The 143,148-nt window shown below is 48.3% G+C and overlaps 3 protein-coding genes across 3 annotated transcripts in view; 1 reads left to right on the top strand and 2 right to left on the bottom strand.

Annotated features, from left to right (window-relative positions):
- Nucleotides 1–6,977: 6,977 nt before the first annotated feature.
- On the bottom strand, nt 6,978–91,869 carry CCDC180 (coiled-coil domain containing 180). Its single transcript, XM_032306486.1, is given in 49 exon segments — nt 6,978–7,432; nt 7,837–7,972; nt 8,749–8,854; nt 11,675–11,786; nt 12,296–12,433; nt 12,981–13,141; nt 16,852–16,993; nt 17,790–17,856; nt 22,678–22,755; nt 24,546–24,624; nt 24,743–24,798; nt 25,068–25,240; nt 26,885–27,004; nt 28,996–29,094; nt 34,132–34,248; nt 34,421–34,565; nt 35,225–35,371; nt 36,300–36,480; nt 37,885–38,060; nt 41,112–41,344; nt 42,561–43,072; nt 43,202–43,241; nt 44,800–44,926; nt 46,045–46,160; nt 47,020–47,193; nt 48,353–48,475; nt 49,878–49,966; nt 52,474–52,553; nt 55,809–55,928; nt 57,310–57,473; nt 59,708–59,803; nt 59,927–60,037; nt 60,139–60,267; nt 61,064–61,176; nt 62,194–62,282; nt 65,150–65,340; nt 66,808–66,882; nt 66,885–66,903; nt 67,449–67,500; nt 76,539–76,682; nt 77,367–77,513; nt 78,237–78,400; nt 80,824–80,864; nt 80,866–80,941; nt 81,170–81,218; nt 84,154–84,164; nt 85,145–85,220; nt 91,265–91,418; nt 91,753–91,869. Coding segments are annotated over 49 exon segments (5,997 nt in total). The 3' UTR covers nt 6,978–7,300.
- A 10,288-nt stretch (nt 91,870–102,157) lies between these two features.
- LOC116570663 (stimulated by retinoic acid gene 6 protein-like) lies at nt 102,158–125,256 on the bottom strand. The gene is made up of 6 exons (XM_032308063.1): nt 124,938–125,256; nt 113,354–113,429; nt 111,404–111,504; nt 108,641–108,771; nt 103,113–103,233; nt 102,158–102,242 (listed from the first exon to the last, which is right to left on the bottom strand). The coding sequence occupies exons 1-6, from the start codon at nt 124,955–124,957 to the stop codon at nt 102,194–102,196; spliced, it is 498 nt and encodes a 165-aa protein (XP_032163954.1). The 5' UTR covers nt 124,958–125,256; the 3' UTR covers nt 102,158–102,193.
- Nucleotides 125,257–134,957: 9,701 nt separating this feature from the next.
- Nucleotides 134,958–143,148, top strand: part of IGFBPL1 (insulin like growth factor binding protein like 1) — a 14,665-nt gene continuing 6,474 nt past the window's right edge. Inside the window, exon 1 of the mRNA XM_032308563.1 lies at nt 134,958–135,479. Coding sequence (XP_032164454.1) covers nt 135,029–135,479 — 451 coding nt within the window. The 5' untranslated portion in view covers nt 134,958–135,028. The remainder of the gene's footprint in view (nt 135,480–143,148) is intronic.

A 143,148-nucleotide genomic window follows, 5' to 3' on the forward strand; every position in this document is an offset into this window, starting at 1 on the left:
GAAGGCACTGTGTTCACCTCCAATCCTAGTAGATCATGGGTGGTAAAGTAGAGAAGAGGCTGGAGGAGTGTGACCTGATACTTCTCCAGATGCTTGTTGACATCAACAGGCCTGTCAACTAGACAGACATCCTTTATGAACTATTTCAAAACATTGTTCCTCTGCATGGACCATTTCTGTATCAGTAAGGGACTTCCCCTTGTGTATGAGCCCTGTCTTTATTGGGCAGGTAGCTCTGAATATCTATCAAAATGCCATTTGGATCTAAAAACTCTCTCCCTAGTGTGTCCACTCATAAGCTTTAGCTTTACCTGTTGGCTAAAGAGAAAGAATGGAATCTTCCCTATAGAAGAGAGCTTGTTTGATATTTGGAGGCTGCTGTCACAACCTTCCTAATGTCTTCTCTTAATTGTCACACTTACCTCCTCTAAGCAAGCTTTACTTAATCAAATTTCTTGAAAGTGGTACCCAGAACAAAGTCTTAAATTCCAGTTGGTCATTTCCTTGCAAATAAACAAGACCCATTTATAACTCAGATAATGGCCAGATGTTTTCAATAACATAATTTGCAACTATTTTGTCAGAATCTTTCCTTGGGGGTATTTGGAGCCTATACTGCTAAAGTTAAGAAAAGCATTTCTCTGGGTGATTCCAAGTCTCAATCCTGATCTTGTAATGTGTCTGGGAAGGTAAAAAGGTCTTTATTTGAAATTCCAGGATTTGTGGCTAGGGATTATGACATGTTGCATAAACCCTATTGCTGGAAAGCTGATTTTATAACTTGGGGGCAATGTTTACAACATCATCAGCAACCTACTTAGGACTGTGGTGCTGACAAGATAGGAGTGGAGCCTAGGCCAATGTTGTATAAACTGGTGTCCTTGGCTTATTCTTGGGGATCTGAGAGTTCTCAATAAGAGTGTAAAATATTTTCATTTTCATTTGGATGATTATCTAAATAAATACAACCACATTTTGCATCTTCTTGAGGACTACAACAAAGCATTGTCGTGCTAACAGATACTTATAAGATCTTTATAAGGAAACTATAACTCTGATGAAAGGGACCAAAGAATTGTTAAGTGTAGAGATATCCCATGTTCATGGATAGGAATACCCAATATTATCAAGATGTCAGTTTTCCCCAACTTGATCTATATAGACAATGTACTCCTAATCAAAATCCCAGCAAGTAATTTTATGGACATTGACAAATTGATTTTATAGTTTACAAGGAAAGGTTAAAAAAAAAAAAAGATGACAAGACAGCTAGCACAGTATTGAAAGAGAACAAAATTGGAGGACTGCATTACCAGACTTCAAGACTTATTATAAAGTAAAGCTACAATAATCAAGATAGTGTGGTATAAGGGTGCCTGGGTGGTTCAGTTGGTTAAGTGTCCAACTTGGTTTCAGCTCAGGTCAAGATCTCAGGGTCTTGAGATCAAGCCCCAGCATCTGAGTCCCTTCTCAGTGGGTAATCTGCTTCCCCTCTCCCTCTTACCCTCCCCTTGCTTGCACACACACATTATCTCTAAATTAAATAAATCTTTAGAAAGAATAGTGTGATTTTAGATGAAAGAATAGACAAATAGATCAGTGGAACAGAATAAAGAACCCAGAAATAGACCCTCACAAATATAGTCAATTGGTCTTTAACAAAGGATGAAAGGCAATTCAATGGAGAAATGATAGATTTTACAACAAATGGTTTTAGAACAACTGGACATCCACTTGCAAAAAAAAAAAAAATGAACCTTGATAAAGAACTTTCACAAAAATTAACTCAGAATGTTCTGATGTAGAATGTAAAACTATAAAACTCCTAAAAGATAACATAGAAGAAAATCTAGGTGACCTTAGATTTGTCAACAACTTTTTAGATAAAATATCAAAAGTTTGATCCATGAAAGAAAATGCTGATAAACTGAACTTCACTGAAATTAACACTACTCCTCTGCAAAAGACTGCTAAGAGAATGAAAAGACCAGCCACAGACCAGGAGAAAATATTTACAAAACACATTATCTGATAAAGGACTGATATCCAAAATACACAAGGAACTTTTCAGACTCAACAGGAAGAAAACAAAGAATTATTAAATTTAAAAATGAGCAAAAGATCTGAACAGACACCTCAGCAAAGAAGACATAAAGATGGCAAATAAGGATGTCCAAAACATACAAGGGATGCCTAAAATGCAACAATATCTCAATTTGTAAACAAAATCTCAGAAGCAAAATAAACTCCTTAATTCAAGAAAAGATACCTCCAGCAAATCACTAAAAAAATGGGCAATAAAAAAAGTATGGCTAATAGATCTGAACAGATACCTCATCAAAGAAGACAAGCAGGGGTGCCTGGGTGGCTCAGTGGGTTAAGCCTCTGCTTTTGGCTCAGGTAATGATCTCAGGGTCCTGGGATCGAGCCCCGCATCGGGCTCTCTGCTCAGCAGGGAGCCTGCTTCCCCCTCTCTCTCTGCTTGCCTCTCTGCCTACCTGTGATCTTTCTCTCTGTCAAATAAATAAATAAAATCTTAAAAAAAAAAAAAGAAGAAGACAAGCAGATGGCAATAGGCATATGGAAAGACGTTCAACATCATATATCATTAGGGAACTGCAAATTAAAGCTACAATGAGATACCACCAAACATCCATTAGAAGGGCTAAATGAAAAATAAAAAGAAACAAACCAACAAAACCCTGATCAGACCAAATGCTGACAATGGTATGGCACAACATTCCTGCTGGGAATGCAAAATAGTACAACCACTTGGCAAGACAATTTGGCAGTTTCTTAAAAAGCAAAACATAGTCCTACCTTATGATCCAGCAATCATGCTCCTAGGTATTTACCAAACAAGAGCTGAAAACACGTCTACACAGGGGTGCCTGGGTGGCTCAGTGGGTTAAGGCCTCTGCCTTCGACCTAGGTCATGATCCCAGGGTCCTGGGATCGAGCCCCGCATTGGGCTCTCTGCTTGGCAGGGGAGCCTGCTTCACTTCCTCTCTCTCTCTGCCTGCTCTCTGCCTGCTTGTGATCTCTGTCAAATAGATAAAATCTTAAAAAAAAAAAAAAACACGTCTACACAAAAGCCTGCACACAAATATTCAACAATTATGAATAACTGCCCCAAATTAGAAGCCACTGAGAGGTCCTTTAGTAAGTACGTGGATAAACAAACTGTAGTACATCCAGATGATGGGTATTACTCAGCAATATAAAGAAATGAGCTACCCATCCACAAAAAGACATAGAGGAACTTTAAATACATATTGCTAAATGAAAAAAGTCAGTCTGAAAAGGCTATGTACTATATGGTTCCAACTCTTTGACATTCTGGAAAGGGCAAAACTCTAGCAAGGACAAAAAGTGTTTGGGGGAGAAAGAGAGGAAAGAAGAGGTTGAACATGGGATGTGAGCTTTGTACAACTCTTCTGCCTGATGCTCTAATGGTGGAGACATGCCACTCCACATTTGTCAACACTCATCAATTGTGTAGCAGGAAGAATGAGACCTACCATAAACTATGGACTTTAGTTGTAATAATGTACCAGTATTGGTCTGTAAGCTTTAACAAATGACCTACTCTATTACAAGATGTTAAAAATAGAGTAAACTGTGGGGGAAGGGAGTGAGATAAACAGAATTTGGTGCTACTTGCTCAATTTTTCTATAAACCTAAAACTGCTCTAAAATATGTGGTCTGTTAAGTGCTAAAAAGTGAGACAACATTCGAGAAACAAACATATAGTACAGAAACTCAATTGTAGCTTATCTACTTTTATTATTAAGTCACTGCAACTATTTATATTAGGATCCTTTTTTTACATAAATTGATTTTTGCCCCAGATCATAATTTGCTGACTACAGAGTCTGCTATTATAAATTTTAGGGGATTATTATTTTTATCAAGTCATTTTTCTGGGGTCAAGTTATGCCTATCAAAATGTTTTTCAAATATATTTTTCCTCTATTAATTTTTAGTCAATGAGTTTCACCATGAGCGATGTTAACCACTGTTGTTTTATTTTGTGTGTATTATTTTTACTAGTATATTCACTGTGATGTTCAACATGGTGGGGTCAACAGATTCTGTTCTTTGATTTACAGAGATATAATTTTGACTCAGCATTTCAGGAACATGTTGCTTGCTTAAAAGACTTCACAGCCTGACCTCTACCCACCCCATTTATGAAATAGAGAAGGGTTTGCTCAGATCTTCTTGTAAGGGACAAGCAGATGAAAGCCGACACAGTAGTTCCCATCATTCTGTTGGAAGCCCAAAGCAGAGGTCCTGCTCATATGCTGTGGTTTAGAGCAGAGACACTGTTCTCTCTGTGAACCAGTGAACATGAAGGAAAGAGAGGCTGCAGACGCCCTACCCACCTGAAAAGAACCCCCTCTCCTGTTCTTCATCTTGGAGTTCTGGGTAGCAAAGAATGCTGGTAGTTTCCACAGTTTTCGCTCCCCCTTTGCTTAAAGACAGTTTTAATTTGGGCAGCAATTCGACAAATGAAAAAATTAAAGTGCCTAACCTCTGTCGCAGCTGAGTCAAGTGACCAAAGTTCAGGCCAATGACATGTGATCAGAGTGTGGTGTGGGACTTCGGGGAGTCTGGCCAGATGGCCCAGACACAGCTGGCAGGGCCTCTTTTGCCCTCCTCCTTTCCTCCTGCTGCCGTCTCAAGTGTAGGCCTGGTGGCTGGTCTAGGCTGGAGCTCCAGCAGCCAGCCACCCTGGGCCAGGGACAGACTGGATGATGGAAGCCACAAGCTAAGATGCTGGAGGACAGATGACATGGGGTCTTCCCTGACAAGCAGTCCAGGATCAGTAAGGACTGCCCGCCTCTAGAGTTTTTTTTTGGGGGGGTGGGGGGATTTGTTTTGGTTTTTGTTTCCTTTTATTAGCAAATGTCCTCCACTGCAGGGGATGTAGGAAAGTTTTATGAATACAGAGAAGGGGTGGGGGTTACTGAGGACAGCCCGTCTCCCTGAACATAAGTAATTTTCTCTGGTTATTTTGAGTAAGTCACAAATAAGTCAGTGTCATTGTCCAGCTGCCAGGGGTGGGGGTCACTGGAGTTGTCACATGACAGAAAAAGAGTTCTTTTATATGAGAAAGATATAAATTTCTCGTTTATGCCACATTACTTTGGGTTTTCTGCTATATATAGGCAAATCCAAGCCTAACCAAAATATGAGCTTGGCTATTGAATCACTGTGTGATTTTGGACAAGACAGGTCCCTTCTCTGGGGACAGCCCCCTGAGCATAGTGGCAGAGACAGGTTTGGAGGCAGCTCACATGAGTCTGAGACTTGGGGTGCTTTTTTCTGCCCGACATCTACATCCTCATCTGTTGGGAACAGTAGTACATCAGCATTTCTTTGGGGAACTGCCCCTTCCCCACCCTCCGTCCTAGTTAAAGTGATACCCCTGCATGGGTCCAGGGGAGAACTTGTGACCCAGGCTTCAGCAGCTGTGGGGTGCACAGAAATGGCTGCAGAAGAACAACCTCACGTGTACAGCACATGCGTACACATCAGTTTGAGGGCTCACGTGTATGCACTCTTCTTGGGTCTTCCCCAGGGCCCCTTGTGTGTGCCTGGCTATGGGCACACAGACTGGCTGCCATGCCCTGGTTTCTTTTCTGTACCCATGCTACTCTACCCTGACACCCTCAACCTGTTTTGGTGGAGCCTGACCTCACCTGACCACTTATGTGGTTCTGTATCTGGTCTCTCATTACACAATTAGGAAACTGAGGCCAGGAGTGTGTCAGGGACTGGTCTGGGGCTTAAGAGGTAGGCAGAGTCTAAAGGAAAAGGAAGAGATTTAGGCCAGGGCTCAAACCTCCCTTAGGGGTTTACTTGATGCTGAGAGCCTCTAAGATCCTAGGGAGACCCCTGTCTACCCCCTTCTCCATATAAGGTCATTTTCCTCTCCACATCCTCACTTGGACACAGGCACTCTCACTCACACTGACTTCTCAGGTGGGGATCATGGACGTGTGGCTAAGGAAGAGTAGACACAGGGGAACTTACAAGAGGGAGAGTTAGAAAGAGACTGAGGCAGCTCTGTCCTGGGGCAGTGGCATGCATTTTCCTAACTACCTGCTCTATGGGGAATCCCTAAGGTCCCAAGGGTAGACTTGAGGGGAGAGGACTGGAGCCTTGCAGTCCACCTCTGCAGGCACCTGGAGCTACAGTGAGCCCATAGCCCCTAGTGCGGACCGTGGTTATAGAACAGGTCAAGGAGACAGGTCAGCAGCAGGCCAGAGGACAGGTGATGCAGGGTGGGGGACAGGTGAGGAGGGACAGAATGTGCCTGCTGTGGGAGGTGGAAAGGGCTGGGAGTGAGGCTAAGTCTCCTTCCAGGCTCCCCTTCCCCATGCTTCTTGGGATCATCTCCAAAACAAACGACTTGTCCCCAAGTCCTCGTCCACGTTTGGGGAACCAAAAATCATGCTGAAGTTCTATGCTGTTGTGTGCCTTTAGTTGGTTGTCTCCGCCTTCTGGATTTGCATTTCCACACCTGTAAAGCAGGGGCAAAAGCCCCCCTCATCAAGTCATTAAAAGAGGTTAAACATGGGAAAATCCAAACTGATGCCAAGTCGAAACACAAACCAGGTAAAAGAAACAGGAGTTGACAAAGTCAAAGAAGGAATGTAGGCAGCCTGTCCATCTGCCACAGAGAGCTACTGACCAATGAGACTTGGCATGATTAGGCCACCTAATCCAGGAAGATAAAATCAGCAAGGAAGATGGCACCATGTAGGCTTCTAGAGAGAAGGATCTGAGCCTCACAAGATTAAAGAGGCCCCAGGAAAATTAAGAAGGCCTGGGAGGTTTTCCTCAAAATGCTCTAATTTGGTCAGGCAAATTGCCAGACAGATAGATACCCAATCAAGACTGGATCACTTCTTTGTTGGATGCACGGTTGCAATTATTTTACACTGTGAAATGTAAAATGTATTCATGCTCATACATTTTAATTATTGCGTTTTCCAAGCTGAAGTGCCCAGCATGCCTATTGGAATTACGTCCTCTGACGTGCTGGTCTTTCTTTTAAATGGCCCACGCCTGTGACCCGCCATCCCTGCTAACCACGTGGAACTCCCCTTTTCCCTCCGTCCTCCTCCTTGGAAGTGACCTCCACAAGGACAGAGACCACACCATGTCCTGGTCACTGATGGAGCTACATTGGGTATAGAGCAGGGATCGATGGATGGATGGATGGATGGACAGACAGAGAGAGAAGTCCAGTAAAAATGAGCCTTTACGTGGGGTAGGTTGAGGGTATCACAAGTACAGGCCCTGGATGGTAAGCACGGAGCGCTTCCAGCAGTCCTTCCAGCTCTGAGCCTCCTTCACCTGCAACATGCTGTCCTCCTGGATCTTCTTCAACTCCTTTTCAAATAGTGTTAGATATTTCTAGGAGCAAAGCATCAGGAAGAGGCCAGATGAGGAGGGTCTTCTGGACAGCTGCCCACTGCTCCTGTGGCCTCTGTCCCCTCGCTCACTCAACCGTTCCTCTGGAAGGTCCTCCTTCACCCCCCAGTCTGGGTGGGATGTCCCTCTGTACTGGGGCTCAAGCCATCAAACCCACGCTGTCACTGGGACTGGACACAACCTGCAGATCTCAGCCTCGGGCTTGAGAACATTAACCATCTGGAGTGTTGACACCATGCTCTGGGGCACCCTGACATGGGTCATCTGTTCCATGGGCCAAAGCTCCGGGAACCCTGTGACAGGAAGCTCCCTTCTTCCCAAGGCAGCCAAAGAGCTGCCCTGCGCTCCCTGGGTCCCGCCTGGCCCCACGTGGTCTCTCCACTCACCAGGTAGACGGCATCTCGGGCTTCCACGGCTGCCAGGTGACCCAGGGTCGTTTTGGTGGTGGTGATGCATGATGTTTTCCGGAGGAGAATATTATTTTGGATGGTGACTTCAGTGGGTTTGATTCCTGGCCACTTCCTGCAAATAAACACGCATGGTGAAGTCGGACAGGCTTGTCCTCACCATCGTTCACAGCGCACCCTCCAATCCTGGTGGAAGAGCCTAGCAGATCTTTTTTTTTTTTAAACATCATGTCTGAAATATTTTCATTAAAAGGAAAACCTTACTGAGCATTTAACATTATGCTTCTTCAAATTCTTTCTCGTACTTTCACACTGTTTAAATCCGTCTGCATGGACGGTCTTGGGTTCTGTGCAGGGCAGGAGCAACGCCATACCAGTGGTTGGCTCCCTTTACCAGGCCTGTTTCCTCAGCAGGGGACTGGCCAGGTGGCAGGCACCCATTCCTGGCCCATTTTTCCTACTGGGCTGAGCACTGGGTCAATGCCTGACTGCCTGACTTCTTCCAGAGCCACATTCTTGGGGTCCAGGGAATAAGTACTTTGACAACTCCCATGCAGGGGTTCATGGGGCCACCTAGCACCTCAAGAATGTGCCTCATACTGGGATGGGCCTCCCTTTCTTTGCAGGCCCCCCCTTTGTGTGTCATTAGCAGGAAAACTAATAGCTGCTGAGCTTTTGCTATGTGCCAGAGGCATTCTAAGAAAGATCTCATCGAACTTTCTCTTTGAAATACCATGGAAGGTGGGCTGCCATGCCCATTTCTCAGGAGAGGAAACTGAGGCTTAGAACATAATGCTTTTCCAAAGCTTGCAGGCTCCTAACCATCCCACTGCCCCGTGCTCCAGCAAACACCGCCCTGGGTGAGTATTCCTCAATGCTCTCGGCTCTTACCTGCTCCCCCGTTCAATCAGGGGCTTCTCACTTTCTTCCTTCAGGGAAAGCCTAGCAAGTTTCCTCCGTATGAGGATTGATGTTTTCTGTCTGGGGGACTCCATCCCTGGCAGGCAAAAGACAGGTTATGACCATGGCCTCACGTGTAGGCTGAGATCAAGAGGATTTCCTCCTGACCTTACGTTTGGAGGGATGAGGGCTTCCTCCCCTCCTTCCCACTTGGAGTCTCCAGTGGGTCACAGAGCCTGGTCCCACAGAGAAGCTGAGGGCACCAGATCTGTAGGCCTGGGGTGGAGGGGGGCAGCCAGCAGCGGCGGGCAGGGGTCCTGGCTGAGTGACAGGAAGTATAGTTTAGGTGCCCTTCCCAGCTCCAAAGCCCAGGACACCATGCTCTGACCTTCACACAGCTCCCATGAGCCTCCAGATAAGTTTTAGTTCTTACTAGAGCAAATGGGTTCTGATGGAAGAACTACCCCTGGGGCAAAAATATTCAAATCGTCTCTCTGATATCTGGCTCGCTGACCTGTCCTTTGATATGCTTTCCTGAGAGGGCCGCACCAGTGGTATGAAAGCCAGCAGGCAGGGGCAGCCCCAATCTCCCAGGGAAGGAGCCTGACTTATAGCAGGAAAGGCCTCCCTGAGGCAGATACAGGGCATCTCCCCAGCACCCCGGTTCCTTCCAAGGTACCGAGAGTGTCTTCGCTGCTGGCTGGTCTGCCCGTTCTCCCTCATCTCTAGTGCCTCTGCAGGCCCCACTTCCCACACAGGGCTCACCCTGGACGGAGAGACTGCCAGTATGGGAACATGCCCAGTGCCTCAACATGCATATATATGTTGATCCCAAAAGTCTACTTCTAGGAACCTAGAGCCCCAGAATAGAGATATAAGGATGCAGATGCTCCCTTCAGCACAAGCACAGGAGTGAAAAACTGGAAATGGCCCCATGTTTAACAGCAAGGGACTAAGTAATAAAGTAGAATGCACAGTAAGAGAAAATGCTCAAGAAGATGACCTACTGGCTTGGCCAATGACCACTTGAGGGTGAATTAAGTTATAAAAGAGCACATACCCTGTAATCTGCCCCACACAGACACACACGCTCAGGCCTGTGCCCCAAAGGAAAGGCCTGGAGGATGGACAGCCGACAGAAATGGCACTTCGTTCTGGGTGGAAAGACTGTGTTCTTTCCTTTACTTCCTTTGTAACTGATATTGAGTTCTTAATTTTACTATAAAAATGTATTGTCCTTGGAAAACAAGCTTTTTAAAATAAAAATATTTTAATTACTTGCTAAGTTAGTGATAGATGGATAACATTTAATACATGATTCACAACTTTATATATAGTAGCTTGCTAAAATATCTGTCCAGTTTGTGGTTTGTCTTTCAATTTCTTGACATTTTTCTTTGGTTTTTTTTTGGCCACAGAAGAGTGCCGGCCGTTTCCTTAATGGCTTCTGGCTCTCCTCCCAAACTTAGGAAAGCTGCCCCTACCCCAAGATTATGAAAATATTTACTATTAGGGTTTTTTTTTTTAATATTTAATTTATTTTTTATTTTTTTTTAATTTCCAGCATAACAGTATTCATTATTTTTGCACCACACCCCGTGCTCCATGCAATCCGTGCCCTCTATAATACCCACCACCTGGTACCCCAACCTCCCACCCCCCGTCCCTTCAAAACCCTCAGATTGTTTTTCAGAGTCCATAGTCTCTCATGGTTCACCTCCCCTTCCAATTTCCCCCAACTCCCTTCTCCACTCTAAGTCCCCATGTCCTCCATGCTATTTGTTATGCTCCACAAATAAGTGAAACCATATGATAATTGACTCTCTCTGCTTGACTTATTTCACTCAGCATAATCTCTTCCAGTCTCGTCCATATCACTCGGCATCAGGGAAATACAAATCAAAACCACAATGAGATATCACCTCACACCAGTCAGAATGGCTAAAATAAACAAGTCAGGAAATGACAGATGCTGGCGAGGATGCGGAGAAAGGGGAACCCTCCTACACTGTTGGTGGGAATGCAAGCTGGTGCAGCCACTCTGGAAAACAGCATGGAGGTTCCTCAAAATGTTGAAAATAGAACTGCCCTATGACCCAGCAATTGCACTATTGGGTATTTACCCTAAGGATACAAACGTAGTGATCCAAAGGGGCACGTGCACCCGAATGTTTATAGCAGCAATGTCCACAATAGCCAAACTATGGAAAGAACCTAGATGTCCATCAACAGATGAATGGATCAAGAAGATGTGGTATATATACACAATGGAATACTATGCAGCCATCAAAAGAAATGAAATCTTGCCATTTGCGACAACATGGATGGAACTAGAGCGTATCATGCTTAGCGAAATAAGTCAAGCAGAGAAAGACAACTATCATATGATCTCCTTGATATGAGGAAGTGGTGATGCAACATGGGGGCTTAAGTGGGTAGGAGAAGAATAAAGGAAACAAGATGGGATTGGGAGGGAGACAAACCATAAGTGACTTTTAATCTCACAAAACAAACTGAGGGTTGCTGGGGGGAGGGGGTTTGGGAGAAGGGGGTGGGATTATGGACATTGGGGAGGGTATGTGCTTTGGTGAGTGCTATGAAGTGTGTAAACCTGGTGATTCACAGACCTGTACCCCTGGGGATAGAGTATTATGCCTCCATCAGAAAGGTTTTTTTTTTTTACATATAATTTTTGAGCCATTTGGGGATTTGCTTTTTTAATTTAAACAACAACAACACTTTACTTTTTTTTTTTTTAACACTTCACTTTTAATGAAAACAAAAATCCATCAATCCTCTCAGTGGAAAGTCTCTTTTCATTCTGGTGGAATGGGGGAAAAGCAGATGGCTCTGGCCCATCACCCTCCACCTCACCAACCCCCTGGGGCCCAGGCATAAGGCCAGTGGCATGACTTACTTGCAACCCGGACATCATCGATGGTGACCACTTCATCCAACTGCAGCAGGAACTTCTCGGTGAAGGAGGCCAAATTGGCTATGAAATGCCGGCCGTACCTCCTGGTGAATTCCTGGGGAAAACATGGGCATCCTGGTGTTGCAGGGAGAGGAGCCTGCCTCCAAAGGCAGGCCAAGGGAGGACTTGGGGAGACGGCAGGTGAGACAAGACCAAAGCCATGTGTCGGCTATGTCCAAGGTAAGTGGCATCTGGTCCTCAGCCAAGAGGCCTCTCCCAAGAGCTGACTGGGCTTGAAGATAGGAAGTGATTCATTAGTGGCCAAGGGATGACCACAAGCAATTCACTAAAGAGATATAAATAGACATGGATCTCGAAAAAAGAAGTTCTCATTAGTAATTTTATAGTTAACGAACTGAGAAATCAAAAGACACACGTGAGACCAGCCAATAATGATGAGCTAGTCCATAACACATGCTGACTTTCATGCCCGTCTTCAGCCAGGGTGCCAGCTAGGCGCCGTGCTCAGTGCTGTCGCTGGACTGTCATTGGGGTAGGGACGGGATCTCTCTGGGGCGGTGCTGCCCTTAGCACCCCGACCTGGGGGTTCATGGCACCACTGACCTCAAGCTTTTCCCTGGTTGTCACGATCGCGGTGTCTAAATCATTCTGCCTTTTCTCTTCCACTTGACACAGAGACTCCATTTCTTGGAAATGTGCGGGATGTCCAAGATTTGGATGGAGCTTCTGGGCATTTTCATCCTTCAACCAAATAATCCAGAAATCGGTGGGGGTTTTGACCTGGTTTCTAGGTCAGGAACAAAAGGTCATTGGCCCATGTCCTCTGCTAATAAAGGCCATGGCCAGAATGATGTGTGCTCCAACTCGGGTGTGTGAAGGGCCATGGAAGGGCAGAGGAGAGGCAGAGAAGGCCAGATGGGGGCATGGTTGGAGCTGACGCTGAGAGCTAGGGAATGGGAGAGCTGAGCAGCTGCCTCAGCACAACCAGGGCCTTAGTCCAATAAAACTGATGGCATCCATGTCCCATGCCTCTAAGGACCAGGTAGCCCATCACTGTTGATGTCAATGACCACACTCCCACAGAAACAGCAAACCCACCCAGTAAATAAAAAAATAAGTTTATTGAACACCTTCTATGAAGAAGACATTTCTCCAACACCCTATGCTTCTCCCCTCAGAGCCAATCCGTCAACCCCAGCCTGGCCAGTTCTGCCTATGCCCTGCCTCCATTTCTGAGCTCTCAGGGCCCTTGGTCCTAGAGAGGAAGGGCTGGGCTGGGGAACCCCACCTTCCCTTTCTCCAGCTTCTCCTGGTAATTCCGGAACTGTCCCCGGATCTCTTCAGCAGAGACACAGAATCTTTTCCAGTGGTTTTCCTTGAAGTTCTCCATCACCAGCCAGCACACCTGGGGCAGCAGCTCCTCAAATCTCCTCATCTGGGCCCGTAATTCTATAAGAATTGGAGGTGGGGGGGATCAAGGGAGGGTACAGAAAAAGGCAGGTGCTGAAGTGGTCACTCTCACAAAATCCCAAAGCAATGTCCCAAAGAGAAAGACGGGGTCTACCACCTGGCAACAGCTACCTCATCAGGAAGGGTGGGGGCGAGGTCAGAGCAGTGTGGAAAACACTGGATTAAGCAAGTTCACCACTTGGCAGGACTTCCCAGCTCGTGAAAAGTGCAGCCACTCTTGAAGAGTCTTTCTCATCCCTTCAAAGACAGCCTTGACTCCAGTCCCCTTCTGTCCCTCTGGACCCCTAAGTAGCTCTATGTTAGATCTACCTTCTCATCCCATATCCCTTTGCCTGTCTCCCAGACTGTCATCTCTTTGTTTTTCTGCTTTGTATTTTGGATGTTTTCTTTGGTAGTAAAGCCATTCATAATTTTAAAACATCATCTATTTATTTCTCCAATTTAGAAGTTCTATATGGTTCTCTTTCCTATCTACTTGGTCATTTTAATAGCTTCTCACTCCTTACTCATTAATTAATTCTAATAATTAACTCTAATTAATTCTAATAAATACATGATTTTATCTTCTGGTCTGATATGTTCAATACAGATCTCATTCTGTGACTCACACTTAAGGGGCCCCTTTCTTGTGTGTGTGCATGTGTGTGTGTGTGTGTGTGTGTGTGTGCACTTGTGTGTTGTCTGTTATCTTACTGTGAGTTTTTATTCTGGACATTTGATTTGTGAGAATCCTTAGAGGTCTTAACTGAAGGTGGGTTTTTTCTAGAAAGGATGTGTAGTTGTCTCCACCAGGTAAGCATCTGGGCACCACTAACACAAGCTCATTTTGAGCTATATTATCCAATGGAAGTCTTTTGGATGATCCACAAAAATAAAGTCAAATTCAAGTACAAAAACTATTTTATAGCTATGGATTTTTTAAAAAGATTTTATTTATTTGCCAGAGAGAGAGAGCACAAGCAGGGGTGAGGGACAGGTGGAGAAGCAGACTCTCTGTTGAGCAGGAGCCCATCACAGGCTTGATCCCAGATCATGACCTGAGGCAGAGGCAGCCACTTAACCAACTGAGCAACCCAGGCATCCCAATAGCTATGGATTCACTGGAGTTTTCCTTATGCTTTACCCAGTAGCAGAGTTTCTAATAAGACTGTTTCTTTCTAGGGGTGCCTAGGTGGCTCAGTGGGTTGGGGCCTCTGCCTTAGGCTCGGTTCATGGTCTCAGGGTCCTGGGATCCAGCCCCTCATCAGGCTCTCTGCTCAGCGGGGAGCCTGCTTCCCCCTCTCTCTCTAGCTGCCTCTCTGCCTACTTGTGATCTCTGTCTGTCAAATAAATAAATCTTTAAAAAAAAAAAAAAGACTGTTTCTTTCTAGTCCCTGGTGGTGGTAGTGGTGCGGAAATGGGGAGGGGGGCTTGGTTTCTGTCTCATTTGCCCTACTCTGCAGCTGGAGCCCTTTGGGGTCCCAGTTTTCTGTGGCTTGTGTCCTTCCAGACTTTCTCCCTTGGGTGGTCTGGGGCTTTGTCTCTTCTTCCCAAGGCCCTGGAGACTCACGAAATTAAAGATGCAAGTTCACCTGGGAGTCAGCAAAGGCCTTCGGGCAATGTGTTGCTATTAAATTTCTCTCTTGGAGTTCTTATTGTCACCCAATTTAGGGGCCTTGTGAGTTTCTTACTTTATCACTAGTTCACCAAGGCATTTAAAAGACTTTATCACAGGATGTCTGGGTGGCTCAGCTGGTTAAGCGGCTGCCTTCAGCTCAGGTCATGATCCTGGAGTCCCAGGACTGAGTCCCACACCGTGCTTCCTGCTCAGCAGGGAATCTGCTTCTCGAGCTGACCTCTCTCATGTTCTCTCTGTCTCTCTCTCTCTTTCTCAAATAAATAAATAATCTTTAATAAAAAATACTTTATCACATGGGGCGCCTGGGTGGCTCAGTGGGTTAAAGCCTCTGCCTTCGGCTCAGGTCATGATCCCAACGTTCTGGGATCGAGCCCCACATCGGACTCTCTGCTTAGCGGGGAGCCTGCTTCCTCCTCTCTCTCTGCCTGCCTCTCTGCCTACTTGTGAACTCTGTCAAATAAATAAATAAAATCTTTAAAAAAAATACTTTATCACAAAAATATTATATCCAATACCTCCAAATGTTTCCAGTGGGAACGTTGGTTAGGATACTGGACTCCCATGCTTTGGGAAATGGAAGTCACCATTTAATGGGAACTGTGACTCCTGCAGAGAAGACATAATCTGCAGCATTTCCCAAACCCATTTGACCAGAACCTTTTGTTTGAGGATGGTCATAGAGGCTGGGATCCTGGAGTTCATGTGGGGAAATTCTGAGCTAGAGAAACAGTTTGAGATCCAGTCGCTGTATTGTAACAGCAGCGAGCCCCACACGGCTGATTTTCCCTAGATGTGGCGGGTCTCTGCGGCAGTGAGTGTTGTCCTAATCTCTGGTGTACAGATAAGGAAACTGAGGTTCACAGAATTGAGGGGACTTAATCAAGGTCACAAGGCAGGGAGATGACAGTGCTGGGTCTGATCCGAGGTCTGGGTGTCCCCTATCCTCTTCCTCTTCTACCAATAAGCATGCTTGTGAGGGGCCCTCAGGTTTCCTGCTTTAGAAGCAGGAATAATTAGGGCTTAAAAGAGCATACAAGAGACATGGCTATGGATAAAGCTGTGGAGGAACGTGGAGAGATGACAAAGGTAGGCACTGGGTGTGTTTTCACAGCTTCTTTCAAGTCATTACAATAAACGTGAACAGACGACGTGTTCTACCTGACTGTTTTTGTGCTCTCCAGGAGGCTGTGTCTGTTGGGGTCATCAGAGCCCAGCACAGGCCAGGCATCCAGTAGAACACTTTGAACAACCAACCATGGAAAGTTTTCTTCAAATGGTCGAATACAGAGTTGCCGCAGGGCCCAGCTGTTCCACTCTTTGTTATATACATCCAAGAGCAGTGAAAACATACGTCCACATGAAATGCATGTGCGAATGCATGTGGCAGCATTATTCACAGTGGCCAAAGGTGGAAACCACCAGATGAATGGATAAACGAACCATGGTACATGCATACAATGGAATAAGAATTGGCCATAAAGAGGAATGAAATAGTGCCACTTGCTACAGCATGAGTGAGCCTTGAAAACATTACAGAAAATGAAAGAAGCCAGCCACAAAAGACCACACGGTACATGGTTCCATTCATATGCAAGCCTGGACTAGGAAAATCTATAGAGGGAGAAAGCTACTGAGCAGTGCTGAGGGCTGCGGCAGTGATGGAGGGACAGGGGTTCTGAAACTGGCAGTGGTGATGGTTGTCTGACTCTGAGAGTCTCCTAAAATCCACTGGCTTGTACTTTACATGGGCGAACGGGATGGCATGTGAGTATCTCAGTAAAGCTCTCAAAGTCATCTGTGCAATGAACAAAGCATTCTTAGTGATGTCCATCACCAGATTTCTCAAGAAACGTGATTTTTTTTTTTCAGCATTGCTTTTCCTCCCAATTCAATCCGATCAACACTTTGACCTCACCCTAAGAGGATGGCTCTTCACAGTGAGCCTCCCATGCCTCCCCCAGTAACCTCCAGGTCAAGAAGGCCTCCTGCGGGCTCTGAGGCCCAGGCTCCCCTCAGATAGTGGCACGTGCCATGCCCCTGACCTGCCCACGTGCCTGCCACCTGCACCCACCTATGAGGCAGGAGTTATGGTACTCGTCTGTCTGCATGTGGTACTCCAGGATCTTCTTGCAGATGTTCTCGGCGCACTGGTCAAAGTTTTCATACATGCAGTCAGGCCTGGTGATGGCACGCTTCTCTCTGCGATAGAACTCCTGCAGGAGAGGCTGACCGTCACCACGGGGCTCCAGAGCATCTCCACGCCCCTATGATCTCCACCCTGTCCTCCACGCCGCCTAGCCCTTTCTCCTGATGGCACCCCTGCCAGCCACACTCCTCCTACCCAATTGCCCTTTTCACCACTGTCATTATCCCAGATGCAAGGCACACATGACCGAATGGCAAAACTCTATTTGTCCTTCAAGACCCAAATGGAATCTTATTTCAATGATCAGGTCGATAGCTTTCTATGATGCTTTCTCTGAAGTGCCAAGCTGGGTACTAGGCCGAGCACCACCAATATGGAAGACTCAGAGCCCCAGTTCTGAAGGATTTGCAGCCCAGTGGGAGGCTGACAGGAACATGCACAGACACCCGCGTGTGGGGTGTGCTGGAACTGGGCACTGGGTAGCTCCCATTGGACGTCCCCCCAGGGTGCCTGCTCCAGCACGGGTGGGGGCCATCATGCCTGTCGCCCATCTATGGGACACTGGCCTCCCAGGGACAGAGACTGGGCTTGCTGTTCTTGGCCCACTCAGTATCTGACACACAGTGTCTGGGAAAGGTCTGGTGGATCAATAAATAGATAAATTATTGAATGAGGTTTAATTCTTAGGAAAACACAGGAAGTGACATGAAGGTGGGTAGCTGTGGGTGTGGGAGCTAGAATCCCTTTCCTCAATTTCACCCACAAGGCCATTATCAGCAGAACAAAAGAGGCAGAGGCAGCTGTGATGTGTGGCCCACAGCCTGTCAAAGGATAGGCCGAGGCCTGTGGGTAGCGGCCCTCACCTCTACCACGTTCAACAGATGCTCATTGCTCTCCCAGAGAAGGGTCAGGATGATCCCTTTAAAATCCCTGCAATACACAAAAGACAGATCCCTGAGGAGCCTTATCTAATCACACCAAATGGTGTGGACAAAACCAAATGGACAAAACATTCTGAGTGCAAAGTGGCCCAGCCAGAATTAGACACTTCATGTGATGCCCAGGTGTGCTCTCACCTAATATTTCTATGTGTCTAGTTTAAATCCCTCTCCGATGTGACAAGGTGGGTTTGGGCCCTTCCAAGAGTCTATTCTCTTTTGGCTTCATTGATCCTTGTAACTACTTGCTCCTGCCCCAGGACTTTTGCACATACCGATTCCCCTCGCCACCCCAAGAACACTGCCAACTTTCCTGTTGGTCACATTTGCTACTGCTCTTCCTCAGATCCCAGCTTGGTGACAGTTCCTGACCATCCTATTCCCATATTCTCAAAGTAGTCCTCAGCCCTACAACACTACCCACAGGGGGATTTGAGACTGACTTGTGTGACTGGCTGATTAACCTCTATCTCTCCCAGAAAAACGGTAAAGTCCACCTGGACACAATTTTTCACAATTTCTATTAATGACACAGTGACGTTTGAACACACATGTTTTTGGCCAATTTCTAAAATATATGCATTATCAGTCACTTGATGTTTCATTTGGAAAATTTGCTCATCATAATTAAAGAAAATTAGAAATAGACTGAAAAGCAAAGGGAAAAATGAAGACCAACATTTTATGTTATTTCCTTCTGCTGCTTTTAAAATCAGTTTGGAATTAGGTTCATGTATATTTTACATTCTGTTCACTTGTTAAGTGTTCCCCCACATTAAGATATCTCTTTAAATGGCTGTGTAACACTACAGAGTATGGAAGCACCATGGTTTGCAATCTCCTATTTTTAGAATGTTAAGTTTTCCCATTTTTAACCAGGATAAAAAGTATTGCGTGGTGTATCTTTGTGTGAGTTCTCTCTTCTCAACGGTTTCCTTGGGAGATGGTTCCCTTGGGAGAAACACCTTTCGGTGCACAAAAGGATAATTCTATGGCCTTTACTACCTTCCCAAACTGCTTTCTAGAAAGATCTTTTGCTGGCTGTGACAAAAACTCTTTTTGGCCAAACGTTAGGATCCCTTGTATTTTTTCACCATCCCTTCCCAAACAGTCTGCTGTATGATTCATGCCACTGGCATGATTTGACTAAGGATAATGTGGAACCTCACTGGCTTCTCTGGGAAACTTCACATATCCCCAGACTGGCCCATCTAAGCCCTCTGCCTTCGCCTCACCTTTGTTCCTTGACTTCCTCCTCTCGCCACCTCCATCTCCCCTTCAGTTTCCCGGTACACTTTGACATGCCCCCCTGCAAAGCCACAGCTCTGTCCACCCTGAAGGAACTTTCCCTTCCCATCCCCACCCTCAGCTCCCACAATCCCTGGACTCTAGGTTTCCCATCCCTCTCAGGGCTCTCAGGGAACCAGAGAACACTAAAAACAAATATCTGAGATGGAAAAGGAAAAAGGGCTATTTGGAAATAGGTTGAGTGTTTTAGCCACTGACATGCATCCCAGAATTTGAGAACTCTTACTGAGTATACCTATTTTCATGGCACTACAACTATTCATGGGGGTTCAGTAAGAATCCATCCTCCTTGTAATGGGACATACTTCAAAGCACTAATACATAACCAAGGCTTTGGATAGAATATCATGTGGAGAAGGACACATAGAATCAGATATGACCAGACAATTTTAAGGAACTAGGGTCAATTTTATGGAGCCAGTGGTTTTTACAAAGCCCTCTTGGGAAAAGCAGCCTGTACCTGGCTTACAGGGTTCCCAGCTTACAGGTGAGGAAGGAGGACCCCTTCCTAGCAAGCCGAGGAACCTAGAATACTGTGGGGCCTCAAGAAGAGAGGGTTTCACTTAAATCTAGAAGGATCGCAGGTGCACTCTGGCCTGGCTTCTTAGCCCCAGGAGGCTTTTGTAAGTCTACTCTGAAACTCTTTATGAAGAGATCTATGCGGTCAGTTACCACGCTTGCTGCACCTACATGAAGAATCAGGACAAACCTAAAGAAATCAGGCATGTTTTGTAGACATGTTTTGTAGACAAGCATCAGAAAGAGGGGCGATAGAAGCTTTATGCCTCAGTGGAAAACTACAGCACACTCTTGTGGGTTAGAAGATTCTAGTCCTGTTTACTGTCTTTGAGATTGTGTTACCTATCTGTAAACAGGACTGGGATCTTGCCATCTTGCACAGTTGGTCAGTCCTTAGCAAACACTCAGTTCTGCTAGCTTCCTTCAATATCTGGCTACAACTCCCCCAGTGAATGTTTCCAAATTCTCTCCCACTTGGCTGACTTAATGCCACCGAGAACAAGGCTTGGCTGCCTGGATCCTTGTTGGGACTTCCTGTCATTTATGGCTGACTTTCCCTCCAAAATCTAATGAAGTCCAGCAAGCTGACACTGGACGAGGGACAACCATAATGCCTAGAGCTACTCCCGTGTGGGCCACTCAGGATGCTTCAGGCCCAGCATCCAGAAAGCTTGACTGGGTACCCTACCACCAAGTCTCAACAGGTGGTTCAACTGGTCTTTAAGGAACAAAAGCCGACGGAATGAGAAATGAACTGATAGTCTTTCCTTAAATAAGAGGAGGGACTAACAATGACTCTCTGCTCGACCAGACTTCAGACAGGCTCTTCTGAGCCTACTTCGTGACGAGGCCTCATCCTTGGGCACTGTCTTTGGCCTGCTGGGTCTTATGTGAGCAAGAACACTGTAAAGTCAGTTGAGACACAACCCCCCACCCTCATATTGGATGACCTTCGCTATCCGATCACCATGACCAAGAATCCTGCTAAGTAGGCTTAGCAAGAATCCCACTACCTTTCAATTTTCCACTCATTCCCCGCCCCCCCCCCCTGCTCTGCACACTGGCTACAGATCTTCTCTTGTCCTTATTGTATTCTGAGTTGAGGCCCACCTTTCCCCTGTTGGAACAGTCTTGACGCCTATTGCAATGGTCCTGCATAAAGTCTTCCCTACTGTTCAAACAAGGATCAGAATAAATTTTCCTTCAACAACTAACACTGGCAGTACCTGGGAGGGACCATCTGCACTCTCCCTTGATAAACTGGGAACTTCCTCTAAAAATCTATTTACAGATTGGTTAATCTCAGGCAAAATATGGAATGGATTTCTTCCCCTTTCGTTGGTTTGCATTCTAGTGAGAATTAGTGTTTTCTCAACATGTGTGTTCCTAATTTTATCTCCTCCTTGTGTGTGGTCTCTTCCAGTTCTCCCCCTTACCCTACTGAGTGCTGGAAATTTCCTTAGCAGTTTGCTGAGGGCAGGGGGGGCGGGAAGAGGAGCCAATTTTTGCTTTGTTGACCTTATCTACCACTGTTGTGTCTTGGCTGGTTGCTATGTAACTTTTAATTGCAATTTACCTCAGAGGAGTTAAAAAACCTATTTGCCAAAGTTTTCCATCATTTTTCCTTGTGATTTCATCTAGTGTTTCTTGGGGTGATGATCCTGTATAGTCAAGGGAGGCCTGTGGGTGACCCTCTGCTCCTCTCTACAGCCCCATGAGGAGGATAGTCTTCTACCCGCAGTGCACAGAGAAGATGAAGGCTTGGAAGATGTTGCTTAGAGTCCCAGTGTGGGGGTTAAAACATCATCTGTCTGATTCCATTTCCTGATCAATTCACCACTAAGCTAGGCCAGGAAAGTCTCTCCCCTTTCAGAGATTTCATAAATGCTGGATTTATTTACTTTTTTTCCTGTTTAGTCTGTGATTTTTTTCTTTCCACCACAAAAATACCATGGTGCCTCCATATGGTGGCTAACTATTTAACAACACAAAGGGATGGACAACTAATGCATGTGACAGCTGGGGCGGACCTCAAGGATATTATGCTGAGTGCAAAAAGCCACTCTGAAAAGGTAATACACCGTATAAGACCATTTATATGACATTGTTGAAATGACAAAATGGTAGGGCTGGAAAAGGGATTTGTGGTTGCTCAGGGTTGGAAACGGTGATGGAGAGGGGGTACGTATGGTTATGAAGGGATAGCAGAGTGACCGATCTGTTGGTGGTGATGATACAGTTCTGTTTCTTGATTTTGGTGATGGTTATATGAATATACACATGCGATAAAATGACAGAACTATACAAAATGGAAAGAGAGAGTCAAGGTTTTAATGATAAGGAATGTCTTTTTGTGGGAACAAGGGAGATTCTAGCTGCTGAGTTGGACCCAACTTCTGGGCCACCTGAAGTGAAAGCCACTTTTTTTTTTTTTTTTTTTTTTTTTGCAAAGTTCACAAAACCTCAGAGATAAGACCAGTGAGGCAAAAAGACTGATAAGTAGGGGTGCTGTGATGGTGAGATCCCTGGTTAAGGGGATATGTGTGTATTCATTGTATATCTTGACTTTCTCTGAGGGCCCCCAGTTTTCTGAAGTTGAAATCTTGCTTGTTTAAACAGCTTGAAATGTAGCCATATTAAGTGGAAAAGAGTTTGTTTTAATCAATAAAATTAAAATAAAGAAAAAGAGGAATAGGGGAGGTGAGGCATTAGAAAATTGAAAAAAACAACAACACACAAAAAACCCCCAAACCTAAAAGGGGTATGCTGCCCTGCTACCCAAAAAAACTTAGATTGGAAAATGAGAAATTTTGATGAACATGTCTCTCAAAGAATTTAGGTGAAATGGAATGAGACACATTGACCTTGACCCTTACCTCTCCCCTCACCCACCCCTCCTTCTTCTTTTCCCCCCAGTTGTGTCAGGTTTAGCCACCCCCTGACTGAGACAATGGGTTAAAGAGTTAAAGGATGAGGTTCCACTTACTCAGCTGGAGGTGGTGGCTTCTCCCCGAGCACCTGGAACTTTCTGTCCATTCGGTTGGGCTTGGAGTACCGTGTGATGCTATGAGACACAGGTGAGTCAGTGCCTGGGAGGCTGGCATGGACAGGCAGGTCTCCTGGGCCTAGAGCCTCTGGGCCTGCCTGGGGATACCATGACTCCTGTGTCTGGGGCTGAACCCTTCAAGATACTTCCCTACTCCCCATCTTCTGTGGAGACAATCTTATTGTGGGGGTGAAGTCCTTATCGTTAAAAACCACCCAAGGTCCCTGAGAGGGGGTGAAGGGCCAGAAATTATGTATCCTTGCTTCTCTGTAGTGAGGACCCAAAGAAAAACAGGTTGAGGGGCTTCTCAAATCAAAGTACATTATGCCCAATTAAACTTGAATTTCATAGAAGCAGCGAATAATGTTTAGTTTAAGTAGGTTCCATGCAACATCAGATAGCCCTAGCAACATGGACTGTATTTTGTAACCACTGAGAGACTGACTATACAAATGGATAACAGCTGGACTGTACAGAAATACAGAAAGCTCTGACCCATACCCTATAGCCACCTGCCCAGGAAAGCAACTCCTTGTCGACTGTAAAGAAAAACTTGGGAAGCCAGCCTGATGTAGGGCAGACTTGCAGGAAGCCTTACTGTTATCCCTCATGGCAATCCAAAATGCTAAACAACAACTCATGTAACTGTCAGCTCGAAAAGGTTAGGACTTGATCATTTTCCCTGTTTCCAACTTGGGACTAACCAGAGAAAGCCAAATACACAGCCCTAAGTAATCACATCGATTGGCTGCTGCTAGCTGGCCAGCCTCCAGTTTCCCCATGTCAACAGCCTCCAATAAAAGCACACAGAAAGTCTTCCATTTCTTCACCGTTGCCTCTTCACTCCCTCATCTGCCTTTGAGTCTCTGCTAAAATGTAAGTGATGCTGGCTGACCGCCTTGCTGTACCACGCTCCGAATAAATAGCCGTTGCTTTTCTCATTTGATTGGTCTTGGGTTTATTTCCACATTGCAGACGGCGTTCGTGTTCAAATGGGCCTCTTGGAGGTATGCAAAGCAGGAATTTCCTCACTACCACTTCCTCAAAACCAGGAATAAAAGCATATAAACAAGGGCTCTCAGAGAATGCAGAAGTCACTTCAGCCACTGGCTCTGTTACTCGCCTTCTATAAAATCATTATCAGGAGACAGTGAGGTCCACACCCACTGAGCCATGAGTCTAATGACCGCAATGGAGGTACAGTGGGTAGAGGGCATGGCCAGGATGCAGAAGTCTAGGATTCCTCCTGTAAGGGAAGCCATCTCCAATGTGCCCCCCACTTTTTTTAAGATTTTATTTATTTGAGAGCGAGAGAGGATGAGAGAGAGAGAGCATGAGAGGTAGAAAGGTCAAGGGAGAAGCAGATTACCTGCTGAGCACAGAGCCCAATATGGGCCTTGATCTGGGACTCCAGGATCATGACTTGAGCCTAAGGCAGATGCCTAACCTACTGAGCCACCCAGGCACCTTCCAATGTCCCTCTTTTTTTTTAACCAGGATGATGGATATGGGAAGAGGGCTGGGATCCAGCAGCTGCCACCACGGAGAGCCACAGAACATCAAGATGGGTTCTTGAGGTGGGAGGCCCATGTGAGCCACATCACTCAGCAGGAAAGTGCATAGACCTGACTAAAGCCAGCTTCAGAGCCAACCTCTCTCGGGGTCCCTTGGGGGTCTCAGAACAGTGAGCATAGGTGGTGTCTTCTGAGGACAGTCTATAGAAGCAACAGGGTGGGTTCTGGCCTATGTCTTGGGGATGAGGGAAGGCATGTGGGCAGGGGAGATCCTGGGCAGCCCAGACTCCCTACCTTCCTGTTGAAGTGGCACTGGCACTGGACTGGGCTTTCTTCACGATGTGTTCCCCCCGGTTCTGGTGTCGCTTCAAGCCTTTGGGTGATGAGTGCCAAGGGCAAGAATGGAGGACCGGAGGTGAGGATGGGCCAGGGGGCAACACCAGCTCCCCCACCACCAGTCCCCTGAGACCCACAGGCCTGTTTGCCTCTACCTGTCTGGGACCGGTCTTTGTCACATGGCTGGGTTGAGCATTTTTCATCGGGAAGTCTGAAACCAAAGGAAAGGATATGAGCTTTTTCCCAGTGAGCACGAGATCAGCTACCATCCCGGTTAGGCCACAATACTGTGTATATCAGTCCGATTATGAGCCTCATTCCAGAGGAGGAAACTGAGGTTCAAGAGGAGAAGGCCTTGTACAAAGTCACAGGCTGTCAGGGGTGGGAAACTTGTGTGCGGGACCCCAAAGATGGTGTCTGAAGTTTCAAGGCCATGAGCTAGGGTGGCGGGGCGCTCTCACAGATCTCATATCCACTCACTGCAGGATCTTCTTGACCACTTCCACAGCTGGATCTTCAATCATGGGCTTCCCCATGCGGCTTGGCTGGGCGAAGGACTCGGGGGTGACCAAGTCTACCTTGGCCTCCTCTTCAAGGGCTTCTGAAGACACCATGATGTCACTCTCTACCTCCAGGTCGGTCATGACATTGTCCTACAGGCCCAAGAGAAGGACCTGAGTTGGTGGGCCCAGCCTCAGTCCAGGGATGCAGGCAGGTTGTGTTCATGTTTTCAGGGCCTGCAGCTGGCGGCCAGCTGCCTGATTCTCTGAGCCTCGATTTTCCTTCTTAAAAATGGTAATAGTCCTATCTCCGGGGTAATGGTCCTCCTGCATGAGGGTCATTCATGCAGGTATGCACGCATGCATTTATGTGCGCGTGTTGGCTTTCAAAATGTTTCCCAAGTACTTGCCCAGGTGCTGCCTGGGGCCTGGAACACAGCATAGAGAGGTTGTATGTGACCCTCATCTTTATGGGGCTTACAGTCTAGTCTAACATGCACTTCTACAAATAAATGATTGGTCAAAACTGGGACAAGCATTGTGAAAGAGAAGTTCCTGAGGCTTCCATGAGACCAAGAATCATGGACGTATAAGGCCAGCCTGCAGATATGCCCAGGCACTGTTCTTGAAAGGAAGGAGTGAATGAAAGTGTACACAAACAAGGAGACAACACCCCCCAAAAGTTGGATTGTGGAGAAAGGGTAGGAGCGGTGGCCCACAGGGGGTGCTTAGTTAGGCTGTTTCCTATCTTACCGAGTGTCCTTCTCTCAGCGGGGGACTCTAAGAGGGAAGGACCCTGGCTGGACTCCTGAGTTTCGTCTGGAAGGCCGCAGTGCCAGTGGTGTGAGGGATGCTTAGTACTGGTGGCCTGGTGTGAAGAGCCTTCCCATAAAGGAAGCACTGGCTCAAAACGTGGCAGTGAGAAGGTGCCCGGAAAAGAACTTGCGGGGTGTCACTTTTGCCCACATTGGTTCTACGACACTTCCCCCTGGAACATGGTTGAGTGCTTCCAGCATTCAAAGCCTGGTGTGAGAGGCTGAGTATGGGGTGAAGGCAAAAAGCTCTGCCCTTTTGGAGCACACAGTCTAGAGAGACAGCCCCTAAAAATGGAGACCTCACTGTAGGGTCTGAAAGAGAAGGCCCGGGGGTAAGCCATGTCTTTGGGGTAGAAATGAGGGCGAGAAATGAAGAGGCCATGGAGGGCAGGTTGAGAAAGCCGCTGTAAAGACCCCGTCCCAGGGTCTGGATTTCACCCTGAAGGCAGAAGAGTGACAGAGTCAGACTAGTCTTCTCCAGACTGCAGCTCAGGGAGTAGATCATGAGGGGAAGTGAGAGGGCACAGGCACGGGCACCCAGGTGGGCAAGGAGAGGGGGTAGGGATGGGATGGGGAGAAGGTAGTGGTTGCTCATGGGTGTGGGCAAGAAGGAAGGGGCTGAAAGGTGAGGGTTGCCTGAGAGCTGGTGGGTGGGGTAAGCCGAAGGTCTGGTGGAGATGAGGAGGTGGTCAAGAGGTGAGGGGTCTTCTAAGCACCCAAGGCAGGGAAGTGGACTATCTGGGATTTGAGCTCAGGTCTGACTGCATAGACTATAGTCTTCCTAATATATATATATATATATATATATATATACATACATACACACACACACACACACTATATATATATAGTCTTTATAGTAAGCCTGGTGTCCAACAGGAGCTTGGGAGCCTCTTCTTCCCTTAGGCTCTACTGAGCCTAGACCTGATGACTCCCCCACACCTTCCATTGCCAATCCCTTCCTTTACTGTCCATTCCTTACAGTAAAGACCACTTGAGTCATGGACGCTGTGTCCAGCCTGCAGTTGAGGTACTGAATCCTCTGGCCCAGTTTCTCTTTCCAAGTCTGGACGAAGCCAAGGAGGTCTTCTGAGGTCACCATCTAGGAAGAAAACCATAGGAAGCAGACTGAAGGAAGGCTAGTTTCCTATATTTGAACTGCAGGCCTCTTGGTTCTCTGGAGGCCTCTCACTTGCAGGCAGAGCTCCGAGACAGTGGGGGATGCCAGCTGGCTCCCCTGGGCAGCTGCACTGGGAGCAAATCCTTCAATGATGGGGCATAGGAATTCTAGTCCTGGTTTTATGGGTTCATTCTGGACAAATCATTTAAATTTGCTCAACTCCATTTCCTTATTTGCATGGCGGTGGCCCAGAATGTTCCCTTGGATCTCTTCTAGCTCTGATACTCTTAGAAGGAAATGTTTGGACAAGATGGCCAGGCTGTGTAGGAGTGAAATGACCACAGCCTTTCTGGAAAGTGATCTAATAAGGTCAGGGGCACATGCAGCAATCCCACAGACCATGCCCCTAGGTGCACAGAGAAGCACCTGGAAGGATGTCCACGCTCACTGCACATTTCACACATCACTCAGCAGTCCTCACACTTGGTCCCCTGAATTGTCCATTGGCCTCTGTAGACAACCCAGGCCAGGAGGTGCATTGGCCTCTTCCGCTTCCTTCATCTCCACTATTCTCTGAGTCCTATCCATTCCCCTGCCACTCAATTCCAGAATCAGAGGTGTCTCTGCTGGCATAATTCTCTGCCTCAGTTGCAGCACCCTGCCTCACTTCTCACTCCCTCCCTGACTTCCTGCACACAGCAGCCAAAAGGCACTCTTTGTGCATGGCACTGAGCCCATGACCCTGGCCACATCTGCCCCCCGGTCCCCACCACCTCTGCCATGTATCCAATGCATTGTTCCCATCTCCCAATCACTGCTTTGCAGAAATAGCCAATCAGTCCCCTCCATCCAACACGGTTGCCTGCCCACCAAGTTCATGCTCCCCTGCCCTGGCCAGGAGGCTGTGCAAGCCCCAGGCCCCCTGTCCAGCACCCTGACACCACCAGGAGGGTACAGTGAGGGGGCTGGGGAGGTGAGGAAATGTGGAAGAGCAAATGTTTCTGCTCTGGAGAGAGAGCTGACTCTAGAGCGTCTGCTGAAGGGGTCACTTCAGATAAACCTGCTTTCCCTGAGTTCCTGGGTATGCGTAGAAAATTAGTGCAGGAAAATACAGAGGTCACTGGGCGCTCTGCAAAAAAAAAAAAAAAAAAAAAGTGTGAGAGAGAGACAGAATAAGATGAAGGATGTGTATTCACTCTGTGCTTTGTGGATGTTTGAATTTTCTTCAAGAAGCATGTGTTACTATGCAAGAAAAAGCAAGAAAGATAGACACTAAATGTCCTCTCAGTGTTGACAAAAATAAAACCTCAACTCAGTCACTGAAATGGAAGAGAAAAGACAAAGCTTGGTGAGGAAGGTGCATCCCGCTCAAGAAACCTCCAGCTGAGACTTCTGGTTCTCGGGTTTCCGGGGGAATCGTTGAGCAAACATTGCTCAGGGAGGCCAGGCTGAGCGTGAAACTCATGGGGGCGGAAAACAAGCAAGGAAACAACAGAAACGTGCAGAGAGACCTGCTATGCTGATCCGTATCGCTCTCGTTTGGACTCTACAGTTTATACATAGAAAACAGAAGTTACCAGTGTGTGTGCCATGATCAAAAAAACAAGCAAATGAAAAAAACAAAAAAGTGGTTGTTCAGAGGCCAGAGTCCTGCTTCTATCTTTCATTGAGGGCTGAGTTCCAGTTACAGGGAGGGATGCCTGGTGACATCGGAGGGGGAGTGAGGTCAGACCTAAGCCCCCAACTCTCTGGACTCTAGAAGCCTGCTTGGGAGGATCTGGGGGTTGAGGGAGGTAGCTGTGTTTTCTTTTCGTCCTTAATTCCATTGACTAAAGCAGGAGTTGAGTAGGAAGGCTAGGAGGCCCCTCTGGAGCCGGAGGAATTTTGATGACAGATATAAGTTTACTTCTAGTTTATAATTCTGGTGTAATGCATCTTTACTATTCATAGCTTAGCAAATACTGAATACTTACTTTTTTATCTCCCTTTGAGTTTCGACACATTTCTACTTTCCTTTGGAGCTGTTCCAGAGAAGAATTTAATCCATCTGTTTGCAAATTAGATTTTGCAACCTAGAAAAACCAGAGGTTCCATGATTTGTTTCTAGAATACTTATTTTGATCAGGAAAATATATTATCAAAGGGAGATGAATTCAATATTGGAAAAACGAAATGGGGGAGAATGCAAAATGTTATCAGAAGCTAGATCAATGCAAATGTAAAAACTTTTTTGGGGGGGCGCTGTTTTTTATTCTCAAACAAATAAGGTTTAAAAATAAAATCAACAGGGCACCTGGGTGGCTCAGTCAGTTGGGCTTCTGCCTTTGGCTCAGGTGGTGACCCCAGCGTCCTGGGATTGAGCCCCGCCTCGGGCTCCCTGCTCATCAGGGAGTTGGCTTCTCTCTCTCCCTCTGATTCTCTGCACCATTCATGCTTTCTCTCTCACAAATAAATATAAATAAATAAATACATAAATAAATAAAATCGACAACCCCCAGTAGTGGTTAAGGGCATTGTCCCACTAGGGAGGGTTGTCTGTATAAGCCACCTAGGAAACATGAGGAGACTTAAAACATTTGTGCTCTGCCCCAGTGATCTAGTTCTGCAAGATCATATGGACATAATCAGAGTTTCCTGCACAAGGGTGATTATACCACCATTGGTATAATAATAAGTGAAATCCACCAAAATGTTCCTCCAAAAAGGAATGGCTAAGTAAAAATAGCAACAAATTCAGGAGAGGGAAGCCATCACAGTAGTGTTTTTGAAAGAATCTTTAAGATGATACACCTTAAAAAATTGTATAAATAGCATGAGGCCAGTTTTGTTCTTTATGTGTGTGTATACACACACACACACACACACACATATATATATGAGAAATCTTTCCATATATAACATTTTTTTTTTTTTTGTCAGAGATTGTGAGCACAGGCAGACAGAGTGGCAGACAGAGGCAGAGGGAGAAGCAGGCTTCCTGCTGAGCAAGGAGCCCGATGTGGGACTCGATCCCAGGACGCTGGGATCATGACCTGAGCCGAAGGCAGCCGCTTACCCTACTGAGCCACTCAGGCATCCCGCTTTCCATATATAGAAAAAAGCTTAAAAATAAGTCAAAGTCACTCCTGGCTTTATTGAGATATTATTGACACATAACATTATGTAAGTTTAAGGTTTACAATGTGATGATTTGATACACTTATATATCACAAAATAATTATCACCATAACATTAACTGATACCTCCACCACATCAAATAATTACCATTTCCTTTTTGTGATGAAAACATTTAAGATCTACTCTCTTAGCTACTTTCAAGTATACAGCACAGTATTTTTAACTATAATATCATGCTTCACATTAGAGTCCCAGAACCTATTTGTCTTATAATTGAAAGTTTTTACCCACTGACCCTCATCTCTGCATTTCCCTTACCCCTCAGTCCCTGGTAACCGCCATTCTATCCTCGGTTATCTCTGAGTCTGGCTTTTGTAGATTCCACATGTAAGTGAGATCATACAGTATTCATCTCTCTCTGACTTATCTCACTATGATTAATGCCCTCATGTGTTGTCACAAATGGTAGGATTTCCTTCCTTTTCATGGTCAAATAATGTTCCACTGTACAGATACCTCTTCTTTATCCATTCATCTGTTGACAGACACTCTGCCACATTGTTCACATTCACATTGTGAAAAATGCTGCAATGAACATGGGAGTGCAGATATGGCTACAAGACCATATTTTCATTTCCTTTGGATATATAACCAAAAATGGGACTGCTGGATCATATGGTGGTTCCATACTGTTTTCCACAGTGGCTGCACCAGTTTGCATTCCCCCAAACAGTGCACAAGGATTCTTTTTTCTCCACACCCTTGCCGTCAGTTACTATCTCTTATCTTTTTGATGACAGCCATTTTAACAAGTTCAAGGTGATACCCCATTGTCATTGTGACTTGTCATTCCCTGATGATGGGTGATGTTGAGCACCTTTTCATCCACCCGTTGGCCATTTGTATGCCTTCTATTGGAAAATGTTTATTCAGTTCCTTTGGCAAAGGAAATTTAATTTATTATTTATTTTATTATATTATTATTTATTATTTATTATATTATTATTTTAATTTATTACTAAATTTATTTTTTTTAAGATTTCATTTATTTATTTGATGGAGAGAGATCACAAGTAGGCAGAGAAGCAGGCAGAGAGAGAGAGAGCAGGCTCCCTGCCGAGCAGAGAGCCCCATGTGGGACTCGATCCCAAGACCCTGAGATCATGACCCGAGCCGAAGGCAGCAGCCTAACCCACTGAGCCACCCAGGTGCCCCTTATTACTAAATTTAAATCATATTGTTTACTTCTTTTGCTATGGAGTTATAGGAGTTCTTTATATATTTTGGATATTAACCTCTTATCAGATATATTATTTGTAAATATTTTCTCCTATTCCATAAGTTATCTTTTTATTTTGTTGTCTCTTTTGCTGTCCAGAAGCTAGTCAATGTGATGCAGTCCCACTTGTTAATTTTTGCTTTTGTTGCTTGCGCTTTTGGTGTCACATCCACAAAATCATTGCCAAGACTAATGTCAAAGAGTCTTTCCCCATGTTTTCTTCCCACAGTTTTATGGTTTCGTGTCTTACATTTAGGCCTTTAATCCATGTTGGGTCAATTTTTGTGTGTGGTGTAAGATAAGATTTCAATTTCATTCTTCTGCATGTGGTTATGCAGTTTTCCCAACACCATTTATTGAAAAGACTATCCTTTCCCCATTGAGTATTCTTGACTTTCTTGTCAATACTCAATACTCCTTGACTCTATATGTGAGAGTTTATTTCTGAACTTAGATTTTGTTCCATTGGTTTATATGCCCATTTTTATGTCAGTACCATACTATTTTGGTTATTATAACTTTGTAGTATAGTTTGAAATAACGAATTTTGATGCTTTGTACTTCTTTCTCAGGATTGCTTGGCTATTTATAATCTATTGTGGTTCCACAGAATTTTTAGGATGGATTTTCCCATTCCCGTGAAAAAATTTCAGTTGGATTTTGATAGGGGTAGCACTAAATCTATAGATAAGCTTGGGGAGTATGGACATTTTAACAGTATTAATTCTTCTGATCTATGAACATGGGATATCTCTCAATTTGTATCTTCTTTGATTTCTTTCATCTAATTCTTATAGTTTTCAGTGTGTAGATCTTTCATCCTCTTTGTTAAATTTATTCCTAAGTGTTTTATTGTTTTTGATGCTAATGTGAATGAGATTGTTTTTCTTCATTTTTTTAGATGTTTTACTGTCCCTATATAAAATGCAACTGATTTATTGATAATGACTTTGTATCCTACAACTTTACTGAATTTGTTGATCAGTTCTAACAATTTTTTGATGGCTCTTCTATATATAAGATCATGTGTTCTGAAAACAGAGATGATCTTACTTCTTCTGTTTCTTTTTGGATGCCTTTTTACTTCTTCCTCTTGCCTGATCACTCCGGCTAGGACTTCTAGTACTATGTTGAATAGGTGTGGTGAGAGGGCGTGTCCTTGTCTTGTTCCTGATCTTACAGGAAACACTTCCAGCTATTCATTATTGAGTATGGTATTACCTGTGGGCTTCTCACATATGGTCTTTATTATACTTAGGTATTTTCCTCCTTTACTTCATTTGTTTAACATATTTATTAAGAAAAGATGTTGTACATTATCAAGTGCTTTTTCTGCATCCATTGTGATGATTAAATGATTTTTATCTTTTATTCTACCAATATGGTATCACACTGATTGATTTTTATATGGAACCATCCTTGCATCCCAGAGATAATGATACGTGATCATAGTGTGTGATCCTTTTTTTTTAAGATTTTAAAAATGATTTTATTTATTTATTTGACAGACAGAGATCACAAGCAGGCATAGAGGCAGGCAGAGAGGGGGAAGCAGGCTCCCCACTGAGCAGAAAGCCCAACGCAGGGCTTGATCCCACGACCCTGAGATCACCACCTGAGTCAAAGGCAGCGGCCCTACCCACTGAGCCACCCAGGTGCCCCCATAGTGTATGATCCTCTTAATGTGCTGTTGAATTTGGTGTGTCAATATTTTGTTGAGGATTTTTGCATATATATCCATCAGGGATATCGGTCTGTCATTTTCTTACCATGTTCTTATCTGTCTTTGGTATCAGGGTAATGCTGGCTTTGTAAAATTAATTTGGAAGTATTCCCTCCTATTCTATTTTTTGGAAGAGTTTGAGAAGAACTGGTGTCAAGTTATCTTTAAATGTTTGGTAGAATTCACCCATGAAACCATAAGATCCTGAGTTTTCTTTGTTGGGAGGTTCTTGATTACTGATTCAATCCCCTTACTCATTCTTGGTCTCTTCAGATTTCCCATTTGTGTATGATTCATTCTTGGTAGGTATGTTTCTAGAACTTTTTCCGTTTCTTCTAGGATACGCAATTTGTTGGCATTTAATTGGTCATAATAGTCTTAAGATTCTTGTATTTCTGCAGTATCCATTGCATTATCATCTCTTTCATTTCTGATTTTATTCTGGTCTTATCTCTTTTTAGTCTAGCTAAAGGTTATTTGATTTTGTTTACCTTTGAAAAACCATCTCTAGTTTCATTGATCCTTTCTATTGCTTTTCTGGTCTCTATTTCATTTATTTGTTACCTGATCTTTGTGATTTCCTCCATTCTGCTAACTTTGGGTTTATTTTTTTTTCCAGTTCCTTGAGGTGTACAGTTAGTTTGTTTATTTAAGATCACTGACCTCAGTTCACATTTTGATTTCACATTCAAGAGCTCTGTATTCTTGTCTAGATCACCTATTACTCTCTGTCAGTTTCTTTGTCTCTAAAATAGGGGAGGAAACAGGACTTGCTTCACACTGTTATTGGGAGGACTAATATAGCTGATCAAAATAAGTCAGTTAGCAAGATGTATGGTGCATAATAACTCAATGAATCCTAGAGGTTATTATAATTTAATATCTATCTCCCTGGGTGGAGTTCAAGTCCCATGGGGGCAGAGCTCATAGTTGTATCCCCAGCACTTGGAACAGTGTCTAGCACACAGGTGAAGAACGAATCTGTCCTACCTCACACTTGATGTTTACTTGCAGATTTGTCAGCAACCGCTGGATTTTCTCTATGAAAATAAGGTCCACAGACAGGTTATGGAATTTGCTTTCAAACTTGTTGATGACATCATTGGCCTGTAAAGATATATAAAAAGTAAAGGAGGTGAGTTTAATTTGGAACTTACAGACTTCAGAAGCAGAGTGGGACAGGCACAATTTTTTGGAAAGGGGGCTTGACGGACCCATCAGGCAATGAGCAAGGGTGCCCTGGGAGCCTGGCTGGAGGTCAGGGGCAGGGCTCCCCCACCTGGTCCAGGTATTCGCTCTCCATCTTCTCCATGTTGATCATGATTAAACTTTCAACAAACTCTATTCGAGAAGCTTCCTTCTCCAGTCGATGACACAGTGAATTGATTTCTTCAGAAGAAAAGTTGCCTCCCTCAGAAAACAATCTGAAAGTGGTTTGAGAGAAATACAAGCCACAATCAGACCTCAGACTTCCCTCCCATCCCAAAACCTGTGGTTGATGAAGCTTTAGAAAGTGTAAGCTCATGGAAAAAATGGATACAGGGGGTTCAAAGACAGAAGCAGTGAAATGACCCAAATGTCCTTCAAGGGAGGAACACAGAAACGACGTGTGGTGTATACACACAATGGAGACATATTCAGCCTTGAGGAGGAGTGACATTCTGACACATGCTACGTGATGAGTCTTGAAGACCCTATGTTCAGTGAAATAAGCCAGATACACAAAAGGACAAATATTCTATGATTTCACTTACATGAGGCACCTACAGTAGTCAAATTCACAGAGACAAAAAAAATAATTATGGCTATCAGGGGCTGAGGGAGGAAAATGAAAGTTAACGTTCAACGGATTCAGAGTTTCAGTTTATGAAGATGAAAAATTCTGGAGCTGGATGGTGGGGATGGTTGGACAACAACGTGAATGAACTTAGTGTCACAGAACTAACGGCGCACCTGAAAAATGGTTACAATGGACAGTTTGATGTGATATATTTTTGTCACAATAAAAAAGTAAGGGGAAACAAGACCACTTCTCGACAGGGGAAGCCCAGGGCCCACAGAGGCCCTGGGTGCGGGCTCCCACCTGCAGTGCTTGATGAACTCAATGTTGGTGAGGCGAAGCTTGCCCAGGCTCTCCTCCAGGTACTGGCGGAAGCTGCGCAGGGACACCTGGATGACGTCGACATAGCTGAGCAGCTCCCGGTGCAGCGTGCTGCTGAGACTAACCAGCCTGGGGGACACAGGAGGGCAGGGTGGTGACCCGGGTGTGGAAGGGCAGCCTGGGGGCTGCTTGAGTTCCACTGCTGTGCCCAGCTGTGGGGCCACCAGAAGCACGGCCATGTTCCTCTGGGTAGGAAAAGAAGCTAAAAGGAAGTTCAAAATGCCAGTGTGTATAGGACACAGCGTGGAACTCTCAGTGTGCTGTCTCAGAGGCCATCTCTTGCCTCTCTCTGGCCCTCGCCGCCATAGTACTGAAGGAATCCCCAGGTCCCATAGGATCTTCGGCCTCCCTGCAGCGCTCTCTCTCTCTCTCTCCCAACAATGTGCTTTCTGTGGCTGATGCTCTCCCGAAGGAGCACCCTGAAACTTTCCTCTTTACCTGTAAGTCCACCCTCAGCAGCCTCCTGTGTACCTGACACCGGGGAGGGCTCCTTACCTGTTACCTGATGGAGGTCTCCCTGAGCACGCAGGAGCCTCCATCTCAAAGCCCTGAATGGCCTCCTTGGAACCCCTTGCTCTGCCATGAGCACGTTCCCACCTCAAGCTGGGCCAGCGCTCCTTTCTGAGGGGGAAAATTCTGTCTCCTCTTTACCTTCCTCCATCCCAGGACAGGGGGGTCCTCCTACAGGAAGCTCCTTCTGATTCCCCTGGGTGGAAATGGCCTTTCTCCTCATGGACATTTTGGGGCAGCTTAGTAACATCCCTGCCTCCTGACCACAGGCGCCTTTTTCTCTCCCTGGCTGCTCACCCAGCACCCAGTGCCCAGCTCCCCGCCAGAGGGGTCACACAGTTAGCCCCTGACACCTGTGAAGAGGTGATCTGAAAAGGGAGGGTTGCTGTGGGGCCTGGAAAACTGACTCGTGTCCACCAGGAAGGGACCACTCCTTTGAGATCAGCCAAAGGCTGGCATCTCGTGTCTGGGATTCCATGGCCCTCACCTCTGGCTCTTCGTGGCGTTCGAGAAGATGTGTTCCATGTTGTAAATCTTGCGGCGGAAGTTTTTGCTCTTTATGTTTTGCTCTTCTTGGAACTGGCAGAACATCATCTTCTCCTTCCTTAGCGTCTCTGTCACCCCAGCACAGTGGCTGTCTAGCCGCTCTTGGTGAAGCAAGAGCTCAGCTGAAAAAGAACGAGGCGGAGGGAGGCCTTCTGGGATCTCAAGTCATCTCAGGACATTTCTTTTCTGGATAGTGACAGCTGCCCCTGCCAGGGCTTGGCTGGGGAATGGGTACCGATCTGAGGGGGCCGATCTGAGACTGCCCCAGGGTCTCTCACTGGAAAGAAGGCTGACCAGGCTGTGAACAGGGGAGTCCTTGCATGTGAAGAGACCCAGGAGCAGGGGGGTGGGGTGGAGGGTGTCAGGAAGGGTGGGAATGTGGTGAGAAGAGTGTGGAGAAAACAACCAGCACAAGGCTGGGCAGGGCAGCTGGATTTTGTTCCTTTCTATCAGTGGCTTCTCTTTCTAGGGAGCTCAAACTCCAAAGGACTTCTAGGGCAGAGTAAACGGAACTGGAACTGGAACTTCAAGTGCTAGGTCAGAGGCCTTTAGAGCTGGCAGACAGCCCTAGGCCAGCCCACCCACTCTGCCTGCTGCCTGCAGGGGAAAGTGCTGTCATCCCAGCTCTACCAAAAATGAGTGTGGGGACTCTGGGACCTTGTTTCTCTGACCTCAATCTCCCATTGTGCACTGGGGCAGGGATCCAGGTAAGACGCAGGAAATCAGCCTTCATGGAGAATCTCAATTTATACTTATATTTAATGCACACATTTTCCAGATGAACATAATGAGGTTCCAAAGCCAAGCAGGGCTCCCTGGGCCACAAGCACTGGGATTCCAAGCCAGGCTGTCTGATTCCACAATTCTGTCACTGTTCTAGGAAGGAGGAGTTTGGTTGGGACCACGTAGGGGGTCACTCTGGGAGCGCAAAGCATTTATGAAAAAGTCTGAAGTGTGACACAAGTGAAAACCCAACAGGGTCCCTGAAGATCCAACTAAAAGTATGCCACCCTCTAGGAGCCCTCTGTCTCAGAGAGAAATGGCACCTCTTCTGAAGTTATAAATTATAAGCTGAAATTAATGGGTCCCACTTGCTCACGATTCCTCACTGTACCCTTTCAGGGAGAGTTAATTACCATCAACAATATCCCCTCCTGCGAGTAAGGGAGGGATCAGAGAGGTCAGGTAACATGTCCAGAGTCACACAGCCAGAGTCTAGTAGCTATGATTCTTGAGCTACAGCTTGCCTCTAGAGCATCTGCTATGCAAGTGTGTATCAGATAGGTGTGTGAGCAGATCTGGTATTCACACAGCTAAAACAGGACAATACTCTTCATTCTAGCATTTAAAGAACTGTAAAAAAATTTTTTTTAAATTTTAATCTCAAGTGTGGGCTCTGAATACTGCCTTCTCCGCCAGCCTGGGAGGTAGAACCCTCAGACAGGGGCACCTAATGAATGCAGAACTGCCATGGCACAGACTCTGGCTGTCTGGGGTAGGGAGGCCTTCCCAAGCAGGGTCCATACCTGCCCTGACGTTATGGATGTCCCTTTCAATGCACTTGGCTCTTGGCTCATGTAGATGCTGATGCAGCTCCAATTCTGAATCCAGCTCATTGATCTTGGTGGCCACCATGACCCGAGTTTTGAGGACACACTGGTCAAACCACTTCTCTAGGTGCTCAAAAAGGCCAGCTCGAAGTCTAAGGGAGAGACCGGTGAGGGTCAGCTCTTCCAGCAGCAGTGAGCAGGGAGAGAGCTTTCCCAAGCGACCCAGAAAGTGCTTCCCCCTTTCATTTCTTCCTGATTTTATTTCCCAACTGTATTCTATTCCTTTGTCTGGATGGAGCATCCTGAATTCAGCCAGACTCCTGCTGGAGACTGGATGGTTTCCAACCATTTGTTCTTCAAAAAAAAAAAAAAAAAAAAAAAAAAGGCTGCAATGAATTACCTTGTACATAAACCAAGTGTAGAAGCATTTCTACAGAACACATTCTCTGAACTGGAATTGTTGAATCAAAGGCTAAAATACATGTGTGGTTCTTCGTGTGTGTGTAGCTATCCTATATCCAGCAATTGCACTACTGGGTATTTACCCCAAAGATACAGATGCGGTGAAAAGAAGGGGCACATGCATTCCAATGTTCATAGCAGCATTGTCCACAATAGCTAAACTGTGGAAGGAGCCAAGATGTGCTTCAATAGATGAGTGGATAAAGAAGATGTGGTTCATATATACAATGGAATATTACTCAGCCATCAGAACAGATGAATACCTACCATTCGGATCGACATGGATGAAACTGGAGGGTATTATGCTAAGTGAAATAAGTCCAGGAGAGAAAGGCAATTATCATATGGTTTCACTCATATGTAGAATATAAGGAATAGTGCAGAGGACCATAGGGGAAGGGAGGGAAAACTGAATGGGGAGAAATCAGATAGGGAGACAAACCATGAGAAACTCTCGACTCTGGGAAACAAACAGGGTTGCAGAAAAGGGTAGTGGGGGGATGGGGTAACTGGGTGATGGATATTAAGGAGGGCACATGATGTGATAAGCAACTAAGTTGTGTTATACGCAACTAATAAATCATTGAACAGGACATCACAAACTAATGATGTACTATATGTTGGCTAATTTAACTTAAAAAAAAATTCAGAGTGGCATTGTTCCATTCCCCAATGAAAAACAACCCAAACATGCACCAGTAGTAGAATGGATAAAGAAAATGAGTGATGTTGGGACGCCTGGGTGGCTCAGTTGGTTAAGCAGCTGCCTTCGGCTCAGGTCATGATCCCAGCGTCCTGGGATCAAGTCCCACGTCGGGCTCCTTGCCCTGCAGGGAGCCTGCCTCTCCCTCTGACTCTGCCTGCCACTCTGCCTGTGCTCTCTCTCTCTCTCAGACAAATAAATAAATAAAATCTTTAAAAAAAAAAAAAAGAAAAAAAAAAGAAAATGAGTGATGTATTTTTATAATGGATTACTATATAGCAGTAAAAATGAGATGACACACATTCAAAAATGTATATGAATCTCATAAATGTAATGAAAGAATTCTAACATAAAAGAGTATGTTTTCTATGATTCCATTTAAATAAAGTTCAAAAAAAGCAAAAGAAATGAAAGTATTTGCTATGCTTGAGGAAGAGAGAGCAGTGACTTGAGATGAATACATGAAGAGGCTCCTGGAGAGTTGGTCATGTTCTATTTTGGGTGTGGGGGTACTGGTGAGTAGGTGTGCTCCCTTTGGATAATTCATTGAGCTATACATTCATGATTTCCATACTTTTCAGTATTGTATCCATCAATATGTAAGTCCATTTAGTTTAACACAGAATTATTTTTCTGGTTAACCCCAAGACCTGATGACATAATGTTTGGCTTAAGACTCCGGAATCACATGGTCTAGATTCATATCCTAGATCCAACCATTCCCTATCTCCGAGATCTTATCCAAATTACTAATTCCCTGAGCTTCAGTTTCTTTGTGTGTAACAGAATCTAATTATAGTACCCCCTCATAGTTATTGAGAGTATTAAATCCTCTCAATAAATATTAGCTCTTGTGGTGGTCCTTGCTTTTCTTTTTTAAGGAGAAGACAGACAATGGCCTGTGACAGAGGAAGGAAAAAGGATGAGTTTCAAGTCAAGAGGTTATGCTGAGTGAAATAAGTCAAGCAGAGAGAGTCAATTATCATACTATTTCACTTATTTGTGGAGCATAAGAAATAACACGGAGGACATAGGGAGGTGGCGAAGAGAAGGGAATTGTGGGAAATTGGAGGCGGAGATGAACCATGAGAGACTGTGGACTCTGAAAAACAATCTGAGGATTTTGGAGGGGTGGGGGTGGGAGGTTGGGTGAGCCTGGCAGTAGGTATTATGGAGGGCACATATTGCATGGAGCACTGGGTGTGGTGCATAAACAGTGAATTCTGGAACACTGAAAAGAAATTTTAAAAGTAAATAAAAATTTTGAAAAAAGAAACATTTTCAAGATGAGATGATGCTGAGGTGAAAGAGAAGAGTCCAAAAGCCTGACTTAACTCCTTTTATCCCCTGCCCATGTCTACACATAGGAGGGAGACTAATCAGGTGATCTCTAGCTGGCCAGTCGTAGCTATGACATTTAGAGTCAGGAGGGCAATGGACATGCTATCCTAAAACCAACTGCAAATTTCCACATTGGGTCCAAGTTCAAACACAGAGGCCCAGAAACCTGGGAGTTAGGGGAGGTAAATTCTCAGTGGTAGAATTATGGGTTATTTTATAATCTTCATTGTACTTTTTTCAGTTTTCTAATTTATGCAATTAATATGTCATATGATCAGAGCCAAATACCATACAGATACATACTCATGCCTAGAATCTATGTCTACATAATCATTAAAAATAAAGGAAAAAAGGGGAGGAGAGGGGGAAGGAATGAAAGAAGGAAGGGAGACAGCAAGATTCCACATGTGCTGGGGTTCTAACATCTTGCAGGGAAAGCACTATTTCTTATGTACAAGCCGCAGGCTAGCAAGGCATCCTGGGAGAGGTGGAGGGGATCACTCTCACAGAAGATACACGTGACCACAAATAATTCTCGGAAATTGACTATTTTTTAAAATTGTTTCTCATCTCAACCCTCAGTTACCTACACATTTTCTTTTTCCAGTTGAAACTAGTCCAATCTTTTGTTATAATACCTCACTTTGTTAAGAAAACTTAGGATAGGAGAATGAGAATAAAGGGGGTTTCCACTCACTGTTTCTTAATTTGTAAAACCAGTCTGGATGGAATGATCACTTGTTCTAGGAAGCTGGCACTGGAAATGTCATTGACCAGAATGGTAGAAAGGTTGGAATAGGGTTTCTTGCAACTCTCTTCTTGTTGTTCCAGGGTTAGGAAGACAAAATAAGTGTGTCCGCTGGAGGTTGTGAAGGACTCCATGTCCTCGTCATGGGAGATTTCCTCCACACTCTCTTCCTGGGCTCCGGCCTATGCAGAAGAGAAGACTTTAAACTTGACATCACCAGACAGACCTGGGGATCCAGCCACAGGATCCCTGATATCAAGGTTATACACCTGTGGGCTAAATCTTGCCTGTAATTATTTTTTCTCCAATACAGTGCTTTCAAAAATCAGGAAATCCTACAAAGAATTTGGATTTTGGATTTCTCTTAAAAATCAGGAAAGCTGGCAATTCTGTCTCCATTCCCACATGGCATTATTGGCTGGAGCTGAATAATGACTGCACAGTTGCCTTAGACTGAATGTTGGGTGCTCTCCAAAATTCATATCCCCAGTGTGTTGGTATTTGGAGGTGGGCTTTTAGGAGGTGATAAGGTCAGGAGGGCAGAGCCCTCAGGAGTGGGATTAGTGCCCTTATAAAAGAGTTGGCTCTTTCCACCATATGAAGTCACAGTGAGAAGATGGCTGTCTACAAACCAGAAGTGGGACCTCACCACAAATCAAGTCTGCTGGCACCTTGATCTTGGGCTTTCCAGCCTTCAGAACTGTGAGAAATAAATTTCTGTTGCTTATAAGCTGCCCAGTCTATGGTACTCTGCTATAGCAGTCTCAACAGACTAAGACAATCAGCTTCACCACTTGTTACTAATTTATACTTGGTCTCTAGACCGCTTTTCTATTACATGCCTGTGGGAATTTGAATTTGGGATCTCTGCTAAAAAACGAGTCTCCTATGCCAATTCTTCTACAGCAGTACAGAAAGAGAGTCTTGCAATTTAATGGAGTTCAAGTTACTGTTCTATGGGTTGGAATGTGTTTTGAGGACAAGACTTATTAATGTGAGAGTAACTTCCCTACACTCCAAGGAGAGCTCTGTCTGCCATCTTGGATATGGATCTTTTTTCTGTTACAGAAGAGAATGGGAAGAGAGAGGGAATGGAGAGGCGAGGTTGGTCTACACAGGAAAGAATCGCTGGGAAAGAGATGATCAGGGAAAGACAAGGAAAGCCATACAGTTAAGGGTTGACTTCAGAGTAGGTTGCAGAATAAGATGTTAGGAGAAGAAAGTGAATTTTAAAAGCACTGTCGTGAGGTAAGAATTGGATTCCTTTTGACAAAATAAAAGACATGCAAACATTTGTAAATCCCAGTGGAGACTGGGACCCCAGCTTGTAATAGGGATACATAGAGCGAGCCTAGAATGCTTTCCCCATACCCAAGAATGGATCCATTGCTGGCCTACCTCTTCCATAAATAAAGTCTCGTGTTCTTCCTCCTCCTCCCCCTGCTTCTCTTCCTCTTCGCGCTCCTCTTCCTCCTGCCCCTCCTCCTCCTCCTCTTGCTTTTTCTTCTTCCTCTTCACCTTCTCCTCCCTCTCCTCCGCCTTTTCCTTGTCTTCCCCCTCCTCCTCCTTCTCCTCCTCCTCTTTTTCTTCTTCTTGAAGCATCATATCTTCCTGGTTCAGAGATGGTTTTAAGGAGTCTCGTTCAACTTGTATTTTCTCTGATTCTTTAACTGACTCCTCACTGGACTCATCCCTCTTGCCACTCTGTTTAGACGGTTCCTGCTGGCTCACTGCCGTCTCCTCGGTTAAGGAAGACTCAATTTCTTGATCATCTTCTTCCATCTCTTCTGCTGGACTGGAGGGAATTGTTCTGGTACTTTCACCTTCCTCACTTCTGCTCATTTCCACTTGAGCCCTCTGTTTGCTTCTCCAGCTTCTCGTACTCTCCTGGAAGTACTTTTCGTACACTTCTGTTGATGACCGACCCCAAAGCACAAGGAAAAACAGGTTACCAAGGTAGCCTGGATTGGGCCCACCCAGCCCACAAATGTACAAGAGTGAAGTCAGAGAGGATTAGACTTGAATTAGAATAGTGTTACCTGGTTCCCTGAATTTGAAAATGACTTCCCCATCCAAAGTCTACAAAGAAAAACCACAGGGCACTGAGTGAGCAGCATTGCCTTTCTCCAGAGTGCCACTTCTACTTAAATGAATAATCATTTTATAATCTCATTTAAGTAGAAGCACCCACCCCTTCCCTTCAACATCTGACACGGCCTTGACTACTTATTTTCCTGCAGTAATCAGAGTGTTCCCAACCTGGGGAATCAGTTTTCCTTAATCCCAAGCAGGCTTGTAAATCTTTCTATCCCACAATAGGCATTATCAGTAAACAACTCTCATTCTGACATTTTTGTGGTGATCTGGGGCAAAGAGCAAGAAAGTATAAATAGAAGGATGCAAACCAAGGGGCAGAGGTCTGCAGCTCCCAGTGCTGGATGTGAACATACAGAATGAACATGATTTACATGACCTGGGAGCCCCTTCATTAACCCTACAAATTCCCTGTTTCACAGACTCTACATGAGGTCGTGAATATACTGTGCCATGGATAACTCTGTGGACTGTAGAATTCGCAGGTCGGGATTGGAATCCCAGCTCCTTTCAAGCTGAGTGAACTTGGCCAAGCTCCTTAAGCCCGTCAGAGCTCAAGGTCTTCCCTTGTGCCATGGAGATCACAATAGATACTCAACTTGAACCAAGGCAAGCAGACCGATCTCAAAGTGCAGATGATGAGCTCCCCTTCAAGCCAGATGCCAGAGGAAGCATTTACTAATGACTGAAACAGAGATCCTTCCTCTCTGTAGGGATTCTCAGAGGAGCTGGGGACTCTGTGCACACGAGAAAGCCTCAGCCAGCTTTAGTGATAACTGCAAGTAGTGTCCGGTCTGGCCAAGCAGGACAATGGCTGGCTGGGTGGGAAGGAGACAAATTCTAAGAGGGTCAGACCAGGACGTGCCAGCTAGTCGTGCATTCACCAGGGCAGATTCACTGTGTCCAAATCATGTGCAAGACGTTGTGCGAAGGGCGAGTTGAAGCTGCATCAAAGTTAATGAGACGTAACCTGCCCTTCAGGAAATACCTACTCTGGGATGTTCTGTGCTCCTCTCTTTGCCAGCCATCAACATACGAGCATGTCCAGTGAGAGGAGCAGGGACAGGGGCCAAGGAATGTGAGTGGTTGGGACATTAATCCCTGGTAGTGGAATACTGGCTGGCTCTGGGATGTGGGGAGACAGAGGGCTGCCCACCGAGAAGGCTGAGGAAGGCTGGCGGGGTGGGGGGTGGGCAGGGGGAGGTGGGCAGGGGTGGGGGGTGGACTCCAGAGGGGAGAGAGGGCAGGTCCTAGCTGTATTATAGGACACCAGTGGTGGGGAAGATGAATGAAACTCAGAGTCCTAGAAAATCGTCTTTTCTTCATAATTCCATACAAGCCTGCCTGAACTCGGGAGCCCTTCAACCCCTTTTAATCGAAGAAAGAGGTCTCTTTTAGAAACGCCTTCGGCTTCTTGCCGCTTGCTGTCCTGACTGAGAAGGGGTTCGTGAAGGTATGGAAGGGAAGGCAGATCAGAGCTAGAAGATACCCTTTCCTCTTTGCTTCTCTGGGAGTGGCTGCGTGTTCACACTGCTCTCCATACCTGCTGAAAGATCTCCCGAATGTAGAAGTGTTGGCTGAGGGTGGAGCTGTAGGAGTTCAGTTCTTCCAGTATGATCACTGGGTACTCCGTCGCTTCCTTTGTCAGGAGCTTGTGGAAACACTCATACCTGGGAGGGGAGTGGAGGAGGGGGGCTAAAGCAGGGGGGAGCTCCACTGAGTTGGGGGGACCCCAACCCAGAGCCACACCCCAGGCCGCTGGGAAATGAGCTGGGGCCACACAGAGCCAATGCCCGAGTTTCCTTTCGCTTTGGCAATCCTTGGTTTGTTTTGCTATTTTTCTAATCCTACAAGGAATACACACTTTTTGTAGAACATCTGGAAAACACACGTGGGAGAGTTCTCTGTTGTAACATGTGTTCCCCTTTCCTGTCCACGGTCCTAACCCTGTGCTTGAACTTTACCTACATGATCCCATCAAACCTCTAATGCTCCAGGGATCAGGCTTTATCTGTCTCCCAGATAAGGAGAGGAGGCTGAATGTGGGGGTGGGGGATGGGGTGGGGGGGTGACTTACCTGCCTCAAGATACACTTCAGAAGCTAAGTACTCAAGCTAAGTACTGCAATCATTTGGCGGTGCAGTGTCATTTCTATGAATGGTCCCTATAGAATCAGTTGTATAAAGGCACAAAGATACAAGACAGTTCACAGAGTACTGTTTTTAATACTGTGAAACTGGAACCAATCTTAAAGAGCTAATCAACTGGGGGATGGTTAGACCATTATGAAGCACCCATATTGATGAATTCTGGTCATTAGAAAACGGACATCTATCTGCAGTTAGAGATCTACTTGCATTGCATGAGTCAACCTTTATTGAAAAAACACTGTATATGTGTTTATATCCACATAAATAAATGTACATGCCCATGAAAAAGACGAGGTGGGCAGGAATGAGGGGGAAATTTCTACATTTGTACTGGTTAACTTTTTTGTCTTTAAGAAAGAGCACCTATGTTTTAAAATCTGAAAAGGTAGTGGGAGGGCCCCTGCTCTTGACCTTTAAACTACATGGCCTTGAAATCTTCTTCCATAAACTTTTCAGAGGAAAGTTCTTCCTGGAAGCTTCTGTGTTAGAAGGACCACTAGGACATTCTCCAAAGCTAGAGGCAACATTTTAATCTTGAGCTCGCTGAGCATACCCTGGGGTCCTAAGCAGGCAGCCTCTGATCTTGAAGATGAATTTCAGGCCACTCCCTTCTGTCTTTTGGAATCTGGTCTGCCTACCTGGCTTTCATATTCTTCAGGAAATCTTTGGCCTTTTCCAGGTGAATCTTCAGTGTTTCCTCGTCGCTTTGCTGCCTCAGTTGGTCCAAAAGCTTATCCAGGCGGGCTTCCAGGGCCTGGCAGCCACCCCCAAAATACAAGGAAGCAGATGTGAGTTAACAAAACTCAAAACTCACCGAGTGCCTGTGAGTGACATGCGGAGACCCTACCACCAGAACCAAGGGGCAGGTGCCTCAGGGCAAACACAGGGCTTTTTCCTAGAAAAGGGGGCACCAAATGTGCTACCACACTTACCCTCAATGCTCTGGGCTCTTCTGTCGATAATGTTCTTCTCTGTCTACTTTACATCCCTGGAGACCCAGCTCAGATGGGACTCCTCGGGACACGTCCCTATACCCACACAGCCTCAGCAGGCCACCCCCCACCCCCTCCCATGGTGCCTGGCCCTTGCTCTCCTTGAACCAATTGTATTTAAAATCAGATGCTGGGTGTCTCCCTCCATTTCCTAGACTGTGTGAAGGCAAGGGGGGTGGGGGCCCAGCTCATCTCCTGTGGGCACGGGGTGACTGCCATAGGTAGAAGCTCCGCACCCCACCCCAGTCTGTCTGTCTCTCATGCACACTCTCTTACAGACACATTTGGGTCCAGGGACCCATCACTAGCCCAGACCTAACAGGTGGATTTCTCCTATTCCCATTTAGCCCATGACCAAAGGGAGCCTTGATTTCTCCATCTGTGTAAGTCTTATAGCTTGAGGTTTTACATTTGAATCTAAGATAAGTTTGTGGTTAACTTTTATTTACTCTATGATAAATATGGTGGGTTGTCTTATTTTTGTTTTTGTTTTTGTTTTTTTGTAATATGAATGCCATCTGAGGTTACAGGCCGCCCAGCAGAGCCCTCCAGCAGCTGACTGTCTGGGTGCGGCCCTCCCTTCCATCCCCGCAGGGGCTTCTGGGGGGCAAGAGACCACACCTTCTCATCCAGGCTGCGCTTCTGCCTCAGCTGCTCCATCCTCTTCTCCAGCTCTACATCCAGCACCGACAGTGCGCTCTGATGTGCCTCCCACAGCTGCACGGCCTCCTGGAAGTAGCTGAAGAGATCTGAGCTCTGCCATTCTGTCTGCTTTGCCAGGCCCTCGAAGGATATCTGTAGTGGCAGAACCCAGAGAAGGGGGCTTGAAGGCCGATGGGCCCGGGGGAGAAGAAGGCCACCCCCATCACAGGGCTCCCTCGCCAGCCAGTGGAGGCCCCACCTCTCCAACGACCGGCCCCACCTCTCCAACGACTGGCCCCGCCATCACTGCCTGGGCACCATCCCTTGGGGTCATCTTCCTGGGTCACACACTGGTTCATGGCTCTCCCTCCTCTGGAACAGCTTCTGGTCTGCCCAAAGCCATGCCCTCAGTCTGGCTGACCCCAAAGTCCCATCTCTAGATCTGTCCCATATCAACTGAAGTCACTAGTGGGAAGAAGGGGAGGTTTGGGGCCTGGAAGAAAGCAGGAGCCGCCCCAGACACCAGCCTGGGTACTCAGGTGGGCCATGCCCATCTCAGCCTGGGCAGGTTTCCTTCTTTGGAGTTCCCTGATTCTAAGCATCTGAGCCAAACACCATTCTTGGCTGTTAAATCCTCACCTCTCCCCATTTCGCGGTTGTATTTTATGCTCTCAGTGGGGTCAGGGGGCAGCAAACTTGGTCTAAGAACTAAATTTGGCCCTCAGCCTTTTATGTATGTGGCCCTGAGAGGTAAGCTAATTTTACATTTTTTAATGGCTGAACAAAAAAATCAGACAAAGCTACCGAATGATGTAGAAATTATATGAAATTCAAATTTCAGTGTTCACAAATAAAATTGTCTTTTGTGTGACAAGAACGGAGTGAGAAGTTGTTACAGAGACTTGACAGGCCTCAGGGAACTATCCTGAGTTTTTACTATCCAGCGCTTAGCAGAAAATGTTTCCCCACCCAGGTCCTGATCCTAAGCATCTTGGGGCAGGGGTTTGTTGTTCCTTGTGGCCCTTCGGCACACAGACTTGACAAGGGCTCGGAGGAGCTCTCGCTACCCCAGCCCTGGGCAGCACGGCTGTCACTGGGCAGCAGGGTGGGAGGGGTGTCACGGGGGAGCCCAGAGCACCCCGTGCAAAGAACTACCCCAGAGGGGTGGCCAGGACCGGGGAAATGGACTCACTGGTGACAAGAAAGTTTGGGGCCCCTGGACTCTGGTCTTCTCATAGCGGGGCACTCCAGGTGACCGCTCCCCCCAACCACCCACCCCGCTCTCCAGCTGTGCAGGTCCCCAGCTACGCACATCCAAGAGCTCCAGCTCCTCCTCCACCTTGCTCTGCAGCTCGCCCACCATCTGGAAGAAGTATGGGCTCACCAGGCTCTCTGCCTCCTCCTCAGTGAAGGCTTTGCAGTCCAGCAGCTGCTTCTGGAGGGGAACCAGAGCAGAGCCTGGCTTAGGATGGGGGGAGGGCTTCACCTCGGGGCCTGGCCCTGTCCCCTGAGGTCTGCCTCTCACCCAGCCTCAGGGGGAAACCCCCCCCCAGCGGTAGAGATGGTCCATCTTTACGGTCGGCCCACGGAGTCCAGGCGCTGTGCACTCTCCCTGTTCTCTCACTTAGCCCCACTTGACAGACGAGGAAACCAAGGCTCAGAGAAGCGGAGGAACTTGCTGGAGGCCACACATCTGGCAAGTGGGGGGCTGTGACCTGAACTCAGAACTGTCGTCCTGCAGACTCCAGAGACATAATCAGCCATGCTAACGGCCTCGGTGCGGCTGCAAGTCAGACGGGCTCCTACTTCCCGTAACTGAATTCCTATTATGCCAGCTGGAAAGCAGCCTTCTTCATATTAATAAAGCCTTGGTTTATGTACAAAATCTAATATAAACCAATCTCCCCGGATAAAAATTGTCTATAGTTGTATGCTTCCAATGCTGCTGAATAGGAATACCAAGGGCCCTTCCTGCCAGGCCTAAGACACTCTTGGGGTGTGTGCTGACTTCAACTTAGCCCCTGCTGTACCTGACAAAGAGAAGTAGGATGGGCACAAGGGTCAGCACTGAGGGCCCCTGAGCTCCTCGGGAGGTCCCAGGCAGCAGCATGGATGAAGGGAGGAAACTCTCAGGGTCATGGTGCTGGGAAGGCTCTCCTAGGGCCTAGGAGCAAAGGTTTCCACCCTTCTCTCCCTCCAGGCTTTACTTCTGAGGCTTGACACCCTGAAAAACCTGACTGAGAGGTACGCTGCTGGCCCTAAGGCCACAGAGCACTGGACCCTGCCTGATACCATGAAGCACTCTGCTCCCTGTGACTTCTGCTCACCCCAGAGTCTCGGGGGCAGAACAAAAGCTGTACAGACTCATGACGGGAGGAGGAGCAGGAACTTGTCGGAGCCAGGAGGCAGGAGGGGATAATCTGGGCATTCTGCTCAAATTATCTTCCTGTACCCCAAAAAAGCAGGCACTGTCATGGAAGTAGTCTGTGAGGGACCCACAATCTCACCCTCTGACAGGGGCCAGCAGGGTGGACAGAAGGGCTGGGTGTGACAGCAGTGGCTGCACTCACTTACAGAAGTGAAGCCCTGGAAATAATCCCCTGGTCCGACCTGCCCTGGATCAATGTCAAGTGCTGTAAGGGGTACAGATGGTCAAGGCTGACGTGGTCAGAGTGTATCACTGCCCCCTTGGGGTTGGGAAGTTTTCCTGGAGGAGGTCAGGCTGGGCTCCACCCTGAGTGACAGGTGGGAAAAGCTGGGGAGGAGGGGTCGGGCAGAGGGGGTGGGGGGTAATCCAGGCTGGAGGAGGGCAGGGGCGGGGCGGGAAGGGCCCCCACCTTGCACGTCTGCACCTGGGCCAGGCACTCCTGCCACGTCTTCTCGTACTGCAGGCGGATCCGCATCATGCAGTCTATGTGGAAGGTGTCTCCGTGGGCAGAAAGAAAACATGTCAGCTGCTCTTCCAGGAGGAAGAGGGGACATTAGAAAGAGTTTACCCTCTGCAAGGGAGGCAACTTCTCCCCTCAGCGAAGATAATTAAGGTGAGATCCATGGTCTCGATTCTGAGCAGGGGCTGGGATCCCCTTCCTCCAAAGTCTGCGACACCCCAAGAGAAGGGCCTGGAACGAGGAGCTGCCTTTATCTGTTCCAAATCTATTCTGACCCTGATTCTTCACTCCATGTCAAGGCTAATGAAATGCTTTTCAGAGGGTTGCACCAAATCATAAAACAATACCAAGGGTGCAAATTAATGAGAGTTTACCGATCACATCTGTAGTTAATTCCCTAAGAAGTAAAAGGTTTGGCGGAACACTCAGAAGGTGTCTGATTTTTCTCTCCTCCCCGTCTACTGTTTCCCACTTTCTAATAAACTCATTGTGCGACTCTTGGTGTCTCAGACAAGCAGTTGAGGTTTAATGTTCCTGGAAGTTCTAGAAACTGAAAGCACAAAGATTCTGCAGTGGGTTTTCTGTTTTGGTTTGGTTTGGTTTGATTTTTTGGATGAGGGCTGAGGAGGAGGACAGGGTGGATAGAAGCTGGGTAGATGGAGGACACAGGAGGGGGGGAGGACGGGTATGTAGTGGAACCGACAAGGAGAAGCTCTAAAACTGGTTTCTCCAACCTCAGGGCATCTTCCTTGGCAAGCACGTCCCCACCCATCCCCTGAAGTCACAGTGATCTGTGCTTCCACTCCTGTACCCCTCTGACCTCTTCCCACTCTGACCTCATCACTCCCAGCTCAGAACTTTGCCCTGGGTTCCTGCTCCAACCACAGAAAGCCCAGCCTCCCCCACACAGCAACGAGGCTGGCTGGTCTGGGCCCCGGGCACCTTCCAGCCTCTCCTGCGATGTTCTTCTTTCCCCAAAGGCCTCAGCTCTGTCTTGCGCCTGAGCCTTCTCGCATGCTATTCTTCCTGCTAGAAAATCTCCTCTCAGAACTGGGTTTGGCCACCTCTTGCCTTGCTCTTCTTGACTGGAAGAACACTTCCCCCGCAAGGTCTCCTTTGACCCATAACCGAGCTGCGTGCCCAGAAACATGCTGGTCACCTGTCTGCTCTCCGCTGTAACACCCTGCATGGCCTGAACCCCACCCTGGATGGGAAACACCCAAGGAGCCATCCTGCTGTGTACCAAGGCCCAGGCCCACTCCCATACCTAGCAGGTGCCTGCTAAATGGCAGTCATTGCTATTATTGAGGGTCTTGGGGCTCGTACCTTGGTATTATAATACCTTTGCAATTCTAAACCTGAGAGCCCTGGGAGCAAGGGTGGGTACTCTTAACCGAAGTATCCAGGTCAAGTTCAAGCGTGATTTCATTAGCTGTGTGACCATGGGCAGGATCCCTCATCTCTCCATGCCTCTGAGTCCTTCTCTATCACAGGGAGATAATGACACTTCTGACCTTACCAGGTTGTTGTAAGCCTCAAAGGAGATTGAAATATCCTATGTCTTCTAGAGCAAGGCTTGGCAAACATTTTCTATGAATGGCTAGATAGTAGATACTGCCAGCTTTGCCAGTCATAGAGTCTCTGTTGCAGCTACTCTTCTTTTTTTTTTTAAGAACTTACTGATTTGAAAGAGAGAACTAGAGCACAAGCAGGGAAGGGGGAAGGGGCAGATCCCAGGACTCTGGGATCACGACCTGAGCCGAAAGCAGACACTTAACCATCTGAGCCTCCCAGGTGCCCTGCAACTATTCGCTTCTGCTGCTGTAGAGCAGAGGCAGCCAGAGACAATATGGAAACAAACGGGCAGGGCTGTGTTCCAATGAAACTTACTTGCAAACAAGCAGGGGCCCATGGGTGGGAGTTTGAGGACCCTTGATATAGAGCATTTCTAAACATTACCATTTATTATTGAGCCTCTCTTGTAAGCCAGGCATTGAACTATGGACGACTGGACTGTAGGATGTAATTCCCACAACAACCCCACAAGGTAGGTACCTTTATTGCTCCTCTTGAGATCCCTATTTTACAGAGGAGCAGTTCAAGGCCAAGAGAGGCTGCACCTTCCCCAAGGTCACACAGCCGGAACAGCACAGAGCTGGGGGGGTCAAACCCAAGTCTCTCTGACTACATGACCACATGCTTGGTATCTCCTATGCCCACGGCCTGGTCCCCAAGCTGTCCTCACAGGAGGTCATCAGAGCCATCCCTCTGGCTTCCTGCTGGTTAAGGGATCAGAGTGTGTGGGTGGCATGGCTGCCAACGGGGAAGAGACCAGGAAGCTGTGGGAGGGAGGAAAGGGGCTCTACCATGCAAGGTTTGGGAGATTTTATGTGAACCCTCAGAGTTCATGCTTGCATCTGCATTCTCTCCCTCTAGGGGGATGTGCCCCACTCCTGAGTTTACGACGGGCTCTCACCTAAATGACTGGCTACTACTTGAACAGGTTCTGAAGAGACTCAGGTGGCATCCCATAGATCTCACTCACCAAGGTGCTTATTGAGGGAGTTGAGAGAAGAATGCCATTCAGTCAGCTGAGCTTTGCTGTAATTGGGGGGTAGAAGGTCACTGGGGAAGGAACATAGGACAAGTAAGCCATGCTTGTATAGAACGTTCACTTACCAGAACTGGTAGCATCTTCAGGCACGTGGCCCCAGTATTATGTGGTATCTATATAAATATCAAAGAAATAGTTGGCTTGTTGGGGACTTCCTGGTACCAAAAATATAACTCATAAGAGGTCTATTAATATTACCAAGTCTGTTACTTAGAAAATAAAACCAAGGACACCCGAGTGGCTCAGTTGGTTAAGTCCCTAACTCCTTATTTCACCTCAAGTCATGATTTCGGGGTCATGAGATGGAGCTAGTGTGGAGTCTGCTTAATATTCTCTCTCTCCCTCTCCCCACCCGCTCCCCACCCACTCCCCACCCTGTGCGCATGTGCGCTCTCGCTCTCCCTCCACCCCCTCCCCCAAAAAAAGAAAAGAAGAAGAAGCAGGAGGAGGAAGAAGAGAAACTAAATTTCCTTAATGGAAAAAAAAAAAAAAATGGCTTACATGACTGGACAAAGGAAGCCTACTTGCCTACTTCTACGAACCGAATTCAAGATAACAATATAAATGCATACAAAGTTTATGCATTAAGACATGCTTAACAGTAGTGTTTATAAGCACTCAAAAAATCATAAACAAACTTCATATCCAACAACTGGTTCTGTCTAAATAAAGCACAGTGCATTCTCTTCTGAAGTCACTGAAGATCATGTGGCAGATTGAAAAACTGGCCAATATCCTTAGCTGCTCCCCTCCGTCTATTTCTCCACCCCTGGGCTGGGCCAGACCACGTGATTTTCTTTAGCCAATGAGGCATTAGCAAATGAGATCATGAGGTGGAAAAGCTTGTGTTCTCCCCTTTCTCTCTACTGTTGCAGGTATCTCTGCCTCTGCTACCAGAGAAGCCTCAGCTTCTCCAGTCCAGGCTCCAGACATGGGAGTGAGGCCATTCTAGACCATCTAGTCTCAGCCCGGCCAGCCCAGATACCTATATACCGTATAGGACCAGGACCTATATAGGGTCCAGCCCAGGACCCTATACCGTATTGTCCAAACCAGGACGTCTTTGACAATGAAGACAGGGAGTCTATTAATAATTATACTAGGACAAGATGTGTAACCCAGGATGACCTTGGGCACCCTACTTATGGTGGGATGGTAAAGAGCAAAAGATAAGTCCGAGACTTGCACAGCATAATCTCAAGTCTAAACATTATACTAAGAGCAGTACTGTGTCCCAGATTGGATCCTGGGACAGAAAAAGGACAGTGGCAGAAAACTGGTGAAATCTGAAAACATCTGGTGTCTAGTTAATGGGAATGTGTGAGTTAATTTCTGTTTTGTATTTAAGATAATGATAGTAGGGGAAACTGGGTAAGGGGTCTACAGGAATTCTGTGCACTATCTTTTTAAGTTATCTGTAAGTCTAACATCACTCCAAAATAAAAAAGTTTTAAAATTATATGCACATATGCTTATCAGATCCAAGAAAATCCACGGAAATACTCCTAGGATTTTGGAAAACTCTCTCTTGGGAGCCCTGGGAATCTTATCAAGACCCCCCAGCCCTGCGACACCAGAGCCCACAAGCCTGCAGGGGGCCTCTGCATGAGCAGAGAAATAAGGTCCAGATCTCTGGGGTTTCAGGAGTAAGGCCTGGAGCTATGGGAGGATGGGGTATGGAATCCCATATGAGGTAGCTCCTCGAGACAGCTCCTTGGGCTTGATGAGAAGGCACCCTACCTTCCCAGCAGGGGCCAGAAGCACCAGGAAATGCATTTTCCCGCCTGTCTTTGGCCCTGTCTCTCCCTTCACCCGGGCAGGTAGCCAGCCTATGTGTTCACAGCCTATGTGCGGGATATGGCAGGGTAGAAAAGACAGCAGCCTGGAAATCTTTCTGGATCTTGTCTCAAAATCTAAGTTTTCCGGGGAGCCTAGAGCACTGGGGAGGGGAAACCTTGGTGCGAGAGGGCTGAGATCCCAGGGGAGGGGAGCTGGGCCGGCAGCTGAGACCTGAGGACCCGGGGCTCTCTTCTCACGCAGCAGAAGGGGGCTGGGGACAGGGGCGGGCAGAGAGGACGGCTGCCTGGCAGGGGCAGCCTGGGTCCTCCTTCCTGGTGGAAGGCTGGGGAACAGCTAAGACCCAGGTACTAGGAGAAAAACAGCTCCCTGGGTGTGAGGCCACAGGGGCGCAGAGTAGCCTCAAGAGTCCATAGCCAGCTGTCTAGAGGTGAGGGCAGCTGCCCCACGGCAACTGGGTGATCAAACACAGAGGAACAGACCCCTTTACATGGCTTCCCATGGGGAATCATGGCTTCACCTCAATAGCTACAACCTCAAGAAAGACCTGAGTTTGGCCTGGTTTCATAAACAGGGACTCAGTCAGAAAAAGTAGAGTTACAGAAAACAAGAAAAGTGCTTTATCTTGTGCGAAGATTTTTATCCACCTTGTTCATTTTGCACCAGCATGGAAAAGTGCCGGCCTGGGGAGACTGGGTGGGGTTCTAATTGTCACTGACACAGGAGGAGAACTTTGAGGAGAACTTTGGCTCTGTGGTGGGGAGATAAGCAGGGCTCCTGCGCAGGGGTGGGAGGGACCAAGGCACACAGGAAGAGGAGGAACATCTCCCAGCACGTGAAGTGCCTCCACTGTCAGGACCACGCAGGCTCCATCCTGCTGCTGAGACGGGATGCTACAGGATCCCCAGGCAGTGGGCTTCTAGGGTCTAGCACATTCACTGTGTGCCTCACCAAACAGCTTATTATGGGGTCAGAGCTGGGTGAGCCCAGGGCTGAGGGGTGCAGCCCTGGACTCTGACAGGTTCCCCGTCTGGTGGCAGCAGGCCTCTTCACGGACCTCAGGCTCCAGCCTCAGACGCTCCCACTCACCCTCCGAACTGCGAGGCTGATGGAGCCATCTGCTCCCCACCAGCTCTCAGAAGAAAGTCCAGCCCCTGAACCTGCCCCCTCCCCACCACACTCAGCCTGCCCACCACTACCCCCCGCCCCCGCCACTGCTTCCTTCCAAGTTTTTTGGCACAGTCACACTAAACTTGTCTCCCCAGCAAATACATCCTGTTCTTTGTTGCCTTTGGGGCTGGAATGCCCCCAGAACATGGGCCCAGGTGGCTAACACAGGACTAAGTTAGAAAGAAATGGCCTGGCTTGGGGGATGCTCCAGGAGAATGGTCAATGCAGAGGACTGTGCCTGCCTCCCCCACGGCACCCCTCACTGGAGCCCCGCCACCTCCCCACCCCCCGCAGCATACCAGATGGTGCAGAGATGCTCCAGCCGCTTTTGCTGCAGGGCTTTCTGGTCCTTCAGCATGCTCTCCATCTCCTTCTTCACACCTGGAGGAGCCTGGATCCTCTCACTGGCCATGAACTCACTGGGGATCCAGATGCATTGGTACCATGGAGAGGAGGGGCAGGGCAGAAGGAGAGAGGGAATGAGACCTGTGGTGAGAACATTCTGAATCTAAGTACCCTGACACCCTTCAGCTGCTTCTTCCCCACTGAGGGCCTCTGGGACAATGATGAAAGGAGGGAGGGTGGAAGGCGAGAGAGAAGAACTAGAGGGCCACCAGGGAGATCCCAGCACTAAGAGCATGTGACCAGCAGGCACAGATCTAGGTGTGGGTTCTGACTGCTGCCTGCCAGCTCTGTGACCTTGGGCAAGTCCCTTCCCTCCTCTGAATCTGTTTCCTTTTCTGTAATAGACCTTATAAAGAGTACCTGCTTGCCTGACACTTACAAGACCCAGTAAGATAATGCAAGCAAAGCCCCTCAGACCATGCCTGGCTCAGGGGAAATGCCCCATAAATGTTAGCTCTTGTCATCACTGTTGATGATTATTGACATCTGTAACAATCTCCAGGCCCAGGCCCAGGCCCAGACGACTCACTTTCCATATAGCATCTTGATCATTACTCAAACCCTAACACTGGCCCATCATCATGTCTGCTTTGCGTAAGGAGACAAAGGCTCTGAGACATTCAAGTGCTTGATCAAGGTCACAGGGAAAGTACAGATGGATCCAGGTCTCAGTACTCCTCCCTGGTGTCAGACTCTGGTGTTCTCCAACGGGAAATTCAGGTGTACAGATGGGCCCCCAGCTGTAGATGCACCATGCAGACGGACAGACAGACATCCTTTGGCATCCTCAGACGTCTTGGCCCAACAAGCAAAAAAAGCCTTGTTTGTTGGCCAGAAGCCTCAGGATCCTTGTGTCCGTATTAACGAAAGGGCCACCTGGCGGCAGAAGCCTGGAGATGGGCCCTCTCCCTCCCTCCCTGAGGTGAAACTTGATACCGGAGGGCAGGAAGTACCAAAGCCTGAGGGACCCTCATTCTCCCCAGCCCAGTAAAACAGGGTTATGTGTAGCAGTAGTGTGGAAATTGGGCAGATAATCAGACGGATGTTTTCAAACAATTTGTACCGGGCTCCAAAAATGCTTATGTGATCATGTTTATGGAGAAAATTAAGATACATAAGCGACATATGCAGTGTGGGTCTAAAAAAGCTTGGGAGGAAATACACCAAAATATCAGCTGTGCTTCTCCCCGTGCTAAGATTAGTGGTGATTTTTAATTTCTTCTTTCTACTTTGATCTACTGGGACTTGAAAAGAAAAGAAGCACTTATTTTCCACCCCAGAAGAACAGCAGTACTCTGGAGTCCCGACAGAAAAGGGAGGGTGAGGGCCACAGGCCTACTGTGCCGGCCTCCCAGGGGGCCTACAGAGGGGCTGCAGGCAGGGGCAGCCACGGACCTGAAACTCTGCACCAGGGCCTGCTTCTTGAGATCCTTCCAGGCGTCCAGCAGGTTCTGCCAGCGGCGGTGGCTGTGGAGCTCCTGCTGCAGCATGGCCTCCGTGAGGTTGATGAACAGCTGGGCGATGGCCCTCCGGTTGCCCAGCAGGGCTTGGTTTATAACCTGTGATATAGGCAGGCAGGCTCTGCATGAGGTGGGGGCTCTCCAGGCTCAGAACAAGGCTCAGTTGGAGAGGGATGATGGGAAGAGGAGCCAGGTGAGCGGCAGGCTGAGGGCCTGGGGCCCAGCAAGGCCAAGGAGGACAGTGACAGCATCCGAAGGGCACTGAGGGGCCACTGGGCACTCAACAAAGTTGCCTAGGGCTGAGCAGCCATGGACAGGGACAGGGGCCTTTCCCGGAAGGCTTACCTATGAACCCTGACTTAACTATGTACCCTCAACCCAACCCCAAGACCATATCAGATTGTCGAAGAAGCTGATTTTCGGTCACCGGAGATCAGCACTCTCATAGGCTCTTAGTGTTTAATTATTTTGCTTTGTTTTTAATAAATTTGTTCCAAAAGCAGAGCGCTTGTGCCAACAGGGATCAGTCACATATGGTTATGATGAGAATGAAGACCCAATTACCAGATGAGGCCAGATCTAGAACATTCATCCTCAGTCCTCCCAGTGAACCTCCCTGGACATTCTTGGTAAGGCAGCGGGGACAATTCTTCATTGTGTGGCACAGTTCTGCTACTTAGTAGCCTGCCCCGTTTATGAGAGCAGTCTCCCCCATGCCCCCGAGGGGTGCAACAGCCAAATGTCTCCACAGCTGCCCAAAGCCCTCACGGGAGGCGCCTCCCTGGGGAAAGGGTGGAAATCTGCCGAACTCAACGGGTAGAAATTCTAGTAATAATTTTCACCAGAACCTGAGGTTTGTTGCCAGCTAGACTTCCTAGCTGGGGAGCACTGGCAGGTTTTTCCTCAACCTCCAACTCTGCAGCCATAATCTGAAGATAATGCTATTGGCAGCAGAGGGATTTTGTGAAATTACATGAGATAAAAGCACAGTCAGGAGCAAGGGCAACTATCCTAATGAGTAAAGTAAGTGTGTGGAAGAAAACAATGAAACATTCCCGGGACGCTGCTAACTCTAACCACCACCCCCCACCCCCGCCCCACAACAGATCAAATGGATCAAAGTTAGGGACTCCTACTTATTTCAAATGACCGAGGCCACTGCTGAGGCATCTTTGACCCCCCCCAACAAGCATTGGTATTTAAGGATCGTGACCCCCATTTTATGGACAGGGAGTTCCAGGTGCTAGAGCAGAGTGATGTTGGGAGCTTGCGCGTCTGGGCGGCGGAGAGGGAGGTCTGTGCCTGCTCCCCGTCTGTGGTTCGTCCGGGACTCCCACACACTGCTGGGAGGTCCCGCTTTCTGCACAGGGCCTAGAAGCCCATGCAGGCAAAATGTGCCCCTGAGTAGCCAGAGGAAGCAACAACATGGACGGACACAGAGCATGCAGTGCTACGTGAAATAAGTCAGACAGAGAAAGACAAATATAGGATTTGACTCATGTCAAACTGAAGAAACAAAACAAACAAACAAACAAACAAAAAAGACAAAAAAACCCCAGACTCCATATAGAGAACTGGTGGTCACCGAAGGGGAGGTTGGGGGGGGATGGGCGAAACAGGTGAAGGGTATCAAGAGCACACTTGTCGTGAGGAGCACTGAGTAATGTACGGGTGTGTTGGGTCACTGTACCATACACCTGAGACTCCCAGAGCACTGCAATGTTACTTATTCTGGAAGAAAATACATACGTACATACACAAGCGTCCTTCCGCATGGCGAAGGAGTCAGGCTTAACTCTGACTTTGGAGGCATTATGAACAACCTTGAATTTCTTGTTTTCTACACCCAAAGAAAGCAGCTGGACAAGGGTGGGATGTGGACAGAGCTAGGAGGCAGGCATGGTTTAACAACAGGCACTGAGAGCCAGCAGGAAGGCAGATAAGAACCACCAGAAAAACAGTGCAGGCTGGGGTCATTTAGGAGGGCACAGACCACCCAGAGAGCAGGACAGCTCATCATCTAGCACCTACGACACTGCACAAGGGAAGCTAAGACTGGGCCCAGACCTGCTCGGAAAACCATCAGTGCCCAAACCAGTGACCCTGTGCTAGGTCACTGGGATTCAGACAGCAGGGATGGGTGCCATGTACTTTAGAAAGATTTCTATTGAAAATATTTAACCAAAACCCTGGTTCTGAACCCAAGTGACCAACCCGAGTTCCCTGGAAATGTGACCTACAAGAAAACCCCTGTTCCTGAGACACCAGGCTTGGGGCATCCTCAGGTTCCGCTCCACCTCTGGGCCAACCCGCTGCACGTGCAGACCACTCACCATGGCCTCCTTGTTTATCAGCCTGTACACGTCAGGTTGCGTGAGGTAGGAAGTCTTCTCTATGATTTCTGCATACTTCTTCAGCACGCTTTTGAGCTAGAAACAACAAGGTGCCATTGTTAGCAACTGTCTTCTCTTGGAGCCCTAAAAAGACACAGACGAGGCGTCATAAATCCCACAGGTGGAAATCGCTACGAGCCCACATGCAGGCCAACTCACTTTATCTGCCCGAGAGAACTCGGCCTTATACAGGGCCTCATCCAGCTCCTTGATCCCCTGCTTCTGGAACTGGAACTTCTCAGCCATCAGATCCCACAGCTCCAGCAGGGTCTAGACCAAGAAGCCTGGGTCAGGCTGGGAGGACAGACAGGCTGGAGGGAGGGAGCAGGACCCGGCTGGGGGGGCCTGGCTACAGGGGAACCCCTCCCTACTTCGAAGGTGTAATCTTCGAGGTCGGTGTTGCTTTCCACCTTCTTGAAGAGTTGGTTGATGTCTTCAGCTGACTCAGCCAGCTTTTTCATAAGAAGCATTCCTGGCTCCAAAATGAAAGGTTCCATTTCCTAAAACAGGTCAGTAGGGCCACCACGGCTGTGGGGTCAATGCTCCAGAGAGCCCGGCCCTCCCCGACCCCCGCCCCCCTGACGGGGGAAGTGCCAACTGTGGTCCTGCCTCAAAACTGATAATCATTCTCTAGACCTAAGGGGCTAGTATTTATGAGTCCGTTCACAGCCAGAGTACAAGGGCCAGCGCCATTTATTCGGTCACGGGCCTTGTGCCAGGTGCTCTACTCTGGGCTGAGCCCTCGTCCTCATCCTTGGACTCTCGTGCTCCTCATCACAGCCCCTGGAGTAGGTGCTGACATCAGGCCTGGCCCATGGCTGGGAGTCGACAAATAGTCATTAAAGAAGTGCCCAGTGCAAGAATCCCGAGTTTACTTCTGACGAGGAAACAGGCTCAGTTGTGCTGTATGACCAAAGCCACAGAGCCACAGGCGAAAGTAGAGCTCATGGACAGCTGGGACAGATGAGTGAAGGGACAGCCGGCAGGGGCTGGGAAGACCAGCAGCCCCTGCCCCTCCCTCCCCGCCCCCCACAGGACTGAGCAGGGAGCTCAAGGGCTGGGCTTTGGCCTCAGCTCTGGAGTCCAGTTCCCACCTGGCCCCTTACGTGCCAAGTCAGGCAAAACTTTCTGGGCCTCACCTGCAGACTAGGAGAAACAACAGCATCCAACTTAGCTGTGCGCGTGCCGAGCACTCACCATCAGCCACTCAGACATGGCTATTCTGATTCCGTCTACACTATCAGAGAGCCACTCAGGACCCCTGAGCTGGGAGTGGGGGGGGGGGAGGACTCTCACCAGCCCAATCTGGGCGATCTCCTTCTTAAAGTTGCCCAGAGCACTCTCGTAGTCCCGCCTGTGGGAGTCCATTCCCTTGGTGCCCAAGGTGGGGGTGCAGGGCCTCTCGGGAACTGGGGGAGAACAATGGAGGTGAGGAGGCGGCCCTCAGAGCTTCGAAGCAAGGGGAGAGTGCCCAAGAGAAGTCAGCAAGGCTGAAAGTGCCTCGGTTCAGGAGATGGACCCCCAAACCAAACCACAGGGTCAGAGGCTTAAGGAAAAACAGAAAAGACAAAGGTGATGCCTAAGTGCTGTAAGGACTGAAGTTTTCATCCACAGTTAAATGCCACAAAAAGTTTCCAAATGGGACGTATAGAACGGGACCAGTTATGTTTGTTAAAATGTTTTATGGAGGCACAGATGTACACTAGTAAGAGTAACCCACACTTACATAGCACTTACCCCTTCCAAGCATTGTTCTAACTCAACTACCACTCCTGAAGACGCCAAGAGGCAGTCGTATTTTATTAGTCCCATTTACGTAAAAAGTGAGGAAGGTCAGGCATGGGCAGTAAAGAACAAACACGGGCAGTGGCTGAGCAGGGGTTTGGCTGCGGACCATCTGCTATAGGCTCTGCGCGCCTGCCCCGTGCTAGGCTGTCCCGAGTCTATGGGGGAACCTAGACACCGGACGCCCCATGTGGTTTCATGGGGGGGGGGGCATTCTCAGGAGGAGGCAGTGCTATTGCAAAGGGAGAGTTTTTACTTTCTGCTTATCTCCTTCCTTTGTTTTTCTACCGTAAGCATATATTAGGGGGTGTCTAAGTTTGAACCCCACGTTGGGTGTAGAGATTACTTACAGTGAGCATGTATTATTTTTTTAATCATGAAGAAAAAGACCCCTCCTCGATAGTATGAAGGAGGACAAGGTAGACTGAAATCCTCTCTTGAAATTGCAGTAAAGCCAGCCCGTTACCAATGGATTTTCATCGGGACATGCCGAGTGTGCATAGCCCCTCACCCCCTCGTCCCCTCCCCAGCCCCCTGTATTGAGGAGAAGGCCCAGGGGAGGAGGCTGAGGGGAGGAGGTTGAGGGGAGGAGGCCGAGGGTAGAAAGCCGAGCCTGCCCTTGTGGTTGGACAGAAGCTCACCAATGGTGTCCATGAGGCCCCGGACCTCTCTGGCAGCAATGGTGCTCTCACTTTCTTCAGCCTTTTTCTTCTTGATTATTTCCTTTTCCCTGAGGCACAAACAGAGAAAACAGTAAACCCTCAGCCCCCTCCCCCATACCAAGGCAGCTCTGGCACACAAGGGAGTCCTCAGAGACACCGTGGGCATCAGCGATAACCCAGGCTCACCCCATCCCCGACAGCCCTGAGGCTGTGCCAGTCTCCCAATGGACATCTGCAGCCAGCAGGCACCATGGTCCCCAGACAAGAAATCAGGGACATGGGGCACCTGGGTGGCTCAGTTGGTTAAATGTCTGCCTTTGGCTTAGGTCATGATCCCAGAGTCTGGCTCAGTGGACAGCCTGCTTCTTCTTCTGCCCCTCACCCTGCTCATGCATTCTCTCTCTCTCAAATAAATAAAATCTTAAAGAAAAAAAAAAAGAAAAAAAAGAAATCGGGGTCTGCTTCTGCTCTGGCTGCAAACCAAGTGTGAGTAGTAGGCAAGAGCCACTTCCACATGGGGACACTGTGGACCAGAAAGGACATGACCAGCCCGGGAAAGTCAGGCCGGTGCTAAGCATTCAGCATTTGCTCCTTCGGCAACCCATCCTATGAGGCATTTGGGGGGAAAGGGGATTAGAGAAGTCACTGTATGAAGCAGAGCTGAGACTCCCAGACCCACAGGTATGAAGCCAAGGTCCATAGTCCGTGGGGTTTGGGTGTGGGAGGAGAAAGCTGAGACCTCAGGACAAACTATCTCAGTAAAGAGGAGGAGGGTGGCTGAGGAGGACCTTAGCTTTGGAATAAAATCCCCGAATGCACTGTCCACAGGACAAAGCAGCACAGAAATGCAACATATCTCAATGACACCTGCCATTCCTCAGGGCCCCCACATGTGTGGTGGTTTCTAGTCGTTTCTCACGCAGTCCTCACTGCAACCTTACCAGCAAGGAACACTGCAGAACCAGGGCTGGCCCTGCAGACGTGGGTCTTTCAACCTCGTCGACCAGATGCCCATGGGAGCCCAGGTGCTCTGATTATAGGAATGCTGATGGCTCTGGCTTCTCAGCCACTTGACCCAAGGAATCGTTTTATGCTGGTGCTGATCTATCCCTACCTTGGGCTCCCCTTCCACTCACCAGAGGCCCTCCCTTGGGTGAAGGAACACACAAATTGGCTGGCTTTGCCTGGCTGAATTTTCAAGAAGGGGACAAAGCTGGCGGAGAGACGCCAATGCTGAGTTAATGACCCTAGTTATCGGAGGCCGGCAGATCCTGGCAGGTTACAAACACATCTTTCTTCCTGCCACACGCCATAGGGAGTTATCCTCTGCATCTGCATTCAGGGCAGAGCTGGCTTTGTGTCCGTCCCAGGAAGCAAGTACAGCACAATTCCAGCACCCTCCATGAGAAGTGCCTTTCCTAAAACACTGTCCTGTGGGGGCTAAGAGTTCCTGACTACTCTGGTTATTGGAATAATGGGTGGTCCTACGCTAAACCTTGGAAGGCACAAGGATTCTCAGGTCAGCTCAGAGGGGGCTTAGACCCTGCAGGAGCCAGAGTCATAGGCGGGCTCCAAGATCATCCTCCTGGGAAGTAGGGGTAGCATCAACAGGGCCCTGCCATCTGTGCCTCTGGACCTCTGCACCGGGCATCAGCACTGACTCCCAGCCTGGACTTGGGCACCTAGTGGGTTTGCCCCTCTGGAGGTAGTTAAGGGTGCTGAGGGTCAGAAGCTGCAGGAGATTTCCCTGGGAAAAGTCAAAAGTAGGTCGGGGCAGAGACCGTTACCCAGCATCGGGTCAATCTCCACCCCGAGGCAGGTGAAAGAGAAAACAAGGGCAGGTCAAGAAAGACTGACTTCCCCTTCAGGGTCCCAGGCCTGAGAAGGGTTTGTGACTTGTGCCAGCTTGCAGCACGAAGGGAAGGGCAGCTCCTGCTACGTTCTCCCCAGCACCCCAGTGAGGTAGATGCAGCCTCTCCGTTTCCTTTTCTCTCCTTCTCTCCTGCTTGAGGAGTCTGAGCTCAGGGAGCTGAAATGCCATGCTCAGGAATCTCAAGTTCAACTTCTAAGCACGGAGGTTCAGAAGGAACTCCCCATCTCCCGGCCCCAATACCATATGCGCCCATCTCAGGAAATGGCACCTCGACCGTCCACGTAAGCACTCAAGCCACAGACCCAGCACTCTCAGGAGCCTTCTCCTCCCATCCAATCCACTACCTCATCTGGGGGGTTCTGCTTCCAAAATAGACGGGAAGTCCGCTACTCTCTGGCCCGCAGCCCCACCAGGCTTCTAGCGATGGCGGCAGCCTCCTCCCTGGCCTCCCAGCCTCTGGGCTGGCTCCCCACACTGTGCCCACAGCAGCCAGAAGACCTTCAGAAGGCAGGTCAGTTGCTGACTTCAGCAGGCCCAAATCCGGACTGTGGTGCAGGCCTCTCCTAGCCTCCTCTCCCACCCCTCTGCCCCAGGCCCACGGACTTCTTAGGTCTTCTGGAGAGAACCAAGCCCTTCCCGCCTCAGAGCCTTGCCCCGTGCCTCCCTCCCCTCATCCTCTGGTCTCAGCTGAGGCCTCTCCTCAGGGGCTTTCCTCACTTCTGCGCCACTGCTTGTCCTCTGGGTCAGAGTCTTCCTACCTTTGGGGGAACTTACTTATTTTTACTATCAGGCCTCAAGTTCCAGGAGGGTGGGCTCCCAAACCCAGTACCTGGCCCTAGGTGCTCAATCAATCAATCATTCCTGACATGGGGGTGGGGGACAGGAGGAAGCAGAAGGGACAGAGCAGCACACAGACCTGCAAAGTACCTCTTTCAGAGGAGGTACCTGGGACTCCATTCCTACCAGGCACTCGTCTAGTGTGAGATCTTTCTGAGTTTTCAAAGACTCTGACCGCCCTCCTGCCCCAGTGTGTGGTGGTGCGGTATGGACCGCAGGACCTACCTGTAGAGAACAGGGTTTTCTGTGACCCAGTCATTGGGTAAGCTGTGTGCCCATTTCTGCTGCCGGAAAGACATCATCTCTCCTTCAGGAATATCCATCTTCTTCATCAAGGGCTTCCTGCCATTCTTGGGGGTCATAGACCGTTCCAAGGCATGCTTCCTGGAGGCTGCTAGAGAGCGGACCAGCTGCGCCTGAGGCCACAAAAGATCCCAGTGGTGGGTCAGAGCAGTCAGCTCCCCAGCACCCTAGCCTGACCCCACAGTCTTGTAAGGTTACTTGCCTTGCCAAGTGACCAAGGGGAACTTGCCAGCAGGAAGGCACTTTGCTGGGGGACCTTCAACCCCGGAGTACGAACCACATGCTCCCCCAAAACACTGAGCTGTCTAGAAACGTCTCTCTTAAGAAATTTCAATGAGGGCTAAGATGCTTATTAACGCAGCATTCTTAATCATAAGGAATTAGAAAAATGGGACTGTCCAGTGATAGGGACTGGCTGAGTAAACTTGGTATGTCCCTTCAGTGGACTGTTAGGCATTTATTAAGAATTTATTAAGAATCAGACTTACAAAGGACTTCTTATGGCACAGGGAAATGCTTACGAAAGACCACAGAACATATCAATTAAAAGCCTAAATTAAAAATTATAACCAAAATTAAATATGATCTCAAAATTTTAAACTTACAGAAAGGTGACCCAGAGAACATGTGCTAACTGTTAAGAAATGGTGTGTTGCTTCCAGGAGCGGGATCATGTGAGTCATTTGATTCTTTGGTTTCCTTACACTTGTATAATTTCCAAGCCTTCTACAGAGACCATTATTTAAGGCTCAAAGTAGGAAGGAAAATCCCTTTTTTTTCTTTTTTTAAATTCTTTCCCTTTTTTTTTTTTTAAGATTTTATTTATTTACTTGACAGAGACAGAGAGATCACAAGTAGTCAGAGAGGCAGCAGAGAGAGAGGGGGAAGCAGGCTCCCCGCTGAGCAGAGAGCCCGATGTGGGGCTCGATCCCAGGACCCTGAGATCATGACCTGAGCCAAAGGCAGAGGCCTAAACCACTGAGCCACCCAGGTGCCCCAGAAAATCCCTTTTAAATAAGCAGTACAGTAAGATATTGTTCTTGTCTGTGCAGTTTTTATAGACAACAAGGCAATTCAAGCAACCTATCAAGAGGTTGTCAAGAGGGTGTTGCTTTAATACATGATGGGAGGTCGGAGATGAACAACTAGGCAGCCTCTCAACATCCTGAAGTACATGAATGCCCCTTAACCTGGGGAAGGTCTACGTGATACTGCTAACAGGGAAAAAGCAGGTTTCAAGACACTGGTATAGAATCAAACCCATTTTTACATAGAAAAAACTAGAAATCCTTTTGTGCATAGAAAAAGGTCCCAAGATATTCATTGGTTAATTCTGGCTATTTCTGAATAATTTAAGTTTAAATTTAATTTAATTTAATTAAAATCTTAATGTAAATTTTTTAATTTTCAAGAACAGATATTCTAATTTTGCATTACTATGTTTTAAGAACCAATAAGAATTATTTTTAAATCGAAGCTATTTCAAAGCCTTATTTCATTGGATTCCCAGGCAAAAAAGCCTCCAGAGGGAGGGAAGCTTGGGGAGGAGAGGGAAGGGGGTGACAGAGGGACCGACCTACCTCAGCCTCGAAGATCTGGTGGTAGAGTTTCCCGCTGGGAACCTGGGTCACCTTCCCCACCGAGGACATCTTGGCTTGACCGCTGGCTGAACGCCCCTGTTGGGAATTCATTGTCCGGGAATCCTGTCTAGGGTTCGGTCTCCACTCCCACTGAGGTTGAGAAACTGACGCCCCCACCTCCAGGACAAGTCCTCCGCCTAGGACAAGGCCCACCCAAGCAACCCACGCTACTGCTCTGAGAGAAAGCCTGCGGCCCCTCTCAGACATCAGGGTTTTCATTTTAAACAAACAGGAGAGGGGAAGAAAGCAAAAAGGAAACAAACCTCAGGTAAGGACAGAACTCACGGAGAAGGCTGACTCTTCCAACCGTGCAGAGTGCAAACCCGAACTTTGGCGGCAAAGAATAATAATAAGTGGTTATTCTTTTGTGCTCCACGGTCCCAAGCTCTCCTGGGAAAAGTCAACATGCCCAAGGCGTCGGTTTGGATTTCAACCTGGCCTTGAACCTCCAACCTGGAGCTGAACAGGGTTCAAGGACCCTTGACTCCCCTCTCCGCTACTCCCCACCACGAGTGGACACAAGAAGGTGGTGGTGGAGGGAGGGAGCAACCTGACTCTGGCTTCGCTAATTAGGCACCTACTGTATGCTGAGAAGACCCAGCAGGCTCCTCTCACGCCACCAGCCCTGCCAGCCTGCAGAGGAGAGGGTGCTGGGGGCAGTCCCTGGCCATCCTTCTAACCCGGCCTACGAAGGGAGGCCCTGCTCCCGCGGGCCTGACGTCCCACCTGCAAGGCGGCACCACTCAGGTCAGCCAGGGCCCTTCCAGGCGAAACTGCGACTGGACGCACTTGGTCACCAAGGCAACGCAGAGGGGCGGGAGTCCCGTTAGCCCCGCCCCTCACTTCCTTTCGGAGGTGGGAGGAGATTGCCCAGAGCGACGTGAGCTCTCCACCCGGAGCAGGGAAACCGCTGGGAACCCATTCCCTCCCTGCCAGTTTCTCCCCAGCGCGAGAGGGCGCCTCGGAGCACTCAGGAGCGTCCGGAGCAGCGCACTAACTCTAACTCTGAGCCATGGCAGTCAAGAAAATCCTATCTTGCCTTGGTTAAAACCAACCTCTGCTGGCAATAGCACAGTGGTTGGCTCTAAGTAAGAAGCTGAACGCATCTCTTAAAAAACCAGCTCTTTCTCAGAGTACGTGGTTGAAGGGCTCCGAATTCAGGCCTCAGGCTTGTATGGAATTATGATGAAAGACGATTTTCTAGGACTCTGAGTTCCATTCATCCTCCCCACCACTGCTTCATAATCTCCTAACACACCGCTCGGACCTGCCCTCTCTCCCACTCAGGAGTCCACACCCGCCCCCCCCCTCCCCGCCGCCCAAAATCTGGAGCCCCTGCCAAATCCAACTCTGTCTTAGATGACCACAGAGGCCCCGACGTCTGGTTCGCCCCTTGCCCCTCCCTGCTTCAGCTAGCTCTCCACTCTGCGTATGCCCCGGCCCCCTGCCTGCCCACCCACCCCCAGCCAGGCCTTCCTCAGCTTTCTCTGCAGGCAGCCTTCTGTCTCCCCACATCCCAGAGCCAGCCAGGCTTGCACTACCAGGGACAAAGGTCCCAGTCACTCACGTTCCTCAAACCCTGTCGCTGCTCCTTTCACAGCGTGTGCTCCTATGTTGGTGGCTGGCAAAGACAGGAGCACAGAACATCCCAGAGTAGGTGTTTCCTGAAGAGCAGGTTACATCTAATTTTGATGCAGCCTCACTATCCCTTCGCTTGGTGCCTTGCACATGATTCAGACACAGTGAATGTTCCCTGGGTGAATGCACGACTAGCTGGAATGTTCTGGTCTGACCCTCCTAGAGTTTGTCTCCTTCCCACCCAGCCAGCCAGAGTCCAGACCGGACACTACCTGACATTATCGCTAAACCTGCCTTGAAGGTTTCCTATGTTTTGTGAGGTACCCAACTCCCCAGAAAATCCCTCCCCTCGGCAGAGATCTCTGTTCCAATTGCTAGTAAATGCACCCTAGGACAACTTCCAACAAGTGATCATTCCATCCAGACTAGTTCCAGAAATTAAGAAACAGTGAATAGAAAACCCTTTTATTCTCCTTCTTTGGCACTGGGTTTCCAAATATTATGTTACAAATACTGTAACAAAAGGTTGGACTAATTTTAGCTGCAAAAAGAGAAAAGTGTAGATAACTTTTCAGAAATACAACTGAGGGTGGGGGGAGCGAAAAACAGTCAAAACTAGGAAATGTGGGAGCATCTGCGTGGCTCAGTCAGTTAAGCATCCAACTCTGATTTCAGCTGCCGTTAGGAGCTCCGGGTCGTGAATCAAGCCCCGCTTCGGACTCTGTGATGGAGCCTGTTTAGGAGTCTCTTTCTCCCCCCCTCACCTCCCCCCCCCCCCCCCAAAACAGGAAACGTGCAGGGATGATTTACAGTCATCCATACTCTGTCTTGTCCCCGGACACCCTGTTGGCTTGACACTTGCACATCAAAAACAGTGTTTTCTCTCTCCGGATGTGTTCTGGATCCTAGTTTCTGGCACATCTATAATCTGGGAGTTCTATTTTTTTTTTAAATGTATATGGATAGAAATATGTAGGCATGGATATATCAGGTACAGTGATTTGTTCTGAGTAAGCAACACTGTATAAAACAGAAAAAATATTCCAGGGAGAACATAAATATAACCCATAGTCTCACCACTGAGAATTTACCTCCTGAGTCTGGGTCTTTGTGTTTGAGTTTGGATCAAACATGGGAATTTGTGTTTGGCTTCTGGATGCCATTTGCATTGCCCTTCCAACTCCACAATGTGATATCCAGAAGATTAACCAGCCAGAGATCACCAGGTTAGTCTCTACCCCATGTGAGAGGTGGGCAGGAGGCAAGAGACAGGGAATGGGGCTTAGTGGAGCCAAGCTTTTGAACTTTTTCTGCACCTCACCATCATATGTCAGGTTTCACCTTGAAAATATCTTCATTTTTTTTTAAGTATTTTATTTTTAAGCAATCTCTCTACCCAATGTGGGACACAACCCTGAGATCAAGAGTCACATACTCTTGATGATGGAGTCATTCATGCACCCCCAAAAGGTCTCTTGACTAGAGTTTCATTTTTTCCTTCCTCTTCCACCGGCCATATTCCATCTTCTCCACAGTCCACAGAAGAAAGACTGACAAGGACCAACAAGAGCTAATCTTTTTTGAGAGGATTTAATCCCTTTACACAGGGTAGCATAATAAGCTTATTTTAGAGGTGAAGAAACTGAAGTTCAGAGAGTGAATAACTGGGCCAAGATCTCCATGATAGGAAATGCTAGATCCCAGATATGAATCGAGGTCGAGATCATGTAATTCCAGAATGTTGGACCAAACACTATGCCAGCTGGCCTTGGTACTAAACAGAAAAAAATCCTGGATCAAGCTGATTGGATTTGCATGTTGAAGCACAGTGTACATACCAGAAAGCATAAGGGTATAGTTTAATACATTACCCATAAGGAACACACCTGGCAACCAGTACCCCCAAGAACTAAAACATCACCAACTCTCCAGGAGCCCCTTCATCTACCCATCTGAAGTCACTGCCCTTTATTCCCCAAGGATAACAAGTATTCTAACTTCTGAATTAGTTTTGCTTGTTTTTGAACTTCATTTAAATGCAATCATACAGAACATACTCCTTTGTCAGACTTTTCATTTTGTCAAGTTTCAGACATTTTTGAATGTGGCTGTAAGTTCATTTTTATTTCTGTATAGCATCCCATTATTTTTTTTAATGCCCTATTTTATTCTTTCTATTTTTCATGCCCATGAGGGGTGTTTCCAGTCTGGGAAATTACCAAGTCGGGCTGCCCTGACCATTCTTTAGCATGGGGAATGTATGTAGGCATTTCTACAGGGTATTTACCAAAGAGTGGACTTTTGGGGCCAATCACTAGGTGTAAGTCCTTCTTTAGCAGATACTACCAAATTTTCTGAAAGTGGTTGTGTGTGTTTCCACCTCGGCAATGTTTAAGAGTTCCAGTTCCTCCACATCCTCGTCAATACTTGCTGTTGTCAGTGTTTTTTTATTTTAGCTACTCTGGTATTTGTGTAGTGGTGTTTCATTGTGGTTTTAATTTGAACCTTCCTGGTGAGTAATGATGTCGTGTAAACTTTTATACACTTTTAGTTGTATTTCTGAAAAATACCTGATCAAATGTTTTGCCCATATTTTTTTCTGGTGGGTTGTCTCTTATTAATTCATAGGATACAGTTACATATCCTATCTGGTGCTTTTTCCCCAATAAATAGATGACAAGTGCTTATTCCCATTCTGTTCTAGCCTTCTAACTCTCTGGAAGGTAAAGAGAAATTCTTAATAAGGTCCAATTTATTCATTTTTCTCTTTATAGCTAGTGCAGTTTATGTCCTAAGGAATCTTTGCCTGCCCTCCAGGTCATGAAAATATTCTCCTAGGGCACCTAGGTGGCTCAGTGGGTTAAAGCCTCTGGCTTTGGCTCTGGTCATGATCCCAGGGTCCTCGAGCCCCATATCAGAATCTCTGCTCAGTGGGGAGCCTGCTTCCCCGCCCCCAGCCCCCGCCTCTGCCTGCCTCTCTGCCTACTTGTGATCTCTGTCTGTCAAATAGATAAATAAAATCTTTCAAAAAAAGAAAAGAAAATATTCTCCTAAATTATCTTCTACAAATGTTACTGTTTTGAGTTGACACATTTAGATTTAAAACCCACCTGGAATTGATTTTGTTTATGATGGGGATTGGGGGTAGGAGTCAAGATTAATTTTGCTCCCATATAGATAACCAGTGACCGTGGGCCATTTACTGAGAAGACTATCTTCTCTCCATTTATCATCTACAAGATGTTCGTATGTATGGGTCTCAGCTGGACTCTGTCTGTTGCTCCTTCTGTCTGTCCTTGCCCTATTATAGCTCACTGCCCAGATTACTGTTGCTTTATACTAAGGCTTACCATCTGGTAGTGTAAGCCCTCCAAGTTGGATCTTCTTTAAGATTGTCTTGACTATTCTTGGTCACTTGTATTTCTATGGAAATTTTGAAAGCGTACAGTTAATGTCCACCAGATATCTGCTGACATACTTTTACTGTGGCCCTATGAATCTATACATCAGTTTCAGGAGAAATGACATCTTAATGATATGTAGCAAAACAAGCAAACACACACACCAAAAACAAAAACAAAAACACCACCAAACCGACCAAAACGTCCTAATAGAATTGATGAACTGGGAGTAAATATTTGCAATTCATATTACAAAGGGGCTCACATCCCTCATAACTAAAGAGTTCCTAGAAACCGATAAGGAAAAGAACAGACACATTGTGGGAAATTTGGCAAAAGACGTGAAACCACAGTTTATAGAAAGAGAAATATAAATAGCCTTAAATATGTGAAAATAGGCTCAGGCTTAGTCATAATATGACAAAATTGTGAAGTTTAAACGTTTGACAATACATTCTAAAGCTAAAGGGGGAAAATAGAAAAGTAATTCTTTCCTCCCCAGGATCTCCAGCCCACCAGATCCAGCACCCTGTGGACCCACCTGATTGCGTGGGGGGCACCCATGGGGGGCACCCGTGGGGCTCCAGAGGTTTTGGGGAGCTCAGAGGTGGCAGGTGGGGGGATTACATAGAACTCACCTAAGCAGAACCATTGGTCCAGTGAGCAGCTGGGCATAGTGAGGCAGTCTCAGCTAGAGAAAGTAGAGCTTGCCCTCACAGCTCATTCTCCCCCCTTTTCCAGGAAAGCTGGGTCCTCGGGAACTTCTTCTCACTGTGTGCCATTCACTGTCTGAAGAAGACATGGGGAGAAGTTTCCAGAATGGGAGGCCTCTCTCCACAGGAGTAGGGTGGGTGAGGAATCTCCCGCAGGGCTGGCTTTGCCCCTTCCTTCAGCTGGGACCTTCTGGAAGGCAGCCAACCTTGGGGACAGGGATTGAGCTGGGAGTGGAGCGTCTCAACCTCCCTGGAAGCTTAGACCACCAGCTCTGCTTCAGGAATCTGTTTCTTCCAATGCCAGAGATTGGGCTGGGCCAAACTGGAGATTTTCAAGTGTTCACTTTATAGCAACAAATTCTACGTCCAGTTAGAACCAAAACCAGTCCAAAACAATTGGAAGAAATGAGAATGGGAGCTCCAGCATGAAGACCAGTATGAAGGCTCCTCTTCCCAGGCCCATGGAGCCCTTTGAGCTCAGAGGAAACCAGTGGAAACCCTCATCCGGACAGTTTTGATCTTTTGGGTACTCAAATAACATGTATTGACACTCACAGCTTTCCCATCATTCCCCCAATTTTCCTTCCTTCTGTTCTTTCTCTTCCCCTCAGGAAGAGCTCCTGAAAACTTCAAAAGCTTTGTAGCAAAGACAACTCACCGGGCAGGTGGAGTGGAGCCCCAGAGGTCTGGAAGGAGAGGAGGAGGAGGTGGGGAGGGGGACCAGGCAGGGTGTGGTTTTATTTCTCATCCTTGAAAAATTCTAGTCTTGTCTACATTAACAGAAAGAAGCTGCTGTTTGGTCTATAAGCAGGTGGGGGGCACTTTGCAGGGCAGAAGGCCCTGGTCATGGGATACAGTGGTGGCAGCTGGGCTGTTCCAGAAGGGGTCTCTGAGCTGGGAGAATTAGCAGGAGTCCGGCTTCCAGCTAGTCCATCCACCTGGCACTTAGCTTCCTCCAGGCTCTTTGGGGCCGGTGGAGGTTCCTTTCTTCCCTAAATAAGCCAAACCTGTCCTCAGGAAGCCAGACCTGTGCTGCTCCTCCAGGATTCATCTCCAAGAGGAGGGCATCCTGCCTGCACCGGGGTGGGAGCTGCAGGGGAATCCCATGGGCTGGATGCACAAATGGCTGCCTAGGCTTGGGTGCAGATGGCCGGCACCAGGGACCTGTAGCTGTGCCTCTGTGACTTCCTCAAGCATCACTGCCAGTCAGTCAGTCAGGAGTCTCATCTGGGTGTCTAGCTGACATATGTCCCAGATGTCCCAGACATGACATATGTCCCAGATACCTTCTAAGAGTTTGGGGAATGGGTGGATTCTTTGTGGATCCTTCCTGAATGGAAGTCAGAAGCTTCAAACAGAGAAAGCAAGGTGTTCCCACCTTGTGCTCTGGTCACTCCCTCCCCCGTCAGCCAGAGATGGCGCCTCAGCAGCCGCTTTCTGAATGGAAGAAGGAAGACAGCTGTGCAGGACAATGTCCTGAGGGTCATCTTGGAGAGACAAAGCCTTCGGTGTGGCTGCAGGCCCAGCATGGGTGGCAGAAATCCCGGCGGGCTTGGGCAAGCAGGAGCCACTCAGCCAGGCTCCCAAGACCCCTATCCCTCTTCATCCACAGCTTGAATGGAGCTGGGGGTCAGGACTCACACTGACAGCCCAGAGGACAGGACTCTGGTCAGTGATGGGGCCAGGCTGAGGGAAATGGGAGATGGGAGTGGCTTCTCCTCTGTAGGCCTTTGAGAGAATCACTGCCCCTTTCTGGGGCTCTGTCTCCTCATCTGGAAGGTGGAAGGTGATGATCCCGTGGTGCAGGCCCCACAGGACCCGGTAGTGATAAGGTTGAAGGGATGAGAGGAATGTGCTGGGGTGTGAGGGGGGAGCAATGATGATAGTAATATGACACTGAGTCCTTGGAGACCCTGTGAGGTAGGTGGAGTTCTCCTCACACTCTTCCGATGAGGAAACAGGCCTAGGAGGCCAGGGCTCAGGCCCGAGGCCACATATTAGGTGAGTACGGAGCCGGGACTGCTCCAGAATCAGAGCACTCTAGAAGACAGAGTAGCACTGGTAGTCATGGACATAGGTCAGTTGTCCACAGTATGAGGGAATCTTGGAAGAAATGGGATGAGGGGACAATGGTCTCACTGACCTTGTCCTTGACTTAGCAGGAGGGGATCTCTGAGTCTGCCACTGTGGATGATCCCCCAGAAAGCCCACAAGAGGCAGCAGCAGAAAGTGAGGACGCCTGTGGGGAACGGGGCCCAGGGTCAGCGGAGAGGGGCCTCCTAAACAGAGGTCTCCACAGCAAGGGGGTGGAGCCTTCCCCCTCCAGCTCCACCTCCCGTCACCACAGTGTCTGAAGCCCCCCATTAGCAGTGACTGGGACCCAGGACCACATACCCAGGGACTGCCAGAAGCAGGCCCTGAGAGGGGACTAGTAGGGATCTGGTGTTCTTAGAGGGCGACAGGAAGAGAACTGAGGGGGCTCCCCATGGGAGCCCTGGGGTGGAGGCTGAGGCGTTTTCAGGGGACAGTCTCTGGGGGCACCTGAGAACCAGAGCTCATCCCCACTCCCGCCCCGATGTTCCCCTTCCTTGGCATATTTCTCACTGACCTTGCAATGCAGGATTATCTGGAAGCCAGACAACCTGCGGGCAGGACAGCAGGGCCAGGATCACAGGGTTTGGGAGGAGAGAGCTGCCTACTGAGTCCTGAGGTCAGAGCACCCGGCAGGCCTCTCTCATGCTGGGGTTTCATGCTCCTCTTAGGGAGGACTGAATGGAGGCACCAAATAAACCTCATGTCATGGTTCTTGGAGCTGCCCCACAGCAAAGCTGCCCGAGTGGGACTCAGCCTCTCCTTGAGGAGATGCCCACATTGGGGAGAGAGATGTGGGGTTCCTCCAAGTCAGGAGACACATAAGTGGCCCGGCAGTCACTTCCTGCCTGAGACCTTAGTCTCCCTGTCTGTCATCAGAGTGGGTTGTGCTAGTTCCTCCCTGAGCTTCAACTCTCACCTCCCCCTTCTCTGGGGCCCAGAGCCTGGCCAAGGTCCCTGTCTTGTTATCTGTGCATGCCCTGCCCCCTGGAGGGCCCCGGCAGTAGTGCTTCCTGAGAAGGGGTGGGGAAGGGAGGCCAGTTATGGGCTAGGGGGCCTCTTTCTGATGGACTCTGGCTGTCTGCCTCCCGGGGGAACCAGATGAACCTCCAGAAAAGGAATGAGGTGAATATCTCTCGAAAACTCACTGCAGTGGGAGTATTGCGGGGGTTTGGGGGGGCGGGAATCAGAGCCCCCACCCCTGCCCCAGGCAGGACACTCCCTGGGAGTTTTATAACAGAGATGTGGGAGACCCATCCATCTGGTGGGTGGGGTAAGTCCCACTTCCTGAGGGGGAGCTATTTACACCCGTCTCTGAGGATAGGTAGGATCTGGTTGGAATTGGAGGGTTTCCAAGTGTACAGAGACCCGGAACCAGCCTCCTGCCTCTCTCCTGACCCCCAGAATGCCCCTACACACCCCCTGCTTAGGCCCTGTCTGCATCTCTCCCACCACCACAAGGCCTGGAAAGGGGGAAGCAATGAGGATCCTGTTGGATTAAGGCCACACTTTCTTCTAGAGAAAAACGGTTTTAAACAGTTAAGCTCTCCTGGTGTAGACATTTTGCCACTTTCTTCACAAAGATCTATCCTGTCTTCAAACTGAATGCTTGTCCGTACAGAAATCCCCAGCGCTACCTCCTAACCATGGATAGTGGAAATCATTATTGAGAAAAGACTGTTCAACAGAAATTCTCTTTAGTTCTTGATCTTTTTACCAAGGGACTGGATTATTAGACCTGAGACTTCGTGGTTCAGCCCACGTGCTGTCCCATGACAGTGACTGCATCCCCTCACACTGCGGGGGACAGCAGCTGGGAGCCTGGGCCCCGTCTCAGGGGCAGTTGTGCTGGAATGGCCTTGCAGCAACATCGGAGGTTACTGTCAGCTCTCTGAGCACGTCAGCAGGATCTGGGTAAAGTCCCGGGAGCCGTGACCTGGTCTTGCCTTTCTGAGCATGACGAGTCTGGGGTTGTTGACCAGGGTCTGCAGCAGGAACCACCTTGTCCTGGACCTGGCTGAGATTCGGGGACCTAGGAGTGAACCAGAGCAGACAGACTTGGGGGACAGGGCAGCTTGTCTCTTTTCTCAGAAGCTCTAGGAGAAGCTGGCTGGTAGGTGTGGGGTTCAGGAGAAGGAGCTGGACGGGGACTTCTGGGGACATGAGGGCGGCTGGAGGGATGTGAGACTCTGCCAGAGCCGGATGTCTGCAGTTGGGAACAGTGATGAACATAGTCCAGACCAGTGCTCACGAGACGTGGCTAAGTGGTGGGCTTCCCAGCAGAAGGCAGAGCAGAGTAATAAGGGTGGGAGAGGTGGGGAAGACAGTCTTGACCCTCAAGGGAGCAGAAAATGGTAGCCAGAAGAGCTTGGTGTAACCAAACCGAGCCCCATCTTGGAGGGTGTCTGACATGAAGCTTGGGATATGGGTGGGGTCTCAAACAAAGGGACTGGAGGACACAGACAGCAGAACTAGGGCTCCTTCCTGGGACTATGGGAGGAGCCCACTTAGAAGAACAAGGACACCAGGCCTCCAGGGTCCCCTGGCCAGGCTGGCTGTGTGCTAAGCCTCCTGGTCTCCTCAGTAAAAGGCTCCCCAGGGCACAGAGTATGGAGGAAGGGGGAAGCTGGGCCATGTCATCGGGGCTCCCAGAGAAGCCTTAGGGTTCTCATTGCCTGTTGTCCAACCCCAGCATAGGTTCAAAGAGGAGGCTTACCTGTCGACTGATGTAGGCACCAGTATTTGATGGCCCGCTGCAGCTTCCTCTCCCTGTGCCCTGTGATCAGGATGTTACAGAAGCTGACGAGCACAGGGTTGGTATGATAATGATCCACGTAGAGCATGCCGATCCAGGCACTGAACCCTGAAACGCACACGGCTAGTCAGGCCGGGCAGCACGCCCTCTGTCCTGTCCCGGGACGCACGAGCCTGTGCCACGCTGTTCCTCAACAGTGCTGTTTTCACTGAGAATCTAGAAAATCAGGCACAAAGAGCTGGAAGGGCTCTCAGGCTATCGTTCTAATCCATCCCTTTTGCAGAGACCCAAGTCGAAAGCGGGAGGAATGCCGTGGCTTGTATGGAGAGGCTGCCAGGCATACAAGCAATGGGGGAGTGAATGAATGGACATAGGTCAGAAAGAAAACCAAGACGATTTTTGCTCTACAGAAATGGCTTGATTTGGGAGTCTTTTCAAGAGGACAGACCATTTTCTTAACTATGTTTCCAGCTAATGACACTGTTAATTCTATGACGTATTCTTCCTCAAAATGTTCGAGTAAATTAGTTACCTTCTAACTGTTCAGATGGAGTTCTAGTACTTCCTACCGCTCTCCATGATACCGGGAAGGTCTGTCAAATATGCAGCTGTTTCACTAGCCTGAATTCTCTTCTGACTATTAGACTGAATGCTTTTTTTCTGCTCAGCATTAGAGCCTCCAGGAAAGCTGAGCTCTGGGCTGGAGGAGGGTGTGAAGTCCAGGCCTCCGGGACCCGACCGGCCGGCAGCTTCCAGAAAGCTGCAAGAGCAGCGCCCCCCAGGCCCCCCGCCCCCGACTCAATGCATAGCCACCAGGGATCAGCCACTCACCCATGTCCGCCCCCTCATAGCCATTCTGCATGATGGTCCTGTCGATGCGTGCAATCAGCCACGTGCCCAGGACGCAACTGATGAGCAGCCTGGAGAGACAAGCGCCCAGGCCCAGCAGTACGTTGTAGAAGAACAGAAAGTAGTTGAAGTTGTGGAATGCTTTCCTGCAAACAGAAGCAGGCAGAGGGGCAGCAGGCTTTGAGCAGGAGGAGGTGGCTGTGCATGCTGGCTCAGGGCCCCAGGCCTGGGGTCAAACCCTGCAGCTCCCGTCTCCTAGCCGTGTGACGTGATGGTCCCGGCCACACAGCACTGGTCTGGGGATGAGCTCAGATACAGTGCAGGTTGTCAATGGTGGCTGTGATGTTTCATGGGATCCTTGGGTTTTAAGGTTTCCTGTACCACAAGAAATCTCATGTGGCCACAGCTGGCTTTGTGGTTACAGCAGAGGTTGTGACTTTCCCACTGTCCATTGTCATAACGACCTGCTCCCCTCCCCCTTCCCCTGCTGGAACTGTTCCAAGTCCTCCAGGGGAAACTTCCTAGATGACCACCGGATTGGGTGGTTTCCTGTTGCCTGTGGGTGGGATAAGGCCCCAACTCGGGCATCCTGGATGTCTGGGCCATCTCTAGGAGGGGTCTTCCTGGGGTCATCACTCTGTACCCGCCGTCTGCCCCTCACCATCCAAGGCCACTGCATGGTTGCCATATTGAATTCTCACTGTTCTCTCAACACGTCTTGCCCTTTCGTGGCCAGCTGCCTCCATCTGGACCACGAGGGCTGCTGGCCACGCACTCTCCTCAGCGTTACCCACCGGAATCCCACCAGCCTACTGCATTCAGCTCAAACGCCCCACTTGCCATTGAATGAGCCATTTCTGTCTCTCTTTCTCCATTACCTGCCTTGCTCTCATGAGGCTGTTACCAACCACCCCCCACCCTGGAGTTGTTGCCATGTGTCTGTGTCTGCTGGCCCCTGTGGATGGGGAGCTTCTGCAAGCAGGTCATGGAGGGATACCTCTGTATCCTTAGTCCTGGCTTTGTTTCCTCCCTGAGTGAAGGGCTTTGAATGAGTGAACTACGAAGGATCACCTCGGACCAGGCACTATTGTTCTAAGTGCATAATGGAACACAGTTCATGCTCCAAATGCCTCTCTGAGGTGCGCAATTATTTGTAAAATGAGGAAACTACCATCCATGGGTGTTCTGGAAGGCCACATACAGTGCCATCGCCCATAAGGGGTGGAGCCAGGATTTGGACTCAGGCAGTTGGGTCCCAGAGGCTGCTCCCGAGCCACTGCCCCTCGCCCTCTCAGGGAGAGCGCCGTCTGCCCAGGAACCTGCCAAGGGCGAAGAGGAAGGAGCGAGAGGCTGCTGAAGTCCAAGCCTCCGATCCCCATCCCTTCTTGACCCCACCTGTTGTTGAGCGCCAAGGGCTTCTGCCTGTCAGCTGCACTCATCTTCGGCTGCAGGAAGAAGGTGGCGGCGATCCACACCTGCAGGACCATGAGACCCAGGACGATGGCTATGGTGAGGCTGAAACACAGGGTGAGACAGTCCTGAGGTGGCCTTGTCCAAGCCCTCCTCTGGTGCCCGGTGACAGAGAGGACAGGGACCGGCCAACCTGCTGGGACAACAGGAGCCCCGGCTCTGTGCTTTATGCCTCCAGAGCCTTCTCACACCCACTGTCTGATGAGAAAACAGGCTCACAAAGGGCGGACGGCTTTCTCAAAGCCGCATGGTCAGGTCTTGTGACCATGGACTTCCAGACCGGAAGTTCAGGATTTAATGACATGCGACCCCTAAGCTGCGTGTTTAACAGCGTGGAGATCAAAGAAAAGGATGGGGTTTTTTGAGAGTTCATGAAGGCCCCGAGAGTGGACAAGCAGGCTCTGCCCAGCCTCCCACGCGGCTCTAGGGGAGAACGGAACCAAAGAGCTCAGAGCAGGAGTTTCCAGAGAGGGCCCCATCCTGCGTTTGCTTCCCTGAGCAGCCGTGTGGGGCGCTTAAATGGGGCCTCGGCTTCAGGTGGCTAGCTTCCAACCCTGTCTCTTCCCCTCCTTGGACATACTGGTGAGGCCTCTCTGCCTCTGCTTCCTTGTGTGAAAAATGGGCCTTAATATGAGACTCAACATTCCAAGGGTTCTTAAGACAAAAGATGCACAGTGAATTCTCAGTAATGTCAACCTTCACTTTTACCTTCCACAGGGGTAAACTGAGGCTCAGAGAAGCAGTTCACCCAGGGTCACACAGCTGATTGAGAACCTAAGTTCAGGTTTTCTCCTCTCTCCTTCCACTATACTGACCTGACTCTCATGTCACCTCCCTGAACCTCAGTCTTCCCAGCTATGAAATGGACACATGTGTCTCCCCCACAGACACAACTGTGAGCACCCCCACTGACCAGCGAGAATGCAAACATTCTATGAACCATAAGGTTCCCATGGTGATGAGTTGCTATTTTGGCCCATCCTTGGGTCAGAGCTGAGAACGTGCGTCCAGGAATTAGTGAGATCCCAACAGGGAGGGGGCAATTTAAATAGATGCTCCAAGGCCCCGAGTACAGACAGAGAGCCCGCCCAGCACTTACGTCCCAATGCCCAGTCCTTGGAGCATCTCCAGGCCCTGGTTGTGGACGACAGGCAACACCAGGCTGTACATGATCAGCATGCCACAGAGGCTCTGCACCACATGGATGATGAGGTAGCCTGGGGGCCAAGGGAACACACGGTCACCCGAGGCCCTTCGTGACCCGGTCATACCTGGCCCTCCCTGAAGTGCCCCCTCCAGCCTCCTCCCACCGAAGATCCTGGCATTGTTGCTTGCACTGTGTCTTCTGCCTGGGACGACCTCTCTTCTCTCTACCCACAGCCAGGACTCTGCAGGCGCCTGGGGAGTGGGTGTTGAACTACAACAGGTCACGTGAAGACACTTACCCCACAGCATGTAGGCTATTTGCCAGCCAGAGTACCTTGCAATGGCCACCTGGGATTTAAAAAGAAAAAGGGTCTCAGAGGGGAGAAAAGACTGCTCACCTCCAACACATGGGTCAAGCGTCCCCGCCTCATCTGAGGTTCACCGACCCACACACCAAGACAGGTGTCGTGACTGTCATCGTTTTACAAAAGAGGAGACCAAGGGCCAGATGGCTCACCCAGCAGCAGAAGTGAGGCCCATGGCCCCCCCATCCGGGCTCTTCCTCCCAGAGGCTTCCCCCGTCCCAGCCGCAGGACACCAGGATTCGGCCAACCCCTCGGTCTCAGAGCAGAGAGAGGCCTCAGAGAACTCACCACACTCTCCGCCGAGGAAGGATTATGGAACTTCAAAGGGAGAAAGTGTTTCTTTCCTGCCCACAACCGCTTCATGTGCTTTCTAGAGAAAAAAGTGGGAAATCAGGAACGTTCATGGCCATGGCTGTTTATGCGCTTCGAGCCAAGAGATGTAGACAGAAAAGCCAGTGGAGGGAGATGGTGGCCGGCTCGGCTTCCCTGTGTTGACCACAGCTCCTGGGACGTTCTCGTCAGACTTAAAGATACTTTCAAAATACTTTTTAAATTGAGATATAGTTGACATATAACATTATATTAGGTTCAGGCGTACAACATAATGATTTAAGTATATATTGCAAAATGGTCACCGTGATGTCTAGTTAACATCCATCATCTTGCATAGTTATAAGATTTTTTTCTTGTGATGAGAGTTTTTAAGATCTATACTCCCCAGCTTGTAAATCTGCAGCACAGCACTATTACCTAGAGCCGCCAGGCTGTGTATTACATTCCCATGATATTTATTCTAAAACTGGAAGCTTATACCTTCTGAGTGCCTTCACCCAGCCCCCAACCCCACCTCTGACAACCTCACATCTGTCCTTTGCATCTGTGAGCTTGGATTTTTGTTTTGTTTTAGATTTCACATATAAGTGAGATCATATAATATTTATCCTTTCCTGTCTGACTGACTTCACTAAGCGTAACACCTTTTAAGGTCTATCCACGTTCTGCAAATGGCAAGATTTCATTCGTTTTTATGTCTGAATGGTATTCCACTGTGTGTGTGTGTGTGTGTGTGTGTGTGTGTGTCATCTTCTTTGCCCCTTCCATCCATCAGCGGACACCTAGGTTATTTTCATATCTTGAATATTGTAAATAATGTGGCAATAAACATGGGGGTGCAAATATGTGTCCAAAATACGGTTTTTGTTTTCTTCCCATAAATACCCAGGAATGAAGTTGTTGGATCATCTGATCAGAAGTTCTATTTTCACTTTTTTGAGGGACTTCCATGCTGTTTTCCACAGTGGCTGCACAATTTGCATCCCCATCAACAGTACACGAAGGCTTCATTTTCACCACATCCTCGCGCATACTGGCTACTTCTTGTGGTTTGGGGACTAAACTAGCCATTTGAACCGATGTGAGGTGATGCCTCACTGTGGTCTTAACACAGTTATGTGTTTCCCTGATGATTTAAAAATCTTCATATAGTTTGTAAAAATAATGTGTAGTTACCTAGTCTTCATGGTGACTAAATGTGGAAGTTGAGACTCTCTGTGTGTGGCTTTTATTTTTTTCAATTTGCTCTGTTTTCTTATTTGTTCTGTGATGAATATGTACTACTTATGTAATAATATTTCAAAATAGGTAATAATGGGAACCCATATTTAATGATAGGTCCACCTTATAACAACATTAAGGAAACTGAAAAAGGGACCACAGCCCCTCATGCTCCCAGCACCCATGCGAACTGCTCTCAGCCTTGCCCTTTGAGTAAAGATTAGGTTGGTAATGGTTATGTTCATGGTGCATTCTCATCTGTGTCCTGCCTTTTTCCTAACATCCTATCTCCAGCATTTTCCAGGATGTTTTGCAATTTTATGTCCACTAAATTGGGAAGACTCAGTATGAAATAAAGAATGTAAACATGTCATTAATAGTTTGCATACTTGGGGCATCTGGGTGGCTCAGTTGTTAAGCATCTGGCTTCAGTTCAGGTCATGATCCCAGGGTCCTGGGATCGAGCCCCACATTAGGCTCCCTGCTCAGCGGGGAGCCAGCTTCTCCCTTTCCCTCTGCCCCTGCTTGTGTTCCCTCTCTCGCTGAATCTCTCTCTGTCAAATAAATCAATAAAATCTTGAAAAAAAAGTTTGTGTATTTATTACACAACAAAAGGATGGTTTGGGGTTCTGTTAGGTTCCATAAAATATATTAAATTATTTTCATCTCTTTTTTTAACTTTTTAAGGTTAAAAGTTAGTGTCTATTAGAAAATTCAAAATTGCATCTGTGAGCTTCATTGTCTCAGCTTGGCAGCCTGGAGTAGAGCCCGCCACCAGGAATACAAACACAGATATACTTGCACGAGGCACAGACAATTTCTGGAAGGATACAGAAAAAGAATAATGCTTAGCTCTGGGGCAACAAACTGGGATCTGAATGGGAGAAGGATTTTACATTAAATATTTTTATAACTTTTTTTAAAAAAAGAGATTAGACTAATTCCAAGAGAAATAATACGAGCACAGTGCTAGTACTATCTGGTTGTAGCGTTTTCTTATCCACTATTTCCTTTGCCCCATGGTCCTGTAAAGCAGACAGGATGGGGGTCATCAGTCCTCATGGAATAGGAGGGAGGGGCCGGCCTGGACAAGAATAAGGCCTCCCGCCCCTGTGCCCTCTACCCATGTCAGCACAAACAGCTCTAAAAGGTGGTTGTGACTGGTTGTGGTCCAATGTCTCAGTGATCATTTCCCAGGCACCCTGCAGGCCATATCCCTGCATCGCGGGGGGGGGGGGGGGAGGCAGGGGAGAGTGGCAGTGTCCAGTCCACCCACAGGATCCGGGGACAAGAAAGCAGAGAGAGGGAGCAAGTGAGGGCTGGGATGGAGAGCTGGGGCCTCTTTGTACCAGGAGAGTACTTACTTGCCGGCCATCTAAAAGAGACCCACACTTTGGGCAGCCAGATGGGGAGGCTGTAAAGGCAGGATGCTCTGGGGAAGGGGAGGCAGTAAGCGATGGCCCTGGGCCTCCTGTGACTGCATGTGACTTACAGATTAAGGTCGGGGGAGGGAAGAACTGAGAGATATTGAGAGTCAGACAGAGAGAGAGGAGAGAAGACAGATACTTAAAATTCAACCACTGTCTGCAGTGAAATGCTCACTACATATTCAAGGCCATCCCCTCCTCCTGCTCTGCTCTTCTAAAGACTCGTGCACCCGGTGTCCTTGACCTGATCTCCTTTGGTACCCCCTGAGCCACATGCAGCTGCTAGGAACCCACTGTGGTTAGTCCTGGGGAGCAGGGCAAGTCTGAGCCCCAACAGAGATGCTGAGCGTACCAGACGTGATAAGGCATCTCAGGGCAGAAGACATGGCCAGCTGCTAATGGCACGGCTGAGTTATTTTGTCTTTTATCTCAGCCTTCTCAGCTGTTAGAACAGAGATGGAAGTGCCTCTCAGGTTGTGGTGAAAATCAAAAGAATTCTTTTTTTAAAAAAGATTTATTTATTTATTTATTTGAGGGAGAGAGAAAGAGAGAGATCATGTATGCATGTCAGGGGAGGAGCAAAGGGAGACGGAGAAGGAGGGAAGCAGACTCCCCCACTGCTGGGGCTCGATCCCAGGACCCTGAGATCATGACCTGGGCTGAAACCAAGAGATGGCTGCTTGATCAGCTGAGCCACCCAGGTGCCCCTGAAAATCAAAATATTCTAAGCACAATGTCAAGCTTATAGCAGAAACTCAGATCAATAGATTTTTTTGGTTTGGGGCTTTCTGTTTTACAACCAATAAATGTGGCTATTCCTGGATGGCATATACATTCCTGGTTCCAATTCGGGCACTGCTGTCACTACTCAGGAATTTCTAGAAAGTTCGAGCTGAAGACACACCAGTGACTCCCAGAGCCCTCTTACCGGTAACAGGCCAATATGTGGAACAGATAGCTCACGCACGTGAGGGAGGCGGGCAAGATGGTCACCAGCCAGACTCCTGAAACAGAAGAAGTCACGGGAGAGGCCTGAGAAGATGAGCCAGAAACATTATTTTCAAAATACAGCTGTTCACATCAGAAAAGGCTGGGTGATACGTTTTACTTCCTTTAACACATTTCTTGTGTACAGAAAGTTTTGCTTCTATTTCTTCTATTTCTGTCTCATTTCAGACACAGACACACGCCCTTGCTATGCTTTACTTCTTGCACAAGACTTCTCCTTTGATATTAAGATTTTTCATCTACAGTGTGTAATGGGAAGAGAAAATGAAGGAGTGTACACATCCCAGTCACCTCCAGCCCTTGTAGAATGACTCGTAGTTGACTTCTCTTTGCCACCCCTGGTAAAAAGCAATCCTGAGCAAGGGTAATTGGAGTCAAGAGGTCTTGACTGACATCTTTCGTCCCTCTTTCGGCAAGTTTTTAATATGTTGTATCTAATCTGCTTTCACGTGATCCTGTGTGCTTGGGAGCAAGGTGGGGGGGGGGGGAGGAGAAACAGGGAAGGGGAATGATGTGTACATTGAGAAGCTTCCAGACAAGCCGTTTATCAGTCGGGCCAAAAACCATTTTAAAAACATCCAACACCTCTTCATAATGAAAAAGACTTCAAAGAGTAGAAATAGAAGAGAACTTCCTCAAGCTGATATAGAGTATTTGCAAACAAAACAAAACAAAACAAACAAACAAAAAACAACCCACAGCTAACACCATGCTTAACAGCAAAGGACTGATTGGTTTTCCCCCTAAGTTCAGGTATAAGAGAATCAATGTCCACTCTTGCCAATTTCGTACTGGAGGGTCTAGCCAGGGAAATTGGGCAAAAAAAAATGCAGCCAGTCTGCAGAGGAAAAATAAAACTACCTCTGTTCACCAGTGACATGTTCTTATATTTTAAAAATTCTATGGAATGAACAAACAAAAAAGATTAAACTCATTAATAAACAAGTTCAGCAAGCTTGTAGGACACAAAACAAATATATAAAAACCAACTGTATTTCTAGGCACTGGCAATGAACAAAATGAAAATATGTTTGCATTAGTATCAAAAAGAATAAAACACTTAAGAATAAACAGAAGAAGTATGCAACCTGTACCCTGGAAACTACAAAAGACTGTTGAAAGAAATTAAAGAAGATTTCGATCCATGGAAAGACATGCTGTGTTCCTATACAGGAGGTTCTCTGCTAACATGGCAACACTCCCTGAACCGATCTAAAGACTCAATCTAATCCTCAAAATTCCATTGCCAATTTTGCATAAATCGACAAGCTAATCTTAAAATCCATATGAAAATGAAGAGACCTAGAATAGGCAATATAATCTTGAAAAGGAATAAGAAAATTTCAGGACTCCCATTTCTTGATTTTAAACTTACTACAAAGGTACAGTAATGAGGACAGTGTGGTACTGCCTGGAGGATAAATAGATCAGTGTGATAACCTGAGAATCCGGAAGTAAATCCTCACCATCAGCATACTTTCAACACGGATGAAAAAGACAATTCAATGGGGAAAGAATATGTTTTTCCACAAATGGCACCGCGGTACTGATATTCACATGGAAACCAACAAACAAAGTGAGAACCTTACCTCACAGCGTATAAAAAAATTAACTTAAAAGGGGATGATAGGTTTAAATGTAAAAGCTAAAATTGTACAAGTCTCTAAAGGAAATAGGAGAATAAATCTTTGTGACCTCAAGTTAGGCAATGTTTTCTTAGATGCACACATGTGATGAAAGAAAAATGACTATGCTGAACTCCATCAAAATTAAAACCATCTGTGTTTCAAAGGACACTGTCAAAAAAGAGAAAAAGCAACCCACAGACTGAGAGAAAAATTCTTGTAAATTGTATCTCTTTTAAGGGATTTATGTGTAACATAAAAGAATTCTTACAGCTCAGTGATAATTTAGAAATAGGCAAAGAATCTCCATGGAGATAAACAGAAGATGTACAAATGGCCAACCTCCTCCAGTCCCACCCCAGTCAACATCCTTAGACATCAGAGAAATCAAAACCACAATAAGATGCCATTTCACACTTCCTAGATTGCTGTTATTAAAAAACAAAAAACATATCAACATGTGTTGGTGAAGATATAGAGAAACTGGATCCCTGATACATCGCTGGTGGTAATATACAGTGAGGCAGGTGCTTCTGAAAATAGGCTGGCAATTCCTTGAAAGGTTAAACATAGTTACCATAGGATCCAGAATTCCACTCCTAGGTATATATCCAAGACATATGAAAATATATGAAAATCTTGGAGATGAATGTTCACAGAAATATTGCTCATAATAGCCGGAAAGTTGAAACAACCCAGATTTTCATCAACCAATGATTGGATCAACACAATGTGGTATATTCATACAACAGAATAAACTCAGGCAATAAAAAATAATGAAGTTTGGTTGCATGCCATGACATAGATGAACTTTGTAAACATTTGCTACGTGAGAGAGGCCAGTCAAAAAAGACCATTGTAGGGGCTCCTGGGTGGCTCAGTGGGTTAAAGCCTCTGCCTTCGGCTCAGGTCATGATCTCAGGGTCCTGGGATCGAGCCCCATGTCGGGCTCTCTGCTCAGCGGGAAGCCTGCTTCCTCCTCTCTCTCTCTGCCTGCCTCTCTGCCTACTTGTGATCTCTGTCTGTCAAATAAATAAATAAAATAAAATTTAAAAAGACCATTGTATTGTGGGATTCCATTTATATAAGAAGTCCAGAAGAGCCAAATCCACAGAGCCAGAAAACAGTGGTAACTTAGGACTGGGAATGTTGAGGGGAAATGAGAAGAGATTGCAAATTATTATGATTTCTTTTTAAGGTGATGAAAACGTTCCACATTTGATTGTGGTGATTGGTCACACAACAGTGATGGCTGAGAATATACTAAAACCACTAAACTGTACTTTAAGTGGATGGATTGTGAGGTGTGTGCGTTATATCTTTGGAAAGATCTATAAAGAACTCCTCAAACTCAACACACACAAAACAGATAATCACGTCAAAAAATGGGCAGAAAACATGAGAAGACCCTTATCCAAAGAAGACATACAAATGGCTAACAGACACATAAGAAAAAATGTTCATCATCATTAACCATCAGTTAATGATGCAATTTGCAATGTGTTGCAAAACCACATTGAGATACCACCTTACACCAGTTAGAATGGCCAAAATTAACTAGACAGTAAACAATAAGTGTTGGAGAGGATGTGGAGAAAGGGGAACTCTCTTACACTGGTTGGTGGGAATGCAAGTTGGTGCAGCCACTTTGGAGAACAGTGTGGAGATTCCTCAAGAAATTAAAAATAGAGCTTCCCTAGAACCCTGCAATTGCACTACTGGGTATTTACCCCAAAGATACAAATGTAGTGAAAAGAAGGGCCATCTGTACCCCAATGTTCATAGCAAAAATGGCCACAGTTGCCAAACTCTGGAAAGAACCAAGATGCCCTTCAACAGACAAATGGATAAAGAAGATGTGGTCTTCTTTATATACAATGGAGTATTATGCCTCCATCAGAAAGGATGAATACCCAACTTTTGTATCAACATGGCCGGGACTGGGAGAGATTATGCTGATTGAAATAAGTCAAGCAGAGAGAGCCAACTGTCATATGGTTTCACTCACTTGTGGAGCAGAAGGAGTATCACGGAGGACATGGGGAAATCGGAGAGGGAGGCAAACCATGAGGGACTGTGGACTCTGAGAAACAAACTGAGGGTTTTAGAGCGGAGGGGGTTGGGAGGTTGGGTGAGCATGGTAGTGGGTATTATGGAGGGCAAGTACTGCATGGAGCACTGGGTGTGGTGCATAAACAATGAATTTTGGAACACTGAAAAGAAAAGAAATAAAATAAAATGAAAAAAAAAAAAAAGAAGGAAAAAGAAAGCTGATTTCCATTTCTTTTCCATTTCTTCCAAGTTTTAAATGTGTTTCTGTCCCAGGATCACCAGGATTAGGCAAGGGCTATATCCCAAACCTCAACCATCACAAAGGATGCAGGTAAACCCCCATAAATCTCACCCCCAGGGGCACAGAGAGCCTTGAAGGAAAGGATGGGAGGCGTCTGGCCATGAGCAGAGCGAGTGCAGACTTACTCCAGCCAGCAGCGAGAGCATGGCTGATGGCACACTTTTCATTTAATGTTTATCATCCCAAAGATGCATGTTTATCTTCAAAGATGAAACCTAAAAGTCTCTCTCGGCCAGGGGACAGCGGTGTTAAAGCCGAAAAAGATCAAAATGGAGCGAAAATTTTATGTTTTGACTCTCAAAGTATCTAAACATGAGAGAAATACGTGGAAGAGGGGGTAAAACACGAGTGAATATGGTGATATATGTACTCCGGGTTCACCCAGAGTGAGTAACCGAGGTTGGCATTACAAACTTTCCCAGAGGAGGGGGTGAAATGTAAACTTTCAAAACTATGACTTAAAATCAGTATGACTGAACTTAATGATTAGACCAGGCTTGCTGAGCTTGGTACTCAAGGACTCCTCAGCCTGAGCATGACCCTACATTAAAGATGAATGGGAATGTTCAAGGGCAACAGTGAAGTATGTTGGTTTGGAAGGGGTGGTACCCCAGTGCTCCTGTGAAAGTAACTTTCCATGCCACGTGTATGAAAGAGAATTTCCCTCAAATAATTCACAGGAGATCTGTTTCCTTCTGGATGCCGTACTCTACCAGATTATGTGTCTTAAGTAAATATATCATTTGCAACACCTGTTTTACAACTTTAGGAACATTTGGTAATTTATGACCATTAAATGTCGATGCTACTGAGGTTTTTGGAAACCACTTCCCACCCTGTTCCAAGCCCCCATTTATAGATGAGGAAGCTGGGGCACCTGGGTGGCTCAGTGGGTTAAGCCTCTGCCTTTGGCTCAGGTCATGATCCCAGAGTCCTGGGATCAAGCCCCGCATTGGGCTCTCTGCTTAGCAGGGAGCCTACTTCTTCCTCTCTCTCTTTCTGCCTGCCTCTTTGCCTACTTGTGATCTCTGTCAAATAAATAAATAAAATCTTTAAAGATGAGGAAGCTGAAGACAAGAGAATGTCGTTTTCAAAGACAGCTGGTATCTTAAGGTGAAGTGACTGCTATGGACAGACTCATATGTCAAGACCCTAACCCCAGCATGATGGCAGGTCGAGTTGTGGCTTTGGGGATTAGTGTCATTATAAGAAGAGAAAGGAGAGAGCTGGCTTCCTCTCCCTACTCTCCAGCACTGAGGATACAAAATCAGGAAGCAGGCTCTCATCAGACACCAGACCTGCTGGCACCTTGAATTCCTCAGGCTCCAGAACTGGGGAATGAGTAAGTGTTTGTTGTTTCTACTACCCAGTCTACAGCAATTTGTCACAGCAGTCTGCACAAACCAGAAACTACATATGAACAGCAGAAATAAAATTTCCATATAACCCTAACGAAAAGCCATGACTTGCTGTTTTATTTTTTCCAAAGTGAAAAAGAGATGATGATTTAATTGTTCCCACTGGCATCAAAACAAAATAGGCTATTTAAAATGAGAAAACTCGTGCTCGCTTCGGCAGCACATATACTAAAATGAGAAAACTCTATGGGGCACCTGGGTGGCTCAGTGGGTTAAGCCTCTGCCTTTGGCTCAGGCAGCTCTCTGCCTGAGCAGGGAGCCTGAGCAGCTCTCTGCCTGAGCAGGCAGCTCTCTGCTCAGCAGGGAGCCTGCTTCCCTACCCTCTCTGCCTGGCTCTCTGCCTTCTTGTGATCTCTGTCCACCAAATAAATAAATAAAATCTTTAAAATGAGAAAATTCTCAGGGCATGTTTAATTCAGCCCCAAACAGATTTTAACAGAATGGCCCGGATCCCAACCCCACTGGCCTTCCAGTCACCCAGGGAGGCATAGACCAGTTGTAACCCACTTGTCTCCCAAACCAGGCACCTCATGCAGATAATAGCAATGCTACAACTATAATTATCCCAGGGGTGCACCTGCTGCGAGTTCCAAGTCCTTCCAGTTTCCCACGCTTTCCCAACAAAGGAGGTGTAGTGGTTTTACCTTCGGAGACGCTCATCAGCTCTTTCACTTGTAGACTGACTGGGGTCAGGGTCCCCGTCTGGTTCACGGAGGCGATGTAGCTCTCCAGCTCCCCCTCAAACACATCCAGCTCATCTCTCACGTACACGAACATGCAGAACTCAATGACAATGAACTGGTACAAACAGCAAACATTTCAATGTCACACCCAAGTCCAGCCTAGTAAGTGAATAACATATAGCCCTCTCTTTGGTTTTGAGGTCAAAACAAGCTCAAAACTCATCTGAAATAGATTCTGGACAGTGGCTATCCAACATGAGCAGGACTGTGACTTCTTTGAGGACTTCTTTGGAGTCAGCCCAAACTATTTTCTTCACCTTGATAGCACACAAGACTAGGTCCCACAAGGGCTCAAGGAACTCTTCAAACATTGATTACATCCAAGTGAAATGAATGCCTACCTGTAAATAAGGAGTGACCTTGGGGACAATTCCATCTGTATCTCTCACCACTAACTGTCCTTCTGGTGTCTTGGTGGTAACCACGTTAGAGAAGGTGCTGGTTCCTATACACAGGTCACACGTGCTCACTCCCGTCATCTTGTCATCATGGTTCCATGGCTCCATGCCTACCATCATACCAAAGCTTCTAGAGTTCCTACTACTATTTTACTTCATCAACCAGATTTTATTTGTCTTTGAATGTGCTGATCCAAATGTTACCATCTTCAGGCAGTGTCTCAATCTAGGATAATTCACTCAGCTTTCAGAGCACTTTCACCTTTTTTCTCTCTTTACATGGCAAGTACTTCAGACCACATCGTATCCCCTTCTCTTAGACCATGGGCCTCTCCTAGGCCAAGACTGATGAATCCGCTGTCTTCTCTCTTCCATGATCCCAGGGCTTGATCCCAGGACCCTGAGATCATGACCTGAGCCGAAGGCAGAGGCTTTAATCCACTGAGCCACCCAGGTGCCCCATAGAGTTTTCTCGTTTTAAATAGCCTTCCCTCTTAGCATGGTGCTTGGCATTCAGTAGATAGCCACCAAAGACTTAAGGAACACAGTAACTTCAAGTTAGTTATTCACATTGTGGAGAACTCCAGTTGTCCATTAAAATCCATTCTCCCCTTTGGGCACAAAGCTGGACTACCTTTCCCAGCCTCCCTTCAGTTAGATGTGGCCACCATGACATGGTTCTTGCCCCAGAAGAGGAATGGAAGGAATGTGTGCCAGTCCACACAGGTCTTTGAAAACCTTCCACATGCATTTCTCCATGAACTTCCCCCTTCTGCTGACTGGATGCAGATGGTGAGGGTTCTTGGAGATAATGAGGAACACGACAGAAGAATCTGGGTTATGGAGTAACATGCAGAGGACTGCTGCCCTCCAGACCTGAACCCCATCCACTCAGCATTGTTACATGGGCAAAAATATATATAGTGTTAAGTCACTGAAATTCAGAGGTTTATGTGGTACTTCAGCATTATCTAATACATTCATTTAAAACTCAATCACAGGATTAGTATATATGTAAGTATCATCCAGAAGACAATTTGGTCTTGCCATTTCTATCTCTCCAGGTTGACCCCACTTTTGACTCAGACATTTTACCTCAGGTAACTATGACCACATGAAATGTTTTGATCCTGTGCTTAATAAAATATTAAAATCCAAAATTATGCCAACATTTAAATTTTTTGGTTGTTGAGAAAGCAAACTTAAATAATACACCTAAGCTGAAACATGATTATCACCCATACCCCATAGTTAACACTAGGGTTCACACCTGGTGTCGCACATTCTATGGATTTCAACAAACCTTTGATGACATGTATCTACCATAATAGTATCATACAAAGTATTTCCACTGCCTCAAAAGTCTTTTGTGTTCTGCCTATTCATCCCTCCCTCTTCCCAACACATGGAACCCACTGGTCTTTTACTGTCTCCATAATTTTGCCTTCCAAAATTCATACATTATGTGTATGAATCATACATTGCGTGACATTTTCAAATTGGCATCTTTCACTTACTAATAAGCATCTAAGTTTCTTCCATGACTTTTCATGACTTGATAAGTCATTTCACTTTAGTGCTGAATTGGATCCCATTGTCTGGATATTCCAAAAACTATTTATCCATTCACCTACTGAAAGGTTCTTGGTCACTTTCATATTTTAGCAATCATGTATCAGGCTGCTATAAACATCCATGTGTAGGTTTTTGTGCGGACATTAAGTTTTTAGTGCATGTGGGTAAATACCAAGGAAGTGATTGCTGGATCACATGGTAAGAGTTCGTGTAGTTTATCAGAACTCACCAAAATATCTTGCAAAGTGGCCATACCATTTTTATTTCCACCAGTAATGAATGAGATTCCTGTTGCTCCACACCCTTATCTGTATTTGATGTTGTCAGTGTCTTGAATTTCTGCCATTCTAATAGGTGTGTAGTGGTATCTCATTGTTGTTTCAATTTGCATTTTCCTGAGGACATATCCTGTAGAGCATGTTTTCAAACACTTATTTGCCATCTGTCTATCTTCTCTGGGAGGTGACTATTAAGGTTTTAGTCCATTTTCTATCATGGTTATTTATTTTCTTCTTATTGAATTTTAAGTACTCTTTATATATTTTGAATAACAGACTTTCTCAGATGTGTCTTTTGCAAATATTTTCTCCCAATGTGGCTTGTCTTTTTGCTTTCTGGACAAGGTCTTTTGCAGAGTAAAAATGTTTTTATTTTAGTAAAGCCCACCTTATCGGCCATCTATGGACTGTGTCTTTGGTGTCATATCTAAAAAATCATCACCATTTCAATGTAGAGAACAAACTGATGGTTACCAGAGGGGAGATGGGTGGAGGGATGGGTGAAATAGCGAAGGGGAATAGGAGTGCACTTGTTGTGATGAGCACTGGGTGATATATAGAATAGTTGAATCACTATACAGTATATCTGAAATAATATGTTAACTATACTGGAATTAAAATAAAAATACAGGGTGCCTGGGTGGCTCAGTGGGTTAAAGCCTCTGCCTTCGGCTCAGGTCATGATCTCAGGGTCCTGGGATCGAGGCCCGCATCGGGCTCTCTGCTCAGCAGGGAGCCTGCTACCTCCTCTCTCTCTGCCTGCCTCTCTGCCTACTTGTGATCTGTCTGTCAAATAAATAAATAAAAATCTTTAAAATAAAAAAACATACATACATAAATACATAAATTCACACTTATTCAGTCCCTCAAATAAATGCTTGATAATGCCAAAAATAGTAACAATAATAAATTTCATTTCATTTAAAAAAATTAAAAGTCATCATCAAACCCAAGGTCAACTAGATTTTCTCCTATTTTACCTTCTAGGAGTTCTATAGTTTTGCATTTGACGTTTAGGTCTGTGATCCATTTTAAGTTAATATTTATGAAGGTCTGTGTCCAGATTTTTTTTTTTTTGCATGCAGATGTCCAGTTGTCCCAGCATCATTTATTAAAAAGAAAATCTTTGGGGGCACCTGGGTGGCTCAGTGAGTTAAAGCCTCTGCCTTCAGCACAGGTCATGATCCCAGGATCCTGGGATGGAGCCCACATCGGGCTGTCTGCTCCACAGGGAGCCTGCTTCCTCGTCTCTGCCTACTTGTGATCTGTCTGTCAAATAAATAAATAAAAATCTTCAATAGAAAAAAGAAAAAATTTATGTTGGTCTATTTCTTAGCTCTCTATTCTGTCCACTGATTCGTTTGTCTATTCTTTTGCCAACACCGCAGTGTCATGATTAGCGCGGCTTTGCAATGAGTCTTGAAATTGAATAGTGTCAGTCCTTCAGCTTTCTTCTTCTCCTTTAAAATTGTGTTGACTATTATGAGTCTTTTGCCTCTCCCTGAAAACCTCAGAACCACTTTGTCAATGTACACAACCTAACTCCCTGGGATTCTGGTTGAGATTGCAACTGAATTCCAGTATAGATCAATCCTGATATATATAGACCAATTTGAGAAGTACTGATACCTTGACAATATTAAGTCTTTCCAAACATGAATATAGAATATATCTCCATGTATTTATTTGATTCCTTTCAACATAGGTTTGTAGTTTTCCTCATATAGATCTTGTACTTATTTTTATTAGATTTACATGTAAGTATTTCTCTTAGGGGGCTGCTAATGTAAATGATATTGTATTTTTTTAAAAGATTTTATTTATTTATTTGACAGAGATCACAAGTGGGCAGAGAGGCAGGTGGAGGGTAGGGGGAGCAGGCTCCCTGCTGAGCAGAGAGCCCTATGTGGGGCTCGATTCCAGGACCCTGAGATCACAACCTGAGCCGAAGGCAGAGGCTTAACCCACTGAGCCACCCAGGCACCCCGATACTGTATTTTTAATTTCAAATTCCCCTTGTCCAATGCTGATATATAAAAGAGCAAATGACTTTTGTATGTTAACTTTGTACCCTGCAACCTTGCTATAACTACTTATTAGTTCCTGAATTGGGCTTTTTTTTTTTTTAAGACTTTAAGTAATCTCTGCATCCAGTGTGGGGCTCAAACTTAAAACCCCAAGATCAAATGTCACCTGCTCTACTGACTGAGCCGGGCAGGTGCTCCTTTAGGAGTTTTTTTGTTTGATTCTTTTAGATTTTCTACATACAAAATCATGTCATCTGTGAACAAAGACATTTTAACTCTTCTTTCCCAATCAGTATAGCTTTTATTTCCTTTTCTTGTCTTATTACTTAGCTAGGATTTCCTAAGTTAATGTTGGGCAGTGAGGGGGAACAGTCTTGCCTTCTTCCTGATCTTGGTGGGAAAGCTTCTAACTTCTCACCATGAAGTATGATGTTAGCTGTAGGTTTGTTGATATTCTTTATCATATTGAAAAAGATCCCCTCTATGACTAGGTTGCTGAAAAATTTTCTCATGAACTGGTATTGGATTTTGTTAAATGCTTGTTCTGCATCCATTAATATGATCATGTGGTTTTTCTTTCAGTTACTGATATGATTGATTACATTAATTTTGCTATTGTACCTTTTCATATCTGAGATAAATCCCACTTTGTTGTGGTGTATAATTCTTTCCAGACATTGCTAGATTTTATTTGCTCCATTCCATTGTGGTTCTCCTACCCACCTGTCTGTCTCCAATTTTAGGGACAATGGTTTGCACCATGACTTCTCTTTTCTTATGCATTTAAGAAGAACTATTGATTTTTCAGTTTGTTCAGGTTTTTACTTGTTGTTAGGATAGAGTGGCATCTTGCAGACTCTTTACATAGAATTGATAACCAGAAGACTCCATAAATTATTCAATTATATTTATTAGTAATATTTGCCATGTGGGTGAAAGTATCCTTGGAGTAAAAATGGTAGGGGTCAAAATATTGTTCTTCTTTGATTTACAGAGATTCAGTTTTGACCTAGCTTTTAAAGAATATCCCCTGCCCTAACCCCACCCCATTTATGATACAGAAAAGGATTTGTTCAGATCTACTTACAAGGTACAGGCATATGAAAGCCAACACAGTGGTTCCAATCATTCTGCTTGGGAACTGAAAGCAGGGATCCCATTCATATATTCTGGTTTGGAACCAGGACTTTTTAGTCTCCCTGTGAATGAATAACAAGGAAAGAGAGGCTGTGGTTGACAGCAAATGCCCGATCCTTCTGAAAATAAACTTATTGCCGCTTCTTCATCTTGGAATGCAGGGAAGAGAAAAAACACTGATAGATCCCAGTTTTCATTCTCCCCTCATTCTTAAGAACAAAAACTGTTTTACTCAATACAGCAATTCAGCAGACTAAAGGGCTATGGCTTCTGACTCTTACAGCTAAGACTGGAAGACCAAGCAAGGGCTGATCCGATGTGACCACAGTGTGGCATGGCATTTTGGGGAAGGTGCTGAGTTAGAATTGACACAGCTGGGAGGGACCCCACTGCCTTTCCTTCTTTTCTCCTGCCTGGCGTCTGAAATGCAGACATGGTGGCTGGTCCAAGCTGGAGCCCGACCAGCATCTACCTTGGAGGTGGACAGCCTTCATGATGACAATCACTAAGAATGGCAGCCGAAAGACAGGTGATCAGAAAACTTCCATGGTGGGCAGGGTGGGGTCAGTATGAACTGCCTGCCTGCAGAATTCTTTTACATGAAGAAGAAAGGAATCTCCCTCTTGTGTGTCCCACTGTTATTTTCCATTTTCTGCTACACGTGAGCAAATGTAGTTCTAACCAAAGTATGAGCCTTGCCATTGTATGACCTTGGACTAGCCACATCCCTTCTCCAGGGCACATCCCCTTGTATATGGTGGCTGTGGCAGGGATAGGTCACTGAAGACCAGGTGCTTTTGCTTGGCCATGAGCTATGTCTTCTTATATTGGTAGGAGCACAGCAGGCTTTCTCTGGGAACCTGCTCCCTCCCATCAGTCCTAGTGGTTAAGTAAGCCTGAACAACATCCTACTTCCAATGGTGAATGTATGACCGGCTTAACAATCCATTTACTCTAATTGCCTAGCCACAGGGATTCGTTTTGGAAAGACGTGTAGTCCCATGTGATCCAATGAATCACAATGGGAGTTTGGTTTGATTTATTAGAAAGGAAAATTTCTTTTTCCTATGAGGTTAAACCAAGAGGGTATAAGCTTAGAGATGCTGGGGGCCACCACTGGGAGGAAACCCTCCTCACTACAAGGCTAACATAGATCAAAGCAGAGCTAAGAGAAAATGAGGGAACTTTCCCTGGTTCTTTTATCAAGGAAGCCACTGGATCAATGGCCATCTGAGCTGACCGCCTCTACACTTTCAGTTATGGGAGGCCATACGCTTCCTTCTTCTCTTAAATCTAGTTTGAGTTGAGTTTCTGCCATTAGCCGACAAGAGTCCTGAGTACTCTGTGCCCTTCCAGGCATCTCAGGGGCTGCCACACCTCAGGGCTCTTCCACACTGGTGGACATGGAGGGGTGAATGGGGGTACACCATGGCTTACTGCAGGGGGGGCTTCCTCAGGAGACGTTTGACATGTTCCGCTTGGTGAACTTCCAGAAACGGCTTTTCTTCCTGTGAGAAAAGAGACAGATGTATGCTGGGGCTCAAAAATCCTCGTGACAGGCTCTTGTCACAGAGGCCAGGAATTTGGGTCAAGTTGTTCTTCTGGATGGAGCACAGTGGTTAAGAGAGAGCCTCAGCAACCGAGCTCTCTGGCTGTGGTTCCCACTCTGCTCCAGACCAGCGACATGACCTCGGTCGATGCAACCCACCTCCCCGGGTCCGAGTTTCCTCACACAGAACTGGAGCAGTAAGAATAGTGCCTCCTGGGTATTTTTTTTAAGATTTTATTTATTTATTTGACAGACAGAGATCACAAGTAGGCAGAGAGGCAAGCAGAGAGAGGGGAGAAGTAGGCTCCCCACTGAGCAGAGAGCCCAATGTGGGGCTTGATCCCAGGACCCTGAGATCATGACCTGAGCTGAAGGCAGAGGCTTTAACCCACTAAGCCACCCAGGCGCCTCCTCCTGGGTATTTACCCCAAAGATACAAATGCAGTGATCCAAAGAGGCACATGCACCCCAATGTTTATAGCAGCAGTGTCCACAATAGCCAAACTATGGAAAGAACCTAGATGTCCATCAACAGATGATGGATAAAGATGTGGTGTATATATATATACAATGGAATACTATGCAGCCATCAAAAGAAACGAAATCTTGCCATTTACAATGAGTTGGATGGACCTAGAGGGTATTATGCTAAGCAAGATAAGTCAGAGAAAGACAATTATCATATGATCTCCCTGATATGAGGAATTTCAGAGGCAGGGTGGGGGGCCATGCGGGGAAGGGAGGGAAAAATGAAACAAGATGGGATCGGGAGGGAGACAAACCATAAGAGGCTCTTAATCTCACAAAACAAACTTAGGGTTGCTGGGGACTGGGTGGGGAGGGATAGGGTGGCTGGATGATAGACATTGGGGCATTCGGGAGGGTATGTGCTATGGTGAGTGCTGTGAGTTGTGTAAGCCTGATGATTCACAGGCCTGTACCCCTGATGCAAATAATACATTGTATGTTAATAAAAAAAAAAAAAAAAAAAAGAACAGCGCCTCCCTCCTGGGGTGGTTGTGCAGACCAGACCCACGGGGACACACAGGGGACTCCTACTCGGTACTCACCGTCTGCAGCTCCCAGCCGAGGTGCACCCTCAGAGATTTGACAAACATGTGCAGGAAGCGGCCCATCAGGAAGGCCAGGCACAGCAGCGAGGGCCAGTAGAACAGGACCGTCTCGAACCTCCCCAAAAACTGCAACCAAAACAGAGCAAGGTGCGGGCTATCGCTGGGCCAGGGCCAGGCCACCGGTGAGGCTGTGGCCGGGGATCTGTCTGCCCCGGCCGCACCCACCAAGCCCACTCTCTCAGAGCTGGGCATCCGGGGGTCCATTTCTGCTCCCCTAGCTCCCCACTGTGGCACCTGCCGTGGCCCACAGCCCAGCAGCACTGGGTATGAGTCCTACTATTCCCATTTTATTTTATACGAAGGGCTTTCATGGCTTCTTCTGTTCAGGAATTAAATATTGCTTTCAGAACATACAACAGTGGGGGAGAGAAAGAGGGGTGAAGAGGAGAAGTAGGGAGGAGAGGACAGGAGAGGAGAAAAGAGGGAGAGAGTAGAGAGAGAAGGAAGAACGGAAAGAGAAGGAAGAAAAGGAAGGAATGGAAGGAGGGGAGGAGGGAAGGAGGAAGGAGAGGAGGAGGGGAGGAGGGGAGGAGGGGAGGAGGGGAGGAGGGGAGGAGGGGAGGAGGGGAGGAGGGGAGGAGGGGGGAGGGGGGAGGGGGGAGGGGGGGAGGGGGGGAGGGGGGGAGGAGGGGAAGGCACAAAGGAAGAAGGAAGGAAGGTGGGAGGGGGGACGGGGAGGCAGGAAGGCCCCGTAACTGCCATCATGCTGACAGCAACACAGGTTCCCAAGTACGGATCTCTCAAGATGGTTCATGGTTTATCTGTGATTTTAGTTTCATTTTAATCTCACACACACACACACACACACACACACACACAGTAAATTTTTTTCACTGTTTCAGGACAAGAAATATTGTGACTTATCTTTCACAATTTAGACGTTGGTTTTGTGGAATTTTTTTTTTAAGATTTTATTTATTTATTTGACAGACAGAGATCACAATTAGGCAGAGAGGCAGGCAGAGAGAGAGAGAGGAGGAAGCAGGCTCCCCGCTGAGCAGAGAGCCCGACGCGGGACTCGATCCCAGGACCCTGAGATCACGACCTGAGCCGAAGGCAGCGGCTCAACCCACTGAGCCACCCAGGCGCCCGGTTTTGTGGAATTTTTAAAAAAGATTTATCTAGGGCGCCTGGGTGGCTCAGTGGGTTAAGCCGCTGCCTTCAGCTCGGGGAGCTGGGTTTTGATGTCGTGCTGTTCAGGTGGACGGAAGCATGCTGAGATGTGGGGGCTCTTGTCTCCCCTTCCTCCTCCTCTCTAATGTCTGTTCCCTGCTTACGCATCAGAACTCATCGCTGCCGATATTCCCGTGTCTTCCCTCTGTATCCAGCCTTACATCTCTATCATAAACTGAAATTATACCAAATACATAGGTCTGTATACATCATAATCAGCTCCCCACATGCTCACAAATTATTTGCATACGTCACTCCTAATGCTGCATAACAGTGCATTATTTACATGAACCAACTTGAAAGCTTCTCCTAATTTTTGACTTTTTAGACTCTTCCAATGTCTCATTTTTATATATAATGTTTCCATGAATACATTTCAGAACATGAGATGAAATCTTTATTATTACCTTAGCCTGGATTCCAGGCCCATGATTTTTAACCCCTAAGTCCCATTAGCCCCTGAGCCTCATTTTCTCATCAGTGAACTGGGGACGGCTCCCACAAACGGCCTTCAAAGGGCCTCGAAGCGCCTTGAACTCTGCAATCGTTAATCTGGGGGACTGAGCCTCGAACAACACCCAGCACACAGCAGTTCTTAACATTAGTGATTCTGAGCACAGAGTTAAGACCCTGCCCTCTCCCTTAATTAACCACGAATATTTCAAATTTCAGAAGAACCTTGGAAGCCTGGAAGCTCTCCAAGATACCGGAGTAAATGCCGGGGATCTGGAATCTCCGGCACTGTGAGCAGAGTGGAGGGCATCCTTTGGGGCAGAGGTGTGCTAGAATGTTCTTAATCCCAGCACAGAGATGCAGAGGGAAAGCCCGGCCCCCAAACTCGTTTTCTAGTCCAGCTCCCCCAGACTCCCTTCTTCACACCGTCTAGTCCCCCAGGGTGAGCGAAGCCCAGGAGAGACCTTGGCAAGGCTCCCATCAGCTCCAGACCCCCGTGGCCCCCTGGTGCCCCCCCCACCTGCCTAGTCACCCTTCTAGATGCAGCGTGACACCGTCTCTCATCTTGCTCCTTTTCCTCACATACAAGGCCAAACAGATGAACCAGTTCCCTCCAGTTCCAACCTGGCATGGTCAACCCAGAGGGTTCATCCAGTCCAACTTCCCATTTTCCAGACAGAGAAAGTGAGGCTACATGAAGGAATTGAAAGAAATGAGCTTTGGAGTCAGCCAGACCTGGTCTCAACTCTCGAATCTGCTATTTCTGAAGAGTTACTTAATACACTTGGCCTCCGTTTCCTCACCTGTGAAACGGGTCTGCTGAGAGGCTCCTCACCTCGTGGGGCTGCTGTGAACATGAACCCTGAGGACTCTGTCTGTGAATGAGCGCCTTGATGAGCGTAAGATGTACAAACGGAAGCACCATGAATGGTTCCAGCTCTCCTTCCGTTCACACGGGTAACTGAAGCCCAGAGAGTGGCAGGGGCTTGTCCAATGTCACACAGCAAACTGGTCACAGGGACAGGACTGAATACTCTAAACTTAGCTCAGCAGGGACTCACCTGTCCGTGGGGACACTCTGTGATGTAAAGGACGGTGACAGCAAACCTACAGGACACAAACAGGTTTGGGGTACTGTGGCTGCCCCCTGCCTAGCCTGCGGGAAGAAGCCCAGATTCCATCAGCCTGGAACTTTCTCCCCTTCCCCTCCTCCTTGGGAGGGCTGGTGCTCAGGCCTCTGTGTCCCTCCCTCCCAGATCAGCCACCCTGCTTATGCTCAAGTACGGGCACCAAATTCATCTCGCGTGCGCTCAGATCAACACAATTCTGGTCTGCATCTGTGGGGTTGACAATCCATGAAGGATGGACTTGCATGTCCCACCGGATCAAGTCGGGGACGGTAGTCCACAGGGGCAACAGCCTGGTGCAGACCAAGAGGCCAGAACACATGATCCACAGGGACTGGCCTGTTCTCCCGCGTGTTCCCGGGCTCCAAGCAGGGATATGATAGGGTGTTTGCCAAGGGAGTAAGGGGGTGGGTGAAGGGGCACAGAAACCCGGCGTGAGCGGTGCTGGAGACTGTGCGGGATGGAAAGACAGGGGAGGCCTGCGTGCAGTGCCCTGAACGTCAAGCTGAGGTGCATGGACTTTCTGCTGCGCTCCCGGGGGAGACAGGACAGCACAGAGAAGAAGCATCCAAATGGGACTCCTACATGCCCCCCACCAGGACTCTGGGCAGTTTCCGGAAATGAAGTCTGCTCCATCGCTGACTTCGGGGAACATTCTGATCACAAGTGGCTCGTGAGGCAGAAAGCACAGTGGACCGACCTTCCGCAGCCTGACGTGCAGCCCCACAGACAGGCCCCAGTGGGACTGCGACCAGTCACCCGACCTGCCCATCTTGAGCCTCAGGTCTGGGCAAAGAGGCCCTCCATGGGGAGCTCCCAAGTTACCCCCAGCCCTTTGTCCAGAGGTCAGCCACGGCCGAAGCAGTCACAGGAAGGCAGGCAGGCGGCGTCCGTCTTACCAGATCAGAGAGTAGCTGAAGCCGAGGACGGAGCTGAGCAGCTGGAACTCCGACGAGAGGCAGGTGAAGAAGGGGAAGTGGGACAGGCCGACTTCCATGCCTCCGATCAGCAGCACAAAGGCTGGGAGAGAAGAGCGAGAGATGCCGTGTGAGTCCTCTTCTCACGGGCTCGGCGTGTCCCATGGAAGCGATGGGGCTTTATAGGGACTTTGGGTCGCAGGCCTCAGGACCCAAGGAGATGAGAGGACAAGCCCCAGCTCCGCAAGGAGGAATGCGGGAATGTCTTTCCCTCTTGCAAATGACCCTTCCTGGGACCTCTTCCATGCCAGGCACTGGCTACGTATTGAGATAGAGAAGACCTGGCCCCTGCTTTTGGCCAGCTCACAGGGTGAGGTACAGACAGGCCATGGAAACGACCAAGAGTAAAGCACCGGGAGTGGACCACGGCAACACAAAGCGAGGTGATGTGTGTGTACAAAGCCTCGTGTAACCACCCTGTCCTAGATGAGGCGATGATGATATTCATTCTGCCACTGACTAGCTCTTAGAGGGTTTAACAGGGTCCAGGAAAATCTAATCATGCAAGATGATCTTTACGAAGTATCTGCTTTAAGCCGGGTCCAGAGCCAGGCATTAAGGCTACAGGAGGAATAACTAGCTTCTTGCTTTGAGATGCTTGCTGTCTAGTAGAGAAGACAGGGAGGAAGGTAAGTGGTGTGTTAACAGAGGCACAGTCAATCTGCTGTGGGGACAAGAAGTGGAAGCCACTGACTTCACCTGGCGTCCTGATCAGGGAAGGCTTCCTGGAGGTGGTGACATTTAGCATGGCCAGGAAATACAAGCAGGCGTTTGTAAGATGGAGAGGAGAAGGGAAGGAAGGGAATTCCTCACTCAGAGAACGGGAAGGAGATGGCCGGTTGGGGCTGGTCAGTATTTACGTGCTTGTGAGGGGTGGGTGGTCAGCAGGACAGGACCATATATGAGGAAGAATTTGGGGGAGGAAAGAAGCCCCAAGAGCATAATTTTGAAATCTTTGCAATCAGACAGGGCCACTAAGACGGCAAAACCAAACCCGGAGAAAACATCTACCAGAAATCTAGGTCTCGAGGCCCTTTGGTCTCGACATCTGAATACGTGGAAGCAGAGGAAGGCAATGGGATGTCTGAAGGCCCGAGAACAGAACGGCCCCCCTCTGCCAGCAGACACAAGACGCCGGAGCTGAAATCCCAGCTGAAAGCCGACCAGGTGACAAAGGCTGCAAATCACGGGTGAGAAAAACCCGTTGGCCCTGACCTCACTCTGCAGACTATCTCAGGCCGCTCCCACGACACAGCCCCCCTGGAGGTGGCCTGCAGACCCGTAAGACTCTAAAGCGAGAGGGAGAGGAATGTTAGGAGCTGGGAAACCGTGGGCCCAGACACCAGCGAGGGAAGAAGCTGACTGGGGAAGGTGACTCGGGGTATTAGGAGGATACAGCTCTATGATCCCTTTGTGACAACAAAAGAGAGGGAGCTCGAGCCACGAAGCAGGAAATGATGTTTTGACCCAGCCAGCTGCTCCACAGCACTGGTCTTTAGGGACCTGCAAATCCAGATGGCAATTAGATGCTACCTCACCCATGCTGAGATGCTGTCATTGTTTTAAAGATAGAAAATACCGTTGGGGAGGGTGTGGAGAGATTGGAGCCCCCACATGCTGTAGATCCATGGAGGAGAGCAGAGTCCGGACACAGATCCCTGTGTATGTGGCCGATTGATGCTGACAAAGGGCCAAAGGCAATTTTGTGGGCAAAGAATAGGTTTTTGAAATACATGGTACGGATAACCAAAAGCAAAAAAGCAAAAACAATAACAAAAACAAAACCCTTCAGTCCTTACCTCATATTATACACAAAACATTAACAAAATGTATCGTAGACCTAAGTGCAAAATATCATGATTATAAAGGTTCCAGAAAAAACACAGGAGAAAATCTAAATGACCTTATATTAGACAAAGATTTCTTCTATGACACCATCAGCATGATCCATAAAAGAAAATGAATAAATTAGATTTCATCAAAATTTTAAGTCAGCTTTTCAAAAGAAAGTGTTGGTAGAATGAAAACAAAAGCCACAGACTGGGAGCAAATGCAATTCAGACATTTGATAAAGGACTTACACACAGAACGAGATCTAGAACTATTAAAACTCAATAGGAAGGAAACAAAACCCCTCACTTTTGTAAATAAGTAAAGCGATCCGGACCCTTTACCAAAGAAGCTATAGGGTTAGCAAATAGGCACATGAAAATATGCGCAACGTCCCCAGTCATCATGAAAATGCAAATTAAAACCACAATAAGACAGCACTACATGCTTCTTGGAATGGCTAAAATTAAAAAGACTTTGCTTATTCATTTGTTTTATAGATTCTACATATGAATAAAGTCATACAGTATTTGTCTTTCTCAGTCTGACTTACTTCACTGTACCCTCTAGGTCCATCTATGTTGTTGCAAATGGCAAGATTTCATCCTTTTTATGGCTGAGTAATATTCGTGTGTGTGTGTGTATGTGTGTGTGTGTATCACAACTGCTTTATCCATTTATCGATGGGCACCTAGGTTGCTTCTATATCTTGGCTACTGTAACTAATGCTGCAATGAACACAGGGTGCTTCTATCTTTTCAGCTTAGTGTTTTCATTTTCTTTGGGTAAATGCGCAGTAGTGGAATTACTGGATCGTATAGTAATTCTATTTTTAATATTTTAGGACTCTCCCAACTATTTTCCACAGTGGCTGTACCAATTTACATTCCCACCAACAGTCCATGAAGGTTCATTTTTCTCCACATCCTCGCCAACACTTGTTATTTCTTAAATAAGCAAACAAACAAAAAGCAGAATCAGATCTATATTTACAGAGAACAAACTGATGGTTGCCAGAGAGGGGGTGCAAAATGGATGAAGGGGACTCAGAGGTTGCCGGTTATGGAAGGAAAAGGCCACAGGAATAAAAGGCACAGCATGGGGCATATAGCCAATGACATTATAATAGCGTTGTATAATGACAGATGGGAGCTACATTTGCGGTGAGCAGAGCATAACATACCGAGATGTGGAATCACTATGTTGGACACCTGAAACTAATGTAATTAAATTAAAAAAAATTTTTTTTGAGTAAGACAGTGCATGCATGAGTGGGGGTGGCAGAGAGGGGTAGAAGAGGGAGAGAGAGTTTTTTTTTTTTAAGATTTATTTATTATCTGAGAGTGTGGTGGGGAAAGAGGAAGGGTAGAGAGAATCTTTTTTTTTAAGACTTCATTTATTTATATTTGTCAAAGAAAGAGACAGAGATAGTGAGAGAGAGCACAAACCCAGGGAGTGGCCAGCAGAAGGAGAAGCAGGCTCCCCCCTGAGCCAGGAGCCCGATGCTGGACTCAATCCCAGGACACTGGGATCATGATCTGAGCCAAAGGCAGACACTTAACTGACTGAGCCACCCAGGAAATCCTGGAGAGAGACAATCTTAATCAGGTTCTACCCTCAGTGTGGAACCGGACATGGGGCTCAATCTCACAACCCTAGATCACGACCTGAGCCAAAATCAAGAGTCACACGCTTAGCTGACTGAACCACCTAAGGGCCCCAAAGATTATTTTTAAAAGAGACTGACTCCTTGAAACAAACTGAGGGTTTCAGAAGGCAGGAGGTGGGGGGATGGGGTAGCCGGGTGACGGGTATTAAGGACGGCACGCGATGTAATGAGCACTGGGTGCTATACACAACTAATGAATCACTGAACATTACATCAAACACTACTGATGTACTAGATGTTGGCTAACTGAACATAAAAAATTTTAAAAATAGAATAAAGGGCACCTGGGTGGCTCAGTGGGTTAAAGCTTCTGCCTTCAGCTCAGGTCATGATCCCAGGGTCCTCAGATAGAGCCCTGAATCAGGCTCTCTGCTCAGCAGGCAGTCTGCTTCCTCCTCTCTCTCCCTGCCTTTCTGCCTACTTGCGATCCCTGACTGTCAAATAAATAAATAAATAATCTTTAAAAAAATAAAATAAAATAAAAGCTGAGAAAGAAGGGGAAAAAATAAAAAGAGACTGACAACAATATAAATTAAAAAATAGAAAGACTGACTACGTGTTGCCAAGGATACAGAGAAAACAGAAGTCTCGCATGCTGATGGTTGTAATCGAAAATGGAACAATCACTTTGGAAAAACGGTTTGACGATTTCCTTAAAAAGTGTGATCTTCTACATGAAGACCCAGCCATTCCACTCACAGGTACAAATCCAGGGAAAACGGAAGCAGAGGTACACAAAGATTTGTGCACAAATGTTCCTAGTGGCTTTATTGGCAAGAGCTAAAGACGCAAATAAATCAAATGTCCATCAATGGGGATGCCCCCGGGTGGGATGGCCAATGACAAGGTTTCCAACTTTGGGTTTCCGTTGAGGTCAAGGTCTCAGGGTCATGGAGTTGAGCCCCACTCAATCAGCAGAGTCTGCTTAAGACTCTCCCTCCATCTCCTACCCCGTCTCCTCCCCACCCCCACCCCGGGAGCTCTCGCTCTCTCTCTCTCTCTCTGTCATGAACAAATAAATCTCATTAAAAAGAAAAAAAAAGGGGGAATGGGCACACACAAAATCTGTTTTCTCAGTATAGTGTAACACCACCTGGCAATAAGAAAGAATGAATTTCTGGCACAGGTTAAAGGTATATGAATCTCAAAATAGCTATGCTGTGTGAAAGAAGATACACCAAAAATAAAAAGTACATCCTGTATAATTCCATTTATATAAAATTCTGGAAAAAGATCAGTGATGAGGGCGGTGATGGAATAGGATGGGAAGGAGAGATGACAAAAGGTGACAAGGAAGTTTATGGGGTTCGTTGTCTTGATTGTGGTCCAGATTTCATGGATGTCAACATTTGTCAGAACTTATCAGATTGTACACATCAAAGAGGTGTCTGGTGGCATATCATTTCAGTGTTATTTGCATTTCCCTGAAGACTAATGAGAAGCTGACAGGCATTTGCTCATACAGGCCTGGAGGCCCTGAGAGAGAACCCAGTTGGGCAGAGAGGTTTGGAGCCATTGTACTGGGATGGCCTATTCTGTAAATTAGGGTCCATCCTTCAGGGAGAACAAGAGACATGGGGAATAAAGAGGCCTCAGACCAACGGCCAAAGAAATAAGCATTGTTCTGTGAGGAGGAATGCCAGGGCTTGTTGATATCAAGAAGGCAGCATGCCTAGGACTCAGGACTGAAATGTCAGGGTTAGGTGATGGTGAACCCACTTTTTAAACCTTTATTCTCTATCTGAAGGAACGCTGACTCTCCCTGGAAGAAAGCCCCACAAAAAAGCTTTGAGACCTGGCAGATGACGCATCTTCCTTGGGGAGGTTACAAGCAGGGAGGAACACTGATGGCTCATCATGTTTATCCCGATCCCGGAGAACCCTTGCATGTGCTCGCTGAAAGCAAGACATGCCACGGCAAAATTCCCGGCCAGTATGCGGCAGCCCTTACCTTGGGCCCACTGTGGGATCTGCAAGGGCTGGTAGCCTTCTGAGAACAAGAACATAACCTTATTGGCTGTGGCCCCAAAGGCGATTCCATAGGACCATCGGTTACTAAAAGTGCCCACGAAGTCCAGAGGTCTGTGAAGTAGGGAAAGAGCTTGTGAGGCCAAACCGTGGCTCCGTCCAAAGGTTCACCTCCAAATTACCAATCCCACCCTGAGGAGGGATTACTGGGTGGTGAATTTTTCATTTCAACTGACTTTTTTCTGAGACCCTCAGGGCCAGTTCTTGGGGGTAAATGGGGATTCAGGGTACCGAAGTGAGGAAGACCAAAATCTCTGCCCTTGAAGAGCTCCTAGTCCTGGGGAGGAGGATGGGGGAAGGGACACAAGCAATTAGTTATTAGGACACTAATAACCACGAGAACAAACAAAATAGGACGAGTTTCATCTATGAAAGACACACGCAGTGTGACTCAAGAGACCAAAACAAGGACTATGTGCTCGACAGGCCTGGGGGAGCCTGCCCTGTGCCCGGCTGCTAGGAGACCCCCAACATCCCTGGAGAGGTCTGGGTAGCATGGGCCATGCAGGTTCCACGCAAGAATACCTTCCCAGCCACAGCCGAATGGAACAGGGGTGACCTCCTGACCCTGGGTGGGCCAGTCAGACGCCTGGTCTTGGATTTTGGGCTTCTGACCCTGAAGACATGGGCCAGTCAGCTGTTAAAATTCTGTTCTGGAAAAAGCTATGCCACATTGGGATCAGAGCGGGTGCTAGAGGCAAATGGAGGTTTTAGGGAAGGAAGGATCCTAAATCAGATGATAAAAGCAGACAGCAGAGAGGACAATAATAAAATGGTGCTGAGGGGCTCTCGTGACGCAGGGAGGCAAGAAGAGAATTAGTCTCCCAGAGATGACCATCACAGGAGACCAGCGGCCATGAGGCTGGCCTTGCCAGATTCTGTGAAATCTCTGTAACTTTATAAAAATCCTTTGTTTCCCTTCGACAAAAACAAGCTTTATAGGATGTCTGATTCTTCTAACCAAAATAGCTCTGTCCAGATCAAAGTAAGCAACCGCATCTGGAAAAAAGAGAGGACTTTCCCATCAAAGGGCCATCTGAAGCAAGTTTTGATGAAAACACTGGAAGTGATGCATGGAGGCAGGGACCTGGGGCCAGGGTCTGGATCTCACCTCCTGCCCCTTTAGTCTTGCTCATCCTGCCCTTCAAGGCTCAGCTCAAGGAGCACCTCTTCTGGAAAGCACCCCCACCATTATCACCCAGACCCCTCCCAGCAGGCCCACCTAGGTGCTGCCTTGCCTGTGTCCCCTTAGCCCTAAGGGCATGCCCGTGTTTCACACACTACTGCTTGTCTAGAAAACTATATGCTCCAAGGGGTGGGCACCTAATACAAGCTCTTGTGGGAGTGGGTGCTCAGCGCATGTTCACCAACACCCATTCTGTGGATGGGAACCGAATTCAGTCAGTCCCACCTGTGGTACCTCAGAGATATGTGAGACTGTTTCCAGATCCTTCAGACAGATGGCAGCCCCCGCTCTACTTATGGCAGCGACACCGTGGACGGCAAATGAAGAACTGCTTGGCAAACTGGCGTGCCACGCACAAGTGAGGGGCTTCTGATGCGTGAAGACAGTAGGCCTGACAGAATTCCTCAGAAAAGTGGGGGTTTTAATGGGAAAGTGGCCAGGGAGCAAGCAGACTGTGCCTTTACCAACTGAAGTTGAAGCAGTTCAACATGACCCATATGGAGCTCCTGCTTCTTAAAACGTCCCACACCAGCCCTGCCTGTCAGATGCCCAGGGCCGAGTCTGGCTCTGCACCCCAAACAGTGGGGCTCAGGCCTGGCCTCTTGGGAGCAACGGACCCCTTCAGTGGGTGCTTTCCAGAATAAGTCTGCTCCTCAGAGCTGGCACAGGGACTTCCTATGTCACCCTGAAGCCGTAGGTACCTGCTAGCCTTGGTCTCGATGCCCTGCTTCCTCTCCCTTTGCCAGAGCCCAAGGGGAAGACCTTAGTGTGTCTGCACACTCGAGCCTGCTTAGGCTCCAACATCTGGAGAATCAGAGCAAATATCAAGCAGACCTCAGTGAAAGCTCTCATCACTTGTTAGCTCTGTGGACTTGGGCTGTCATCCATGACCTGAGGATAAGAACCTCCAGCATACTAGGTCAGCAAGAGAGTTCATCCAAGTAACGCAAGCAAAGCAAATGGTTCAGTGCCTGGGTCACGGTCACTGTGCAGTAACTGTTATCTGCGTTATCATCACTATTATTATGAATTATTAAAGGGGGATGTGGCAGGGTATGAATGATTAGAGCGTAAAGATAAACGTGATCAGGGGTGCAGAGACTCAGGATGGCAGAGCCAGCAAGGGCTCGAAAGCAGCCTCGTCCGGGCGGGATCTCCTGGTGTGTGACCGACCCATGGTGCCATCCCAGCATGAATGCTTGCTGCTGCCAGTGACCAATCCAGAGCTCGCTTCCTCCTGCTTCCCAAGGCCACCATGGTGCTGGGTGTGCAAAGGCCTTTCCCACCAGGAGCAGAGCCTCCTTGAAACATCGTAATCACATCTGGGCAGCCCTGGGTGCTGAGACCACACTGGCCTGGAGGCCAATTCTGAACTCCCAGAGCTGGGCAGGGATAGGATAGGGAGGGGAAAGAGGGGTGGAGAGGAGGCAAGGCTGGAGCGGAAACGGGGAGCTGTGCTGGCCTTGCAACAGGGTTCCCCAAGCGGTGGTGACCACTCACATGATGATTTCAAAGCGGTTCCCCAGGAGGTGAGAAGGGTCCTCTCTCTGCTTACGGTGCTCTCGTCTTTGGAGAAAGGACAAGATCAAAATGATGAAAAGCTACGGGAAGAGAAGGGAGCGTCAGTGGGAACATCCATCCTCAGCGTGGCCGCGGGGCCTTCCCTGAAAGAAAACGTGTGGGTGAGCAGAGGGTACGGAGTGTCTGTGACTCCTCAGACCCCCGAGGCGGGGAGCTGGCTACATGCACTCTTGAGCTTCCAGAAAGCTCAGTTTTGTACTGAGCTTACCTTTGGGTTGCCCTGAACAGGTTCAAATCCCATCTCCCCCCCACAGACTGACTGGAAGAGAGACCTAACTTCGCTGATTTCCATTTCCTCATCTGTAAAAAGGGGATAAACCCTGTCAGGTTACAAATCCTTCTTTGCGGGCTCCTTGCTTGGCGGGGAGCCTGCTTCTCCCTCTGCCTCTGCCTGCCTCTTTGTCTGCCTGTGCTCGCTTGCTCTCTCTCCCTCTGTCTCTGACAAATAAATAAATAAAATCTTTAAAAAAAAAAATCCTTCTTTGTTCTTTGTTTGTTTGTTTTTAACCTGCTGTGGATTCAATCATATTCGCAATTCTTGATACCCCTTGTCTCTCCCCCTTTACAAGAAACCTCTTGAGAACTGTCTACACTCGCTGCCTTCACTTCCTCGCCTCTCGCCGGCTCTTTAACCCCCTAACCTGGCTTCACCCCCATCCACGGAAACACCTCTGGCCAAAGTCAAAAATTACCACCAATCCAATGGAATCTTGATGCCCAAATCTGGCTTGATCTCTCCGCCGTGTTCCATGGTGTTGACCACCTCCTCCTCTTAGAAACACCCTCTTCCCTAGGCTTCCATCAGCTGCGCTTTTCTGGGTGTTCTCCATTACCTCTCAGCCTCCTCTGCTGGATTATTAAAGTGCTCCTCATAATGCCTCATAGTTCAGTCCAAGGACCCCTTATTACCGGATCTTCTCACCCACATCCATGCCTTCAGTGACCACCAATGCACAGAAGACTCACGTGCTTGACTCTTCAGCCCGGACCTTGTCCACGAGCTCCGTAACTGTTCATCAAACTACAGAGTTGGCATTTCTTTTTGATGTATTGAAAGCGTCTTAAATTCAGTATGTCTTAAAATAGAATTCATGATTTGCTTCCCTGCCCCGTTCTTTCAACCACCGTAAACCCTGATCTCTTCTGGTTCTCCTTAACTAGTGAATGGCAGATACTGCCATTCTTCTGGCTGTGCAAGTGATGAAACCCACACCCCCTCAACTCTTCCTCTCCCTAACTTCTCTATTCTATGCATTCCCCAGCCCTACTGTCTTTCCTCCCAAAAGTCTTAAAGCTGACCACCACCATCCAGGATGAGCTAAAATCTGTAACCATCTCCTCTCTGGCCTACCTCTATGTGATACCCGCAATGTGATCATTTCAAAACAGAAATCTGATCACACCAGCCTCACGCTGGAAACACTCCAGTTACTCCCCACTGCACTTGGAGTGCAGACACCACTCCTTTGCACAGAGCCCCGCAGGGCTCCACCGGACCTCCCTCCACCTCAGCTCCCCACTCCAGTCACACAAGTCCTCTCAGCTCCTCACACTTCCCGTTCCCCTCTTCCACAGGGCCTTTGCACGTGCTCTCCTGCCTGCCTGAGAGGCTCTATATCACATCTCCCAGCAGACCTCACCTACCATTGCTTCCTTAGAAGAGCTTTTTTTGACTCCCCTAAAAACCAGTGTCTTTGACTCTTTGGCCTTAAAAAGGCTTCTTCTGCTTGTTTTTTTTGGTGCATAATGCAAGAGAGCTAGTTGAGGAAATTCACCCGATGTCTCTCTGCTGAACTATTTAGGCTCCTCTGGGAGTCTGTGTATGGGAGTGACCCAGTCTGCTCCAGGCTCTCCCCTGCTTCTACTTACTGATGGGATGAGGGAATAATGGAGGAAGAGCTCCAAGTCCACCGAGCCGACACAGGTGCCGTTTAGCTGCCTGGTTCTGAAAAACAGCCCAAACCACATTCACACCATCAGTCACGGCTGCAGTCACTGACCCGTCAGCCTTGAGCATCACTGGCAGAAGCTCGGCTTGTACCCCACTAGGACCATCTGATCTTTTTTGCCTTTGCTTCCTCAGGGCCAGCACTGCCCACTGTGATGTGTCTTCCCTATGTGAATTTACCCTCATCCATATTTCTTTCTCCAGCCTGATTATCTACCCAACTCTCCTGCTAACCGGATCTAATTCCTTTTCTCTTTCGTTCCTTTTGTTGTTGTTGTTAATTAATTTATCTCTTAAGTAGTCTCTATATCCAACATGGGCTCAAACTCATGACCCCAGGGTCAAGGGTCATAGGTTCCATGGACTGAGCCAGCAGTGCTCCTAGCTCCTTCCTTTCTTGATGACACCGCCAGGAACAGATTCAGGCTCTGTGAGGCCCAAGGCTTATCTAATTTGGACATCCTTTTCAAATAAAACTAAGAAATCCTCTTACTTTTTTTGTATTTTCAGGAAAACATGCCGCCACATAAACACTTAACAGGGTTCCCCCCGCCACCACTCCCGCCGAGTCTTGGCAGGACCTCCCTGTGTGGAGGCTGGAGTTTCATTAACTGGGCAGGAACGCCGCGGGCATCTGGACCAGTGGCTGCGGACCGTGTCCTCCCCAGGCTGCAGGAGCAGGACGCTGGGGCCTCAGGGCTAAAAGATGATAAGGCAGTTCCACGACTTCTCTTGACAGGAACCCTCTCCTTTCCAGACTCCCCATTCTTTGTTCTTGCCTCTCGGATTCCACTCCACCCCCTCCCCCAAGGCATGCTCACGGGCGCCCACAGGTCTGCGCTACCCATGGTGGCATCCGTCTGGCCCTCTCCAGGCTTCCTTCCCTGGCCGGCTCCTGCTTTTCCCTCCAAGGTCTCAGGGAAGAGCACTCCTCAGGGAAACCCGTGAGCGGAGCACCTTTCCCTGTAGTTCTTTAAAACCCCAATGTTCCCCCAGGTACGTGTAACCACGCGTCTGAAAGATCCTAGAAGTGGTGGGGAAGGTGCGGGAACCTAGGTCGCCAGAAACATGATAGAACCCTAAAGGTCACACTTCTGCTTTCAGAAGGGTACACGGAGCACATACACCAGCCTCCCCATCCCATACAAAACCCTCAAAATGACAAAGATGTCATTAAAAAACAAAAAAATCAGCTCAGCTCATGATCTCAGGGTCCTGGGATCAAGTCCCGCATCGGGCTCTCTGCTCAGCGGGGAGCCTGCTTCCCCCTCTTTCTCTGCCTGCCTCTCTGCCTACTGTGATCTCTCTCTCTCTCTGTCAAATAAATAAATAAATAAATAGAAATAAATAAAAAAACAAGACAGAGAAAGTAAACAAAACTACGAGAAGACCCTGAATGATACGGAGCAATTAGGATTACAGCAAAGAGGGGAGCCTGGGTGGTTTAGTCAGTTAAGTATCTGCCTTTGGCTCAGGTCATGACCCGGGGGTCCGGGGATGGAGCCCCATGAGCTCCACATCTGGACTCCCTGCCCTCTCCCTCTGCCTCTGCCACTCCCCCAGCTTATGCTGGTGCTCGCTTGCTTGCTCTCTGTCAAATAAATAACAGCAAAGAGAAAAGGCATGAGTCAACAATGCCACACACACACAGGGCTCTACACCCACAGTGCAAGAGGGGAAGCAGGATGGGGTTGCCAACAGCCCACTGAGTGATGAACTGGGGTCTCGCAGGGTCCCAGCTGTCTTCCCACCTCCGCTGACCAGCCACGGGCAGTGGGGGTTGTCCCCAGGAGTGGTGCATATGGGTCACAGAGAGAGAGAGAGAGACGGGTCATGCTCTGGATCACAGGTGGTCTGCGAGGGACCAAGAGCTTCCAGATGGCCAGCCCCAGAGGAACCCCGCCTAGCAGTGTCTCACCCTCCAACCCGCCACCCTGACGGCAGCCTTAGGACAAGCCACCTTCCAGAAAGCGGGCACCCCAGTGGCCACTCAGTCACAAAGATGAGCACACAGTCGAGGGCCATCAAACATCTGAGGAAAAAAGAAAACACAAAAAGGAGCTAAAAATTGAAGAAGGGGCAAGACAGAACCTCTCTGAAGTCATTACTATAGGAAATTTTTCACAAGAAGCATAAATCCAAGGAAGTAGAAGGGCTCAAGGAGCAACAACAAGCAAAAAATCAGCAAAATTTACTGTTAACCCCGAGCACAGGATTTTAAGAATATACATTTAAATAAATACATAAACATATAAATATATATGACATAAATGAAGATAAATTTCTCTATCTAGCTATATCTAGAGAGATATATCTTTATATATAGATAACATTCTTAGAAACACAAGGACACAAAAGACCGTCTGGAAAGAAAAGTGGAAGAAATTCTCAAGAAATAAGAAAGAGGATTCTAGGAAGAAGGAGAAGGGTTTAAAAGCAACAACTAACAGAAAATGAGTAAAATACATGGTTAAATATCAGGGTGCCTGGTTGGCTCAGTCGGTTAAGCATCCAACTCTTGATTCTGGCTCAGGTCATGATCTTGGGGATGCGGGATCGAGCCCCAGGTCCAGCTCTGTGCTTGGCATAGTCAGCTGGAGATCATCTCCCTCTCCCTCTCCCTCTGCTGTGCCGCTCCCCACCAACTCATGCTTTCTTTAAATAAATAAATATCTCGGCGAGTAGTTACTGTGACACATAATGTGTGAAATGCCAAATTGGAGGTAAAATAGCAGGTGATATCCTGCAGGGGGGAGGGTTGGGGTGGGAACAGGTGTGGACCCAGAGGGGAGAAAGGCACCTTCCCGTTCTCCTGCTTGGCAGGATGATGAAGAAAACGGTTTTCTCTTTCTGGGCAGTATAAGAAAAAAGGAGTTCTAAGGAAGTATGTTACAAATCCCATAGGTAACTGCTAGAAGAATACGATTATAGTGTAAACCCGTATATTAAAAAGTATCTATGGAAGAAAGAAAATTCAATCGTTCCAACCAACTACAGGAAGAGAAAAAAACAAAATCAAGATTAGAAGAGAAACGCCACGAGAACAAAAATGTCCAGAGAACAGTAAGCCACCAACAAGGAAGATAGAAATATGCAGAGTTCTTAAGATTCCAGCTAGTAAAAAAAAAAGTAGAAATTAAGATAAAATCTTACCTATTAAATTGGGAATTATTGAAGATATTCCCCAATATTACTAAAGGTTAAAGCAAGTTAGTGTCCATTTACTGGTAGTAAGAGGGTTTTTTTTTTTTTAAGATTTTATTTATTTATTTGACAGAGATCGCAAGTTGGCAGAGAGTCAGGCAGAGAGAGAGGAGGAAGTAGGCTCCCTGCTGAGCAGAGAGCCTGATGTGAGGCTCGATCCCAGGACCCTGAGATCATGACCTGAGCCGAAGGCAGAGGCTTTAACCCACTGAGCCACCCAGGTGCCCCTGGTAGTAAGAGGTTTAACTGGTATAACCATTCAATGGACTAGTTTTGCAATATATACACCAAGAACTTTCCAGATACAGCAATCCCACTTCCAGGAATTCTACTTCTGAAAAATATAAGCTAAGGAAATACTCAGAAAGGTGCCTACAGATATGCTCAGACTCTCTCTCTCTATCCTCACTGTGTCACTCTCTCATGCATGCATGTATATACCATTTGAAACGTAATATATGCTCATTGTAAAACACTCAAAACATGTACAAATGTATAAATGTATAAAGTAGTAAATAAAAGTCCTTTCTTCTTCAATAACTATGTGTGTTTACAACATCTATAGTGTTAAGCAAAATGTTAAGCAAAAATTGGGTCTAACTAAACTCGATTTTTTCATTTAATCAAGGAAAGAAAATGCCTTTACTTAGGAAAGGAAATATCTCATGTCAGTACATACAGAACCATCACACTCTTCCAGACAGGGACCTCCCACACAGATGCACCAGCAGGCCTGTCTCATGCTCGAGGGGCTGAGCCGAGAGCTGGTCTGGCAGCAGCTGGAAACAGGTGAGCTCATAACGGGTCCACAGCCCCGGAGTCTGGCCCCCTGGGCTACACTTCCTCTCTGGCAGCCACTGCCGTGAACATACAAAGCCTACCACAGGCAACCCAAGCTCGAAAGCCACGGAGACCCCTTCCCGGCAGATCCCGGTGGGGCAGGTGTGCTGAAGGGTGAACATCTACAGGGCAGCGGCAAGCAACAGCCCTAAATGTAGAAGACCCGCCCTCCCTGGGTGATGCCTTCTTCTGGCATCTGGAACTGTTCTTCCAGAATTCAAAAACTCTTATCCTATTCATCTTAGAAATAGTTTCCGTCAATTGATGAACAAGTGACGTTCTGACGGAGCCCTTGTCTTCATTGTTGCACATTTGTCTTACTCATTAATGCAAATAAAACGATCAAATAACAATTACATCGAAACTATGCTCATTCATCAATTGCAGGTTGGCTACAATAAGAGTTCAGCAAAAATCAATGAAAGCATTCCATGAGAATTAACTGGCTGTATGGACTCTATAATAAAGAGCGTTGTGTATTTCATTATGTACAAGTTGTGTGATACATGCTAGGCAGGTACAATCTATGTCAAGCACATATATTTTTTCCAGGGAGTCAGCTGTTGCACACCTCTGGCCCACCCCTGGGCAGAGGTGGCCCTGGCTCTAGGCATGGGCAAGAATAATGAGGATGTCCAACGCTGGAAACGGATGTCAATATAAATTATGCTTTGGGAGAAAGAGAAGTTTAGAGGAAAGAGCACAAGAGGGGGCCAGCGCCCCAACCTAACCTCTTCTCCCAAGCTCTGCCAAAGGAGGAGATTGGAGCAGTTCAGTGTTTTTAGGTTTTTGGACTACAAGTCATAGTTGTGGTCAAGTACACACTGTCGCCATGAGCCAGTTCACATGTGTGTGTATGTGTGTAACCACATGCAAAACTAATTTTCACAACACAATACCCTTCCTATGCACTGTGTCCTCTTGAATTTTTTTTTTTTAAAGATTTTTTGTTTGTTTGTTTGACAGATAGAGATCACAGGTAGGCGGGGAGAGAGAGAGAGAGAGAGGGAGAGGAGGAAGCAAGTTCCCTGCTAAGCAGAGAGCCCGATGTGGGGCTCAATCCCAGGACCCTGGGACCATGACCTGAGCCGAAGGCAGAGGCTTTAACCCACTGAGCCACCCAGGCACCCCTCCTCTCGGATTTTCAATCTGATTCAATTCTCTTCATTTTGTTCTGGCCTGTTCCATTTTGTAAGAGGCTGGTCATAACCACTAAATTAACTTTACAGTTCACTAATGGATCTCAGTCAGCTGCTTGGGAAAAAACCCTGATTAGGAGGTGATCGGGAGGGCAGGGGCCCCCCACCCCTGAAGGCGTCTGACTCACGGTACCTTTGGCAAGCATCTGCCCTTGCACCAAGGGGCTCCCAAACACCAGGCCTTGCTCCGATGTGTCACAGCAGGTGAGATCATCTGGAAACTCTTTAGCCCAGGCCCTTATCAGCCTGCCCTTCTGGACGCTGCACCAGCCTCCTCGCCCTGGCTCGTCTCTCTGGTGCCAGAGTCCATCCCTCGGCGCTCCCCTGGGAAGGACTCCCCCCAGCTCCTCAGCCACATGGCTCCCTGGCCCTCATCACATCCTGTCCCAGGTGCTTTCTTCAGGCCCGAGCTCTGACTCTTTGTCTGGGCTTTTCCAAAGCAAGACACGTTTCACTCGGCTTTAAATTCCAACCATCTCCCAGCCCAGCCCAGCCCTGCCCCTAGCTTCTGACTTGGGACAAACCAAATTAGGTGCTGAATGAATGAATGAAAAAGGAAAGGGAAGGGGAGAGAGGGAGAATAAGAAACACGCAGCACTGGGTGTGGTGGCCTTGCCTGTGTCATCGCGGTGCCCTGTCCACCCCTGAGGGTAAATGTTCTCATCTACCCAGCCATGGAATCACAGACTCCTGCCTAGTCACCAGAAGGCTCTGGAATCCATCCCTCTTGGATGCCTGAATGCCTTCGAGGACCCTCCCCACCACACCCATACCTAGAAGTGAAGATGTTTCATTTGGGCACTTCTAGGCGTGGGCATCGTCTCCCCCACAAAGCCAACCCTTCCTTCTTACCGAGTCAGCGGGGTCTGGAGGGAACGGAAGCCAGACAGACCTGGGAGCCAGCCCAGCCCCACCACTCAGCAGCTGTGCGACCGTGGGTGCCGTGGGTGAGCCATGCCTTCTCTGGGCCTTCTGCTCCTCCTTCCAGGCTGCCCAACGACTAGACACAGGGAGAGTCAAGTGTCCACCTCACGCTCAATGAGAACTGATGTTCTTTTCCATCCTGCTCCCGCTTTTGCACAGCTCTGACCAAAAAAGGGGATTTTCCTGCTGCTGGGCAAAAAAGGTACTCTTGCTGGCTGTGTTTCCACCTCCTCAGGCCAGAGCCTGTCTGCTCCTCTGTCCTTGGAGTGTGTGCAATCTGCCCTTCTCAATCCATGGCATGGCACAGCCTGGCACCCCCGCCTCTTGCTCAGCAGAGGGGTATCAGGGACCCCCCTGCCCTTGGCCCCATGACTGTGCAGTGGACTGAAGTACTTCACCTGGTTAACCAGTAGCCACAGTGGCCACCTACACTTGGCCCAACAACCCGCCTCCATGCTGTCCAGAAGAGCCCCACTGCCCTCCAGAGTCGCTGGGTCCTGAGACCCGCATGTAGAGAACTGGCCAGAACGACTGCTTCGAGGCCACCCGGCTCTGCCGCTAAGTGCTGTGCGGCTCCTCGGGTCTCAGTCTGGTCACTCAGATTGGTGAACTGGGAAGGCTGAACTGCTTGGGGCACAGCCCACTGCTGGGAAGTGTCTCTTCCTGGGTCTGCACCCCCACTGGATGGGGAGCTCCCCAGGGGCTGAGACCCTTCTCATCCATCTCTATGAGTCTGGGTCCTGGCCCAGCACGTGGCCCCAGTAGGTACTCACTACTATTCCCTTAAGTGGGTGGAGGGCCGGCCGGCATCTCCCCTGGGGCCCACTGTGCACCAAGCTACGCTTTAGGGGCTGTATATTTCTTAGCGAACTTCATGCCCGTGACAGTCCTGTGACAGAGGCACTATTATCACCCCATTTCACAGATGAGAAAACAGAGGCATCAAAAGGTCAGGAAGCTTGTCCAAGCCTCCCCAGCTAGTAAGGGGAGGAGACAGCAGGACTCGAGCCCTGGCAGTGTGGACCGTCACATAAGAACTTTCTGATACATTCTAAGACTCTTCAATGTCATATTCTGCGCCTGTGGCCACAGCAGGCCGAACGTTCTCGGAGGAAGACCAGAGACGCACAGGGGCTGTGAAGGGTTGACCTTGTGTTCCAGGCCATCTGCGCACAGCTTTAAGAGTTCCATGAGGGGAGGCAAACTCCCTTCACACTTGACACACATGACAAAATGACAGGCTGTCTGGAAGTGGGGAACATGCGGGGGTGCCCATAAAACCAGACTGGCCATGGGACTCGGTGATGGGAATAAGTGGGTTCGATATACTATTCCCTCCTCTTCTGCATAAATGGTATACTTCCAATTTTAAAACTTTAAATTGTTGAAAAACAAAATAAAATTAAGTCCATGACTATCATGAAACGCACACAGGTGGCCATCTTGCAGACAATCTCTTGTTTTTTTCCCAGCCCTGCTGCCCACTTCAGGCCCTCTTCTGAAAGCCTTTCCAGAAAGTTCTATGTGTCTTCTGTTTCTCTCTTACTGCCTGTTGTCTCTGTCACTTTCTTTGACTCTCTGATAATCAGGGGAAAGCTGTATCATGAAAGATATTTACACACCCTGTTCTTATTCCATTTTCACCCCAGGGCTTCTGTCTCCTCCGTGTCCAAAATCCCAATTCCTTTTATTTTTTTTTTTTGCCTTGACTACTCCCATCCATTTTGACTTTGTTGTACAGTTAGAAACGGTCAGCTCTGGGTCGGTAACATCCTTTAGAGGGTGTGTGATGGAGTGTTTTCAAGCTCACATGGGACCTCAGATCTGTCTGGAGGGAAGAGCCTGGGATTTGGACTCAAACAATCTTGAAACCTGGGGTCAATCATTTCTCTTCCTGCAGCCTTGGCTGCATGTCTGTGGAATGGGTGGGATGCCAGCACCCGCCTAGATCAGGGGTGCCTGGGTGGCTCAGTTGGTCAAGCGACTGCTTTCGGCTCAGGTCATCATCCTGGAGTCCCAGGATTGAGTCCCCGCATTGGGCTCCCTGCTCAGTGGGGGGGTCTGCTGACCTTCTGACCCTCCCCCACCCCATGCTCTCTCTCTCATTCTCTCTCTCAAATGGAGGAATAAAATCTAGAAAAAAAAAAAATGCGGGGGGAGAAAGAATGGGTCTGGATGGTGCATTGCTAACTGAGGCCCGTGTCGCCCTTCCCTACAGCTGCCTACCCCAGATGCGGTTCCCTGAGCTTCAGGTGGATTCCAAGCAGCAGCCTGGCCCCCAGGGGGCCCTCGGGCACTCCCCTGGGCTGGCACCAGCATTATCGAGAGCCACAGGAGAACCTTGTACCAACGAGCTGGACATCCTGGGTGTGTGTCCAGGCTCCACCAGTGTCTCAGAGAAACAGAAGCAGCAGCTCAGCCAGGTGGGGAACGGAGCTCTCTGCCTGGGGCCCAGGAACCGCGGGATCTTTGCCAGCGCCTAGCTAAGGACGCTGCAGGATCGCACGGGGCTGCACAGCTCACCCAGCGCCCTCACTCCCAAGGTCTCCCTGCGCCCCTAGCAAGGTTCAGAGAGAGGCTGTCATTTATCCACAGGGGACTCTGACACAGGCACGAACTTGAAGCTCTGAGGATCAGAGATGAGGTGTTAAAAGGCCTTTTGTGTCTTTGTTCCATTTTCTCCCCCTCCACGTGTCTAGGTCTTTATTCTCTTAATTCTCCTCTGCTCTCACCTCACCCATCGCTTCGAGCTTTCTGCACAGCTCGGAATGGTCAGCCTGGTGGGTATCTGAGGGGGCATTCTCACCCATGTCTGAAAAGTTCAGAGAGGGTTACCACAAAAAAAAAAAAAAATCAGTGAATAAAGAAGGCAGAAGCCCATTTTTCTACTGCTACCATTCCTAACTGTCCAATAAGGCAGTGTTCATTTTCACTTCTTCTCATTTAATAAAATAACAATAATAACAGGTGCTGTTTGTTGAAGGTTTACCATGTGCTAGACACCGGGCTACAGTCTTTTAAGTTATCAGCTCCCTGAATCTCTCACAACCTGTGGAGCGTGGACTCTTATTCCCACTTCATGGGTGGAAAAACTGAGGATTTAGAGAGGGGAAGTAAATGACCACAGGCCCTCAGCTAGCGGCAGAGCTGGCATGGGAACCCTTCTTCTATTTTCTAAACAGGAAACTGACTCACACATTAAAATTATAGTAAGGGGGTGCCTGGGTGGTTCAGTCGGTTAAGCGTCTGCCTTCAGCTCAGGTGGTGACCCCAAGGTCCTGGGATCGAGCCCCGCATCGGGCTCCCTGCTCAGTGGACAGCCTGCTTCCCCCTCTGCCTGCTGCTCCCCCTGCTTGTGCTCTCCCTCTCTCTGACAAATAAATAAATAAAATCTTTGAAATCACACTAAGACACTGATAATGGCTCCATGTCGGGGGTCCTCAGAGACGACAGTGACCCCTACTCTTCACCGGCCAGACAGATCTGAGCAACATGCTCAGGCCTGAGCCCTGCCCTGTGAGAAGGGCCTGACAAGGCAGCCTGGGTCTAGGCGATGACCACAATAAAGAGGAGGTCCTGGAAGGGGCCCCTGAAGGCCATGGGGTCGGTCACGTCCTCTGGGTGCAGCACAGACTTATTCTGAGTCGAGACCATATGGCCAATTGCCTGCCTCCTGGTCCTCTCGTTTTGGATGTGCCACGGGACTCCAGTCCAGCGTGTCCCCACTGGACACCCCTGCCAATCTACTCCTCTTTGGGGCTCCTCATGTCAGGAATGGCACCGCCGTCCCCTCATCTGGCCAAGCCAGACACCCAGAGGCACATTCTCGAATTCACCCTCCAGATCCAGCCCAGTCAGGGGCACTCTCCGATCCCTGCTGAATCCAGACATGTCTCTGTCCCCGCCAGCCCCTGCCACAGTCTAGGCTACCCTCACTGTCACCCAGATTGAGGGTGAATTTCCCGCCCTGTCTCACCCCTCTTGGTCTGACCCTTCATCCGTCCTCTACCCTGTGACCAGAGGGACCTCCCTGAAGTCCACATCCAACCCCACTCCCCTGCTCAGCCCAAGGAGCCCAGCTGGAGAGAAGAGGAAGTGATGAGCGCCCTCCGGCTTCCTGGTTCCTGTCCCCCGGCACTCAGCTGACTCCCCTCTCTGTCCACCTGTCCTCCAGGACCCCCTCTGCTCTGTTTCCTGTCCCATGTCCTTCTCCACCCCTGCCCTCTCCGTTCCCGATGCCTGGGGCTCCAGGGACAGCTACCTCCCGCTTTTCCAAAGTTCATGTTACGCCACTTCCTTCTACAGAAGCCCTGTGTTAGTCCCTATCTGCATTAACCAAAAGAAATCCACAGGTGATTTTCCCCTTTATGAAAAAAAAGCCAAGTGAAAACAGTGTCCTGGGTTTGTTTCACAACAAGCCAGCAGAGCAGCAGCAGGGACCCTGGGAGGGAGGGGGCTGTCGCCATGCTCCTTCCCCTGGAGACACATTTCCATCAAGCCGCCAGAGCTTCGAACGGGGTGAGCGCTGGTGCTTTATCTCCATTTAGTTTGTGCATCTGTTAGCAAAATGTGTCTGAGGGTAACAGAAAAGCCTAAGAGAGGTTATTTTTGGGGTCTGGGAACACTCAAAAGTTTCTCCGCATAATGGCTTTCCAGCATTCTGCCTTCTGAAAAGTTTCGTGGCAGACAGCAGGGAAACCTGTTATCTGCTTTCCCAAGTTGACCCCCGGCATGTCTGTCTGTCCACAGCTCCTCTTCTGCCTCTCACCCTCCACGACAGCCCCCTGACAACCTAACCAAACACACTAGGACATGAGAAAGTACCAGTTCTACTTTCTGTCATGCTTTGGGCTCATCTTTTCAGTTCTTAGATCATTTGAGATTAAATATTTAAGTTCCAATGTTTGAGCAAGAATTTTAATTGCTGGCATCTGGACCGGATTGTCAGATCTCAAAGTCCTTTCACAGTCTCTCCTCCTGTAATCTTCCCTAAGCTGGGGGTTGAGGGGGGGTCAGAGTTATTACACCTGATTTATAAGGGAGGAAACTGAGGCACTCAGATTTTCTAGAAACTACAGAGCCAGGGCTCCGACTCGGCTCCTCCAACACCGTACCTGGGCTCTTCCCATTCCGCTCTGGCTCCGAACTGAAGACAAACAGAAATCTGTTCACGGACCCAGGAACCCATCCATGGTTCCTGTCCGCGTGCCAGCCCTACCTGCAAGTCGGCTAACCCGAGGCCCTTCCGCCAGTTTCCATGCGTCGCCGGCATCAAAGAAGACAGTTGCCAACGATGTTTGTTTAGCAGCTTGTCTTCAGTCTGACTCTCATAACTCACCTCGAGTTTGGGGAAAGCATCTCGGCGGGAGGAGCGGTGCGTGCGGCCCCCGTGAGCAGTCTGCCTCTCTGGACTGTGCTGCGGGCTTCTCAGGCCTCTTAGTTATGGACGGCTTCTGAGAGTCTGGTGTCCTGCCCAGTTCTCTTCACAGCACCCAAAAACCACAGAGAAAAAGGCAAACATCCAGTCAAATATTTACCAGGGAAACGAAAGCAGGCAGGTGGCCTTCTTCCTTGTTTCAGAAGACAACTGTTTTTCCGCTCTTCCTCCCCTTCTCCTGCTTTCTCAGTTGAAAAGCAGGAGCTGCTTCCTCTTTCCTCTCTCCTGGACAGCTGTTATCTCTGTTAGCCTGCTGGGGTGGGCAGGGGGGCCCCCCCTGAGCTATCAGAACTTTGCCCAGTAGCTAAGGCCTCTTTGGCTAGCTGTAAATATTATTATAGGCAATAAAGTAGGATGCTGTCTCAAGGCAATAAACTAGGAAACTAAGACCACTGGCTTCAAGATTCTTTTTGGAAGAGGACACCCGTGCCGGGACAAGAGGATGGAGAAAAGTTCAAAACCGAACCCCACCCATGCAGCAGAACCGGCTAGCCGTGCACTGGGATTCCTGATCCCTTTCCATAAAGTGAGGTCGGAAGGACCGGCCTATCCAGAGCCACAGTCTCCAGGCTCTGGCCTCCAGGAACAGACACGGGGCCACGGCTCAGCAATGAACGACAGAGGTGTCAGGGGTTAATTCTGGGCTGAGAGAGTTAAAGACGCCCTCTCCTTCCCCATCCGCTGGCTTAGGACTCCAAGACCCTAAAGAAAGGGGATGGGAAGAGCCTGGGTCCCTGGATTACTCCGTAAGGGAACCTGTTCTCTGCACCAACTGTGCTTTCACACACTGGTCCGTGAGCAAGAAATAAAATTCTACCATCATAAGCCAGTGAAGCACAGGCCTCTTTGTCACAGCAAACGTAGCCCTAGGGGACACCACACGGAACATGAAGGCCTAGGTCCTTATGTTAAGGGTAGGAAAACTAATGTTTAAGGAAGGGACGTGTACTCACAGGACCAGCCAAGCCTCAGAAATCCCACCAGGCCCACAGAGCGGTGTCAGGGCCCCAGCCACCATGCTGGTGCGACAGGACTGCCCCAGGGCACCACTGATGGGACCAAATGCCCGGCCCATGACTGCCGGTCCTCAATGATGTCCACCCAGTATCTGAGATGGACACTGTGTGTGGGGAGGTGGATGGGTGTGTCTCGGGAGTCTGGCCTCAAGACACAGAGCAACAGCTGGGCGCCCATCAGAGGGACTGAGAACAGGTAACAGACAGACAGACAGACAGACGCAGGGGCCTAAGGAGTGGTGGGGTCCTGATCAGGCCCAAGCGCGCCTCTCTGGAAGCTGAGAACGAGTGACGATTTCCCAGTTGCCACCGTGGCCATGGATTCCAAATGGTCTTCTAAGCTGAATGGGAACGAGACCCCTGGATCCCCGTCTGTCAGGTTCCCGCCGCTCCCGCAGGCCAGGGCGGCCCCTCGCTCCCCTCCCTTGCTCTCACTCCGTTCCCTCTGCTACCAGGCCCTTCTCACGCACCCCTTCACCTGTGTGGGGCGGCGCTCACCTCACAACGGTGCAGCCCCCACAAGGAAGGGGCCGGGACCCCTGCATCAACCCTGGAGGCAGACAGAGAGCCATTGCCTGAGGCTTTGCAGAGACAAGAAATAAAGGCCTCTTGCGTCCGGGTCACACACACTGCAGGGCCCGCTTGCTACAGCCACTGGTCCTTACCCTCATGGCCCCACCACTGCATGGACCACCCCCAGCTCCCGAGTGCCACCCCCCCAGCACAGCTCACCCTCTCCTGGCCCCGCGTTCCAGGCTTTCCAGGCAGTTGCTTCAGCCTTCTCTTCTGGCCTGCTCCCTGCTGGTTTCCCGCACACATGACATTCTTCCTGAGCTGTAATCCATCCCGAAAAATGACCTCTCCTGCTCCTCTGGGTCTTCAGGGAGTGAGGAACAGAGATGCATGCCAGGTGCCCAGGGCTAATGGGGTTTCCCATCACTCCCCCGCAGGGGCTGGGGCGCAACCTGGGAAGACGCCGGAAACTCAAGCCCCTCTTGGGAATGATTCTCCACCCCCGAGGGCTCTCTCGTTCTCTGGTCTCGCTCCCTTCGGGTATGTCTTGCTTCAGGCTCTCTATGGCGCCATCCCTTTGCTTTTTTATAGTTTCTGCTCTCTCATGGCTTCAACTCACCGCTGTCCTGACAAGTATCCTTTCAACTTCTACCTCCAGGGTTCACCCCCTCTGTTGTAAGGTTCCCTCAGATCGAACTGCTAACAGAAAGGTTCTGTCCTGGTTTATCTCTACCCCCGCGTTGGTCATAGGTCTTCATTCTTCTGTCTTGGGCTCATACAGCCCTTGTCTTACTTTGTGAGGGCTGCCGTAACAACCACCACCCACGGCAGGGACTTAATAACAGAAATTTATTCTTTCACAGTTCTGGAAGCTGGAAGTCCAAGATCAAGGGGTCCACAGGGTTGTTTTCTATGGAGGCCTCTCCTTTTGGCTTGCAGAACTCTGCCTCCTCACTGCCATCCAACCCCCCACCATGGCCTGTCCACTGGGTATGAGCATCCCTGATGTCTGTGTGTGTGTGTGTGTGTGTGTGTGTGTGTGTCCTAATCTCCCCTCCTTAGGAGGACACAAATCAGATGGGATTGGATCCCATCCTGATGGCCTTATTCTAACTTAACTATTTCTTTAGAAGGTCCATCTCCAAATACAGTCACAGTCTAAAATACCGGGGATTATGTCTTCAACCTATGAGTTTGTATGGGGACAAAATTCAGTCCCTAACACCCCTGGGCTAATCAGCTCCAGGGGAGTGGGAGAGGGTCCCGCAGGCAGCGAACAGACACCCCACCTGACAGATTCAGGCCATTCATGTTTGATCCCTTTACTCCTACAATGAACACCTTGTCTCTGTCCTGCTTGTCACCAGCATCTTGTTCAGCAAGTCCTACCTCAGGCATAATGTCTCCAGGCCACTATGGTGTAATCTTGTTTCTCCTGGTGTGGCCAGCACCTCTCTTATGGCACATATGAGCCTTTATTTGCTACATGACCCCTATGTATAGAGAAACAGTCTGGGGCAGTGGTTCAGAGTGTGGACTAGCTGTCTAATTTTGACCAGGTCACTGCTACCCTCTCGGATCTTCAGTTTAATTTGAGATAATATCTACGTGCTGCACACTCGTAGGTTGAAATGAGCTAACACACGTGAGAGGGTGCCCAACACACAGGAAGCACTCGATGAAAGTTAGCCCTTCCCAGGCCCCCACTCCCTGCCGGGTACCAACTGAGCAGAGAGTCACATCCGAGTTCCTCGTGTCCAAGTCCCAGCTCCCCTCATAGATCACGGCGACTTGGAAGTCACAACTAGGCTTAGTTCAACACCATGTCTGGAATAGAGGGGAGGCTTTGTAGATGCTTATTCTCAAAACTGAAAATAATGAAAGGAAAATGAAAAAGAGACATAGGAGGGTCAGGTCCAATGTAACTGTTACTGGCTGTCTGGAAACAAAGAAACACTATAAGAAAAATGAAAAAGAGACATAGGAGGGTCAGGTTCAATGTAACTGTTACTGGCTGTCTGGAAACAAAGAAACACTGTTTCCTCTGAAAACGGGCCCTCTCCTTCCCTGGTGGAAGCAGTTCTTGGTGCACCCCTGTCACACGGTTCCGAGAAAACACCTTCGAAGCTCTTCTTCCTCCAGACACGCAGAGATGCTCTCTCTTCCGGGAGCTCCCAGCCGCCAGGTGCTTCCTGGCTCCATTGCTCATGCTGACTGATGTTAAGTCCTTGGATTATAATCGTGGTTTCCCTCAATTCTACAATTCCTCTCTTCACACCATTAAGGAAAGGCCATTATTGAATTGCCACCGACTGCCCTGGGGACGCTGGGAAGGCAGCCACTTTAAAGTGGGAGAAAAGTTAAAGCGCTTGACCTAAAATGTTCGAGTCTGGCAAAATTTCATCCACAGTAATAAGGACCCGTTTCTGAGGGGCTATGATGCTCCAGGCGTGGCCCCTTGGAGCCTGGAAGCAGCCCTGTGTCATAGATCTCATTTTCTCTCTCTCAAGCCTTCTCACTTTTGTGTTGAATCTAAACAAAGAACTTGATGTGCATTTGTAGAACACTTCAACATCTGATTTCTCTCTACCATTCTAACTTCTGCAAACCTCTGAGTATCGCTTCTTCTATCCAACACACGTTAATTCCTTTTTGAAGTTTTGGGGCATTTGAATACTTGTTATGAGTTCATGCAGTTTACCGATAAAAGCACTGAGCAGAGCCCTACAGCACCCCCCTAGAGACCTCCATCTGGGAGCCATGCAATGAGACGGTGAGGAAAGAGAAGAGGAACTACCTTGGAACCCAGGTCAGGCAGGCTTACTGTCTTGCTGCCGGGTATTCAGCAGGGTTCAGAGTCTGGTGACAGCCAGGAAGGAATTCAGCAGGGCATCACAAAGGCTGTGAGTCTTTCCTGAGCGTTGGGAGCTAATCAAGACAGCCTCTATTTATTCCAAAGACATACGGCTGGCTTAATTATTAAATTTAGAAACAAAAGAACCCAGGTATCCAGGTGATCTAGTGTAATCTCTCCATTAGGTAGCAATGACGGCTTTCTGGGGCAGGTATGCCCTTGACTAGCGATGATTTTTCTCACTTTGAAAAAGAAGGAAACAAATCTATAGTCCAATCCAGCCCCTTCTCCATCACAGGCAAGATGGCTCCCCCTGCTGGCAGAATGAAGGCAAACTCTTGAACCTGGCATTCAGTGACCTTTGTGACCTGATTCATCTTCCCAATTTATCTTCCCAGACTAGACTCAACTCTGAAAAAGTCTGAAAAAGATCTGGACTCTCCCCTCAGGTGCCATCTACTTCCCCTGCCCTCACCTGTTCATTCTTCTCACAAATATTTACAAAGCACCTGTGTGCCAAGAAGGATGTCAGTCCCTGAGGACAGGAACTCTAGGGACACACCTTGGGCCCTCTTCCCACATTGGCCAAGATCCTGGCTTAGGCACAGTGTCCCTCCTGGGGAGGGGTCTGGTGCTTTGCAATTGCTCACAGATGGAAGACAGAACGAGATTATGGCTCCAGAAGGCGGACTGGGACAAATGGCTGGGCTGGGGCTGAGCAAGGACAGACCGGAGCAGCAGATCCGACCCTGCAAAGACCATTTCTGGAGCACCAGGAGGAGAACCCATGTTAACCAAGGCCCACCATGTACCGGAAAAGGAGTTCTATGCTGGGATACCCAGAGGCCTCGGTCCTCCCCTCAACTCTGCCCTGCAGGGCTCTGTAACTTCGAGCAAGTTTCTTCCCATTCTGTGCTGCAGTCCCCCCATCTGTAAAGTGAGGATGTCAGAGGTGCTCTCTAAAGACCCTTTCTCCTTATCTGACCCTGCTGGGACGTCACCTGTGAAGCTTTCCCTGATCTCTCCATTGCTTTAGACAGACTCATATCGCTGAGGACACAGTGACCCATTTCTGTTCTCTTCACCTAACCAAGAGTGCTTTATGCCAGCACATTGGTTCACTCCAGTTACTAGGAATGACTGAACTAATGAATGCGGAGCAAGGTCATTTCGAGACCTGTAATCCCCACATTGTCCACAAGGTGGCAATGTACACGGCGGCGGCCACACTAACCTTGCATTTGGTGGAAGCTTTGGGAAAGATGCAGAAGGCAAAAACAGAGAACCAGGGACTGCCCTCAAAGACTTATCCTCCTCTGGCTCTCCCTTTCCTCCCCACCTTTAAGGTGTCTTTAAGGTGGCAGTCTGTCAGCAACACAGACCCGAGCTGTGAGGTTCAGGCCTGGATTCCATGTTTCCAAGCCCTCACTGGCCCCTCAAGGCTCAGTTTAAAGAGCATTTTTTCTAGAGGAAAAAAAAATTTTTTTTCCCAGAAGGTGGACTCCTTTCCCCCAGAACTTCTCTGTATGCAGTCACATTTATGGCATTGAAATGGCTTCCAGCCCGCCTTCCTCAGGAAGGCGGGCTGAGCACACAGCGATGGGCTTACTCATCTAATCCCCGGTGTCCCACCTAAGTCTGGTAAGCAATAGCAGATCCTTGGAGAGCCCGCTGGATGAGGAATGAATGAAAGAATTGGCAGATCACAGACATGATGGAGCAAGAGGAACAGAAAACCATCCCTGGTTGAGAAAAACCAACTACAGTCAACCCTGGAACTGCATGGAAGGGGTAGGGGCCTTGACCATCCACATCACTGAAAATCTGCATAGAGCTTTTGCCTCCCCGAAACGTAACTACTGATCGATTACTGTGGATCAGAAGCTTTACTGAGGGACGCCTGGGTGGCTCAGTTGGTTAGGCGGCTGCCTTCGGTTCAGGTCATGATCCCAGCGTCCTGGGATGGAGTCCTACATCGGGCTCCTTGCTCCGCAGGGAGCCTGCTTCTCCCTCTGCCACTCTGCCTGTGCGCTCTCTCTCTCTCTCTCTCTGACAAATAAATAAAATCTAAAAAAAAAAAAAAAAGGAAGAAGCTTTACTGATAATGCAGACTGACACATATTTCCTATGTCTTATCTATTGAATATCTATTGAATAACAAATTCTTACAATAAAGTAAGCTAGAGAAAAGAAAATGTTATTAACAAAAATCACGAGGAAAACACATTTATGGTACTATACTATAAAAGAAATCTGCGGGGCACCTGGGTGGCTCAGTCAGCTAAGTGTCTGCCTTTAGCTCAGGTCATGGTCCCAGAATCCTGGGATGGAGCCCCACACTGGGTTCCCTGCTCAGCAGGAAGCCTGCTTCTCCCTCTCCCTCTGCTGCTCCCCCTGCTTGTGTTCTCTCTCAAATTAATAAAATTCTTTTAAAAAAAAGAAAGAAAGAAAGAAAGAAAGAAAGAAAGAAAGAAAGAAAAAAAGAAAGAAAGAAAGAAATCTGCACATAAGTGGATCTGCACAGTTGAAATCTGCACTGTTCAAGGGTCAGCTGCACAGGTTTGTGTTGGCAACAGGTCAGGAAGAGACCAAATACTCAGCACAATAATGACACACTGTTACTTTGAAAGGAGTAAAGCCAAGGGCCTACTAAAAGGAGGCAAATGCTTTACTCAAGTAAGTACGCTGTGCGGCCTTCTAAGAAAATGAATCCTCCCCATGGCAAGGTGACTTCTCTTTCAATTATTTATGAGGAAACTGATGGCAGCTAATAACTCTCCTGGTAAAAAAAGGAAAGTTCCAGAGGCTTTCATGTGGCCCTGCCTCTTATAAAAGCCCTTCCTCCATGTGTCACAGAACTGATGCTGGGATTCTGTCCATTGCCTAATGTGTCTAGTGACTGCACATTTTTTAAATAAAGATGTATTTATTTATTTGAGAGAGAGTGCTTGTGCTCACAAGCTGTGGGAACAGCAGGGAGAGGGAGAAGCAGGTTCCCTACCAAACAGGGAGCCCGATGTGGGGCTCAATCCCAGGACCCTGGGATCATGACCTGAGCAGAAAGCAGAGGCTTAACCCACTGAGCCACCCAAGCACCCCTACCTCTAAGCCTTTTCATCTCTTCCTTTGCAACACACTAGGGAAGTACTGGCATCTCAAATTAACTAAATGCAGATCATTAAGCCTCAGTTTCACTTAAACAGCTTAGTAAAGACAGAGTCACTTCGAGCTACACAGGCCAACACACTGAATCCAGAATCTCAGGTAAGTGCACCTCTATGGACTCAGTAAAAGTTACGTTCTGTTCTCTTTGGTCTTCCATCCTTAGAATCCATTCTGGCACATACTCCCCAAGTTGCTACAATGTAATTTAGCAAAATCTTGGCGTTCTTGTGGTATAGAAGCTATATTCTCTCACACTGGAGTTTGTACTTGCCCTTCTCAAGCATATGGAACTCTAATGCCAGTTGTGAGTCTAGTGATGACAAGAGGCATGTGAGGTAGGTCTTGAAGAGAAAAGTTATGACTTGCGAGGAAACAGCCCTTCACAGGGTCCTTAAACAAGGGAAAGCAAATCTCAGACATAATCTGCAGACTGCTTCCAGTGGGGGTGGGGGAGGCTCAGAATAACTCAGAGCTCAAGATTCTCAACTTCATCTGCTTCATCTGGGTCCCCCCAGATATCCCCATTCCAAAACCAGTACCTACACACTGTTGTTGTGTTCATTTGTGTGAGTTTTATAATTGTTTACAGCAGGAGGGCAAACCCTCTATCATATCTTGGCAGCTCAGCATCTAATTTCATTTTTGCAGAGCTCCGTATCTTGTGATGTTCCTTCTTACACAGGACTGAGTTGAAATCTGTCCCTCCATAACTCCCACCCCTCATGCATGAAAACCCACCCCTCTCTCTGCTCTGGAATGTCCCACCAGAGACCTGGAGACAGAGATTTTGTTTTCCCTCAGCCTGGATCAATGTCTTTTCTGATTGGTCTGACGGTTAAGCTTGAAATTCAAGACTGTGGCCCATTTATGGAGAAAGCTCTCCTCACCTTAACTCCTCAGACTGGGACATTCATGCCACTTCAGCAGCTGCTGAGTGTGCGTGCACCCACCCAAGGTGCTGGATAAGCTAGCCTCCCGTGTGTGCCAGCTGTGAGCAGAGGACACAGAACATCAAGGGAGCTCACTACCTGGCGGACAATAGAGGGGCCTCAACCCCCTTCCCTGCCAGGAGAACTCATCTTTTCTTTTTCCTATAATCTTAAGGGGCCCACAGATGTGCCCACAGTGTGGGAACCAGAGTTCATTGGGCTCCGGGCTCGTAGGCCATTTTCAAGGAAATGGACACCAAACCAAGAGGCTTCTCCAACTCTAAGCGTTGGGAAAAGGAAGAAAACCCCACAAGGCAAATGAGGATTAAAGGGTGAGCAGGAAAAGCCATCCATACAGCTGGGTCAGCAAGTCCCTCCCTCCATTCCATGCCTTCATGCGGCCACACAACCAACTCCAGCAATCAGGAACCCGTAAGTGTTCCTGTGTGTGTCCCCCCCGCCAGGGCTGGGCCAGGGATGGGATACACAGAGCCTGACTGCCGGCAGGCGGCGCATGAATACTTAGCTGGCTACATTCTATCATGTCTTTCCACCCCCCACTAACAGGAGACGTGGGTCAGGACATACATCACAGCACTACTCCTACTAACAAAAGCACACAAAACAACTGGCTAACTGATTGCGTTTTTTGTGCAATTAAGCACGGCGCCAAGTTTAAAAGCCTGACACCAGTCCAAAACAGATCACCAGATCTCATCACCACCATAGTCACTTTTGACTGTGAAATAGACCATGACTTTAGTAGCATTCAGGGGAGAAAAACAATTAAACAATGCTCCATTGTTTGTACAAGACATGATAAGAGGTAGGGGAGCTATGGGAAATAACCATAGATGGAAAAACCAAGTGCAGAGTAATGCGCAGGGCACACGACTCTGTGTGTGTGTGTATGTCTGTGTGTGTGCGTGTATCTGTGTTTAAAGGGAGGAGCTCTACACTCATACAGGCTTTAATGGGCATACAAAATTTCTGCAAAGACACAAGAATCTGATAACAAGCGGCGTCCTGAGGTTGGGTTGGGACACTGGGTCACAGGGTGGAAGGGAAACTCTTTTCATCATTACAACCTATTTGTAACCTCTGAAATTTTAAACCGCATATTCCCTCTTTAAAATAAAACTTTGAAAACTACCAAATGCAAAATAAAATTACGAAGCGCATCCTTCTGGGGGGATCAAGGTACATAAAATCTGGAGTTAGCCTTGGATCTGGATCCTGGCGCTACCCGAGCGACCTCGAGCAAGTTCCCGCCCGAAGTGGGCCAGTTTCTCCAAGAGGCCACTGGGTCCACGAGAGCAGGTGTCGGGACATCACTCTAGCTGGGAACCCGAGCGTCCGCGAGCCCGCCCCGCCGCGCTGCTCCCGGGCCCGGCAGCCGGCTGCGGCGCCCCGCGGCGAAGGCCCGGCCAATCAGCGGCCGGGAGGCGGGCGGGGTGGCGGCGCGCGCAAAGCACAGCGCGAAGCAGAGGCGCCACTGCCGTCGCGAAGCAGACCATGCCACGCTCACCCTCGCTCTTCCCGCTGCTGCTGGTGCTGCTGCTGCCGCCGCTGGCCCAAGGTCTCGGATTCCGCGCCACCGGCGGCCGGCGCCCCGAGTGCGGTCCGTGCCTGCCGGAGCGCTGCCCGGCGCCCGCGCGCTGCCCTGCGCCCGGGATTGCGGCGCGCGACGAGTGCGGCTGCTGCGTGCGCTGTCTGGGCGCAGAGGGAGCGAGCTGCGGGGGGCGGGCCGGCGCGCGCTGTGGCCCCGGCCTGGTGTGCGCCAGCCGCGCCGCGGGGGCGGCGCCCGAGGGCACGGGGCTCTGTGTGTGCGCGCAGCGCGGCGCCGTCTGCGGCTCCGACGGCCGCTCCTACCCCAGCATCTGCGCGCTGCGCCTGCGCGCCCGGCACGCGCCCCGCCCGCACCCCGGCCACCTGCACAAGGCGTGGGAGGGCCCCTGCGAATTTGGTGAGTGTGGCTTCTGCCGTGCGGTGCTGGGACAGGAGGAGAAAAAGGGACCCCAGCCCTCTGAAATGTGGGGCAGAGGATGCCTGCATGCACCATGACTGAGAGCCTCAGTTACCTCTTCGGAAGTAGTTTTTCTTACCTCGCCAGGAGCTTGGGGCAGGAATCCACATCCTTCACCCCTTCCCAGGCTCATGGAGATACAAGCCCTTGAGCTGGTCAGAATTTTGGTGAGCCTACTGCCTATTTTGGTACTTAACTACCAAAAGGCGTGCAGTTCTGTGCAGGCCTGCCATGCATGCCTCCCCCAGACTGGGAGTTGGGGGAGGGGGTGTCCTGCTGGGTGTAAGTCCCCCGAGACCAGCAGCGAGCCAGGCCAGGGTCAGGTTTGGGAGCGGAGAGGGAGGTAAGATGAAGATGCCAGAGGAGGAGGAGCTCCAGACAGGGCGTCAGGAATCACTGGGCGAGAACCACAGGTTAGGGCCCTGCTGGGAGACCCTGAGGAATCTCCCACCCAGGACAGGTAAGATCTTTAAGGACCTAAGTTCTGAAAAGATGATGGTGCCATCAGGGCCAAACCTGGGTTTTGTGGGTCTAAGGCTCATATGATTTGGCGGGTAAAGGAATGGAAATGTATTCATTGCTGGGTTCCTAGACGCTTCAGGTTCGTTACGGTCCCAGGAAAGTCATGTATGGGTGCCGTGATTGCCCACCTCTATAAGTAACTTTTTAAAACTCAAACAAAAATAGACTAACAGCATCAGTATACGGATGCCCAGTGGAGCACCCTGAGGCCCATTAGGTTTTGGAGAGCTGCCCCATCTTCACTGCCTGGAGCGGGCAGTGGAGAGTTGAGGGTGAGTGAGCTTGTGGACCGGAAGTCCCAAGGAACCTGGCTTGAGGTTCTGACTTAGGCCTGGAGACCCAAATCTAGACCTAAATGCGTAAGTCGGTGTAATGACTTTAGCTCCAACAGGGAAGCCTTGAGGGTAGGGGACAACCTTTTCCAGGCCTTGGAGAAATTCTAGTATTATTTCCGCCCAAGCATTCCAGGTACGTGCACTGAAGTGCAGGAGACCCAGGGGGCTGCTGGGGATGGGGAAAGAAGGCTCCTGTCCTGGGCATCACAAAACCGATCCGTTGCCCACTGAGGGGGCTGAGGCAGTCCCACAGCATGGGAAAGACATTTTTGGCTATTCCTGGCCGGAGCTTCCAGTGGAGGAAAGAGCTGGCAAGTGCTTCCCGATCTGCTGCTGCTGGTTCCCTGAGCAACCTTGGGCAGGTCCCTGCCCCTCTCTGGGCCCCGTCAGCCCTGTGGAGCCACGGTTGAGGTCCCTTCCACTTGGAATCTTTGTTTCTGGTCTGTGGCATTTAAACAGTCCTGCCTCCTTCCTTCCTCCAGTTCCTTTCACTCCTTTTTATCATCTGCCTTCCCTAGCAGTTAATTCACAGGCAGTTCTCTTTGTCTCCAGACAAGTCACAGTTTCACTCCACACGCTGGAGACGCAAGAAATGCTGACCAAGTCCCCAGGATCTAACGGATGCTGATAGTCTCAGATGATTTCTCCCTGGAGTGTTGTTCTTTTCCTGAGACCGAGCCTCCTTGAAGACATACAGACGGAATCTGCTCTGCTGCAGAGGAGCCTGAGACCCAGAGGGCAGGGGACACAGCCAGGGTGACCAGTAAAGCCTGACCAGCATCCAGGACCTGAGTGCCCTCTGTAGTGTTCTTTCAGGACAGGACTTGAGAGTGTTAAGTCAGGCAGGTGGTGGTTGCCATGGTTACCAGAGCACGGCCAGATGGCAGATGGCAACCCCATACCCCTAATTCATAGAAAATTACCAAATGACAAGTAAATGTGACAGCCCCTCCTCTCTAATCTATGGGCTCTGAGGCCCACCCCAGGCACAGGCCCGGCGAGGAAAGATGTCCAAGGGGCCAAAAGGAAGGAAAGTCAGAAACTGCTTTTAATGATCCCGTTAGTGACAGGCAACGGGCCTCCCCAGAATTCAGCTCTCCTCCCCTCCCCCCACCGCAATTGTGTCATCTGCCACAGCCCCGGGCACTGTTGTCCCCTCTCTTTGTGTCCTGAAATGTTTGTGTGGCCCTGCGCTGGTGTCCTGGGGAAGCGTGGCAGTGTGGACAGGGACATCTTTCCCAGCCAGCCCCAGTGGCACCTCATTCTGGGTTGCCCCAAAGCCATCCTTTATTGAGAGGACGCAGCAGGGGCACTTTTTAACAATGCCCCCAGGGACCCTGGTGAAAGGGAAATGGGCTGAGTCTTAGCAGCAGCTGTTCTGCCTCAATATGGTTAATAAAATCACCCCTCCCCAGCTCTCACCTACCCTTCAGTAAGCGAGCACCTGACTTGAACGGAAGGAGACCTCGATAAATATTTATCAGGTTCCGCACAGGTTGGGAAGTGTTCTCACTCATACTTCGGAGGGGCGTTTGCAAACCACTTTCAGGCTTAAATTCTGGCCTTTGCCTATGATCTGAAACCGCCCCCTCATGCCTATTAATTAGGGCAATCCTTTGATTAACGCATTGAATGAAGACATGCCCAATTCCAGCATAGGAATCATTTGTTTTTTAAAACTATTCATTCTTTACTGTTGGGAATCGCTGTTGCTTCCCATCTTCCTACTCAGTTTTCACAACTACCCTGGCCTGATCTCACTCCGATTTAATGGAAGGGAAAACTGAGGCACACAGAAGGGAATTACAGGGAGCTGCGTGACTAGCTCCTAGCCGAGGTGGGGCCCCAGCCTGGTTATGCCTGGCCCTTTTCAGGCAGAGCCACACACCTCTAGCTCTCTGGCCACCTGATTAGAAGGGGGCTCCAAATTGGCCACCCTTGAATCTTGAGGGTTTTTTCGGTCCCGATCCATCACCCTCCTGTTTTCCGCCCGGTGCCTGCTGCTGGCTCCCCTGCTTAGCACTGGGGGATGGCCCCTGAGAGGAGTGGGGATTGCTTCACAGAAGGGAAGACATCTCGGGGAACCCTGGAGGACTTGTAGAAAATTCTTGGGGAGAAAGGGGGATGGGAAGATAAAAGCAGGTAGGGGACGTCCCCTGGTGGGTGTGACCCAGGGCTGCCGGGCAGCTCCCCAGGGTCATGGTTGGGGAAGGCGGCGAGGCTCAGAGTGGCGTGGGCAGGGGCATGGCCAGCCTTGAGCCCTGGCTGAGGGGTGAAGCTTCGTTCTGTACTAAGTTACTGGTTTCATTTCTTTGCTGTTAAGTGGCACGGCATTGTTGTCGCCACTATCATTACTTGAAAAAGCTGTGCATGCATCCTGACCGTTGGCCGACGGGAGAGGGGTGGGAACCTGTAGGTAGCAGGTTGATAGCAGGTTCTGAATGCTAAATTAGGTTGGAACAGGGTCCCGGGCCACTACCCACCAGGGCACCAGGCCCCAAAGCTTCAGTGAGCTCCTGAGATCCTGAATCTTAGAAAATTCACCACCCTCCGTTGACATTCTGGCTCCGCTTAGAAATCGCAGTCTGTGCAAGGCGCGTGTTACCAGGTAACCAGGAGAGGCTGCGAACGCCACTTTGTGAGAGGGACAAAGAAGGGGGGCCTCGTGCTCAAAAGCCTTTCATGCTGAGGGAGGGGGTGGGAGGCACAGGCTGCAGGAAGCCGGCTTAAGCTGTTTCTCCTTCCACACCCGAACATGACTATTAGCATAAATTATCAGGGCCGCTCAATGCGTCGATGATTAAACTCTTCGGTTGTGCACTTCTTTGTACAAGCAGATGGGGTCCTGGGGGATGACTTTTGAAATTCTTTCTTTCCTGGGCACCATTAACTTGAAAGAAACCTCAGAAGCATGTGCGAAGATCTTACATTCTAGCCGTCAAGGACATACCTAGGTTGACCATGTTGGGGCGGAACAGATATCCACACACTGGAATAACCGTCGGCCCCTCTCACTCGTACAGACCCCCATGGTTAATAATTCAGTCACATCTGTCCTCTCCCTTCACCCCAGAGGATGTGGGGTAGCAGTCACTGTCTTCATTTGCAGACAAGAACAAAATGGTTAATGGCTTGTCCAAGTCCCTGTGGTTGGCACTGGGATCCCATCGCAGGTGGGTACGCCTGTGGGTGACTATTCCGTCACCTGATGGGTGGATTGGTGCCCTCCCAGCTTTTCGTGAGCTGTTGCTGGCAGGGACAGAAGGAGACAAGTCCTTAGCAAGAAAGAGCTAGAGAGACGAAGCTGGCATGTCCACAGACTGGGCCAGGCACCCACCAGGCACCAAGCTCCCTCTTGAAATCCACATTACTCTTGTTACAAGCAGGTAGAAAAGAAAGTGCAAACGTGAGGTGACAGGCTGTGCCCCAGGCTCTCCAGAACAAGGGCTGTGGGCATGGCCTCTGGAGCCTTCCAGCAGAGCCCACCCAGAGGCCTGCTCTCTGGAGCCAGGAGGGACTCTGGAACAGGCCAGGCACTTTGAGGAGATCCCCATGAGGCAGAACAGCCAGTCAAGTCCTCAGGTCTCTCTGTGGAAGTCTTTTACAGTTTGCAAGGGGTCTTGTATTTCCTCCTCCCAGTAGTTTATGGAGAGAGGAGGAGAGGAGAGGGGAGAAGAAGAAAAACAGGTGCCTGTGCCCATTTTAAAGAAGAAACTGAGACCAAGTCGCAGCACTGGGGCGTGGCAAAGACAGGATTTGAACCTGGGTGCATCCTGCCTGTGGTAGTCATGACATCGAACAGCCCAGCACCACACTCAAATGAGCCATCAGGGACAATAAGATGAATGTCCTGTGAGTATAGATGACGTATCACCCATTTAATAGTGTTTTCACGAGAGCTGCTCCCGGGGGGAGGGGGGTGTGGAGGATTTTTTCCTGTGCAGAAGAGAGTAAACAGAGCAGGCTTGAGACTATCCTTAGAAGGGCCTGCTGGCCAGGCTGACCCTTGGCTGGCGTCTGGGAACTTGGGTTTGGGGACAATTCCCGCTGTTCCCTCAGTGATAAGAGTGACTTTTGGCCTGAGCTGTTTGGGCCAACACCGTTTTTTATGCTGCATGCCTGCTTTCCTTCCGGGACCCTGGAATTTGGGTACATGCTGAGCAAGGAGGCCCTGGTGACGTGCCCCCAACAAAAATCCCGGACTCAGAGTCTCCAGTGAGCCTCCCTGGCAGATAGCGTTTCGCACGTGTTGTCACCATTCACGGCTGGGGGATCCCGGGTGTCCTGTGGGGTCCTTTGGGAGCAGCGCGTGGAAGCTTTGCCTGGGCTCCCTGTCTTTACCCCGTGAGCCGCTTTTCCTTTTGCTGTTTGCTTTGTCTCCTGTCACAGTAGTAAGTCAAGCTCTGAGTCATACCACTGAGGCCTCTGAGTCCTCCTAGCAAATCACTCAACCTGGGAATTGTCTTGGGGCTCCCCCAACACAGTCCCTAAGGAACTCATTCTTGTTCTGGAATGGAGTCCATCCAGACAACAGATGATTCACTTTAAAACTCGGTGAAGAGTTGATGGAATCAGGGTACCTGGGTTTGAGTCCCTGCTCCTCCAGGCGCTTCACTGTTCTGAGCCTTGGTTTTCTTGTCCATAAAATGGGGATAAAAGCACTGGCTGAGCAGGGTACATGGAAGTGTCATCTAAGTAGAGGGCAAGACTTTGGGACAAATCTCAGAGCTAGAACCTGCGCTCCAAGACTTGCCCAACTGTCTAAACCCAAGGAACCCTACCTAGCTCCACAGCTGATGAAATTGCTGGAAAGATAGAACAGGTTAATCTCTGTGAGCAGACGAGAGTGCCTAGCACACAGCAGGCTCTCAGAATTAGGTGGTGGCATTATCACTGTTATTGCTGTAATGATGATGATGATGATGATGATGATGATGATGGCTGATTCCGAAGGGCTATTATGGATAAAAACATTTTACATTTAAAAGCAGATATGTTAATATTAAAACCAGATTACTATGACAGGGAGCAGCCTGAGGAAATTTCTTGACACGGACTGGACTCTTCTAGATCTTGGTTGTGGTGGTGGTTACACGACCGTAGGCCTTTGTCAAAACCCAAGAGCTGCATTCCACAAGGAATAAATATGCTATATGTAAATTTTAAAATAAATAAAAATTTGAATGTTACTTTATCATCAAAAGCTGGGGGCTCCTTTGTCAAACAAGTGCTATTTTCTGCCACAAGATCAGTAGCAAAGACAGCATTTCCAGGACAGTCTTCAAAGGGGGGAGAGGGAAATTTGAGGAGAGAGACCGTTGAAATGTGATTTACTGGTTTATTCATTTAGGCCTGAAAGGGATTGATGAAATCTCATTTAAAATTTATGACTTTACATGAATGAAAGTAAAACATGTTGATTGAGTGTCCCTTTGGAATCCATTGAGGGCTTTGGAATATGACACGGTTCTGATTGTTCCCCCAGTGAGCCATTTGAAGACTGTTGGGCTCCGGGGGGAGGGCATGTCGGCGGGAGGGTGAGGATAAATTAGACTCTCTTTGTCATATTGCAGATGCCCCCCCCCCCCCACTGGAAAGCAGGAGTGCAGTGGTTCTTTGTGGCAGTTTTGCAGGTGGCTTGGCTGCTTTGGGAGATGTTAGAGGCCTAGGACCTTAGTTCATTAGAGGGCTTTGGCTACACTCAGTGTTGCGGGTAAAGCCATGATGCTCAGGGGGCAATCAAATGGGCACAACTAAAGGACTGGGGTGACCAGGATAAGGGGGAAGAAAGCAGCCTGGGGGCAGGGAGCATAGTGTCTGTATTCAGTGGAGGCTAGTAGGGCACCCAGGGGGCCGTAGGGCTCCAGTCCGGCAGCCCTGGGATCAACATGTGGGAGTTACGGGGAGATAGGTTTTAGCTCCAGATGAAGGAAAACAAGCTTTCTTACCAATGGAGCTCTCCTAGGATGGAACGTCTGGCTCTGCAGGTAGTGAGTTCTCTGTCAGTGGAGGCATGCAAGTAGATCACAGATGGTCAGGCATAGGATCTGAGAAGTTGGCCACTCCAGTTTGAGATTCTGGTTCTAAGACAATTTTCCAGAGATCTTTTTTGGTACCAGCTTGACAAGTTCTGTCAGAAGGGGCCAGACCAGTCTTATTTCTGTGCCCTTTCACTCCCCTTTCCCTCCCCCTCCTCCTGCAGCCTTCTCCCTCCCTTTGCTCTCCTTTTTTATTGCAGCTGCACCCAGGCAGGTGAGGTCCCTTTCCCTCTCCAGAGCCATCCGTGAATCACAGGGGAAGCCCCAAGAGTGTAGACCCTGCGGTTTGATGGCCAGAGAAGGAATGTTTTTTTCTCCTCATTCGCCATGTGTTTCTTCACCCAGTCATGTGTATACCAGGCCTTCTGAGGCCCACTTACATGTCCTGTTAACTTAAACCATTGCTGTCACACTCATCACATGGTAAGATCAGTTCAATGGCCCTACGAGCAAGGGACATTATCCCCATCTTAACAGATGAGCAAACCCGAGCAGGGAGGATTCCCCCAACCCAGGCCTACTCACTGCATCTCGTCCAAGACACTGCTGGGCCAGATGCAGGGATGGCCCCAGTCTAGAGGAGGCCGGTGGACATACCTGGACTGCCAGCAGGCCGTCCTCCAGCAGCTCAGAGGGGTACGGACATGCTGGTCCTGGACTAGGACACGTACCCTAACCCTCTAGGTCCTGCAAGAGGGGGAGCCATCCCCCGTG

This window comes from Mustela erminea, chromosome 12 (assembly GCF_009829155.1).
Source record: "Mustela erminea isolate mMusErm1 chromosome 12, mMusErm1.Pri, whole genome shotgun sequence".
NCBI lineage: Eukaryota > Metazoa > Chordata > Mammalia > Carnivora > Mustelidae > Mustela > Mustela erminea.

Excerpts from the sequence above, each read along its gene's own strand:
- LOC116570663 (XM_032308063.1), bottom strand. The coding sequence starts at position 124,957 with ATGCTTTCCCCAAACTCGAG. Across the intron at positions 111,505-113,353 it reads ATTATTCCCTCATCCCATCA|CTTTTCATCATTTTGATCTT; the intron begins GTAAGTAGAAGC and ends CTCTTCCCGTAG. Across the intron at positions 102,243-103,112 it reads TTCAGCTACTCTCTGATCTG|GCTAGGCAGGGGGCAGCCAC; the intron begins GTAAGACGGACG and ends TTCTTCCCGCAG.